The sequence below is a fragment of the Hibiscus syriacus genome, unplaced genomic scaffold, assembly GCF_006381635.1.
Source record: "Hibiscus syriacus cultivar Baekdansim isolate YM2019G1 unplaced genomic scaffold, ASM638163v2 tig00113719_pilon, whole genome shotgun sequence".
Lineage (NCBI taxonomy): Eukaryota > Viridiplantae > Streptophyta > Magnoliopsida > Malvales > Malvaceae > Hibiscus > Hibiscus syriacus.
This window is the reverse complement of record NW_024063467.1, coordinates 186,265-329,776: the sequence shown is the minus strand read 5'-3', so window position 1 is coordinate 329,776 and position 143,512 is coordinate 186,265. Positions and strand designations below refer to the sequence as shown.

At 34.6% G+C, this 143,512-nt stretch overlaps 15 protein-coding genes and 4 pseudogenes across 25 annotated transcripts; 10 read left to right on the top strand and 9 right to left on the bottom strand.

Annotated features, from left to right (window-relative positions):
- Positions 1–5,808: 5,808 nt before the first annotated feature.
- On the top strand, positions 5,809–10,022 carry LOC120186738 (annotated as a pseudogene).
- Positions 10,023–10,535: 513 nt separating this feature from the next.
- LOC120186666 lies at positions 10,536–11,568 on the bottom strand (annotated as a pseudogene).
- Positions 11,569–14,958: 3,390 nt separating this feature from the next.
- LOC120186737 lies at positions 14,959–17,934 on the bottom strand (annotated as a pseudogene).
- A 5,728-nt stretch (positions 17,935–23,662) lies between these two features.
- LOC120186794 lies at positions 23,663–25,441 on the bottom strand (annotated as a pseudogene).
- Positions 25,442–29,311: 3,870 nt separating this feature from the next.
- LOC120186736 (cation/H(+) antiporter 23, chloroplastic-like) lies at positions 29,312–32,050 on the top strand. Its single transcript, XM_039190610.1, is given in 4 exon segments — positions 29,312–29,555; positions 29,739–30,718; positions 30,813–31,277; positions 31,280–32,050. Coding segments are annotated over 3 exon segments (2,076 nt in total). The 5' UTR covers positions 29,312–29,555; positions 29,739–29,878.
- Positions 32,051–32,237: 187 nt separating this feature from the next.
- LOC120186735 lies at positions 32,238–33,120 on the bottom strand. Its single transcript, XM_039190609.1, has 2 exons — positions 32,419–33,120; positions 32,238–32,336 (listed from the first exon to the last, which is right to left on the bottom strand). Exons 1-2 carry the CDS (start codon positions 33,118–33,120, stop codon positions 32,238–32,240), a joined length of 801 nt encoding a protein of 266 aa, XP_039046540.1.
- Positions 33,121–35,722: 2,602 nt separating this feature from the next.
- On the bottom strand, positions 35,723–37,042 carry LOC120186734 (protein PSK SIMULATOR 1-like). The gene is made up of 2 exons (XM_039190608.1): positions 36,794–37,042; positions 35,723–36,505 (listed from the first exon to the last, which is right to left on the bottom strand). Exons 1-2 carry the CDS (start codon positions 37,040–37,042, stop codon positions 35,723–35,725), a joined length of 1,032 nt encoding a protein of 343 aa, XP_039046539.1.
- A 4,619-nt stretch (positions 37,043–41,661) lies between these two features.
- On the bottom strand, positions 41,662–42,906 carry LOC120186696 (probable rRNA-processing protein EBP2 homolog). The gene is made up of 2 exons (XM_039190571.1): positions 42,805–42,906; positions 41,662–42,674 (listed from the first exon to the last, which is right to left on the bottom strand). The coding sequence occupies exon 2, from the start codon at positions 42,661–42,663 to the stop codon at positions 41,758–41,760; it is 906 nt and encodes a 301-aa protein (XP_039046502.1). The 5' UTR covers positions 42,664–42,674; positions 42,805–42,906; the 3' UTR covers positions 41,662–41,757.
- A 1,888-nt stretch (positions 42,907–44,794) lies between these two features.
- Positions 44,795–49,036, top strand: LOC120186695. 3 transcript variants are annotated; one of them, XR_005522225.1, is made up of 4 exons: positions 44,795–47,262; positions 48,105–48,294; positions 48,488–48,655; positions 48,950–49,036. XR_005522225.1 is itself a non-coding variant. In XM_039190570.1 (1 exon), the coding sequence occupies exon 1, from the start codon at positions 44,894–44,896 to the stop codon at positions 47,258–47,260; it is 2,367 nt and encodes a 788-aa protein (XP_039046501.1). In that variant the 5' UTR covers positions 44,795–44,893; the 3' UTR covers positions 47,261–47,345. The 3 variants fall into 3 exon arrangements, 1 of the variants encoding a protein (XP_039046501.1); XR_005522224.1 differs by lacking the exon at positions 48,950–49,036 and having other exon boundaries at positions 48,488–48,775; XM_039190570.1 differs by lacking the exons at positions 48,105–48,294; positions 48,488–48,655; positions 48,950–49,036 and having other exon boundaries at positions 44,795–47,345.
- A 3,814-nt stretch (positions 49,037–52,850) lies between these two features.
- On the bottom strand, positions 52,851–72,118 carry LOC120186697 (protein PPLZ12-like). 2 transcript variants are annotated; one of them, XM_039190572.1, is made up of 6 exons: positions 71,977–72,118; positions 71,616–71,707; positions 71,357–71,443; positions 53,637–53,646; positions 53,046–53,440; positions 52,851–52,960 (listed from the first exon to the last, which is right to left on the bottom strand). In XM_039190572.1, exons 1-5 carry the CDS (start codon positions 71,984–71,986, stop codon positions 53,070–53,072), a joined length of 570 nt encoding a protein of 189 aa, XP_039046503.1. In that variant the 5' UTR covers positions 71,987–72,118; the 3' UTR covers positions 52,851–52,960; positions 53,046–53,069. The 2 variants fall into 2 exon arrangements, with proteins under 2 accessions (XP_039046503.1, XP_039046505.1); XM_039190574.1 differs by having other exon boundaries at positions 52,851–52,951.
- Positions 72,119–72,606: 488 nt separating this feature from the next.
- On the top strand, positions 72,607–73,711 carry LOC120186608. Its single transcript, XM_039190492.1, has 3 exons — positions 72,607–73,192; positions 73,279–73,419; positions 73,509–73,711. Exons 1-3 carry the CDS (start codon positions 73,031–73,033, stop codon positions 73,665–73,667), a joined length of 462 nt encoding a protein of 153 aa, XP_039046423.1. The 5' UTR covers positions 72,607–73,030; the 3' UTR covers positions 73,668–73,711.
- Positions 73,712–74,655: 944 nt separating this feature from the next.
- LOC120186606 (LRR receptor-like serine/threonine-protein kinase GSO2) lies at positions 74,656–77,287 on the bottom strand. Its single transcript, XM_039190491.1, has 4 exons — positions 76,682–77,287; positions 76,330–76,590; positions 75,398–76,243; positions 74,656–75,298 (listed from the first exon to the last, which is right to left on the bottom strand). The coding sequence occupies exons 1-4, from the start codon at positions 77,112–77,114 to the stop codon at positions 74,814–74,816; spliced, it is 2,025 nt and encodes a 674-aa protein (XP_039046422.1). The 5' UTR covers positions 77,115–77,287; the 3' UTR covers positions 74,656–74,813.
- A 9,418-nt stretch (positions 77,288–86,705) lies between these two features.
- Positions 86,706–88,630, top strand: LOC120186631 (40S ribosomal protein S13-like). The gene is made up of 5 exons (XM_039190510.1): positions 86,706–86,813; positions 86,895–86,971; positions 87,064–87,198; positions 87,640–87,826; positions 88,375–88,630. Exons 1-5 carry the CDS (start codon positions 86,791–86,793, stop codon positions 88,406–88,408), a joined length of 456 nt encoding a protein of 151 aa, XP_039046441.1. The 5' UTR covers positions 86,706–86,790; the 3' UTR covers positions 88,409–88,630.
- A 1,589-nt stretch (positions 88,631–90,219) lies between these two features.
- On the top strand, positions 90,220–92,356 carry LOC120186609 (chloride conductance regulatory protein ICln-like). 2 transcript variants are annotated; one of them, XM_039190494.1, is made up of 7 exons: positions 90,220–90,441; positions 90,532–90,655; positions 91,176–91,296; positions 91,391–91,450; positions 91,553–91,606; positions 91,709–91,803; positions 92,013–92,356. In XM_039190494.1, the coding sequence occupies exons 1-7, from the start codon at positions 90,275–90,277 to the stop codon at positions 92,094–92,096; spliced, it is 705 nt and encodes a 234-aa protein (XP_039046425.1). In that variant the 5' UTR covers positions 90,220–90,274; the 3' UTR covers positions 92,097–92,356. The 2 variants fall into 2 exon arrangements, with proteins under 2 accessions (XP_039046425.1, XP_039046424.1); XM_039190493.1 differs by having other exon boundaries at positions 90,221–90,441; positions 91,550–91,606.
- Positions 92,357–107,213: 14,857 nt separating this feature from the next.
- On the top strand, positions 107,214–108,404 carry LOC120186662 (protein EXORDIUM-like 3). Its single transcript, XM_039190537.1, has one exon. The coding sequence runs from the start codon at positions 107,273–107,275 to the stop codon at positions 108,284–108,286; it is 1,014 nt and encodes a 337-aa protein (XP_039046468.1). The 5' UTR covers positions 107,214–107,272; the 3' UTR covers positions 108,287–108,404.
- Positions 108,405–112,598: 4,194 nt separating this feature from the next.
- LOC120186641 ((6-4)DNA photolyase) lies at positions 112,599–116,807 on the top strand. 2 transcript variants are annotated; one of them, XM_039190517.1, is made up of 14 exons: positions 112,599–113,021; positions 113,151–113,284; positions 113,365–113,514; positions 113,659–113,770; positions 113,920–114,223; positions 114,481–114,694; positions 114,871–114,960; positions 115,050–115,329; positions 115,471–115,583; positions 115,894–115,992; positions 116,068–116,115; positions 116,258–116,368; positions 116,473–116,563; positions 116,644–116,807. In XM_039190517.1, the coding sequence occupies exons 1-14, from the start codon at positions 112,787–112,789 to the stop codon at positions 116,742–116,744; spliced, it is 2,082 nt and encodes a 693-aa protein (XP_039046448.1). In that variant the 5' UTR covers positions 112,599–112,786; the 3' UTR covers positions 116,745–116,807. The 2 variants fall into 2 exon arrangements, with proteins under 2 accessions (XP_039046448.1, XP_039046450.1); XM_039190519.1 differs by having other exon boundaries at positions 115,074–115,329; positions 116,644–116,805.
- LOC120186642 (zinc finger BED domain-containing protein DAYSLEEPER-like) lies at positions 114,855–130,714 on the top strand. Of its 6 annotated transcripts, none has more exons than XM_039190525.1 (6): positions 114,855–114,870; positions 117,197–117,205; positions 128,174–128,227; positions 128,484–128,648; positions 128,736–129,610; positions 129,694–130,714. In XM_039190525.1, exons 3-6 carry the CDS (start codon positions 128,188–128,190, stop codon positions 130,597–130,599), a joined length of 1,986 nt encoding a protein of 661 aa, XP_039046456.1. In that variant the 5' UTR covers positions 114,855–114,870; positions 117,197–117,205; positions 128,174–128,187; the 3' UTR covers positions 130,600–130,714. The 6 variants fall into 6 exon arrangements, with proteins under 6 accessions (XP_039046456.1, XP_039046454.1, XP_039046452.1 ...); XM_039190523.1 differs by having other exon boundaries at positions 128,427–128,648; XM_039190521.1 differs by having other exon boundaries at positions 128,424–128,648.
- On the top strand, positions 118,330–128,073 carry LOC120186733. The gene is made up of 4 exons (XM_039190607.1): positions 118,330–118,624; positions 118,713–118,834; positions 120,598–120,724; positions 128,044–128,073. The coding sequence occupies exons 1-4, from the start codon at positions 118,400–118,402 to the stop codon at positions 128,071–128,073; spliced, it is 504 nt and encodes a 167-aa protein (XP_039046538.1). The 5' UTR covers positions 118,330–118,399.
- Positions 130,715–134,611: 3,897 nt separating the features above from the next.
- Positions 134,612–135,058, bottom strand: LOC120186730. Its single transcript, XM_039190606.1, has one exon. The coding sequence runs from the start codon at positions 135,056–135,058 to the stop codon at positions 134,612–134,614; it is 447 nt and encodes a 148-aa protein (XP_039046537.1).
- Positions 135,059–143,512: the final 8,454 nt, after the last annotated feature.

Genomic DNA, 143,512 nt, shown 5'->3' with positions numbered 1-143,512 from the left:
ACAGTTCTTACATACATGTACAGTATAAGTTAGGCTTTGTAAATTTGAATTGTATTATATTTTCTTGTGATTTAAGTTTCAAGGTTTCGTCTAGATTGATTTGCGTTGTACATTTGACTTTGGTGGATGAATCTCCTAACAGAGGACTTTTGCACAAAGACTCGAACTCGATATATTGCTTAAGCGATATCAAACTACTTATCACTTGAATCCAACTCCCGTCAGTGAATTGCATTATTATATACTTATACAGTAAATTTAATTGAAATATACAAAAATGTTTCCTCAACCCTAGGCTAAAGAAATAAATTCTAACACAAATGAAATAGGTTTTTTGAATTCGATTTTAGAACTTGATTTTATCAATGGTTTAAACAATTTACAGCGAATTATTTATTTGATTTCTCGGGTAAAGTACATAAATGGTTCCCGATTATAGAATATTATTTTATTGAGTCATTTGATTATTAAAAGTTATAAAATGATCATCCGACTATAGGAAATTTCTTTGTCGAGTCCCTTGAATATTAAAAGTTACAAAATTGTCACAAATTATTCATTATGTTCCAAACTTGTTCTGTTCCATTAAAATGTTAACCTTGACTGAGATATTTTAAAATATGATTTTATAATCTCAAACAACTATCATATCTAAGTCAATGTGTTAACGTCCAGCTTACATTACTGTTAAGTTTTTAACAAAAAATGATGAGTTTTGAACATATATGAATAGTCGAGTGATCATTTTGTAATTTTTCATAGTTGAGGGACTCAACAAAGCAACTTCTTATAGTTGATGGATCATTTTATAACTTTTAATAGTCAAATGACTCAATAAAACACTATCATATAGTTGACGAACCATTTGTGTACTTTACCCTATATTTTTATATTTGATCATCGACCTTTAATTTTGATTTTTTGACCTTTTTAAAGAAAGAAAAAACAATTTTGATATAAAAAAGTACATATATTCTATCACTTCAATTACAATTAAAAGGCAAAATGATAACTTTTGCCATTATAGTAGACTCAATTTATCAGTTTTGTCCTTATCGTATTTTCCCATTAATTTAACCCTCGAAGTTGCTCAATTGCATCATTCTGTAACCTACTCTTAACTTAAAACCGCAAATTATAAATCATAAACCATAACCCTACAACCTTTAAACAATAAGCCCTATACCCTAATCTATAACTTAAGGTTTATAATATAGAGTTTTAAGTTAGAGGTAGATTATAGAATGATATCAAATGATTAATTGTTATCTTTAAAAAATTATTACATTGTATTTATCTCGAATTAACAAAGAAAAAGTGTTACTCAATGGCGGGAAATTCAAAATGCAAATATAATTAATTATAGCTATATATATATAAAGAAAGAAAGTCAAATGCAACAATTAATAAACTAATTTAATTGAGACCATTTATTATTTTAATTCTGTAGGGTTGTTTAGTTACAAGTTCTAATATTTATGATGATGTTGTGGATACAAGAAAGACTCATATTATATCACTTTTTGAAAGAATGATGTCATTGTTCTTTATTATTATATTTGTCGTATGTTAATATAATAATATTTGTATCTATAATAATATTTATCAGACATAGTCAGATTTTTATGTTACTTTATTTATTAAAATATTTATTTTTAATGAAGACGATATATATTTTCTATTTGTATTTGTAGTATTTTTTAAAGGTTATATTTGATAATGTATCTTGACGTTTATTTAGTTATCTTATTTATTTATTTTTAATTTAAATTTTAGGTTGATTTTCTCGTATTTATAGATGTTCCCAGTATTTGTCTCAAACATGTTATGTTTAAGTTGTGATAAAATTAATTGTCAGTACGTCATCGTTGTTAAATTTATATTCATTTTTATGTTAATACTAATGATTTTATCATGTTTGTTTGTATTTACTATTTTTTTTAGAGTTTTTCGATTGAGTTGTAAATTTTCTTTTGTATGATTTATTAATAAAAAAATTATTTTTGAATAATCATATTTTTATTGTTTGACGGCTAATTTGTGTTCTTTGACGACTTTGAGTTTTTTGCTGGTGATCGAACTCGTGACCTCTCAAAATAGCAATGATTATTTTAATCATTGAGGTAAGTTAGTTCGTGTTTATTGAAATAATTTTTTAATCTTCGTTTATAGATTTAACCTAATTTAACTCTGAATATAATTGAAATTTATGTAACTATTTGATACTGAAAATATAAGTTTTGATAATGATAAAGCAACAAAATTTGAAATAGAAATAGCTAGCGGGACGATGGGGTGTCGCCCTCTGAAAATTTAAAATTATCGTATATTTTAGATTTTTTATATATTTTCTATTGAAAATATATTTTCATCCCCTTACAATTTTATAAGTTCAAGTTCGCTCCGTGAAATTTTATAAATTCAAATTTATCCTCTAACACAAGCTCCTGCGTACGTCCGTGGACTGGGGTAGGCAGCTGAGGTGATATATATGTGTATATTAATGCATGGGAGATTCAGTATGAAACGCAAAACTTGGCATATTCCGACTACACAATATTCCTGATACCTGACTGGCTCTGAAATCCATATTGAATCAGTGAGTCCGCTGCTTATTTCAAATTCAAAGTGGTCCTGTGAGGTGCCATTACCTTATGCAACAACAAATGAGGTTTAATTAAAAAAAACATACGCAATATTGGACAAAACACCATGAGTTTTATGCATCGATCATCGTACAAATCTCAGTTAAACAGGGTTTACTGATGTTATTGTTTTTCTCTTTGTCTGTCTATCTTATCTCTTGGTGGGGCGAGGGGTGGTGGCCGTGTCAGTTGAGGTCGCATGTGCAGTGTTTTTGTTGTGTCGTCTGAAATGTCAAGAATGTGAAAATGAGCGGTGGGATGGACGGACAGATAGGGGTGGTGGTGTGGGGCAATGGGCTGCTCAAACAATTTGTCTCCATGCTTACGTGTAATAAACAAAAATGAGGTTGAGGGCCGAGCACTCCTTGTCTAAACGCCTAATAATACCGATCATGTACTTATCACTATGAGGGCCGAGTTCAGTTTTACAGACTATATTCAAAATTTGTGATTACTATTTTTTTTAGTGTTAAAAGGGTAATTTTTTCTCCTGTAGTAGATTCGATTTATCAGTTTCGTCCCCATCGTATTTTCGCATCAATTTAACCCTTGAAGTTTCTAATTGCATCATTTCATATCCCACCCTAGTTTAAAACCCTAAATTATAAATCTTAAGTTAGAGTTTAGGGTTTTAAGTCAAGAGTAGGATATAGAATGATGCAATTGAGCAAATTCGAGGGTTAAATTGATGCAAAAATATGATACGAGAGAAAGTGATAAATTGGGCCTACTACATGGGCAAAAGTTACCCTTTTGCTTTTTTTTTTATTGATCTGGAGTAAGTATATGATAATATTTGTTCAATGATAACTCTCAACTATTTGATATTGAACATTCACAACCCTGATATTATTGGTACTAGAACTCGAGACCTCGATGAATAACAATAATTCTTTTACTACTAACGTCACTTGATTCGTGGAAAAACTGAAATTACTATTTTTAATATTACTAGTTTTAGGATTCAAATTTTGAGTTGATAAAACACAGTGTAACGTTGTTTATCACTCCATGCATTATTCCCTAACTTTGTTTCAAGCATGCTTTTGTTCCTTGTTAAAAGCTCAAACATAAAAAGGGGCTTAAGTCGGGTTGGTGTGTGAGAGTTAGATTTTACGATTTATATTTAGAAGGGTAAAGTACACAAATGATCCCCTAACTATAAGACATTGTTTTGTTGAGTTACTCGATTATTAAAAATTACAAAATAGTCCTATGACTATAGGATGTTGATTTGTTAAGTCCCTCGACTATTAAAAGTTATAAAATGATCACCCAACTATTTATTATGTTCTAAACTCGTCATTTTCCGTTAAAAATCAACGACAATATGAGTTGACTGTTCATATATTTTCTGAGATATGATAGTCGATTGAGATTCTGAGATTGGATTTTATCATATCTCAGATAGTCGGTGGACTCAAAAGAGCAACATCCTACCGTCGGGGATCATTTTGTAACTTTTTATAGTCAAAGGACTTATCAAAACAACACCTATAGCCGGGGACGATTTGTATATTTTACCCTAATTAGAATTTATTATTATTATTATTATTATCAATTTAAAAGTTAAAATTCGGAGTCTATAAACATAGTCTTGGTTAACGTAAAGTTGGGCTTGGTAAAGTTATTTTGGGATTATCTAGCCCAAAAGCATTGACGCCGTTCTATAACGGTCCAAATATTTTTTTTAATATTAAAATTAAATAAACTAATTGCTTAAAAATACTTTGATTAGTATAAATTTCAAATTTATGTAATTAAGTATATTTAACCATATATTTTGATTAATTTCAAATTATTAGAGTGATTAATGTGATATTTTTATCTGATCATACATTTTATTTAAGTAAAAGGTGACACAAACCAATCAACATCGGTGATAAAATAATTATAATTATTTCTTGAGATCTCGAGTTTGAATATCAGGATTATCAAGGGTGTAAATAGAATTATCTATGAATGGATATGTAATGATTTTTTAATCAAAACGGATAAATATCAAAATTACACAAAAAAAATTCAGTTAAATATGTAATGTGACACATAAATTTAACTTTATGTAGTTATACATACAAACGATTATATTTATCCAATATAAAAATAAAATATATTATATAAATTAAAATTAAATATAAAAAACATAGATTAAATGTGTTATTATATTTGTTTTATTAACCGTCGTATTATATGTTGTCAAAATTTTCACAATTTTTTTAATTGAAATGACTATTTTATAGCTTCTTATAGTCGAGATGTAATAATAAAGTATTCTCTAATCGATAAATTATTTATGTATTTTACTCATTTATAATTTTAAAATAATATATTTAAAATTTTATAATACATTCATTCTTATAATTATACTAATATATTAGTATTAACATTTATAAATTTTAAAGGGTTAACTATATAATTGGTCATTTATATTTGTGCTTTATCCACTTTTCCTCATTAATTTAAAAAAAAACATAATATATGATCACTTTCGTTTTTATTTAGTTAATATGTGTTCACCATAAGTTAACTATCGTTAATAGTTAACATACGTTAGCGATTAACATATTAAGTTACGTAACATTTCGATATAATCACACATTTGGTCTTTATTATTTACATATTTTCTCAATTTAGTCATACTTTTAATAAATTAAAAATAAATGTAATACTCCAACCGAATTATGTCACGTATCAAAATATATGTTAAAATAGGATCAAAATATTTTTATGTTAAAATATTTTGAAGTTAAGATAGGATCAAAATATATTGAATTAAAATAAAATTAGTCTTCTAATCGAATGATGACACGTGATACAAGTGACACATAATATCATTCGATTGAAAAAATATTTTTTTTTATTTATTAAAAAATATGTAAAAAAAAAATCAAATACATAATTATACCAAAATAGTTAACAACAATTAACTAAACGAAATGAATATATATTATATTTTTAAAAATCAATAAAAAAAACTAAACAAAAACACAATCATAGATAATGAATCATACAGTTAACACATATTTTAAATCCATCGAATCCAGAGCTTTCCAACGTACACGTGGCACTACCACTGGCTCCGGCAGTGGCACTTTGTTTGCATCCATCGATTCTCTAAATTGATAGCCAAAGAAGGCAATGGGAGCTGCTTACTCTGTCAAACTCTCAGCTTAGAATTTTTCCTATTTTCTCTCCACGTTCAATGTTCCACTCAAATCTATATAAAACCAGACCGAACAAGCTCTCATTTTCCCATTGATTCATTCATTCTTTGAAGAAAAGGGTTAGCTTAGCAATGGCTTCTTGTTGCAATTCTTTGAGACTTGAAGGCACGTTTTCTTCGGCTTTTAGATCATCGAAATGATCATCAAATGCCATTTCGATTCCTTCTTCTTCTTTCTCTAATCTATATACCCATGGCTTCCCTCTAAAAAACAGCTCTTTTTCTGTTTCACACCCTCGTTCTTTTTCCATCGAAGTTTCTTCTTCATCCACCACCATTGCTGAGCCTGAAGGCATCAAGGTTGCATTTTTATCATTGTCTTTCTGCATTTTTTATTATTGTTTTTAAAATTATTTTGGTTATTGAAGTCTTAGTGTTGGGTTTTCTTCAACAGATAACTTCAGTTCCCACCAAACCGATTGAAGGGCAGAAGACTGGAACAAGTGGACTTAGGAAGAAGGTGGATTTTTATTGCATTTGCAGACGTTTCATTTTTGTTTGATGAATATTGAAATTGGGTTGGGATTCAATCGCTAAACAGAAAGTTCCATTTGTTGCAGATTAAAGTTTTTATGGAAGAGAACTCCCTTTCAAATTGGATCCAGGTTTGAATTTTTTCTATGTTTCTTCTTTTGGCATTCATTAGATTTGTTTTGGTGTTTAAAGGTATTTATGTACTGAACTCGTGTGTCTGCAGTCGTTTAATTCATTACCACCTGAGAATTACAAGAATGGGGTTTTGGTATTAGGAGGTGATGGTCGGTACTTTAACCGCGAAGCTTCGCAGGTCACTTTCCGAGCAGATTCTCGATTATCAGTGCATAGTTAAGACAATCTGGAACAGAACATACACACAAGTATGTACTTAAAAAAAACATTAGCCTCTTTGACTGACTTCTTGTAGTGTTTGAATTCGGACTGCAAATAATTATAAAAATTGCAGCTGGAAATGGAGTTGGAAAAATCTTGGTTGGCAGGTGAGAGTTCTGTCATTAGTGTCACCATTGTTCTAGGGACGAGTGATGAAACTTGAAATATGCCTTGAGTTGTCTTTCCCAGCTTTTGTTGTTTAGGCATTAATGAATTTTATTAAGGGATATAACTAAATGAAGGGTGGGGCGTACGCCTTTTACAAAATCACACCGGACTGATATAACTTTCCCCTGCTGTCAACATGCTGTTTATTTTCTTCAGAAAATGTAATCATCCCTTTTTTTTTTTTGGGGGGGGGGGAGGTTATCGAATAATTACACTTTGGGAGCCATGTAATTACATTTGCTGCTCCCGATAATACGCTGTCCAGTGGTATCTGTCTTATTTTGATCGCTTGACATTGCAAGGACGGTATCATGTCCACACCAGCTGTTTCTGCTGTAATTAGAAAGAGGAAGGCAAGCATGCTTCCTTTCATTTTGAATGGTATCAATGTTTTCCCAATTTATGTATTTTTATCTCTTAGTTAAACAAATTTTCCCCCTTTAGGCCAATGATGGATTTATTATGAGCGCAAGCCATAATCCAAGAGGCCTTGAATATGACGGAGGTATCAAGGTTTATTCCTAATGCACCTTAGGCAACATATCTGGTTAAATTATGATATCTATTTTCCATTTAATGAAATATGACACTTCTACATTACTTTCGACTTCAGTGTATAGCCTTGACTTTTAACTTCCATTGTGTTCGTCTACTTGTTTTATAGTTTAATTACAACTGTGGGCAACCTGCACCTGAATCCATCACCGACAAGATATATGGGAATACTCTTTCTGTAAGTACTGCATGTCAATGTTATGTATTATATATATTATACTACATTTTTAGATTTGCGATTACCTTAATATTGGAGTCAGTTATGACCTTAGTTTCACACAATCACTCTTGCATTTCTGTCAATGGTCGTTTTGTTTTGGTCGGATATTTCATCTGTTTGTGTTCAACTGAAGAGAGAGGGAGTGTGTTGCTGCTGTTGTTTTTCCCTTTTTTTTCACGTGTGAGCGAATGGCTGCTTGATATCTGAGAATGGAAATGCTGTGCAGATTTCTGAGATTAAAATGGCTGAGATTCCTGACGTCGACATTTCTCACACTGGAGTTACCAACTATGGAAACTTCACTGTTGAGGTTATAGATCCAGTGCTTGACTATTTGGAATTATTGGAGGTGAGAGAAAAAATTGACCACGTCATCTTATAATTTTGGATGAAACTTCATGCGTTTGTATCGTTGATACTATGGGGTTATACGCAGAGTGTGTTAGATTTCCAGGTGATCAAAAGTTTTCTCACGAGATCAAACTTCAGGTATAACTTCTGCCCTTGCCTAAGCAGGAACGGGTGTCGCTGTCGGCTGTATTAGGTTGCTCCTAGCTTGTTTGGTATTTGTTTAACTCCGACATTGTTGCCTGCCATGAAGTAGAACATGCTAGAAATGGCCATGAAAAAGTTCAGATACATGTCATAGTATCCCTATAACATTCCTAACAAATTTCATCACAATCAACTCATTTTTTAAATGGATCTTCCATTCGAATATGCTTGAAAAACGTAAGATACAGTAACTAATTTTTTACTGTGTTGGGTGTTGCTTTTTAGGTTTGCATTCGATGCCATGCATGCTGTTACTGGTACTTATGCAAAACCCATATTTGTCGACAAGGTTGGGGACCACCTGGTATGCAATGCATGTCAAACATCTGAAAAATACTATTTGACCTAATTGTTAATGAACTTGTAAGCCATGTCATGTAGGATTCTATATCGAATGGAGTGCCTCTTGAGGATTTTGGACATGATCATCCGGATCCTAATCTTACGTAAGATAGTCACTAGTTGCTATGTGCTAAAAATGTGGATTCCATTTCCACAATTAAATTGTACCACTTTCTAACCTGTATGACAAAACAGGTATGCAAAGGATTTGGTCAATACCATGTATAGTGGGGATGGACCTGATTTTGGAGCAGCAAGTGATGGTAAAGAAATCGTAAATTTTTTTTTTTGGCGTGTGATTTGGCATTACGAAGGACCTTAACTTACAACTTCTGTTTGATTCTGTTGTAGATGTGTATTTTATCATATATTCTCATTATCGAGCCTACTCCAAACTTGTTGAACAAAAGTTGATTGTATTTCATTAGAAAAGGTAGAGTTGATACTCTTATAATTTAATCACAATCAAGTTGTTTTCTCTTCACTCGGGGCACGGCGACAGAAACATGATTCTAGGTAGAAAGTTTATTGTTACTCCTTCAGACTCCGTTGCGATTATTGCTGCAAATGCACAAGAGACAACATACTTCCAGGGTGGTCCTAAGGTACGAAATTCTTGCAGCTTTTCTTTTCATGTTTTCTAAACCAATGATACTCTTTTCTCACACTTTCAGGGTTTTGTTCGATCCATGCCGACCAGCGGTGCTCTTGATAGAGCTGCCAAAAAATTGGGACTTACTTTTTTTGAGGTAAGCACTATTCTCAACTTACGTGTTCTAATAACCTAAGAAAACAGGGAAGGACGAAAATTTCCCGCGGGGGGTGGGGGCGGTTGGGGGGAAAGCGATTGTTTCCTAAGGGTAAGTTCTTCAAACTACTTGCGTTTTATGGAAACGGTTCCTCATTCATGATGCTTTTGGATGGCAGGGCTGTATTAGCATGGCTCTCAATTATCGCGTATCGAAACAAAGATAAGAAACCGGGGGAGAAATTGGTGTCCGTCTCTGATGTTGTCAAACAACACTGGGCAACTTATGGAAGAAATTTCTTCTCCAGATATGATTATGAAGTAAGCATGATAGCTCCCTTACGGAACAAGATTTCATGAGTTTATTGTTTCTAACTCGGTTCAACTCGGGAATTCTTTGCTCTTGGAGAATGTATATATTCTCTAATTAATGTCTCTGTTCAGGAATGTGCATCTGAAGGTGCAAATAAAATGATTGAATACCTTAGAGATCTGGCCTCGAAGAGTAAGGCCGGTGAGAAGTATGGTAAGTTTGCGATCAAACCTTCTAGCTCCTGCATCGGCAACCGTCATCTCGGTAATTTGCTTCTGTTTGACAGTTTAAAATTCCGCATTGTAGGAAATTATGCCCTTCAATTTGCTGATGATTTCTCATATACTGATCCTACAAGTATTAGCACTCTACAAGTTCCATAGTCTTTGCTTGAAATCTGATCTCCGACATACTGCCGAACACTTAAAAGTCCTATACTTTGTGATTCTAATGTTTACTTGTGTCTGCTTTTCAGGTGGATGGGAGTGTGGCCTCGAAGCAAAGTGTTCGATTTGTTTTCACCGATGGTTCAAGGATTATATTCCGTTCATCGGTACATGCTCATACACTCTTTACTCATTCTGGTATGACTGATTCCATATACATACAGGGAACCGGCTCAGCTGGTGCCACCGTTCGAGTCTATATCGAACAGTTTGAACCAGATGCTTCTAAACATGACATGGATGCTACAAGTGGCATTGAAACCATTGATAGGTATGCTCATAAGCATTACGTAGTTTATGTGAAATATTTGAAGAAATAACTAATAAAGCATATAGTTAATTTATTATCTGCATTTATTCGATTCGGAATTTATCAGAACAAATCGGAACGGAATATATCCGGACAAGGCCTACACCATTCCTTAACAAGTACTGAAACTTATTGTTTACATCTCCAAGTGTAGCCTAGGAAGCAGATGAAATAAAATCTTTTAAGACCAAGAACAGTGCCTCAGCCTTAGCAGGCTGTGAAACATCCACTCCGTGATGCTCGCCGGCACGAAAATGGCTAACTACCTTTACACCCTTTTCTTCCATCAACTTGACTAGTCCGACCTGACGATCGATTAAAGGATCGCCATCGCAGCCAGTCACCAACACCCTCCATCCTATGGAAGCAAGGTTTTCCAAAAGCGTTGGCCCCTTGCCGGATGTTGGATTACAATACTCGTGATCACGGTCAGCACCAATCGGCAATGCCAATTCCCATGACAGGTCGCTCACTCCTGGTGGCAATACGGGATCGTTGACCAACCTTAACTCGGAATCAAAAGAACGGTTGGTGCAAAATTAGCCCTCGGATCTTCAAGGGTTCAAGCTCATCGGCTGCTTCTACTGCTGCACGTATACCGGCATGGTACACAATATTACCACCTGAACTAGTCCCCATAAGAGAACAAGTGTTGAAATCCATGTATTGTTTCAACCATTCTTCTTGCGTCGTTTTGATCCAATACAATGCTTCAACGGAATCATCGTAAGCCGCCGGAAGCCGATGCTCGGGAGCGAGACGATAGTCAACGGACACAACGATGGCTCGGAGCTGCAACGCCATATTCGAGCAAAAAACATGGAAACCTGTCGTCGACACGCTACACTGGATAAATCCTCCCCCGTGGAAGTAAACTATGACGGGCAACTTGTTTGAAGTACCAAGCAGCTGCTGCCGGGGCAAGAATATGCGAGCCCATGTGCTTTTTGACTGGTTGATAGTGATGTCTTTGGAGAGAACCGGGACAGGTTGATCCTGATCGGGTGTGGCCGGCGTGTTGGAAAACCGATTTGGGTTGCGCTTAAGCGAACCATCGGGGTTAAGACTGATTTCGAGTAACTTGTAGGGATCATTCGAAGGAGGGGTTCCTTTTGTTTGATCCGACATTAGCAGAGTAGTTGGACGCGTTTATTTTGCTCTGGTTTTCAACGTTTGGTGTTTCACCTCTATATTATGACCAAATTATGAATATAAATAACTAAATAAGAGATATTGCTTGGCCAAGAAGCTGTGTTCATGGTATATCAGTAGAATGGCCATGTTTGTCAAACAAGTTTCCATTTTATAATTGGAAATCCATGCAAGTAGACGTAGTTGACATTTCGGGACAGCACATAGGGAAGTTGGAAGGAAGCTTCATTTCGGCTCTTTCATGGTTGACTTTCTCTTAAACTAATAGCATGAAACCAAACGAACTCGATAGTAAAGAAATCGTTGTTATTTTCGAGGTCTGGGTTCGAGCACCAAGAATGACAGGATGCAAATGTTCAATGTCAAATAATTAAATATTATCTTTGAACATATAGTACATATTTACCTCAGATTAATCAAAAAAAACTCTTAAACTAATACTACACGCCCTCAGAACTTCGACGCCTCAAACCGTCGGAATATCATAGTCAATGTCTGACGGGTCGTGCTACCTTAGACGCTTCTTGACGCTTCTCGATCTTCTTGCGACTAAGTAAGCTTTACCCAGCCTAGTGAGCATGCAAACTCACAAAGGTTGGAACTAAACCCTTAAGGCTTGAATTGCGAAAGCTTTAACATCAAAGTGGCTACTCCGAGCCACCCAGGTCAAACTATCGTGCGAAAATGCAAACACGAGCGTGGCTACTCCTGGCCACCAAAATAAGTAACAACACAAAGAGAACAAAGAACCTAGAGACTTTGTAAAAGTGGATTCTTAGCCCAAAGTGGATTCAGAAACCCGATTTGATAGTCCCCAAATCATTCAAAGGGTTCTATTCATATAGAATTTTTTTTCATCCCGATAATTGCGAATGGAATAAATTAAGTTTGAAATATCATCTTTTTCTCTATAATATTCGATCCATATTAATCGATCAATAGATCAGATATCAATGATTGTACCCAAAAAAATAGTTTTTTCCATCATTCTACGAATAACTATTATTAAATTAACTTTTATAAAATATTTTCATTAGTTTGTAGCCTAAAATCTATAATAATTATGCAAAGATACCTTAAAAAATAAGCCTAGGGGGCAACTTTTTACGAGGATTCCTTTAAGAATGAGAGGGGTGCGTTCCAATAAATAAGCTGCCCAACAAAGTTGCTACAATACAAAAGTGTCTTTCATCGTGTACCCCCACATTCAAGCAACACCCAACCTTTAAGTGTTCCATTATAGGACAGGGCTCAAAGAGTGTTTCAACCACTTGTGATTCGAGATGATCCCATGATTGTTCTCTGATACGAGGATCTGGGCTCGTGTTTTGAGATTCTCTTAGGTTTATAAGAAGAAGACGAATGGCAGGAGACTTCGTTTCAAGAAGATAATATAATATCGATGTGTTGATCCCCAAAGTCATTCATATTATTAGTAATGATAAGGTTGAGCGTTCAATCGAGTCGAGTCGAGTCAAATAAAAAAAATTCGAGTTATCGAGTTGACGTGTCCTATTTTACAACTCGGAGTTGACTTGAAATTTTTTCGAGTCGAATTACTCAAGTTTTTCCATAAAAAATATTTTTTTCATTAAAACCGGGGCTCGTTAAAAGCCCCTTCTTATCCAAGTCATGCCGAGCAAAACCAAAGACAGCGGAAGTAAGAAAAAGAATACCCCGATATATATTAATAACTAAATCGAACAAATCTACAGTAGAATTTAGAAAATCCAACATCATAAAATGATTAAAAAAATTATTTAGCACCAACAATTCAAGGTTTCAAGTGCAAACTCGGTCCTCTGCAAATATATAGAAGCAAAAACATGCAACAAGAATTTCAAAATGGAAATGAAAGCTAAAATAACGTTCTTTTCACTACAAGGATCAATTCTAGGTAAAATGGCAGAGGAAAGACAATCTTATAGGTTTCAGTAATCTATAATAGAGTACCAAAATCCCAAATCTAAGTAGAACCCAGTAATAAAGTGGTCTAAGATGGTGTTCTCAAATCAAAATTTCTAAAAAAAGAAGACAATAAAATCCAGAAAATGTGTTCCTGAAGTTCAACAAGTGACCGAAAGAAGCAAGCTTGAATAATATCTTGGCACACCCAGAGACAGCTCTCAAAGCGTATACCACAATGAGATCCGGGAAATAAAAACAAACCAATAATCCCACAACTGGAAAAAGATTAAAGTTTTCAAATATCCTAGAAATTTATGAGATAAAAAGTACCTGAATTCCAGCTGGAAAGTTGAAGACGGATGATTTCCCGATTTCTTCTCAGTTGAAATCCTTAGCAGAATAAGCTCAAAACTCTAAGCTGACCACCAACAAGGCATAACTTGGGTATGAGAGAGATGTACGGTAAAGATGGAAAAGGAAATCAGAATCAAACATATTTGATTTGGGAATTTTGTTGTGAGGTTGCGCCTGCTGCTAAGGATTTTGATTTTGGTTTGAGCTTGGAGGTGGAGGATACGCGTGCTTCTAGCCCAGGGTGAAAAAACAGACTTAACAAAATAAGGGCTAAACGACGTAGTTTAAGCATTTAAACTTAAATATCAAAACGATATCGTTTTAAAATTCGGTTTTTCGAGTTGGAAAAATTTGAACTCGAATCAAACTCGAAAATCAAATTAAAAATTCGAGTTGACTTGAATAATTTGAAATTGAAACAAATCAATTTTTCAAGTTGAGTCTTGCTCACAAGTTATTGGTCTATAAAGTGATACCGATTGTATAAAACCAGATCCATAATGCTCGATAGTTGGTCCGTGTTACTGCAAAGATCATAAACAAGTTATGATAGCAATGTTGAAGATCAGAGCTGAGTGCAGTTGTAATGGAAGACACAATGGCCCCATGTGGAAGGCACTTTGCCCTTAGGAACCCATGCCAATGTAACATCAATGGAGACGGACGACATACAAGCACGAAAACTCTAGTATGTATATATATATATGTGTGTATCTATGCAACTCAGTATTTGAGTTTCTAAGGTCTTAAAACCAGCTTCTGCGTCGTCACACTTCAATTACGTTAACAGATGAGCATCATCCATCCAACAAGTAAGTTTATGACGTATAAATGCATGTATGTATAAATATGTGTATGTATGTATATGAGTGTTGATGATATCCTTAAAAACAAAGTAGCACATGATAGCAAGTACACAAACTTTAACTTGATTTGATAACAAAGGACTGTATGGATGGCAGCCAGCCGCCATTTCTCTGCCAAAATGCCAGACAGAATTACCAGTAAGGCAGAAGACAGACAGACACTCCCTCCTGAAACATTAAAAATACCTAAAACCCTACATCATTAATTAATTGCTGTCCTACATAAAAAATGTTCTTAGGGAACTAGTAAGTGTAAAGATTGTTTGATCAGAGGGTGTTCGATTCAGTACGTTGCACTGGATGAAGCTGACTGCAACTGCAACAAGTGGTGGTAACAATCGGCTGCGGTCGGCCTTTGCTCAGGGTTCTGATCCAAGCATCTATTTTGCAACTCTCGCAGCATCTTGGGCAAATTCGTTAGCCCACAGGACTTGACCAAGTGGCCTACTCCCCACACGTCTACTTTCACCCCATGTAATCCTCGTCCCATCTCAGGCGGGTACCTCCCGCACGCGTCGACGACCGCAACCGGGTGTGGGTATATTTGCGGTGCACTGACCGCTTCGTCAAACCCGCCAATGAACCATTCGTTCTCGCTGTCGATCCGTCTCAGCACTTTGTCCCAGCACAGGTCTCGATGCATGAAGCTCAAGTCGTGTAAAGCTACCAATGCTTTGGTCACGTACTTGAGGGCTTCCACAAGTTGGTCACAGTTTAGCGGCTTGAATTTGCACCCTCTGGGCTTAAACGCCAATGTAGAATCCTCTCGTATGCCCGACAAATGAATTCAACGTGGGGATTCTATGATCCAACATGTGATCGTATATGTCTTTCACCGCCGTCCATTTTTTCTTGGTCGAGAACGATCTTACCACCGTGTTCGGTGTCATCTCGACAATGTTTCCGTTCCCCAAATCGATCCTTTCGAAATCGCTGAACGTGAATTGCTTGTACGAGCCAACATTACGGAGGTTGTTCAAGCATCGATCGGCCAGCAAAGGCAACAGGCCTGCTATCCTCCAACAAGGCACGAGGGCCTTTAGTCTCTCGGACGAGGATGATAGATCCACCGAATATAAATCCGTCAACATAATCCGATCTTGTGATCGTATCAATGCGCAAAAGGTTACCATGTACCTACAGCATAATAGCCTAGTACGTAGGGAAGATCCATGTAAGTCCATAAAAATTTCTCCACAATTGATGATGATGGGTCAAGCTGACCTTCCTCATGATCAATCTCCTCCCCCTCCACAAGCAATAATTTTAACAAAACCTGTTACATTCGGCCATTGATCCTGCAATGGCTGATCGGTTGATGGTGAAGCCGGTTTCCGGATAACAACAATTTCGACCGAACAAAATTTTGAGACAACCCTATTGATGCAATCATCCCAAAGGCCAATATAAGAGTCCCTGCCTGTGGTATAGCAGCACTGAGACTAGGGTTCGTGCGGATAATCGGCCCCAACAAATCATACACGATAGCCTACAATCCAACAGTTCATTAGAAGCAGTAAATAGAGCTTCTTTACCAGGTGGTAAATCTCGATAACATCTCTCTCAACGGAAACCGATATTCCTCCGGCGTGGCTCTTGCAAATGCCAAGAAAAGCTCGACCAAGCTCGGCAACGTCGGAGGAGGAACTCGAAGGCATGCCACGTAGTATTTCCGTAGGGTCTTGTAACTCCATCGGAGGCATTGCTGTGTGACAACAAGTAGCAAACAAAACATAATCTTATCGACGCATGCATGTTTCCTCAATTTTGAAATAGCATAAATTTCAATTGGGACTTACATCTGATAAAGGGTTCAACGAAAGGAGGCTGAGGTCTTTCAATGAACCTGGTATCATTAAAGAGGGTGACTTTAAGATACTGGAAAATGCTGTAGATTTTCAGAAAAATAACGTATTTTGTACCAGAAGTAGAAGATGAGCTGGAAATGGCTTTCTTCTGCCAAAGACTTTAACTTGCTGCCCGTCGAGGAATCTATCGACGGAGAAACCTTTTAACGGACCATCTTCGAAGGCTTCGATTGTACAAGCAACCATCCTTCATCGAAGAAAGTGAGTTCATCGGTGTTCAAAAAGCTCGAACCTTGAAGACTAACTCTTCCTCTATGATGCTCACCTTCTTCTGCCCATAAATTCACCGACTCCTCCCATGTCATTCTTATCTTCCCAATCCTACGAGCTCCTTCGAGATGAAGAAGAAGAATGATAGCCGCCAACACCAACGTCGACTAGCGAAGTGTCGAACCCTAACAGATTCGTCGCCGACATCAGCTGTTTCGTCCTCACTGGGAAAAAAAACCAAACATTATAACACCAACTCCATGCTTCATAAGTAGAAGAAAAGATGGTTTTCACTTACCAGAGAGGAAGTTCTTTGAAAGGAGGGGGCATAGGCAAAGCTCTGAAGCCTCGAGCATCATCGCCGGTGAAGCTCTCATGCGAGGTCCCATGAACTGAGACAACTCCTCGAAGACTTCTTCATCGAAAGAAGCTGGTAATCGATGGAGTTTCCTCTCGTAAGGTGAAAGTCTGAAGTAACTTTTACCGACTTGTTCTTTTCACCTCCTCTTTCCCATTCGTACACTTTCCATGTTTGTTCAGAAACTCAGCCACTTCCTTATCTTTATCAGCCCTGGTTTTTCCCCTCGTTTGTTGTACTGCAACATCGACTCTCGAAGAAGAACCAGAAGCATCCGACCCACCGCCGAGATACTGAACCCTCCAAGCCCTAGCTAACCACAACATTTCATACGGTTTCCAAACGGGACTCACGTATTCCCCTTCCTGAACTGATGATGAAACTGCTGATCCCCTTCCGGCTTGCTCGTTTCTTGGCCACCTGAGTCTTGGAAGGGAGAGGACTGCGCGTGGAGAAGCGGTGTCGGATGATGAACAGGCGGCGACACGTGGTTGAGTCTGCGATGGACTTGATTCGGCGCCAATTAGTTTCCATTGTCCGGCACTAACACACAACCACCACTGTTATATCGCTGTCTCTTGGGATTCAGATTTCCAGACTCGAACTGCTGTTGTTCAAACGTAGAAGAAGGTAATAAAGGCGCGGATATGAAAGGTGGTGGTCCAGTAGCCGTGACCACAACACCACCACCCGATGACGCCTGCTGTTGTAGATGCTTCTGTTGCTTCGATTCCGAGGATTCCTCGAACGACTCTCTTGGAGAAGACGACAACTGTTGTTGCGGTGTTTGCTTTTGGGTACCATCTCCTTTCGTGTCACCCATCATGAACAAGAAACACACAGAGAGACAGAGAGAGAGAGAAGAAATGCTTAGACAAAAACCAGAACAGGAACAAGAAGACCATTACATGGGAACTAGGCTGTTGTTGTTGGTACTAGGACACGTGTTGAGTCTGCGATGGACTTGATTCGGCGCCAATTAGTTTCCATTGTCCGGCACTAACACCACAACCACCACTGTTATATCGCTGCTCTTGGGATTCGATTTCCAGACTCGAACTGCTGTTGTTCAAACGTAGAAAGGTACATATAAGGCGCGGAATGAAAGGTGTGGTCCGTAGCCGTGACCACAACACCACCACCCGATGACGCCTGCTGTTGTAGATGCTTCTGTTGCTTCGATTCCGAGGATTCCTCGAACGACTCTCTTGGAGAAGACGACAACTGTTGTTGCGGTGTTTGCTTTTGGGTACCATCTCCTTTCGTGTCACCCCATCATGAACAAGAAACACACAGAGAGACAGAGAGAGAGAAAAATGCTTAGACAAACCAGAACAGGAACAAGAAGACCATTACATGGGAACTAGGCTGTTGTTGTTGGTACTAGATAATTTGGTGTGTTTCAATGGAGTGCTTATTATCTTCTTCGTTGGGATGTTTGTGCTTGGAATATTTGATTGCCACTTATCTCTGAAAGGGAAAGTTGAAACCTAAATTCAAGAAAAGGTTAAATTATACTTAGTATTTGATTATCAGTTTTAATCCATTTAAATACGTAAACTTTCTATTTCAAAAAAATAATGTTAAATTTTTAACGGGAAACTAAAATGAAACAAAAATTAAATGTTTTATATTTTTAAAAAATTAAAGGTTGTGTACTAAACGAACCAAAACTAATAGTACGTGCACAAAACATATAGTTTACCCTTATATTTTTATATTTACCATAATCAGTTGTTCTAGTGAGATAAATAAATATCTCTTAAGCATATGGGGATTAAAATCTTGATGTTTAAGAAGGAATAATTGCGTTGGGAGGGTCGCTCTGCCTTTATAAAACCATATGAATTAATCGACAAATAGATCGAACATCGATGATTATACTAATTAAAAATCTTTTTCTTAAACTTAGTAAACTTTTTTTTAAAATTAGTAACATTTTTATTTTTATCCTTTTGATGATATATACAATATCCTGCAATGTGACATATTCGTAGATAGTCCTATCATAAATATTTAAACTGACCAAAATTCAAGTTCAGGATTAATGTGGAAAAAACATTTAAGGACTAAAATGAGATGAAAACCTAAATCCAGGGACTAAATATAATTTTCTGTGAATAAATACAAAGTAAGGGGTGGGGACCGAGGTTGTGAGAGGGATTGTCAACTGTCATGCATGATTTGTACATCAACTGCAACACGCGGCTCCCAGAACAAAAAAGAGTATCTGAACATTGTCTTCTCGGACCATTTAATATGTTTTTTCTTCTTCTTCTTAATTGACGACAGGGAAAGGAGAGGGTTGAAGCGCCCCCGCGTCGTGTGAGGGCGGCGACTCCGAGTTTACGGCGGCGCATAGAATTTTGGTCGCCGAGGTATCAATATTTGTAATGGAAGATGCTCTGTATTTCTCATGGGAAATACAGACTTATTTATGAAGATGGTATATGTAATCATAATGAGATAAATTTATTAATATTTAAGTAATTAAAAAGACATAAAAAATAATAACTTTATTGACTACTAAAAACAATAAAGGATCTCTAACTTTCATAAAAAATAATATGAAAGGAATTAAAAAAATATTCGTTCGATTCATATATTAACACCAAATGTAACATTATCATATTATTAATAATTTATTAAATTCAAAAATAAAATAAAATTAAGTGTTTAAATTATACCTCGAAAAAAAATTTAGTACATAGAGATTTTTTCACAATAAATAGGTGTCTAATATTACCAATGTTATATTTTTAGATGCCTAGATGTTAAATGTAGTTAAAAACCTCGTTAAATGTAATTAAAAATCTCGTTAAATGACATGTGTCACGTTCTGGTAATTTTATAATTTATTTAAAAAAAAAAAAGATTTTTGTAAGAAGAAACCAAGACAACAATCAGCGCGCCTCGCTCCCCTTTCCCCCTTCCAAAGTCACGACTAGCCAACTGTGACCATCACCGTCATTATCATCAGTACCGATGTCGACCTTCGATCAAACTTCTATTGGCATTTTGTCGTAAGCTGTCACCGTTTGTCGTACAGAAGCATTCATAGGTTCATCGAATTATAAGTCATTGTTGTCGTTCTTCATCTATTATGACCCATTTCGATGTTCCTAAGTCACATTGCTGCCATTATTCGAACCACATTGTAATTATTATCAAAGCTTAATCGTTCAGGGACGATGATGATGACCAGAGATGATTGGTAATGGGTTGAAATGAGAAACTTTTATTTTTTTTAGGGTTTTTATAATTTTAGTAAATTTTAAGGTTTTTTTAAATAATTTAATTTTTATTAAAAAATAATATTTTTATTATTAAAATAAAAAATATAACAATAGACTCATAAAAATATAACCGAAAAAAAAGTTAAACACATATATATTTTTTTTAAATACTTTACACGTCAAAATGTTTTTCGAAATCTAATTTAATGAATTATTTTTTATATAAACCCTAAAATTAATTTAAAGAGGCATCGACACCTACAAAAATTTGCACAAACCGTTTGCATGGGAAAACACAGAATGATAAGTAAAGGACATGTGAGGGTCTACTTGAAAGCCCTAGGTTCTCGTAGGACGGCTCATGTCCTTTATCAAGCCTACCTAGCTTCTCCAGCTAAGTCTCTGTCGTCTTTTAACTGTCCCCCTCTACTACCCTACACATGCAAATGCCTTTCATTATCCACACTTCCTGCAGGCATAATAACTCAAGTTTGTTTACTCCTCCTAATCTCAATTATGTTAAAAAAGGTCCTTTAATACTCAATCTACCAATCGGGGGAGACCATTTGTCGGCTTAAATCCCCAAAACATGTACTTAATACTCACTTTTTACGACATTTATTTAAAATTACAATTGTTTTTAATTGTATGATCTTTTTAAGGTTGGGGCCATTATGAATTCTCACCATTAAAAGTGCCCCGCAATGACATATTTTGGTAGACCATAAGTGGGAAGCGTAGCACGTTTGTTTCGCTTGAATTGAAAAGGAATCGACACTTCGTTTATTTTTCCAAAGGATAAATTATGTTACTCCTCACTTAACTTTACAATCTCTCCTATTTTATTCTTCTATTTTATTCATTGACTTTTAATTTTTTTATCTATTCACTAAACTTTTAAATTGCTACCGTTTTCATCACTATAAATTATTTTTTTATTATTTTAAATGACGTGACATATTTATTATTATTTAATATAAAATAATTTAAAATACAAAAATCAAAACAGAAGGTGACCGGGCACCGCCGTAGATGGTGTTCGTACGGTCCTAAATTTCATGGGTCGCTTCTCCTCGACATCGTGAGTTTGAATTCGACCTTCATTTTGTCAGAATTCGCTCAGAAGTCCACGAATTAGAGATATAAAGTGATGAAGCCGAAACGTTTTAGTTGATATTCACGGGTTTTGAGATATTTTTCGGTGAAACAAACATCAGATTCAAACCCAACGGGTCGAGATGAAATGGCTCATGAAATTTGGGATAGAAGGGCTACCATCCATGGCGATCGGTAATCATCGGTGGTGGCATTTAGTCACCTTCTGTTTTTATTTTATATTAAATAATAATAAGAAATGTCATATCACATAAAAATAAAAGTAAAATAATTTAGAATTATTAAAACATAAACTATTCGAAAGTTCAATGAGTAAATTAAAACGAATAAAAATATGGTGAATAAAATATTCAACGAAGAATTGTGTAATTTACCCTTCTCCATAAAGGAAACAATTAGAGTACAAATCAGTAGTATTAGGTTACTGGGAGCAGCTACTGGGAAATAAATATAAAGAGACCTATTGGCATATAAGGACCCTATCGGGCTGTCCCGATCGAGTAGAGGGTTTCCAGGCTACAAAACTGGTGACGGACTCATAGGGATGGCTCATAGCCCGGTCGATGAACCCCAAATCACCTGCGGATGTGATCCATGGAATCATTCACTGATTCATACATATAGCTATAGGATAGTTTTATCCCATCGCATCCTAATTTAAATTTAAGGAACGGTAGTAAATTAGTGTGATCGAAAATGTTATAAAAATCATAATATTTTTATTGGATTTAATTTAAAATGTTAATTTTTAATATTTAGATTAAACAAAAAAATATTATCCAAAAGATAAAATTTTCGGTTGCTAACAAAAAAAATATTATAAAGAGGTTTCAACCGAAAATATTTAAGAAAATATTAATATTTTAGGTTGTGATTAACAAAAATTGTTATGAGTTTTATAAAATTTTCGATTTTAATAATTCCAAGCCCGACAGCTTTGGGACAAACCAGAAACAGATAAAAAAAACCAGACACGAATTAAATTTTAAAAGAATAATCGGAATAAAATAAATTTAAAGACGTTATATTTAAACACTTAAAAAATTAATATTCAATCTATGTGTTTCGAAGATGTGTAAAATATACCTAAATAAGCCTCTGATTAAGCTTAAATCGTTTGACAGGAAATTCGTTTATGTTCGTTTATTTATTAAACGAAGGAACATGAACAAGATTTTATGTTCGTTTAATTTAAATAAACAAACACGAAAAAAATGTTGTTCGTTCATTTACATTCGTGATCTTTCGATAATCCATTCGTTTATGTTCTACAAATCTCCAAAACCGTTTAAAATACTAAGACCTAATAAACATCAAACCCATTAATATTTTAAAATCTAATTAATTTTAAACACAATTAAAAAATATAAAAATAATTAAAGAAAATATAAACCCTTGAATTATTCAAAAACAAAATTCTCAAATATGAACTCAATTAATTTTATCTTTGTTCATTTATGTTCATTTACTATCGTTCATTTATGCTCGTTTATTATTTTAACCCTATATTTTTTTCCTTGTCCGAGGTTTTCAGTATATTTTCTCACAAAAAAAGTAAGACCGCTACTGCTGATTCAGAAAAATAACTAAAGAATCTTCCTTTATTTTTTTATGCACTGAGAAGCTTACCATTACTCTTATTTTTTTAATGTAAAAAGCCATCACCTACCAGAACTTTACTCAAATCTCAACATGATACTCATAGGCCAATGAAAGTAAGAAGAAGCGACAACAATGGATATGATCTACAGGTTAACTTAAGTGGTAAACAATTTGATATTACTTAAATAAAAATTTTATATTCGAGATTTGATATATGTAAAAATTTGATTTGAAAAACTCACCCACCGAAATCATATATACAATATGGATCTATCCGGATTAGTCAACCGGAGGAGAAATATAATAATGGATATGATCTAAATGCCAATTATGTCATAGGCCAATTGAAAAGTGATACCTTACTTCCATCTTCAGCTGGTCGGAATTGGGGCCTTCAACGGTGCTGGCTGCGTCAGACAAATTGTGCCATCTGCATATATGTCGATTGTTCCAATCTTCTAGCCATGATTTCAGGACCACGCGCGGCTTGAACTTATCATCTCATTACGTATAAAAACGCCGGCAACAATCACTAGGGCTGCAGCTCCGACGTATAATCGCCGGCGACGAGAATTTACATCTCTAATATAACTTCTCATTCATAAATTATCATATATGGTATGTTATTATTGTGTAGAAAAATATAGATACAACAATGTCAGGGGAAGAAATAATCATGCCCTCGCCTGCAAAAACATGTGAAAAATCTACGTACTCTGCGAAATTTTATTGCTCCGTGTGTATAATTCTTAGACTGAAAAATGCAAATCATCGTTTCCACTTGAATCCTGGCCGCTCTTGCTCCTTGATTCTCTGTAACACACCATCAACGGCGACATCGAATGCATCCTTTGTGTTCTCCAAACCCTTTTCGGGTTTTGCATACACCAGTTTGGGGATGTATTGAATCACTTTCTCCCTCATTTGATCAACCTCTTCTCGGCTGTAATTTTCGAGTACGGTTTTGATCGATGTCCCGTTTTTCACCAGGTCGCGGTGGATGAAAACAGAGTAGCACTTTGGGTCATTGGGAAGAAACCATTGGTACTGAAGATAAGCTGTTCGGTGCCAGAAAAACACCGGGATCGATCCGGCAATCATGCAGTCGAAGACGGAGCGGCGGGTGAAACTGTTGCCCCTCGGCTGCAAGTAAAAATGGGAATCGAGAAAAGTCTCGAGGATCACAGAGGTGCCGTTGGAGCAGCGGATACCGGCGCAATTAACGGCTCGGCATGTGCCCGAAGAGTTGTTGCATTGGCTGAGCAGCAACGCTCTGAAATCGTTCTTGATTGTGCTACGCGGTGCTCCGGCGAAGCAAAAGAGGGTTTCACGGCGGCGGTTGCGGACGAAGTCCTGCCATCGGACAACGTCAGAATCCGATCTCGGGTGGAATCCGGTGGGGTACGGAACGCCGACATCGAAATAGTCCCAAGGGTTTCGTTCGATCAAAAGACGAGTGATGTTCCTCAAACCCGGCATGTAGAGACAGCTGGAGCCCCAGTCTTCGTTCTTCGACCGCCGGAAATCCCACGTGATACGCCCCATCGTCATGAAATGATCCCAGCCGTCGGAATGGTTCCAGTACGGTTGATCCTGCAGCCACTTCAATAACATCTCGCAGTACCTATCACGATCCCTCGAACTATACCCGAGCCACAAGTACTTCCCGACGGCGAGACCCGCGTAAAACGGTATGAAAAACGCCGTCGCAGAATCCGGTTCCGTCGTACGACACTCGTGGTTCAAAATACGGTTGTGGTAAATAACTTCCATGGCGAACTGGTCGGTCCAGTACCAAGCTGGAACCAAACCCTCCGGTACGACCCCGGATAATCCGGTAGCTTTCCTCCCGAATCCGTCGTTGGACAAAGCCTCGCAACGCGAATGCCACGGGTCTAAATCGGCACAGTTATCTAACAACTCTCGGTTGAAAAAATCCGGTAGGGTGTAAACAAATATCGTCCCGACGAACACCTTTCGGGCGGCGAAACGGCGTCGGAAATCGAAATGTCGGCGGATTTCAAGTCATGGGTGGATGAAACATTAGACGAATTTTGAAGAGGTTGATCAGAGTAGGACAAGGTGGAAGGGAAACGGGTTCGGCGGTGGGAAAAAGGGATGGCACGAGCCGTGAGGAGGAGGATTATTTGCAGTGAAACGATCAAAACAAGTAGCCATAAGCGATTATTGTTGAGGGAAAAGAAGGAACTCTGTGAACGGAAAGAGCCCGACGAGTTTTTGCGCTCGAATGAGTTCGATTCAGGGCTCGTCGTTTTCGATGGAGAAGAAGAGGATTTCGGGGATTGTGACGGAAGCATGAGGATCACTTCTCGGAGTAGCCGTTTTCCGGCGGCGGTTATGAGCTGATGAGCGGGGATTTGCGGCGGAATGAGCTCTTACCCTACAATGGAAGACCGTGGAAGCACTGTAAATTCTCTTTGCATTTGTAATATATACGGGAGAGGCGTTTCGAGATAGAATATGGCGGGCACTAGGTACTTACCAGAAGGAGAAAGCCACGCGGCTTCTGTTATCGGCTGCGACCTCCGAGGGCAACCGACAGAGTGTGAAACTCTTCACTGATTAACACTTGGATTTTTTCTTTAATTTTTTAATTAAATTAAAAATTAAATTAAATTAATAGAATCTATAAACATTAAGGACTAAAGAGCATAAGGCTCTTAATTTTGGGGTCGTGGGATCGAATCCTAAGTAGGGTATTTCATAATTCGGATGTCTCATACGGAACTGTCAACCTGCATTGGGGGCAGCCTACTATCCTATCTCCCTTTATCCAATTACATATGAGAATAAGGGTCAGCTATAAACATTAAGGACTAACTGTATAATTTTACCAATAACTATAACGTCGTCATTTTCATCCAACGTTAATTGCAGGTGATTTTATTGAACGCAATTAATTAGTTAACCGATCACACTTGACAAATAAAATAGTGGTCATTTCAACATAAATCCTATATTTAAGTGGTTATTTAAGTAGTTTATCTAAAAAAAATATTAAATTACGGCAACCCTTAATTAATAAATTAAAATAAAATTCAACACGAATTTAAAACATTTAAAAAATAAAATACTTTTCGTAATATCCAAATATAAACAATGGTGTATTTCAGGATAAATGAGGGTAAGACCTCTGCCGTATTAGATCAAAATTACAAATAGAATATTAAAAAATAGACAATTAACTAATCTATATGAAATATATATTATCCTATATAATATGGAAGACAAAAGATTGGGATTAAATTATTAATAATAATCTCATCATAGTATTTATTATTAATAATAAATGAAAGTTTGATTTATAATTTTCTTAATTATTCAATTTCATACCGTCCTTATGTCATTAAAGCCCATAGTTTTTGTTTCCTTTTCTAAATAAAGTACCAGGTTAAAACATTTAGAGTAAACTACTTTTTATACTTTTAACTTTGTTTGTATTTTTATTTTGGTCACTCAATTTCTTTTATTTCATCGCTTAATTTTTTTTATTTTTTTTATGTTTTGATAACTCGATTGTTAAACGTCTAACGACATCACTTTCATATAAAAGGTTTTGAAATTCCTAAAATGTTACCATTTTATCCTCAATGGTCGCTTTTAAATCGAAACATCCTCGTAATTGACAAAACTCAAATTAAAGCTGTCTTATTTTTCTCTGATCTATCATTTTCATCGTTTGATTATCGTAGAATCGATATATATGATTTTTCTTCCTTTTCAACCTCTTCATCATTGGAATTTGGAATAAAAAGACTTTGATATCAATGAATAAGTGAGTCTAAAAATTTGGATTTGAAATGAAAATTTTAGGGTTTTTTATTCGAGTTTACCAAACAAATTTAAACAGCATTAGACAATCACAATCGAATGATCACAACAAAAACAATTCAAAATTTTGATGACAAAAATTATATTTTAAAAAGTTGATCAAAAGAGAAATATGAACAAAATCGAGCAACCAAAAAAGTAAATTACCCGAAAAACTATTTTCTTTAAACTTAATTATTTTATTTGTATAAGATGTATTGTATTTATTTTAAATATAAATAAAATCTTAATTTTTTGTAACTTGTATCTAAAACGAGCCATTATTATTGTTAATGGCCAAATAAGCCTTCCCTTTATATGTAATTTAATAGACCTTTAACCTAAATCGAAGGGTCCACATTGATCTCCAAGCTTTTATTTGGGATAAAATCGTGGTGGGTCTTTAAGAAAATGATTACTCGTGTTCTTGGGGCTACTTCCCAAGCTTTTCAATAGACTCCGTTTAATTAGCATAGCAACCCCCAAATTTTGTAAAATTGCCATTTGACCCTTAAAATATTTTAATCCCTTCAAAATATTTAAAAATTATCGTTAAATTTTAACAGGTAAAGTATACAAATGGTCCCCCGACTATATGATACTAATTTATTAAGTTCATCGACTATTAAAAGTTATAAAATTATCTTATGACCATAGAGTGTTGATTTGTTGAGTCTCTAGACTATTAAAAGTTACAAAATGATTATCCGACTATAGAGTGTTGCTTTGTTGAGTGTTTCTACTATTAAAAGTTACAAAATGGTTACCCGATTATTCGTTATGTTTCAAACTCGTCATTTTTTATTAAAATCGGACGATATTCTGAGCTGAACGTTAACATGTTGATTGTGATATGATAAAGTTTGGTTATAGGATCTCGAATGACTATCACATCACATTCATCACTTTGACATCCAGCTTAAACAACCTCTATTTTTAATGGAAAACGAGGAGTTTGAAACATAATGAATAGTCGGGTGATCATTCTGTAACTTTTAATAAAGTAATACCATGTAATCTAGGGATCATTTGTGTAATTAACCCAATTTTGAGTATTTTTAATTAAATCACTCTGCCCAAAGTTTTGATTACAAGTTGCCGGTTATGGGTCCAAAGTTAAATTGTTTTTTATGTGCTGAAAAATGAAAGGTGGCGTCGGCAGCTTATTGTAAGGAACGGAATCATTTAAAGGAAGATGATGACACTGCAGCCATCTTTTCCGGTTAATCTCATTAATTAACACATCGTGAGTCGCATTAATTCAATAGCCAACGTTTTGTTGTTTAATGATCGAAGGTAGGTATCATTCATCTGAATTTGATCCGATTTAAAAAATATATATCTTTCATCCGATATAAAAAATATATTTTAAACTTGACTTTAATCCGATCCAAATTTTTAGAGTATATATCAGACTTGATCTGTTGCAGTATAAAATAAATACTCAATTAAAAAAATTATGACCCGACTCGAACCTAAACTTTTTTTTAAATCTACCTTGCTAAATCAAATCATATCGTAATTAATTGAATTTGAGTTAAATTTACATCCCTAATCGCACTGCTACATTATCAAAAACAACTTTTAATATTTGATTAAACGACTATTTCTATCCTTAACCGCTTTAGCTTTTAAAGTAATAATTTTAAGGGTAAAATACACAAATGATCCCTCAGTTATAAGATATTGTTTTATGAAGTATCTTGATTATTAAAAGTTCCAAAATGATACTCTAACTATAGGGAGTTGTTTTGTTGAGTCCCTTGATTATTAAAAGTTACAAAATGGTCATCCGACTATTCATTATATTCTAAACTCGTCATTTTCCTTTAAAAAATTAATAGTAGTCTGAGTTGTACGTTAACTTGCTGACTGAAATATAATAAAATTTTATCTCATAATCTCAAACGACTGTTATATCTCAGTTAACATATTATAGTCCAACTCAAACGATCATTAATTTTTTAATAGAAAAGAACGAGTTTAGGACATAATGAATAGTCAAGTGATCATTTATAACTTTTAATAGTCAATAGACTCAACAAAGTAACTCCCTATAGTTGGTGGATCATTTTATAACTTTTAATAGTCAATGGACTTAATAAAATAGTATCCTATAGTTAGAGGAACATTAGTTTACTTTGCCCTATTTTAATCAAAATGATATTTTTAATGAAAATTATTAGGATCGACACGTGTTTCTATTTTATTGAAAGTTATTATTTTTCATCTATTATCATAATATAAACCATTATCCGACACCGTAGGAAAATGGCTACTAAATATAAACCATACAATCAATTATATCAACCCTAATCTCCCTCCCATTAATTCTTAATTTCATTCTTCATTCGACGAGTATTACGAATCTTTTAATCGTCGGAAGGTTGAGGACGTATCGTCGGAAGATTAACGACGGATCGTCGTCAACATGAACGCTTCCGAAGATCACTACGTGATAAAGAAAACAAACGAAGGCATCGAAGCATGTTATTATGTGAATAATTCAGGGAGTGATCCTCTATGGCGAGATCAGAGCTCCTTGAATACTTCTCTCCCTTTCTTGCTGACCCAGCTCTTCATCGTTCTTTTTCTCGATCGGCTCCTGTTGCTCGTCCTCCGGCCCCTCCGCCAGCCTCCCATTGTCGCCCATATCATGGTAAGTATAAGTATATGTATATGTATATGTATATGTATATGTATATGTATATGTATATGTATATGTATATGTATATGTATATGTATATGTATATGTATATGTATATGTATATGTATATGTATATGTATATATATATATATATATATATATATATTGATTGTATTGGTTTTCATGTGCATGCAGTGCGGCGTGGCGTTAGGGCCGACCTTGTTGGCTGAAACTCCATTCTCGAATAAGTATATCATACCTCACAAGACGATAATGGTGCTGGAGACATTTGCAAATTTGGCGTTGACGTATTACATGTTTTGGTCGGCATAGAGATGGATTTTTCTCTTATTATGCAATCAGGGGCACAGGTGATAAGTGTCACCGCCGCCGGTATTATGTTCCCGCTTCTTCTCGGTTTCGGGTTGTATTTCATGGCGATAAAAGAGAAAGAGGATTTCGATGGGAGGGGATCGTTGTTCTGGGCCATCGCGTTGACATCCACCAACTTCCCTGATCTCACTCGGGTCCTCGCCGATCTCAAGCTCCTCCGCACGAACATCAGCAAGATAGCCATGAGTTCGGCCATTCTCTCTGATTTGTTCTCATGGCTTCTCCTCATCACCGCGATATCGATCTTCAACGGCCAGAAATACAAGACCATACTCGCCACGGTTGTTTTCGTTCTGCTATGCGTGTTCGCACTCCGTCCGGCGGTGGCTTGGTTGATCGAACATACTACGAAAGGTGAAGTCCTCAGCGACACGCATATATGGTTCATCATGGCGGGGATTTTGCTCTGCGGGCTCACCACCGACGCTTGCGGATCGAATTCTATTGTTGGAGCCTTCATGTTCGGTGCAATTTTGCCGCAAGAGGAGGCGGTAAGGACCAGGGTTGTGGAGAAGCTTAACGATTTCGTTACCGGGATCTTGATGCCTCTCTTCTTCTTGATCAACGGATTACGATCCGATCTGCCATATATGTTCGAAAATACCTCTTGGATCATGGTGTTTCTCGTCATAGTCTTGTCTTGGGCTGCAAAGGTTGTCAGTGTTTTCCTTGTTTCATTACAGTACAAGATGTCATGTACAGACAGTATGGTCCTTGGGTTGCTTATGAATACCAAAGGTGTTTTGTCCCTCATCGTCCTTAATACAGGCCGCAACATAGGGGTATCTTCTTCTTCTTCTTCTTCCTTTTTATATTCATAAATTGAACTTGATTTCAACAAATTACGAAACAAATCTTTATGATTTGTGCGTGCAGGCTTTGAACCAGCAGACATTTCCATTGATGATGCTCGCGGTGCTTGTGATGTCGTGTTTGATAGAACCGATAATCGCGTTTGTCAACAAGCCATCGAAGAAGACCGTGACACACGTGAATCGGAGCATCAGAGGGTCGGAACCAGACACAGAGTTAAGGATCCTTGCATGTGTCCACTCCATGCGAAATGTAATGGGAACCCTTAGTATCCTCAACCTTTCCCATGGCACCAAAGAGTCTCCCCTCTCCGTCTTCGGTACCCATCTCATAGAGCTCTCGAAACGAGCCAGCACGGCGATGCTCATTGTTCACAACGAAGGCAACCAGGACGATGGCGCTCGTTTCAACCGGGCGAAAACGGAGACTACCAACATCATCCGTGCGTTCGAGAACTTCCAGAAGTCGAACAAGGAAGACGCGGTGACGGTCCATACGATGTCGGTCATATCCCCTACGCCACCATGCACGTCGACATATGTAGCCTCGCGGAAGACAAATGCGCCAACCTCATCCTCCTACCGTTCCATAAGGAAGTGAAACCCGACGGTCATATGGGAGCCAGCAACTCCAGTTACGCTAACGTGAACAACCAAGTGTTGATCAGCACGCCGTGCTCCGTCGCCATGTTCGTCGACCGAGGGATCAGCTCGAAAGTCTTTGAAGAAAAATCCTCCAGCAACTACACTCGGCAGATCGCCATGTTATTCGTAGGCGGCCCTGATGATCTGGAGGCATTAACCTATGCTTGTAGGATGGCCGGCCACCCCACTGTAAACCTAACCGTGGCAAGATTTTCCCCCGGAGAATATACATCGAACCCCGTCCTACAAAGTAACGCCAGCATCAAACGAGACAAGCTGACCGACGACGAACACATAGAGGAATTAAAGGTGAAGGCGATGGACAATAACGCCATAAACTACACCGAAATGACCGTCCACAACGGAGAAGAAACCATAGCAGGGATCAGAGCATTGGGCGACAATGTGTTCGATTTGTACATAGTAGGGAGAAGGCAAGGGGAAGCTAAGTCTCCGATCACCGAAGGACTGTCGGATTGGGGTACTTGCCCGGAGCTCGGGGCGTTAGGGGATACATTGGTGTCGTCAAATTTCGCCCTGAACTCATCGGTGTTGGTGGTGCAGCACTACATTTCCACGAATGTAATTCATGAAATATCCGATGATTTTCCTGATTGCACGTTAGGGATAGGGATGAAGCAAGATGTTCCAAGATAAAGTACATTTTAAAGAAAACTGTATTCGCTTCGAATGAAATGAAATTCAAGCTCATAACATTGTTTTATTGTATCATAATTGAGGTAAATTATGAAAAAAATACATAAGAACATAATGATTAAATAAGACTAAAGATTTGAATCTTCTTGATGTACTGGTTTTAGGGTGGCTGCCCTCTTGGTCTGTCCTAGAAGAATCTCAGTCTTGGTTGGAACTTCAATTGCAATCCTTCAACGATGTCAGTTCCGAAGATGCAGCATCCAGGAGCTCTTTCCTCGAGAAATTCCTGTAACAGATTTGTGTTTGAGTTTTAGACATACTTCCAGTTGTTCTATAGTAGCTTAAGGGACAGGAAAATCAAGAAATACCGTAGAGATATTCTTCTCTCTTATTTGAGCAGCTTTTCTTTGATAGCTTCTCCTCCGGCTCATCATTATCAGCTCTTCAAGTGTCGGTGGCCTCCGTATGACTACGGTGTAATTAGTCTCGAGCTCGAAATCTATTCGAGCCCGAGACTCGTGTTCGAGGAAACCGGAACGAGGTGAAAGCAGTGGAAACAGGCGTTCCAAGAAAGAAGCCCCTGCAAGGCTTGCAGCGCCAGTTGCATAGCTGCTCGCACTATCAGTTTCCGAAACTGGGGAGGAAATTTTCTGCTCTGCAAAAATGGTGGAAACCGCCGTGGATGGAGGAGAGCTAAAGGCATCATCTGTTTTGAAACCAAATGCTTCCAGCTCCATTTCGAACGCCTCTTGTTCATCATTTTTGATGCAGCCATTGAAATGAGCCGGAGAGTAAGCTGGAGGTGGAGGCAGAGTCGCCGGCTCCACCGCTGGCTGTGAGAAGCTGTGCAACGGAGTACCGGGCTTTTCCTCCCAATTAAAGGGTACCGAAGCTATAAGCTTGATCGGAGTTGGAGTTGGAGGTGGTAACGTTGTCGGAGTAACTGAAAAATCCGCCGGTTTCCAATCTTTCTTTGCTATTCCAGGCCTCACCTCCCATAGGAATGGAACCGAAGGTGGCTGCCTGATTTTCCTTTTATTAGCATCCGCTTTGGCTTCCATCTCCACCATTCCTAAACAGCTCCGATGGTCACTTCTTTGTTCCACTTTGAACTGAATCTTTTCCTTTATATTGATGGATGCTAAGTGGATCAGACGAGTTTGCTATATTACCAAACCTCCTAACTGCACCACTTTTGAGCTATAAAAAGTTTGGTTTACCTTTAAACAAATAATAATAATAATAAGGGTAAACTACGTGTTTAGTACTTAACGTTTAATTTTTATTTCATTTTAGTACCCACCGCTAAAAATTTAATGAACAGGCTGACGTGACATAACTTCGGTGGACGGAAGACTAATCCAAAGTGGACCACGAGATATGACGAGTCGACCAACATAGTCCAGTTTTAAGTCTATTGGACGGTGGACCATGGAGATCGGAGGATGAAAAATAAAACGAATCAAAACTGATAGTTTATGTACTAAACACGTTAAATTTTTAACGACAGATATTAAAATGAAATAAAAACTAAACTTTAGGTATGTTTTTTTAAAAATATGAAAATTTAAATACTAAAACAAATCAAAACTAATAATTTAAATATTAAATATGTAATTTGCCTAATAATAAAGGATAGGTTGAATTGCACTGCAAATATTTGAAGTCAAAGAGAGATTTTAGAGTTGATAGCACTTTTTTGTTATAAGGTTTTGTCATGATTAAGTTATGATTAAGTCGGATTGATCCACGTCGCGTATTTAATTTTGGTGGATAAATATCTCAACAATAATTTTTTATATACACAAAGATTTAAAACTAAGATTTTACTTAAGCGGAATTAAACCGTTTACCACTTAAACTAACTTTATTTGTGAATTGATAGGGCTTTGATTTTGGATTTGGTAGGTCAACCAAGGCTTACAGTGGTTGTGACCAACTTCATTAGGCATAATTGCGACTAGATGCTCGGTTTCAATTTCGTGGTTTAACGGTTAGGATTTCGCAACATTATTATTATTATTATTATTAATTAACACAAAGTTTGAATTCATGACCCTTAACTATTTTCGTTTTCTAGCCTTGGTACTTCTAACTTTTATCTTAGTTTATTTTGGTACTTAAATTATCACGCGATTGATGATATGAGTAATAGTAAATGTATCATGTATGGTAAGTTCAAGGATGGATCGAAGGGGACGGGTGAGCTCAATTATTTTATGAAAATTTAAAATTATATATATTTATAAAAAGATTTATAAAAAATCTATTTTCGTCTATTTGAATTTTATAAGTTTATACCTTTCAACAATTTTAAAAATTTATCCTCTTAATATAATATATTGAGTCCATCCTGGGTGAGTTGTTAATTGGAGCGATTATTTATTGATGTTATTATCGTTATGCTCATAGTTAATATCTTTAGACACTTAAAAAAAAGTAATTTGGATGTTTATATTTTAGTAAAACTTATTTTTTAAAATAATTAAATTTAATTTTTAAAATAAAATTATGATAAAATAATAATTTAAGCATCAAAGTGAATATAAAATAAATTAACACTGAATCCGGAAACAAATATAGGGGTAAACTACGGATTTAATACCTAATTTATCAGTTTTGATATGTTTTAGTACCTAAATTTTAATTTTTTTTCCAAATCATACCTAACGTTTAGTTTTTGTTTCATTTTAACACCCCTCCATTAAAAACTTAAAGCGTTCAGTGCCTAAACTTTTAATTTTTTCAAAATTTAACGTTAAATTTTGAACAATGATATTAATATGAAACAAAATCTAAAATTTGGGTATGAATTTTAAATAATATTGAAAGTTTATGTATCAAAATTAATAATTTAGTTACTAAATGCGTAAAATAAACTCCAGTCCAAGACTAAATAAAGATGGGCTTCAAGAACTACTCCATAAGGGCTGGGTCAGAGTTTGGACTATTTGCAATGAAATACAAACAATTGTTCGGTAATCATATTAGAATATTCGAATTTACGGTCTTTAAATTATTATGTATCATTAATAGTGATAATCAAATTAAGAATCAATCGGTAAATAATTTTAGGATAAAATATACAGATGGTCTCCTGATTATAGGATAATACTTTAAAGAGTCCCTTACTTGATAATTTAAAATTACAAAATGATCCCTCGACTATATAGATTTGATTTGTTAAGTCCTTCGACTATTAAAAGTTACAAAATAGTCACTCAACTATTCATTACGTTTCAAACTCATCATTTTTCGTTAAAAATTAACGGGCGTCTGAGTTGGACGCTAACCTTTCGACTGAGATATGATAGTCATTTGAGATTATGAGATCAAATTTCATCATATCTCAGTAAGTAGGTTAACGTACAACTCAGATTGCCGTCAAAATTTTAACATAAAATAACGAGATTGAAACATAATTAATAGTCGGGTGACCATTTTATAAATTTTAATAATCGAGGGATTCAACAAAACAACTTCTTAGAGTCGGGGATCATTTTAACTTTTAATGGTAAAGAGGGAAGTAAATCAACAAGTGATATATCATGCTGCTGAAATTTCACATGATTATGTATACAAGCAACAGGTGAAACATCATGCTGCTGAAATTTCCCATCCAATTCATGTCATTTACGTTCAATAACCAGATCAATGGGCTAGAATTTATCCTTAACTGCATTCGAACAACACCTTGGCTGTCATTTCCCTTTCGAATCTCCAAATGTAATTCAAACCCACCAGCAACTCGGTAATGGCAGCTTCAGTCTTGTCTATATTCGCAAAGAAAAGTGTGTGCAAAAGCAGCACATTTGTTCTGGGCAACGAATTCTGGTGCTCCAAGCTCCTTTCATTTTGCAATTTGATCATGTTGTGTGCCAATGGCGACAACCAGCTCAATATCCTACCTAGGGCCACTCTCCATTCGCCTGCAAGCACCGGATCACTCGCCGTGAACCCGACTCCTTTTAGCCTCGCCCTCAACGATGACCGGATACTGCTCGGAAGCATCGAGTAAAGATCATCTCTTGCTTCGATGCCGACCAACTGTGGCGTATTCATCATCTTCTCTAACACGATGATTAAGTTTGCATAATGCAACGATAACGCCGATGCGCCTAATGTACTCGAAGGAGGCTTTAGGAGCTTTGAATTCGATTCGAAAAAATTGATTTTACGACCACCTTTCAATGGTCCCGATACGAAGTTGTATGTGTTCGGGTTTACGGTGGGGTACACGGTTGCAGAAGCCGAAGGGCTTCGAGGCAAAGACGATGGATAATAGCCATGGCCGAGGCCAAAAACAAGCTTGACCCTTTGGAGAATAGTGAAAACTGATCTGACCAGCATGGAAACAACCATGTCGAAGCTTTTGCTCCATAAGGAATTCTCTTTTAAACACTTAACCTCTTGTTTTTGCCATAGGAGCTTTTGCTGCAGATCGATAAGCTTTTGCTCTTTGATCGAAACACAACAGTGCTTTCTCAGACTGTTCTCCGTTATGGACAACTCCTCCATTTGTTTACACAGAGTTGCAGTACCGCTGACCAGCTTTTCCATCTTCTTGTTCCTACCTTCCATGCCCTTGTCACTCAAAACCCAGCATTGAAAATCGTGGCCCGAGTCGGCGAACACGTTGAACCACCGACTGAAACATCGGAGCTTGGTGTCGTGGCACCGGCTGCTTATCCTGGAAACAGACTTGGTTGCCAGCCTGACGTTTTCTGTGATTTCGGCACAGGCTAAATCCAGCAAGAATGACTCGTCGTCGGAGACGATCATGCCGATTCCTTCTAGCGATATCGATTCGTTACGGAGGCGAATTACGGTGTCGTCTGAAAGCGAGTTCCATAGATGGAGAAGCTTCGACATGAGGCCGGCGATTTCGAACGATAAAACTCCGACGTTGGATTTATGTCTTGAAGATTTTGCAGTGTCCAGGGTGTTGGATATGGTTTTTCTCACTCTCGTCAGCCAAGTTTCGAGCGCCATTTGGAAAAGAAAAGGGGATCGAATTGAAAGAAATGAAAAGCAAGATGACCCTTTTGAAGATATTTTTTTTCAGAGAGAGGGTTTGAAGAGATGAAGGTTAATGGAGGGAGTGAAAGCTTATGCAGATCATTGGACGCTGAAGCACTTATATAAATAGCGAAGCAGTTATATTTTTCTTTAAAATAAACAAAACTTAAAAGGGTTAAGTACCCAAATAGTCTCCTGAGTGTAGGATACTGCTTTATAAAGTCCATTGACTATTTAAAATTATAAAATAGTCCTTCTATTACACATTATTGCTTTGTTGAGTCCCTCGACTATTAAAAGTTACAAAATGATTACCCTACTATTCATTATGTTTCACACTCGTCTTTTTTCTGTTAAAAAGTTAATGATATTTGTTAACTAAACATTAACCTACTAACTGTGGTATAATAAAATATGATCTCAGAATCTCAAACAATTATAATATTTCATTTATCATGTTAACGTTCAGCATAGACAACTGTCAATTTTTTAATAGAAAATGACGAGTTTGGAACATAATTAATAGTTGGGTGACCATTTTGTAACTTTTAATAGCCGAGTGACTTAATGAAACAACATTCTATTGTCGAATGACTATTTTATAACTTTTAATAGTCGAGAGACTTAATAAAATAGTACATTATAATCGGGGGACCATTTTTGTATTTTACCCAAATTAAGAAATGAAGATTAATGTTAAAACTAGAGGTGGGTATACGGGCTACCCGCCCGTTTAGCCCGCGGGTTTTGACGGTGCGGGCTAAAAAGCCCGCATTCATAAACGGTTTTGAATTTTAAGGCCCGTGGCCCGTCCATTTAACCCGCGGGCTAAACGGGCTTACCCGCGGCCCGTTTAATAAAAATAATTTTAAATGCTTTAAATACAATAAAAAATAATGTTTTAACTTACTACACTTTTAAAAATGATCGAGCAACTTGAAAAGGAAGGTAACACTGTCAAAATAATAAATAATATTTAAATTTTATTTTAAATAGCCGAAAATGATTATAAAATAATATTTTTTTTAATTTTTTAATCATTAATATATATATATATAATGATATAATTACTTAAACTCAAATTAAAAAAATAATTTTCACTTATATCACCAAATTGAAAAATAAATAAAACAATAACCACATTATACTTTTATAAAACACAATTATTCAAGGCTATAATATGAATACACAGAAGTGTCTGAAAGTAGAAATTCAAACTTAAAAATTTAACAAAGTCAAACATTATACAAATCTAGCAAGAAAGTTGTCAAGTGTTTCTAATAATTGTATTTTATGGATACTTTAGAGAAATACTAAAACATAATATGAAAATATAAAATAAAATACTTACAGTATAAGAGCAAATTTGAAAGATACAATTATACTAAAATTGATAAAATATAAGTATTAATTTGTTAAAATATATTTATTTTATAAAAGTCTTTAAAAGTTGAAAAGTATATTTTTTATTTTTTATTTTACTTTTCTTTTTTATTTTTAATCCAAATATTACGTGTCATGTGATATATTATTAGAATATCACGTGACTTTTTATAATTAAAGAACAAAATGGATAACATACTTCATGAAAAAAAATAAAGGTCATAATTAAATAAAAAAACTTTAAATACCAAAATGATAATGATGTATAAATGAAAAAAATATCAAACAACGGTAAAATTATGACAAACACCCTAATAAATTTAAGAACTATAATAATTATAAGTAACATCATATTTATAAGTAATTTATTTTCTTTTTCTATAAAATTCTTTAAGTTTATTTTTTCTAAAATTTTATAAATTTTAAATTAAGCGGGCTTTAGCGGGTTTAATGGTCCGGGCTAAAAAGCCCGTAATTTAAACGGTCTTCAATTTTTGAAACCCGAAGCCCGCACGGGTCACAGGTTAAACGGGTAGCCCGCGGGCCTTAACCCATATACCCAGCTCTAGTTAAAACTAATGATTATCGTAAAGAAAATCTAAATGATAAATTATACACGATTTAATTAATTAATTAACTAATTAATTAATTATATTTTGCAGTTTGGAAAGATTAAGAATGGACAAAAAGACACGTGATGTTTTGTTTGTTTGTTTGTTTCCAGGGACAATTCTTCGAGGATTGTTGGGAACAGTAGCCTCCCCATGTTGATCATTAACATATTCACATTTGTCACTCTATCAGTGGCTAAACCCCCAGCATTTAGATCCATTCAAATTAACCAAAGCTTATTTTAAATTATATCCATTTTGTCCTCATTAGAAAATAATATTAATTTAGCAAATATTATTATATTAAAATATTATAGATTTGACCGACAGATTGATTCAAGTAGTAAGCAACTTGACATCGCTTAAACAATATTTCATGCTCGAATCATTATATATGTAAAAAATGATCGTTGATAGACTAGACTCACATCAAAACCACATCTACGACCCGGGTCGATCCTTTTACTCATAAATAGCTACGTCCCTCAGGATGCATGCAATGAACCAAATACTTAGGTCTTGAAAGTGTAGGAAGATCTTAGATTCTATATGATAATGGGACAATGCATCATTTATTTAATAGGGTAAATTATACATTTAATATCTAAACTATCAATTTTGATCCGTTTTAGTACATAAATTTTCATTTTCTTTCAAAATCATTCCTAAAATTTAGTCTTTGTTTTATTTTAATACACCGCCGTTAAAAACTTTGTTTTTTGTTTCATTTAGACTTCAAATACCCGTTCAAAATTTAACGTTAAGCTTTAAAAAAAATGAAAGTTTAGGTACTAAAACAGACCAAAATTAAGGTTTATGTGCTAAATGCGTAAGTTTTTAACGACGGGTACTAAAATGAAATAAAACTAAACGTTAGGTAAGATTTTGAAAAAAAATAAAAATTTAAGTACTAAAATAAACCAAAACTGATAGTTTAAGTACTAAATGTGTTGTTTACCCTCTTTAATAGACATCGTCAACTTGCAACTAGGTCTCTTTGACTTTCTATCATGGAGTATAATGTTTAGAGTGACTCTATCTCTTGTAAATGAAGGCAACTTTACAGCCTAAAGATCAACATAAAAAGACGTGGATGTAGGGCTTCTTGATAGTACACACAAACGTACATGTGTATTTGCTTTTAATTGAATACATTGTACCTGTGGAAGCCGTATGTATTTGGTTGAAAGGATAAGCCTCTTGCACCTAGCGAATTGGTGGAGAATGGTAACGAACAAGGTCAAGTTGTGGCCGATGAACATTACCCGAATATTCGAGTACCGCCACGATGGGCATCCCAACCCTAATTCAAAAAAATGACTACGTGATCCGAACGGAAAGTTTCATCCTTAAGATTGCTCGCACTAGTGCAGCCAGGACCGGTTGATTCTTGGAATGAACTCATGCTCAAAACCATAAGAAGAGAATTCAAGGGCAATCAATACTCATCGTCGTAAGATCGATATATGTCTTACACCAGGAAACGGGGAAGAGGATGAGTATTTGTCGTCCAGGGATGTTTTGAGATCCTTTCTGTGTCCGGTTTGTTTATGCCTACTAGCAATGGTGTAACGAAGACTAGATCTGGTGGGATGAGTATTTCATTGGCAGGCCGTGGCCCGTGATGGTCCCATTCTCGTAGGGGGGGTCTGTTGATAGCTGGCTGCTGGTCCTGTGCAGGTGAAGGTGATTACATGGTTAAAAAAAATTAAATTAGACACGAGATTTCCATGTACTGTCGATGTAGAATGCTGCTGCCTGACCAGTTGGACAATAGTAGATTGTTCGAGGATTACTGTCATTGTTTAGTACTGTCTTCCTCGGTCTGTTTCAAATGAACAGGTGGTTGTCGGCAGTTTCCTACTGGGTCAACAGCGGGAACAGAACCATAGGAAACAGAGAGCCAAACCTGGGACAGCAATTGTGAGTCCTACCTCTTTGCCAACAATGCCTGCAGAGGTTAAGGTGTCCTATGTTGGAGTCATGCGAATTCTCACCTCGCAGTTCATCGGAGGCAGTTTAGGTAAATTGAATCCTATCCAGGGCCATACAAATTCTGATATTGACAACAAGTCTGGATAGGGCTACACAAATTCTGCTATCGAGAACGAGTCATCCTCAACCGAAGATGAATCAGAAGGCCTGTCAAGGTAAGATTTCCCGTTGATAGGATGCACATACAGACCCGGATCAAGCTGTCCAAAACCAATATAACTTCTTTATCTTCTTACCGAGGGGAAACCGGAATGTAGGTTTACATCATGCTGGATTCCAATCCCTAATTGTACCGTCTTGTAAGGTTTAGGTAGGATTTCTAATCGTTACGATTTGCATGAGTTCCTTAGCAGTGTATGGCATTTTTCTTGTGTTGTCCTTATACATTCCCCTTGATTAAGTGCCCTGTATACTAATGACTCAAAGTATGACTTGTGATTTATGGAAAAATCGAACCCGAGATTGACTATCCAACGGTGGCTGGTGCGATGTACGACTTGTGTTACTCAAGTGGTTGATCTCGGTTCTCGGTTACCATCGTATAATATTCCAGCATCAAGATAACAAATTAATGTAGCCATTACACAAACAATGCAAGAGAGATGTATCGAAAACATAGTTAAAGATGAAACAACTTAAAATTTAAGCAAATGCATAACAAAATTGCCCTGAAGAACTGAGAACAAGTCCTAGCTAAAATCACCTTTTCCTTTTCTTGTTTCCTGCAATACTGCCTTTGTTGAAGGCTCGAAAATCGTTGGTTGTTTCTGCAGTGTTTTGCTTCTTCATACCTTTCCTTCCTCCGAACCCGAACTTTGAATCCCGGAGCTCCCTGTTTTTCTTATTCTTAAAATTACCCTTTCCACCGCCTTGCTTTGCCTTCCCTCCGGATCGATCGCCCGGTGACACCACCGGCCTTTTCTTGCTCGACTTCTCGAATGCTTTACCTTCTCTGAAACCCAAGTCCGGCATACTATCTTTTCCGTCTTTGAAGCCGCTCTGCTGCCTTTGCTTCCTCCACTTCTTAACTTCCTCAATCTCTTGTTTCTTCTGCTTAGCTCTTTCTTTCAACTTCTCAGCTTGAACCTCTTTTGCAATCCTCTTGGCTTCCCTTGCTTTCCTCCTCTCTTCGGCCTCTTCGATCTGTTTCTTCTGCGCCAAGAGCTTGCCCTTGACCTTCTGCATATGAGCATCCGTCTTAACCATCTCTGCATAGTAATCCGGTGGCCTAAGGAATGGCAGCCCCATTGATTGAAACTTGTCAAACGCCAGCCTCGTCCCCTCCAACGCCTGTGTGTAGAAAGCGAGCTCTCTCGCTAAGTCATCGTTCACGTCCACCTCTTTCTCTTGATCGATATCGAGGGAAAGCTTGTGCATCCAGTCGACGTTTTCCGGCCAGCTGATGTCTTCGAGTTTCTCAACGAGGCCCTCTCGATTGTATACGGCTGTCTTCGACGGCTCCATCAGCTTCACGTCTTCCTGCTCCGATTCTGATTGGGATTCAGACTCTTCTTCCTCACTGTGAGGATCCATTGCATCATCAACATCATCTTCCGCCGCATTCTCGGATTGTAAGAAGCTTAAATCTTTGCTTCGCAGCCCCATAGAGTACAAATCTGCCATAAAAATTGGGGTAAAATCTAAAGGTCGTAACTCATAATGATGCTAACAAAAATTCAAAAACATATGAACAACAAAGGCAAACAAATTACCCAAAACATAGAACAAAAAGAAACAGAAACTTACCAGGAAAAAAAAAGAGACTTCAAGCACAAAACGAGTTGATTAGAGAAGAAAACACCACCTGCCTGCCCTCAAAACCTGAGCAAAACCCTAGCAGCTGTAAATTCCGAGTCTTGAAAATTTTGAATTCCTTAATGGTTTCCTTCCCCTTTTAGGTTGGATTCGGCTCTTTCGGTTGGATGGGCTTTGGTTTTAGAAAACAGACAGTTTCTATGATCCAATTGATTTACAATCCAATTAAATTTTAAGAAACCCATAAAATGTTTAAAAAAAGTTTTATATTATTTTTAAAGTACACAAATAGTCCCCCAACTATAGTATATTATTTTATTGAGTCCCTAACTATTAGATGTTATTTTGTTAAGTCTCTCGACTATTAAAGTCACAAAATGGTCACTTAACTATTCATTATGTTTCAAACTCGTCCTTTTCCATTTAAAGATTGACGACAATTTCAGCTAGATTTTAATTTGTTGTCTGAGATATAATAGTCATTTGAGATTTTGGGATCAAATTTTATCATATCACATATAGTAGATTAACATCCAGCTTAGGATGTCATCAATTTTTAACGGAAAAGGACGAACTTGGAACATAATGAATAGCTAGGTATCCATTTTGTAACTTTTGATAGTCGGGGACTCAACAAAGCAACATCTTATAATCAAGGGATCATTTTGTAACTTTTGATAGTCGGGGACTTAATAAAATAACATATTATAGTCAAAGGACCATTTGTGTAGTTTACCCTTATTTTTAAAACGTTTTAATAACACACATACCCTTATAAAATAAAATTAGGTCAAAACTCATCGAATTTAAATTTTATTTACTTTTTTTTGAATAGTATAGGCCGATGAAAATGTAGTATATATTCAAAATATTTTTAACCGTTTAATAACACATATACTCTATAAACACGAACGACTGTTCAAATTTGATACTTCTTAAAAGAACGTAATTTTTTTTATTACTGAAATTACTTAACATATTCAATTTATATCTATTTAGAATTCAAAGTGTAAACTTGTTTTGTTTACATTCCCCCCCCCCTTTTTATTAGTTAAGAAAGAAAGTTGTTTGTGGAATTTCCCCCACGTCTTTTAAAATTTTAAATTTAAATAACGTAATGACAAGCCAATCCAAAAAGTAATATAAAATATAAATAAGAATTATATTATAATTATCACATATTATTAAAAAAATGTAAAACACATAATAATTCGTCGATTATAGGACATTATTTTATTAGATATCTAAATATTTTTAACGGAAAATGATGAGTTTAGAGCGTAGAAGTAGTCGGATGACAATTTTTTAACTTTTAATAGTTGAAGAACTCAACAAATCAACGTCCTATAATTGGAGGACTATTTATAACTTTTAATAGTCAATCTACTTAACAAAATAACGTCCTATAATTGGATCACGTGTGTACTTTACCCTTAAGAAAACGTAATTAAGGATTAGGGATGATAACGGGTAGGGATGATAACGGGTCAAGTTAAGGTCGGGTTAGAGTCAGGTTTTTAGTCAACCAGACTTGATATGAAAATATGTATACTCCATCTGAATCAAACCCCAAAAAATACATATTTTCACTCGACTCTAACCCAACCCAAATTTTTATTGTATAAATCCGATATGACCCTACCCAGCATAAAATAAAGATTTAATTAAAATAATAATATTTTTTAAGAAAATTATATTATTATCTCGAGTCAGAATTTTTTCATTCTCCACCCAAATCGATGTGATCTCATCCTTTAAAAATTCAATCCAACTCGAATCTAAACTATTTTTAAAATATATACTCTATCAGATCAAATCGAACCAAAAATTGATCGTTTTCGGGTTAAATTGCAACCCTACTAAGGATGGTAAAAAAATAGTTTGACATCACAACTATAACATGGGAATAGACCCCTAATTTCCTCTTCATTTCTGCATATATATACCCCTTTGTTTCTGTCGTTCTTATGCCCATCCCTCCTTCTGCATATATTCACCCTTTAAAGCCATGTCTTCACTTTCCACCGCCACCTTTAACTGACACCAATACACCACCTTATCATATATATATAACTCTCCAATGGCTTCCACCGTCTCTCTGCCTCCAACTGACCCTTCATCTTTTTCCACTGAAGACCCAGCTGCCAAAGCCCTCAACAAGCGATACCAGGGCCTCATCACGGTTCGAACCAAGGCCACCAAGGGTAAGGGAGCTTGGTACTGGGCTCACCTCGAACCGATCCTCGTTCGGAACCCGGAGAGCAGCCTCCCCAAAGCCGTTAAACTCAGGTGTTCCCTCTGCGACGCCGTTTTCTCCGCCTCGAACCCGTCCCGGACGGCTTCCGAGCACTTGAAACGCGGCACCTGCCCCAATTTCAGCTCCGGTTTGAGACCCGGTTCGTCGTTGTCTCCGTTGCCTATATCTTCGTTAGCTTCCCCTTCTTCTGTTTCGTATCATCATAATCATCGAAAGCAAAGTCCATCGGCGGCGGCTGTCTCCGTTTTGCAAATCCAAGTTAGTAATAACGGTAACGATGACGATGATAATAATAATAATTGTAATAGCAACTCGTTGGCTATAGTCGAGTCCACTCGTTTTCTGGGCTACTCGAGCCATAGTAATAACAAATACAATGCTGGGTTGAATCAGCATCGTTTGGTCCTATCTGGTGGGAAAGAAGATTTGGGTGCCTTGGCAATGTTGGAAGATAGTATTAAGAAGCTTAAGAGTCCTAAAATTTCCCCAGGTCTAGCTTTAAGCAAGGGCCAGATAGATTCTGCACTTGATTTATTAGCTGAGTGGTTCTATGAGTCTTGTGGCTCGGTTTCCTTTTCTAGCCTGGAGCACCCAAAGTTTCGGGCTTTCCTTAACCAGGTTGGGATGCCAGCTATTTCGAGAAGGGACCTCTCAGGTGCTCGGCTCGATAATAAGTTCCACGAGGCGAAGAGCGATTCCGAGGCTAGAATTAGGGATGCAATGTACTTTCAAGTTGCTTCTGATGGGTGGAAGAGTAGAAGTTGTTGTGGTTGCAGTAGTTATACTGGTACTACTAGCAGCTCTGGCTGCGTGGAGGAGAATTTTGTTAAATTCAGTGTTAATCTTCCAAATGGGAGCAGCTTGTACCAGAAGGTGGTCTTTACCAATGAACCGGTTACTTCCAAGCAGGCTGAGGAGGTCTTGTGGGAGACGATAATGAGGATATCCGGAAGTGGTATTCAGAAATGTGTAGGGATTGTTTCGGATCATAAGGCGAAGGCATTGAGGAATTTGGAGATTCAGAATCATTGGATGGTTAATCTATCTTGTCAGCTTCAAGGTTTTATTAGTTTGATAAAGGATTTTAGCAAAGAGCTTCCCCTTTTCAGGACTGTCACCGAGAATTCCTTAAAGATAGCGAGTTTTCTTGACAATAACTTGCAAGTTAGAAACAGGTTTCAAAAGTATAGTATGCAGGAGCTTGAGTCTGCTGGGTTGATACGGGTTCCTTCAAACAAATGTCATTGCAGCAGTAATATTGCACGTGCTTTTGCAATGATGGAGGACATATTTAGCTGTTCGCAAGTGCTTCAGATGCTCGTATTGGATGATTCTTACAAGGGGATTTGTATCGAGGATCCCGTCGCTAGGGAAGTTGCTGGGATTGTCCAAAATGAAGGGTTTTGGAATGATTTAGGGGCAGTTTATGCACTGGTTAAGTTGATCAAAGGTATGGCTCATGAGATTGAGATGGAAAGGCCATTGATTGGGCAATGCCTCCCTCTTTGGGAGGAGTTGAGGGTCAAAGTGAAGGAATGTTGTACCAAGTTCAACGTAGCTGAAGCTCCTGTTGAGAAAATTGTTGAAAAGAGATTTAGAAAGAACTACCACCCTGCATGGTCAGCTGCATTTATACTTGATCCACTTTACTTGATACGGGATACAAGCGAAAAATACCTTCCACCCTTCCGGTTTTTGACTCGTGAGCAGGAGAAGGATGTTGACGAGCTCATCACTCGTTTGGCTACCAAGGAAGAAGCACATGTTGCACTGATGGAGCTCATGAAATGGAGATCAGAAGGGTTAGAGCCACTATATGCTCAAGCTGTTCAGGTTAAACAGCGAGACTCCGTGACTGGAAAAATGAAAATTGCTAACCCACAGAGCAGTAGGCTGGTTTGGGAAACATGTCTTAGCGAATACAAATCATTAGGAAAGGTTGCGGTGAGGCTTATCTTCCTACATGCAACATCTAGCAGGTTTAAACATAACTGGTCTTTGATGAAGTGGATTTGTGTCCACCGACACTCACGGATAGGCCTTGAAAGGGCTCAGAAGATGATATTCATTGCAGCTCATTCAAAGCTTGGCAGGAGGGATTTCTCCAATGAGGAAGAAAAAGATGCAGATCTGTTCATGATCGGCCGTGAGGATGATGTCCTCAATGAAGTTTTTGCAGATGCGCCATAAGTGTAATGCTTTTCTTTTAACTCTTGTAGAATTGTAAACCTTTAGAATTTGATCGAATTCATTGTCTTTCTTTTATTTTTTTGTCCATCTTTACTTCTGTTTTAATTTTAAACCAGGAAACATATAGATAGTGATGTAGTAGCCGGAGAATGCTTGTTAGAATTTCATAATTGCATGATTGGAATGAAATATCACTTTATTACCCACCCATTCTTTCTTTTTTCCTTTGTATTAAACTGTCAATGAACTACAACCATTTTCACGGAGTTAATGGTGACTTCAACTAGATGCATGATAATATATGGTTTGTTTATGTTAGTGTTGGATCCATTTTCTGTCTTGTTATGCACAATGGCTGTAGCCAAAACAGAGTCGGTGGAGAAGATCATGAACTTTCAAGATCTCGTAAGCCGAACTGTAATTCGTACAAGGATGACTTAACCAGATTCATGTTGTTCTGACATATCAGTAAGATTCTTGGAAGGATTCTGATCCATTTTATTGCCTCTGTCTTGAAAACTTAGTATGACAGTGCCTGGTATAGGAAATAATAAGAACATGACCCAATTTGGTGTCTCCATTGTTGGAATGTTGACATTTCTAATATTGTTTTCCCTCCATATTTTCCCTGTGTGTAATTTAACGGGGATCATGTTGTATTTCTAATCCGGAAAAGATAAGGAATCTCATGGAACCAACTATTGCTTGGAGAAAATTCACCGATTACGGGAATTAAGGCCTGTATATTGATCAAAATGAGTTTGAACTATGCTTACTGCAATAAGAGGCCTTGAAATGCAAATAGAATTTGTCAAGAAACTTACAAGTATCATTGTTGGTGCAGATATTCAGTTGAGCTTGTGGTGAATCAGATTTTATTTTCCAACCAAAAGGGTCAACCTCAGATGAACTTGGGAGCGTATCTTCGTTGCTGGAGGGCACTTCTTGCCAATATGACTAGGGCTGTCTGGTTTCGACAATGTGTGAACCCCACTACGAGGAGTGGACGTCTGTCTCATCGTAGTCAAGGAAAAGTAAGAAGAAACGGTCTTTTTCGTCCTCTCTCTTCGTTTATCTATCAGATATTTTCTTTCTTTTAGCTGGCTTAATCCCATCATTATCGGTAGCTTGTCTTTCAAACATTCCAATTATGGTGACATTGTTACTTTCTGGCTGTGCCTTCTCCTTTTCTTTTCAAACTTTTAATGTAAAAACTGAATATTGAAGCTTTTGCGGGGCTATCAATATAGCTGCTATAAAGTTTTTGAGCAAAGAAGAAGCAAAGAGGCCTGTCGGTTTTGGGAGGCACACAATGGCTGATAGGGATATCACAACGAACTTGACCTGATTTTGTAGGCTCTATATTTCTGTGAGCATTGTTGACTAACTCAGCAGGTTAGTGGTATCAGTGGTATTCATATAGTTCCATATATCAAAAGTTTCTTTACTATTTTGGTTGTCATGGACTCATGGGCATGTATCCATGCATGATGCAATCAACTATGAAATGTTATTTGGGGCAATATTTTACTAGAAGATGAAAATGTCAAAATTTCGAATTTAACACATTAATAAAAATACATATTATGCGTATAAAATATATGGTAGGTTGGCTGCACGGTAAACATGTGAATGCATTGGACTCAGATTTTATAGGTTTTTGACAAAAAACTGCAAATCCGCGAATAGACTTGTAGGTTTTTGTAAACGTGCTGTGCAAGTAATAGGTGAAAAGGTTCTCGAGAATGAACCCTAAATTGTGCTGTCCCATGCTTCGGTTTCTCAAGGATCATCGTATCACTCTTTGTTATACACCACCGATGGACAATCCCGGGAAAACTTTGCGAGAAACCATTGCTGCAGCAGTTCCCCTGTCGATGTTAAAACTATGTTAAACTCCAAACAAGATATCCGGCAAAAGCACAGGTTCACACTCACTCTTCAGGCACGATTATAGACTCGTCTACCTACCGACCTTCATACGTATGTAGTCAGAAGAGTATAAATGTAGATTTCTCAACCCTTTTTGTGTGCCTTTACTACTTGAATTTTAGGGAGGGACAATGGAGCTGTCGGCAAGGCCAAGCAATGTTGACTGCTCACCAACTAGGAAGGCGGGGCGGCTTTTTGCTTCTTCCTCGACCAGTATGGTATGGTCTTCTTGTTCACCATCCCACTAATTTGTTTGATAAAAGGGAAAGAAAAGTATAAATCATTAGTATATAGGACAGGGGAGGACCCGCCCTTTTTCTACAAGAATCTTGACACTTTCAATGCTACACCATGATTAAACATTCTTTCTTGATATCATGCTTTTCTACCTTTTCTTTTTCCCCCATACCACTCATAAGGTTGTTGATTGTTTTTGAATTTAAAGCAGAATCGGTTTGATCGGCAGTATGGTACAATCCCGCCGGTCTCTTCATCTCGATGTTGTCTTGTTGCAACTAGGATTCTATTATAGTTTGATATACTCTCAGATCATCCTCTCGGACCATTCTTTTGTTAATTTACTCGTCGTTATCCGTAAAAATATATAATTGTAATATGCCATCGGTATTCATGAATAATTGCTTTGTGGACCCTTTCCTTTTTTTCTTCCTTTAATCTTATCTCTATGCTCTTATTTTCAATGGATGTTATTATGCAAGCCAAATTGAGCCAAATCTGTCAAGTCAAGCAGGGTAATCCAGCAAATTCTTTTGCTCGAATAGTTCGGTTGATTCAGGTTATAATACAGGGATAGGCATAGGTCGGGTTTTCGGACAATGTGACCTGACTTTTGAGATAAAACCCAACAACCAACCCAACCCGAAATAATATAAAATTATTAATTTTATTTAATAAATAGGGACTTAATTGAAAAAATAATATAGAGAGGGGTATTATTGTAATTATCTATAAATATATAAGGCATTTTTATATTATTTTTTGGGTCGGGTTAGTCGGATTTTTTGCACCCTAACTCGAACCTGACCCGAACCTTAATTTTTAAAAAAATGACCCGATCGGGTGGTTGGAACATGTCGGGTTCAGATCACGTGACCATCCTTAATAATACCCTAAGGGGGTGTTTGGTTCAAGGATTGATGGGAATCTCACATTTCCATGTTTGGTTAGTCAGGAATCTCATTCCCGATAATGTTTTATTACCAATAGTAGATTTTTTGAGATATGTTACCAGGAATGTCATTACCTCCCTTCCTTTAGGTATTGTAACATTACCAGTGTTTTGGACTAAAATGTCCTTAAATTTTTATTTTTTTTCAAAAATATCATTCTTCTGTCATTAAATAATAAAAATTCTACGAATGTTAAATTACAAATTTATCTTTAAATTATTTTAGATTTACAAAAAAAAATATATAATTAAAATTTTATATGAAGTTCATGGGTTAAAAAAATTTTTACCCTTTCATTAAACCTTTTTTATATTTTTAATTTTGTAAAAAAATTATATAAATATTATGAATTTAATTTTTTAAAGAAAATATATAAATATTTTACAATTTGTAATATTATACAAATATATAACAAGGACAATTTGGTCAAATATACATTCCAATAATCTTTTATTCCTTTAACCAAACACGGTAATCTTACATTCCTGCTAAACCAACCAAACACAAAATACAACATTCCCAGTAATCCTATTCCCTGGTAATCTTTTATTCCCACTGGTAATCTTAAAGTCCGTGAACCAAACGCACCCTAAAATTTATTTATAAAGTTAATTTTTTATAATAAAAAAATCTGACCAGATTGGGTTGAGTCGGAACATGTCGGGTTGTGGGTTCGGGTCACGAATAATATTTTTTTCAATATTAATTTTTAACTTTAACAAAAAAAAATAGCAAAAGAGAAATGATCAATACAAATATGGATTGGATTTGTAGATCTTATTATACATTTTTTAAATTGAGTTGGACGAAATTAATATTACAAATAATGTATTTACCTTGATAATTCTAGAATTCAAATTTTAGTTTTAAGATAATTGGGTAAAGAAAGGTGGAAAGCGAAGGTTAAACTTTAAAATACACATTACTTCAATCATTTTAATTCTTATTTTTTTTTCATATCTAATTTATCGTACAAATTTTTATGTGTTATCAAATTGATCTAAATAACATAATAATAACATATCTACCGACTTAACTGTTATGCTATATTTCAGTTAATTCCATAAAATAAAAAAATAAGGAGAAAATGATAAAGTTAATAATTAAAAAAAAAGTTATTCACCAGGAATTGGTTTAAGTAGTAAGCACGTTGATAGCTCTCAAGCAACGTCTCGAGTTCGAGATTTTGTGTATGTAAAAGATCTCTATTAAGAGATTCACTCGTCAAAATATACGTACGATACGAATTGATCAAGACAAAGCTTCAAAACCAGAAAAAAAAAAGAATTATTCTACATTATTTAAATGTCACTAAAGATCTAATTAATATGAGTCCAAAAGCTACCAATCCCCCAACTACATTGCCCTACTAATAATGATGTTCATACACTCATTACAAACAAAATAATTTACATTCTCCTAATTTCATGATTACACTTAGGGATGGGCATGGGTCGGGTTAGGTCGGGTTTTTGGTTCACCCGACCCGACCCGACCCGAGAAGAAGGGGATCTCCACCCGTGACTCGACCCGACAAAATTAGTTTTTCACCCGACCCGACCAAACCCGATAGATAGTTTAAAAAATTCGATTCGACCCGACTCGACCCGAAATAATAAAAAAAATTATTTTTATTCAATAAAAAAGTGCCTAAATTGAAAAAAAATAGAGGGGTATTATTGTAATTATTCTTAAATATATAAAGTAAAATTATATATTTTTTCCAGGTCGGGTCAGGTCAAATTTTTTCACCCTGAACCCGACTCGAACACCGCATAAAAAAACCCGACCCAACCCGAACCCAAATTTTTGTAAAAAAAATTCGACCCGATTAGGTCGGATCTAATCGAAACCTGTCGGGTTCGGGTTAGATGCCCATCCCTAATTACACTTTCTTTTACTGATTTTATATTTTTATTTAAATTATCAAATGGGACTGTTTTTTCACATTGGTCCAAAACCATTTTTACTTTCACCTGTTAGGTTAAAACCTTCAAAAAGCTTTGATTGGACTTCCATATCTTGCTTCTGCCGGCTTTTTACTGTACCTAATTTGTGATTTCCACCTAACAGTTAAAAAGTAAAGTGCACTTTTTTAACACAAAGGAAAGAAGGTGAATATATATGTAATAGGGTAGGTTACAAATCTCCTCACTTAACTTTATTGTCTTTTATATTTTGCTTATTAAATTTTTTTTATTTCATCATTAAACTTAATACATTAGATTTTTTGTCACTCGTTGTTAAATAGTTAACGACATTAAAATGACGTATTTAAAAAAAATATTTACCAAAACGACGTCATTTTACATCTATATAAAAGCTCATTTATCGGAAATTTAATATATTTTCATAAGAATCTTACATGCAAGAAAAAAGTGGAATTTATTTTCCTAGAAAAAATGTCTCCGAACTATAATGGTATGCATTTTGTGGGGAATAATTAAAGAGGCTGTGTGTTTACCTCGAAAACCAAACTACCCATTGGCCCAAAACTCCAAGGAAATGCATTAAACGAACCCTCACCTGCGACCCACTGCCAATGGCCAGAAGAGTTGGTCACTACGGCCTGCAGAGGCTGAGCCATAGGTCCATCAAAAGCAAATAATCTTTGACTTGTTTGTATCACTGACAAAGTAAAAGATCTAAACACAAAGACCAACCTGTTAGATCCTTTGTCTTGATATTCATTCAACATTTAGTTGTGCACTAGATGCCTCCATCAGCCAATTCCGGATCTGCTCACCGATATCCTTAACATGACCAGGTCCATCGGGAATAAACACGTTCGTGTTCTTTGAGGAATTGCCGAGGTCCTTGATTGTGTCGAAGTACTGTTTGATCATGATGAGATCCATCACCTCCATGGCTGAGGTGCCTTCCACCTTGTGAGAGAAGTCCAATATGTTCTCCCTCAACCCATCTGTGATTGCCTGACGCTGCCTGGCCACACCGACGCCACCTAAGTACTTGGATTCGGCTTCGGCTTCTTCTCTTTTAACTTGGAGAATCTTATCAGCTTCACCTTTGTACACACCCGCAATATGAAGTCTTTGAGCTGTAAAGACAACATTGTGAAGTTTAGTCCTGTTTTTCAACTTCAGATAAATGGTCCACGGTAGTTCATTTACTTGGCACCGTGTTCTATTTTGCATTACTTGCATGATTCTCAGAAACTGGAATTTAATTTGCCAAGTTTAACAAAGTTTAATATGTTTACATCGAATTAAAAAGAACCATTTTTTTTACTTTACCTGCATTTATCTTGTCGTAACCGGTTTTCGTCCGGGCACGAAATATTAAATTTGGCGGGGAAATTGATGTGAATAAATAATTTTGAAAATAATTTGTGAGTCGCCATCGGCCTTTTGGGTCAGGTAGGTCGAATACCTAAAAAATATCTTTTGAAAGAGTTTTTAAGAAAACATCAATTAAAAGATAAACTGATCTGCGTTTTAACCAAAAATTCGTTCTTTTTAATAATAAAAAGGGATTCGTGGTCGGTTACGTTTAGGGAAGGATTAGCACCCCTACAACGCCCAAAATTGGTACTTTTTAATTATAAATTGTCTCTATTATTAAAATTTAAAAATTCAAAAAAAAATATTTAATTTATAATTCTATTATTTCAAAATTATATAAAAAATATTTATTTATTTAAAAATATCAGAAAAGAACTTCTAGGTGCCTTAAGACAACTCTTTTCTTTGATATTGATAAATATTAATTTAAATAATATTGTTTAAAAAAATATCAGAATAGGACATCCAGTTGTATTAAGACTGTCCTTTTCTTCGATATTAAAAATAAACATTAAAATTTATTCCAGATTTATTATATATATATATTTATGAATACATAAAAATATTAAAAAATATAAACAAATAAAATTAAAACAATAAAAATACCACTAAAACAATATATTTTAAAAGCAATAAAATAAATGAAAACTTATAAATTAAATGACTAAATTATAGTAAAAATGAAATTAAAAACTTAATTCAATATTAATCAAAGTTATAAGGATTAAATATGTTATTTCTTTATTTTATTTATTTAGTGACTAAAATAAAATTATCTAAAATTCGGATATTAAAATAAAATAAATTAAAAATATAAACTAAGGATTAAAATATTATTTATTAAAATTAAGGGATTAAATCTGTAATTTATCCTAAATATATTATTTTAATATGAAGGACTAAAATAAAAAGAAATTAAAATTCGAAAACTGAATTAAAAATATTATAAATTCAATTTAGTGACTAAAATGTAAATTTTACAAATTATGAGGACTGCGGACAGGGTTTAACTATTTTATAATTACGCGCATAGTCCTTCCCGAAACGACGTCGTTCGGGAAGGACTATAAATGGTCCAAAACCGGCTGGCCCGAAGGGCCAGCCTTCATTTTTCATTTCACTCTCTCTCTCTAAACTGAGAGAGTTTTAAAACTCTCTCGCCTCTCTCTAGCTTCCCTCACTGGAGGGAAGCCGGTCACCGGACGGCAACCGTGTGCCGCCGTGATTATCACCGCCGGCCACCGCATCCGGTGGCCGGAAAAAAATATTTTTATACTAATAGATAGATCGGACCGTCCTAAGGACGGTTCCGGTATTATTTCCTCCTAAAAAGCTCCCAATCGGAGCGAATCTACAAAAGTACCTTCGGTGTTTCGAAGGTTCCGGTGAGATCCGGTGACGGTTGGGGTTCTCCGATGACAGGGTAAGCTTCTTTCCTCTCTTCTCTCTTTTTTCCTTGCTGCGTTGATGTTGACTGAGATCGTTGGTATATTTTAGTATATTTTTCTCTGTTTTTTTTTCCTCTCTATGTTCTCTCTTTTTTTCTGTTTCCGTCTCTGCCTCTGTCTCTGTCCTTTCTTTTTTTTTTTCAGGTTGGGGTGGTGGCTTTTATAGCCACCACCGTTGTAGCCGTCGGACCGGTTCTGGTTTGTTTGTAACTGGGCCGGTCCAGTTGTAATTGGCCTGTAATTATTATTTATATATATATGTTTAATATATATTTAATAATAATAATAATGATAATAATAATAATAATAATAATAATAGTAATAATAATAATAATAATAATAATAAAAATACTAATAATAATAATATGGATAAAAAATTAATATCTTCAGCTGCCCCTCTTTGCTCATTCTTGTGTTAACAAGAATAGGGCAAAGATGAAAAGATAATAAAATTTTTTATCCATTTTGACTTTACTTTGATCATGATGGAGATATTGAATAAATTCTTCTCTCTCTCCAGATAAGTTCTTCTTATTATGAACTTTCTGCTGGGGATGATGATGACCTCCTTTCTGTGATAGAGTCATTCAAAAGGTTGAATAAGCTCTTGATGAGTTCTTCTCATTATGAACTTTTTCTAGAAAGGCTGATGCTAATCTATCTCCTTCTGCGATAGAATTATGCAAAAAGTTGAACAAGTTCTTCTTATTATGAACTTCTTCTTTCTTCTTCAGATGAGTTCTTCTCATTATGAACTTCTCCAGAAATGTTGATCCATCAATTGATGAATTCATGCAAAAGATTGAACAAGTTCTTCTCATTATGAACTTCTTCTTCCTTCTTCAGATGACGAGTTCTTCTCATTATGAACTCTACCTGGCAATGTTGATTCATCAAATGATGAATTCAAGCAAAAGATTGAACAAGTTCTTCTCATTATGAACTTCTTCTTCCTTCTTCAGATGAGTTCTTCTCATTATGAACTTTCTCTGGAAAAAATAATCCATCAAGTGATAGATTTGAGCAAAAGGTTGAACAAATTCTTCTCATTATGAACTTCTTCTTCCTTCTTCAGATGAATTCTTCTCATTATGAACTTCTCTGGGAATGTTAATCCATCAAATGATAGATTTGAGCAAAAGGTTGAACAAATTCTTCTCATTATGAACTTCTTCTTCCTTCTTCAGATGGGTTCTTCTCATTATGAACCTTCTCTGGCAATGATAATCCATCAAGTGATGAATTCAAACAAAAGGTTGAACAAATTCTTCTCATTATGAACTTCTTCTTCCTTCTTCAGATGAGTTCTTCTCATTATGAACCTTCTCTGGCAATGATAATCCATCAAATGATAGATTTGAATCTTTGCTAAAATCTTTGAAATTCCTGTTAAAAATTCAACATAGATGAAAATGAATGAAAATGCACCTATTTTTGTAAACACCTAAAATATGATGCATGAATGTTAAATTATTTGATTTCAGATTGGTGAACTGAGTATTTCTTCAGTTGTAGAAACACAATAGATCTTTCTTCTTCAAATCAGAGAATCCATCATCTTTGACAAATGTAGATATAATGTCACTAAACCTCTTGAGAATAAAACTCAATAGTATAGGCTCTTGAAAAGCTTGTATTCAGGCAACATGTTGATTCTGATAACAACTCATTTGATTATGAAGTGACCTTTCAAGATGATTTCACAGATATCGATAGTTCTTCTAATACCGAGAAATCTTGAATTCTGATTCTGATGAGGAGAATAAACTGTTATACTTGACAAAAATGGGATTCTCAGATGCTAAAACTTCAAATAGCTTTCTTCCGATAAAAGATGGGAAGCCATTATGTGATGATCCCAGTTACAAGCAAAGGCAAAACTCGGGCTATGATTTTTGAAAAGGAAGAAGCAGAGGAAGCTTGAAAAGAAGCTTCTTAATGAAGATAATCATGCAGTTCATCTTTTAATTCCAATGATTGGTTCTGTAGTTCTTACCAAACCAGATCAGATAACTCAAAGAACACTTCCAGAAGATGCTATTAGCAAATTCATCTTCCAAATTCAATGATTGGTTCTGCCAAACCAGATCAGATAACTCAAAGAACACTTCCAGAAGATGCTATGAGCATATTCATCTTCCCAATTCAATGATTGGTTCTGCTAAACCAGATCAGATAACTCAAAGAACACTTCCAGAAGATGCTATTAACAAATTCATCTTCTAAATTCAATGATTGGTTCTGTCCAACCAGATCAGATAACTCAAAGAACACTTCCAGAAGATGTTATGAGCACATTCATCTTCCCAATTCAATGATTGGTTCTGCTAAACCAGATCAGATAACTCAAAGAACACTTCCAGAAGATGCTATTAACAAATTCATCTTTTAAATTCAATGATTGGTTCTGTCCAACCAGATCAGATAACTCAAAGAACACTTCCAGAAGATGCTATTGGCAAATTCATCTTTCATTTAATGTTTGGACTAGGATATCACAATGCTTATTCGATGTAGAGCCAGAATTTGTAGATTCGAAGCATTTCCATGCTACTACACTGAAAAGGGCTATATTCATAATTCTGCCAATTAAGAACAGATTTTCTCTTTATTCTGCTTCCTCCATGTGCTGATGCTTTTCCATTGACAAAGAAATGATGGCCTTCCTTTGAGTGTCCAGAAGTATTTTCTTGATGAATGCTGAAAATGGAATCTAGTATGGGTTGGAAGGAATAAAGTTGCTCCACTTGAACCTGATGAGGTGGAAATGCTTCTAGTTTTCTTTAAAAACCATACACAAGGATCTGTATAGAGACATATTTCCCAGTGATATCAATGTCTTGTTTCCTTTTGTTGGAATCAGTGTTGCAAAGATCACCTTCTATTGTCTTAGTATATTTTTGAAAACAGATGTGCAAGAACTGAATGGTGATCGGTTGGAGCAATTGATGAGTAGATTTGGCGGATTCGACTTTGTTGTCGGTAGGATCCCGTGTAATAATCTTGATGTTCATGGCTTTAAGCTAGTGATGATTTGCTTACTTTGTATTCCATGTATTCAAAAGTATTAACATAAAGTGATATTCAGAAATCTTTAAATTATTTCAAAATTATGTTAATTCAATAGAAAAGAATAAATTGAATTTCCAAAAATAAATTGAATCTCAAATAAATTGAAATTGAAATAGATATAATTGTATTCAAAGTTATGGCAAGCATAAGAATAAAAATTCAAATGTCTCAACAAATTATAAGCATAAGTATTTCTAAATTAATCAAGTTGATACAATTTAGAGTAATGATGTAAGCTTTTGTCTGGAAGATCTCAAACGTTGTCAAAATGCTTGTAGATGTGAAGTTTCTCCCAAACTGTCAAAATCTTAAGAGGGTTCAATTGCCAGATGCCTAATATCAACCTGCATTTGAGCCGCCTTTTCAGGTTTTCAACTCAAATCCTTCATTTGGTTACAAGATGCCCTTTGCGGGTTTTCACCTTGACCCCCTTTCTTTTTCTTCTCTTTTTTTTTCATTTTCTATTTTTTTTTTCTTTTCTTTTTTTTCTTTTCTTTCTTTTCTTTTTTTTTTCTTTTTTCTTCAAGCATAATACTTCTTGACAGAATCTGAGTTTATTGGATTTCTCAGAATTTTTCCATCCATTTCTGCCAATATCAATGCTCCTCCGGAAAAGGCCTTTTTCACAACGTATGGCCCTTCCCAATTAGGCATCCATTTCCCACGGAAATCTTTATGTATAGGCAAGATCTTTTTTAGTACTAGATCACCCTCTTGGAATTCTCTTGGATGTACTTTTTTATCATGAGACTTCATCATCCGTTTTTGATACATCTGTCCATGGCAAATAGCTTTCAATCTTTTCTCCTCAATAAGGTTCAATTGATCAAATCTAGCTTGGATCCATTCAGATTCATCCAATTTTGTTTCTCTCAATATTCGAAGCGATGGAATCTCAACTTTAATTGGTAAGACTGCTTCCATCCCATAGACTAAAGAAAAAGGCGTTGCCCCAGTAGATGTTCGAACAGTAGTTCGGTATGCGTATAGAGCAAAATGTAACTTCTCGTGCCAATCTTTGTAAGTTTCAGTAGTCTTTGTAATGATTCTCTTGATGTTCTTATTTGCTGCTTCAACTGCCCCATTCATCTTCGAACGATATGCCACTGAGTTTGCATGTTTGATCTTAAACTGTGCACAAAGTTCGGTCATCATTTTGTTGTTCAGGTTCAGAGCATTATCTGTAATGATCCTTTCTGGTAGGCCATATCGGCAAACTATCTCTTTCTTTATGAACTTGCAGACTGTGGACCTCTTAATATTAGTGTATGAAGCAGCTTCAACCCATTTGGTAAAATAATCAATTGCCACAAGGATGAAGCAATGTCCATTCGATGCTTTTGGTGTGATTGCTCCAATGACATCTATTCCCCACATAGAAAATGGCCAGGGTGCTGTCATTACATGTAAAGGAGATGGGGGTACATGAATCTTGTCTGCATATATCTGGCATTTATGACATTTCCTTGCATAATCAATGCAATCTGTGTACATAGTAGCCCAATAGTATCCATATCTCATTATTTTTCTGGCCATGGAAAGACCATTTGCATGTGTTCCACATATTCCACTGTGTACTTCTTCAATGACATTTCGAGCTTCGCTGGTACTTAAACATCTCAATAACATTTGATCACTGCTTCTTCTATACATAATCTCTCCATCAAGAAAATATCCAGCAGCCATTCTTCTCAAAGTTCTTTTATCAATTTCCGATGCATTTGGTGGATAACTTTGATTTTTGATATATTGCAGAATATCATGATACCACGGTTTACCATCTATCTCTTCTTCCACACTATAACAATGTGCAGGAATTTCATATACTTGCATTTTGATTGGCATCATATCAACTTTCTTAGTTGCCTGAAACATAGCAGCTAATGTAGCCAAAGCATCTGCCATTTGATTTTCTTCTCGAGGGAGATAATTGAATGTAACTCTCTCAAATTCTTTCACTAATTCAAGGGTAAAATTTCGATATTCCAACAATTTGGGATCTTTTGTTTCCCATTCTCCTCGCAATTGATATACCACCAACGATGAATCTCCATATATCTTGAGAAATTTGATTTTTCTTTCTATAGCTGCTTTCAATCCCATTACACAAGCTTCATATTCTGCCATATTATTGGTGCAAAAGAACTCCAGTCTACTCGTAAAGGGATAATAAATATTTTCTGGAGAAATTAACACTGCCCCAATTCCTCGTCCCAAAGCATTAGATGCTCCGTCAAAGTAAAGCTTCCAAGTTGCAAATGCATCATTTGTTTTGACTTCTTCATTCATGGATATGCATAACAGATCTTCATCGGGAAAATTGAAGTTCAAAGGCTGATAATCATTTGATACACGACTGGCCAAAAAACCAGCTATGACACTTCCTTTTATTGCTTTTTGGTTGATATATACAATATCAAACTCAGATAATAACATCTGCCATCTAGCCATTCTGCCTGTCAAAGCTAGTGATTCCATTAAGAACTTTAAAGGATCAAGTTTTGATATCAACCAAGTAGTATGGTACAACATATATTGTCTGAGTCTTCGAGTAGCCCACACCAGGGCACAACATAATTTTTGTATTGGTGGATATCGAACTTCACAATCAGTAAATTTCTTGCTCAGATAATAAATAGCTTTTTCTTTTCTTCCAGATTCATCATGCTGTCCTAGTACACATCCCATCGAATTTTCGAAGACCGTTAAGTAGAGAATTAATGGTCTATCAGGCATTGGTGATACTAAAATTGGGGCATTGGATAAATATTTCTTAATAATATCCAAAGTTTCTTGACATTCTTCATTCCAGACTTCAGGATTGTTCTTTCGAAGTAATTTGAACACTGGATCACATTTGTCAGTTAATTGAGAAATGAACCGAGATATATAATTTAATCTTCCCAAAAAGCCTCGAACTTCTTTTTTTGTATTGGGTGGTGGAAGATATTGAATCGCTTTTACTTTATCTGGATCAATCTCAATTCCTTTTTTGCTGACCACAAATCCCAAAAGTTTCCCGGAAGTTACCCCAAAAGTACATTTTGCGGGGTTGAGCTTTAATTGATATCTCCTCAATCTCTGGAAAAGCTTTCTCAGATTTTGAATATGTTCTTCTTCAGTTCGGGATTTGGCAATCATGTCATCTACATATACTTCAATCTCTTTGTGCATCATGTCATGAAACAAAGTTACCATGGCTCTTTGATACGTTGCCCCTGCATTTTTCAATCCAAATGGCATCACTTTATAACAGAATGTGCCCCACATGGTTATGAATGTTGTTTTTTCCATGTCTTCAGGATTCATTTTTATCTGATTATATCCTGAAAATCCATCCATAAATGAAAACCATGCGTGCCCTGCAGTATTGTCCACCAATGTGTCTATGTGGGGTAATGGAAAGCTATCTTTTGGACTAGCTTTGTTGAGATCTCTGTAATCCACACACATTCGAACTTTCCAATTTTTCTTTGGTACGGGAACAATGTTGGCTACCCATTCTGGGTATTTAGATGCCTGTAGGAAACCTGCATTAATCTGTTTCATCACTTCTTCTTTGATTTGCAACAACATTTCTGGCCTCATTCTTCTGAGCTTTTGTTGAACCGGTTTATATTCTGGATTGATTGGAAGCTTGTGTATCACTATATCTGTGCTTAAACCGGGCATATCTTGATAAGACCAGGCAAAGATATCTTTGAACTCTTGAAGGAGATTTATCAATTCTTGTTTTATCTGGACTGTCAGAGTGGTACCAATTTTCACCTCTTTTATTTCTTCATCTGTTCCCAAATTCACAGTCTCAACCTCTTCTTTGTGGGGTAGAATTTGTTTGTTTTCTTTTTCTACCAATCTTAATAATTCAGTAGGAACATCACATTCCAGTTCATCCTCACAACCATTGATTTCTTCCAGACATATAGGATGCTCTAAATTTATCACTGGATTAAATTTAGGAATACACATGCTATTAACACGGTGACACCTGCAAATTTAAGTCGGACATATTTCCGAAAGAATATAGTAAATTTATGAAATGTAAAAATGTAATAAAATGTAAAGAATGATTGCCATCTGAAAATTTTAAAGAAAATTCCTTATATTTAACATAATTTCTTTTACAAGATAACAAAAAGTTTTCATATTTTTGAGCTAAACATAAAGATTAGTTCTGAATATTACTCTGTATTAATATTAAAAACTATAGGAAGATCTTCAGCGGTCCAATTGGTGAGTGTTTCTCCAGGAAAACATGGGCGAATCCTATCCAAGTACTTGCCAGTCTTGTTGTCATTCATGATCATGTTGACAAATAATCCATTCATAGCTTTTTCAACTATGTCTTGATCTTTCATCAACTTTTCTTCTTTAAAGGCTTCAACAAGCTGCTGTTCCACATTAATTGTTCCCCCTGATCTGAATGTGGTCTTCAACTGTGGGAAAGACATGTGTTTCCAAAGGATTTCTCCCCCTTTCAATTTTGCCTTTCTGTCTTCACATCTTCTTTTCATCTCTTTGTTCTTTTGCTGAAAATTGGGCTTAAATCCAAGCCCAAAACGGTCTTTTTTCATCTTTATACTGATAGGAACTGAAATCCCTTGAAGATTCTTTCCTAGACCTCTCCCAGCTTTAGCTCCGATGCCTAAAGTTTGTTGTACCGTCATCTTGGTGCAATCAGACAATCTGGGATATGGAATTTTGCTTCCTTCTACAATAAAGGTTGCATTTACAAATTCAAGAGCTCGAAAAGAGCATTCAAGAGCCTCATCATTGGTGTCGATATATGGAACATCGCTTGTTACAGACGCAATGATTTCTTCTTCAGCACTGACGCATATTAGTTGTCCATCAACAACAAATTTCAATTTCTGATGTAATGAAGAAGGAACGGCTCCTGCTGAATGAATCCATGGCCTCCCTAATAGACAATTATATGTGGGGTGGATGTCCATCACCACAAAGTCAATATTGTACACGACTGGGCCGATTAACAACGGTATTTCCATTTTCCCAAGCACTTCTTTTTGAGTACCATCAAATGCTCGTACCACATTCTGATAACTCTTCATGTGTGATTGATCCAGAGGCATTCTTTGAAGTGTAACTAGAGGCATCAAGTTGAGAGCGGATCCATTGTCAATCAATACTCCTGGCAACACATGACCATGACAATGTGTCGTGATGTTCAAAGCTTTTACTGACCCCATTCCGCCTTCCGGTATTTCATCATCTGTGAACGTTATGTAATTGTCAGCGGCTATATGTCCCACAATTCTGTCAAGTTTATTGAGGGATATATCTTCGGGGATAAATGTTTGATTGAGGATTTTCATCAAATCATTTCTATGTGCTTCTGAATTCATCAATAGATCAAGAATAGAAATTCTCGCTTGTTGTTTGTGTAGTTGTTCAACCACACTATACTCACTATGTTTCAAAAATTTCAAAAATTCTTGAGCTTGTTTTTCTGTCACAGGTTCATTAAATGCTGGAAGGGATTCATCCTCAAATACCTTCTGAGGTATTACCATGGCTTTTCCTTTGGCTTTCACTTGTTCTGAAGCATTGGATGTTTCGGGAGAGTAACATCTCCCACTTCTTGTAAAGAAACCAACCTCGCTCACTGCTTCAGACGTCGATGTGGTACTCAGACTTTGTATTTTCTCTTCTGTTTTTTCTAGAGAAACAGATCCTCCTACCATTGAAACATTGGTAGTATAATTCCAAGGTACCCTGCGGGTATCTTTGTATGGAAATGGTAGAGGAGTGGTAATAACTACTTTCGGCTTTATTGGTGCAGGAATCGCCGTAGATGATTTTACATTAATGATCACAGGATCATTTATTCTTTGACTTGGTTTAGAATCCTCTGATGAGCAAACATCATCTTCTTTTTTCCTTGGTTCTTCTTCAAAGAATTCTATTTCTCTGTTGTTCATCAATTTTTGCACCAAATCCCTAAACTCAGGACATAGTTGAATTTTATGCCCTTTCTCCTGATGATATTCACAATAATTCTTACCTTCATTCTGCTTTGGCTTGAATTGTTGTGGAATTATACCAGCTAAAGAGAGTTGTTGGAATACCCAAACAAACAGAGATTTAATTTCAGAAATGTCAGTCTTTGCTTTCTTTCTGTTCTATTCCTGAATTGCATTTAAGTTTTTATCTCCATGATTTGGCAATGGATGATTTGATGCAGATGGTGTATTGAATTCCAACTTCCCAGTGTTGATCAAATTTTGAACCACCCTTTTGAATGCTAAACAATTTTCAATGGAATGACCCGTAATTCCTTCATGGTAAACACAGTGTGCCTTTGTATCATACCAAGGAGGGAATGGTGGTTGCATGGGAAATAAGGGATAAGGCCGTATAACATCTGCTTTTAACAGCGAATCATAGATCTCTGCATACGGTACTGGTAAAGGTGTAAAAGACAACCTTTCATTTTCCTTTCGAGATCCTCTGGACTCTGCTCGATTAGTGTTTGTTTCCTCTTTCTTAACCCTTGGCTGGGTTATTGTAACACTTTTCGATGAATCTTTGCTGTAAGAATTTGCATTGTTGACTTCATTCTCCTTTTTCCGGTATGTAGGTCTTTTGGAACTAGACCCATCATTCGATTCAATCTTGCCGCTTTTCAAGACATTTTCAATTAGTTCTCCAGAAATGACTAAATCTGCAAAATTTCTGGTTGCATTTCCCATTAGATGATTTAAATATGGAGCCTTCAATGTATGAACAAATATTACTGTGGCCTCTTTTTCTGACAAAGGTGGTTGAACTTGAGCCGCAGTGTCACGCCATCTCTGGGCATACTGTCTGAATGTTTCATTATTCTTTTTCTCCAAGTTTTGGAGAGTCCATCTATCAGGGACCATGTCTATCACATGGCGGTACTGCTCTAAAAATGCTTTAGCCAAATCTTTCCAGGATCTAATGTTGGCTTTAGTCAATTGAGTATACCATTTTAAAGCCGGTCCTGTCAAACTATCCTGAAAGCAGTGAATTAACAATTTCTCGTCTTTCACATACCCTGCCATTCTTCGACAAAACATAGTAATATGGGATGAAGGGCATGTAGTACCATCATATTTATCAAATTCGGGAGCCTTGAACTTGATGGGAAGGATTAAGTCTGGAACCAAACTCAACTCACTAGCATCAAACCCATAGAACGATTCAGTTATTTCCACGGATTTCATTCGTTCTTCTAAGTTCTTGATCTGTCTGGTCAGTTCTTCATTTACTTTTTGTTTCTCATTCAGCTCATTCAAATCCGGGATCAAATGATCAGTATTAAGATCCCCTATTTTCACATCTGATATAAGCGGATTTTTGCTTGAAGATGCAGGATCCACTTGTTGATCTTCATGTAGTTTGGCTTCTTGTAATGCAGATGTACGAGCATTGATTTGTATAGGTGGAGTACCAGAGTGATAAATTGGTTCTGGTGGAAAACCTAGAGGATACATAGGTTCTTGATCAAAAGATACAGGATTTTCAGGCATTTTTCCAATGATAGCCTGCCTTTTAAACATATCCTCTATTTTCTTCATCATACTGTCTTGTGAATTTGCAATACTGGCTTCAATTTTTTCCAGCTTCATTCTCATTTCTTCTTGTTCTTTATGATGTTGTTCCTCAATACGCTGTATTTTATCCTCCATAATTCTCTTAGTAGCTTGTCTAGTACCGTAGTGATGTAGTATTTCTCTTTTGGCCAGAGTAACTGCGATTGAAAAATCTTTTAATATTATTTTTTCAAATTTTAATTAATGAATTTTAACTTAATAAATAAAATAATTCATAGCGAAAATTATGAAATGAATGATGAATGTATGCAAAATGCATGTATGTAAAAAACATTGATCCCAAAAAGTTAACTGTCATAGAACAACTTTCATCGGCATACAAAAGTTTCTTTATAATAGTTCATAACTACAGATAAGGCGTAGCTTTCCTATTAAGCTCTATAATTTCTTTCATTAACCATGACACCTTCTTTTCGCACTTAGAAACTGGATCAACATGATGCTCAATTATTTTGGCTTCAACAGCTAGTTCCCCAACATATCTAGCAACCTCGCTCATTTGTACCATGGCCTCGAACACCATATTGCTTCTTTCTTCACTTCTTTCGACATAGAACTCATTTGACTTTTGCCATTGTTCATTCGTCCCTTCAAGAGTTTGCTCTAACTCAGTGATTCTGACTTAACAATTGTGCAGAATTTTTTCAAGATCTCTAATGCGTCTTCGCAGTGAAGCATTTTCTTCATTACTTTCTTTGAGATCATTAGGTCCTAGACGAACCTTTTCTTGGAACAATGATTCTTCAAGTTGCAAAATGTAAGCATTAAACTCTGAGTTTTTGTTTCTAGACTGATCCAGATCTTCTTCCAGTTTTGTTCGTGCTTCTTGCGTTCTTTGATTAAGCTTCTGGATTTGAACATCTTTGTTTCTGCATCTTTGCATCCAATTGCTAGCCACTTCTTGTTCTACCTCAAGTCTGGTGTTGAAATTTTTTCTTTCTAATTCCCATTTTTCCTTTTCAATATTGGATTCTTCCATCTTTTGGCCTCTGACTTCAAGTTCAGCAATCAAATGGTTCATTTCAGATTCAAATCCCTTGAACATGATATTTTTCTCGCCTTCAAATTTATCAAAGATGTCATTCTTCATCTCTTCTAAATCTTTGGCTCGATCCCTTTCTCTTTGCATTTCATTCATGATCTCGCGGTGTTCAACCTTGTGTTTTATAATTCGCTCTCTTCTGTCAACCTCGAAATCTTCCATTTTTTGCTTTCCTTTTTCCAGGCTTTTGAGTAGACGGCTATTCTTTCCTTTCAGATCTTCAACTCGTCTTTTCTCAATGTTCAATTCTCTGGTCATCTGTACCGTCGATTGGCTGGGTCCTGATGCTTTTCGGGATTTATATAACTCCTGGTAATTTTTCTGTAAGGCTCTGTATTCATCCTCACCTTTTTCTTTATCTTTTCTCAACATTGCACATTGTGATGAATGAAAGTCAATGTCAACCCCCAACATAGCTTTATCTTGTCTCATTTGCTCTAACTCTTTCGACCAGCCTTCTCTTTCTGCTTCAAGCTCAACTCTCAAGATTTTAATCTCTGATGGAACCACCTTAATGCGATCTTCCATAGAAATATCCTCATTTTGATCTGGTAGAGGAATATTTTCGTTTTTTCTGACAGATCTCCAATCTTCATAATCAGGAGTTAGCATTTCTTTTGCTGCTTTAGCTCGGATACAAAAAGTTGTTTTCCAAGCTGTAACGGCTTCCATGATATTTCTTTTATAATTTTTGCTGTGGAATGCGAACTCAGATGACTGTAGTCCAGCAGTGACAGGTACAAATTGACGACCTTCATACTGTCTTATAACCAGAAGTGGTGCATATCCAATTCCTCCCCATAATCCGAGCAGCATTATCCAGTTGTAATCACCACACCTGTAAAAGAATTCCCTTTGTATTTGCCACGGGGCTCGCCAAACAACGTCATTGCTTTGCAGATTTCGAAAGGCATTAATCCACATATCTTTCTTAATTTCTTTCGGCCATTCCTGCTCCAGAAATTCTTTTAATGGTGAATAATCCGTATTAAAGCGTCGGTATGAAACCTTTTCTGTTCTCCAGAAATGACTACGGATCCAAACATATAACAACTGGGTACACCCTGAGAATCGTCCACCTCCTAGCATTCTACAAGCATTTAACGATCTGAAGGTCTCGGCTAGAATTGCAGAAACAGGATTAATCTTTTTCGGTAGCTGTTCAAACAAATCTACCACTGCAGCTTCAACATATCCCAATACTTTTGGGAAGATGACCATACCATATATACCCAGAGCAAATAAATCAAATCGTACTTTATAATCTGGATGGCTCTGAATAATTTCTCTAATGTTGGTCCAAGCAATGCCTTCGCTTTCGCCTTTTTGTTTTGTACGGGCTGCTACCCATTCTTCTCGTACACCGGCAATCTTTGCTAATTTAACTCGAAAGGGTTGAGTTTTAATTGACTTTGAATATATTCGATTCTCCAAAGCACCTTCAAGATGTAACAAAGTTGTATATTCTTCAATAGTAGGGACCAAGTCCTCCTTATTGAAAGTGAAGCAATTGTACCCTGGATTCCAGAATTGAACTAGGGCTCTGAGTAATTCATCATCAACTTCAACATAGAGCAAATATGGGATGTCTCCGTAAGTCTGATAAAACTGCAATTTTTTGTTTGAATCCCAACTTTCCCAAATGCTTCGCAAATCTTGCATATCATTTCTTTTTAGTGAAACTGAAGCATAACTGGCCAAGTCAGATACATAATCATCCTGCAAACTGTCTCCTTCTTGTCTTTGTAAATCCTCAGCCCACTGTCTTACTTCTGAGTTTAGAATTACTTGACTTGAACACTTTTTATCCATAGATAAAGGCTTTCCAATGAGACAATTAACACAAGGATCAATGTCTTTTATCCTGTATGATGCAATGCAAACAGAAAAATAAAGAACACACAAAAAGAAAATAAATTAGTTTACATAATAAAGAAATTTAATAATAACATTTACATAAATATTCTTTATTTAAACATGCTTTTCTGAATTTAAATAATTTAAATAAACATGTAATTTAAACAATAAATAAATTAACAGGAAAGACAGAATTCATTTCTCCTGTGTGTACACCTATTTTGGACAAAATTTTGGCATGACTTCGGATCGGAAGAGTTTCTAAGGTTTTTTATATGCAAGGTTTCAGATCTAAGAATAAAGGTACCCGAATTGTCCTTGTTAGTGCCCCCTTGGGTTGCTAACCCTCAATCCTAGTCCATTACAGACTAAAGTGGATCGAGTTCAATTCGAGGGGATACATTTCTCTATGCCTGACACGGAGAATAAATTCTCACGAAAACATAGAGTATATGAACCCCGAAAGTTACTTGCTAGGTCTGACACGGAGAATAAATTCTCACGAAGACGTCGCTTTCACTCCCACTTAAAAGGGACAACTCAATTATAGAGCTTTATGTTATGCAATGCAAGTGTTGTGTGTGAGGAGAAATGTTCAAACCTTTGACAGAAAAATAATGAAATAAAATACTTGCAAATAAAATAAAACATATAAATATTATAATAATAAATAAATAAAAAATTTGAAAAGAAAGAATTAAATATATAAATTTTTAATTTTTAATTAATAGAGACAATTTATAATTGATTTTTAAAAGTTTGACCAATCCCCAGCAGAGTCGCCAAGCTGTCGTAACCGGTTTTCGTCCGGGCACGAAATATTAAATTTGGCGGGGAAATTGATGTGAATAAATAATTTTGAAAATAATTTGTGAGTCGCCATCGGCCTTTTGGGTCAGGTAGGTCGAATACCTAAAAAATATCTTTTGAAAGAGTTTTTAAGAAAACATCAATTAAAAGATAAACTGATCTGCGTTTTAACCAAAAATTCGTTCTTTTTAATAATAAAAAGGGATTCGTGGTCGGTTACGTTTAGGGAAGGATTAGCACCCCTACAACGCCCAAAATTGGTACTTTTTAATTATAAATTGTCTCTATTATTAAAATTTAAAAATTCAAAAAAATATATATTTAATTTATAATTCTATTATTTCAAAATTATATAAAAAATATTTATTTATTTAAAAATATCAGAAAAGAACTTCTAGGTGCCTTAAGACAGCTCTTTTCTTTGATATTGATAAATATTAATTTAAATAATATTGTTTAAAAAAATATCAGAATAGGACATCCAGTTGTATTAAGACTGTCCTTTTCTTCGATATTAAAAATAAACATTAAAATTTATTCCAGATTTATTATATATATATATTTATGAATACATAAAAATATTAAAAATATAAACAAATAAAATTAAAACAATAAAATACCACTAAAACAATATATTTTAAAAGCAATAAAATAAATGAAAACTTATAAATTAAATGACTAAATTATAGTAAAAATGAAATTAAAAACTTAATTCAATATTAATCAAAGTTATAAGGATTAAATATGTTATTTCTTTATTTTATTTATTTAGTGACTAAAATAAAATTATCTAAAATTCGGATATTAAAATAAAATAAATTAAAAATATAAACTAAGGATTAAAATATTATTTATTAAAATTAAGGGATTAAATCTGTAATTTATCCTAAATATATTATTTTAATATGAAGGACTAAAATAAAAAGAAATTAAAATTCGAAAACTGAATTAAAAATATTATAAATTCAATTTAGTGACTAAAATGTAAATTTTACAAATTATGAGGACTGCGGACAGGGTTTAACTATTTTATAATTACGCACATAGTCCTTCCCGAAACGACGTCGTTCGGGAAGGACTATAAATGGTCCAAAACCGGCTGGCCCGAAGGGCCAGCCTTCATTTTTCATTTCACTCTCTCTCTCTAAACTGAGAGAGTTTTAAAACTCTCTCGCCTCTCTCTAGCTTCCCTCACCGGAGGGAAGCCGGTCACCGGACGGCAACCGTGTGCTGCCGTGATTATCACCGCCGGCCACCGCATCCGGTGGCCGGAAAAAAATATTTTTATACTAATAGATAGATCGGACCGTCCTAAGGACGGTTCCGGTATTATTTCCTCCTAAAAAGCTCCCAATCGGAGCGAATCTACAAAAGTACCTTCGGTGTTTCGAAGGTTCCGGTGAGATCCGATGACGGTTGGGGTTCTCCGATGACAGGGTAAGCTTCTTTCCTCTCTTCTCTCTTTTTTCCTTGTTGCGTTGATGTTGACTGAGATCGTTGGTATATTTTAGTATATTTTTTCTCTGTTTTTTTTTTCCTCTCTATGTTCTCTCTTTTTTTCTGTTTCCGTCTCTGCCTCTGTCTCTGTCCTTTCTTTTTTTTTTTCAGGTTGGGGTGGTGGCTTTTATAGCCACCACCGTTGTAGCCGTCGGACCGGTTCTGGTTTGTTTGTAACTGGGCCGGTCCAGTTGTAATTGGCCTGTAATTATTATTTATTTATATATATATGTTTAATATATATTTAATAATAATAATAATAATAATAATAGTAATAATAATAATAATAATAATAATAAAAATACTAATAATAATAATATGGATAAAAAATTAATATCTTCATATCTCGTTCATTGCCGCGCGAACAGCAGGATCAGGAATAATGTCAACCATCAATATGTGCTCGATGCTATATCCATAGTCTCCCATCACCTGATGCATGATTTCAGATTGTGTACTTGCAGAAAGGCTTATAAAAGATGGAAACATAATCGCTCAAGTGCAATTATATAGAAAGTAGTCATAGTTTTGTGCACATATTTAAGCACACTTGAATAATTAACTAAATTGGGGAGAATGGGAGAAAAGGAAAGCATTATAGTACCTTACCAAGATCCTCGAGAACAGCTTTAGCAGCCTTACCCTTTTGTTCAAAGAGATCATCCAAATTCATTCTAGGAACCAGAGCTCGAACCACTACCCCCGAGAAGTGAAATGTTTAGTACTCAGAAATCAAACAAAGGGAGGAGACAGGGAAGGATAACTTATAAATGAATAGGATCAATACTTAAAAGGCAGGGATGGACGCAAGATTTTATGTTAGGAGGGCGAACTTGAACTTATAAAATTTCAGGGGGCGGAAACATATTTTCAATAGAAAATACATAGAAAAATCTAAAATATATCCCCTCGGTCGATCCCTGCTTAAAGGCTGACATTGCAAACAAAAGAGCAAAGAAAATTACCACCAAACATATAAGCCCGGATCTGTTCTTCGGGATTCTGCAGCTCATAAAATGCATCATCAGCATGTGCCTTAACCACTCTGTATTGAATCGAGCAAAGCAATTGCACAAACACATCTTCCTACAAGAAGTAACATTTCATCTTCATTAGTTTTGTGTTTTCTTTGTTTAACTTTATGCACAGAAATTGAATACTATTAAATCATACTGCTATTAGTTCATTTATTGTAATAGTAATCGTAATCCACAAACCCTTAAAATCAAAAGATAAATTCACTCCTAAAATGCAGCCAGTGATTTCGAGCTCGAATCTGTTCATATAAAAGACGAAGCCATAGCTCATTCTGTTCATGTAATCACTCTAAACTGTTAACAATATGTGGAATATCTCACCAAAAACACGAAAACTGATCAAACACGGATTTATGATCAGTCGAATTCAGTTCTGCTAGCTAGGCTTATTCATATAGAGTTGAAGGAATAAGGCGTGCAATAGATATACCGGAGAATAAGTAATCTCACCTTAGTTTTGGTGACATCTACTGCATTTTGTTGACGTAAAAGTCACATGTTGGTCAATTCCTCCCCTTTATTTGTCACTTGAGGATGTCAAAGCAATGTATTCTTGAGTTGACTTGTCTTCCCCTTCGTCCAAGTCTTCGAAGCCGGTAACCATGGAGGTCGGAGAAGTCCTATCTCGAGTGACTGGTAATTGAGGTTTAGAAGCATTGGTGATTTATTTGGCGGTTTTGATATCAATATGGGAAAAATGTATAAGTTTAGGGCTTAAATTGTGATTTATCTGGCGGTTGGCTTAGACGATATGTTGACCCGCGCCGGACACCAGACCATCTTTCGTCTTTACTCGTAAGTTTTCCTCCCTCCTTTCAAAATCATTTCTTTCCCTTTTTGTTCTTTCTAAAAAGAAAAACTTTATCCCGAGCCGGTAACTTTCTCCGGTCAACTCTTGCACCAATACGCTTCCTTGGTCGTCCCCAATCTTCCGATAGAAAGATAATTAGAGATTGGAGAATCGGAGAGAAAATTCAAAAAGATGGAAGATGATTCCTTGCAAACATCCCTGAAATGGCTACACGGTGTTCTACGAGGTAAAATAGGCCACGGATTGGATACCAGGGTCCTCGAAGGGCTGCGTGTTGTCCATGCTGAAAAGGGGTTTATGCGATTTGATTTAGTTGTTCCAAATGGTGTCTCGGTATGAACTTTCCTTCTCAAATCTCTACTAGAATTCCGGGTTTTCTATGTTTCCATTAAATTTATGACAATTGCTTTGATTTATAGGATGTTGATGGAAACTGGCATGTTGGAGCTCTAGCTTCATTGCTCGACCTCCTCGGAGGCGTTGCCATTTTCTCGTTTGCCAATCGTATAATCAGTTCAGTCGATTTCAACGTTTCGTATTATTCAACAGCTAAGATTCAAGTTAAGAACTTCTTGTTTAATTCCGTGCCTGTGTGCTTATTAAATTTGAAGGTGTTTGATTGATGTTTGTAAATCATACGACTGTGTAGGAACATGTAGAGATAGAATCAAAGGTTACCGCAAACAGAGGAAAGCTTTTACATGTGGTGGTTGAAGTTAAAAGGAAAGGGAATGGAGAGGTAATTGCTGTAGGTAAACAATGGATGGCTTCGAATAAACTCACTGTTGCTCAACTGAGCAATCTTTGACGACTTAAACCATGTTAACTGAACTGTGTTGATTTCTTATCATCCTCTTGGACATACAATAAACATGTTCTTTTGTTGCTTTCGAATCCGAGACTAAGTTCAAATGATTTATGCCATCACCATTGTTGCCGGACTATGATTTCTTTTGCACCAGCGTTTTCGAAAGGGTTTAAGATATATGAATATCGTTTTGGTATGAATGTGCACCAACTTGAAACTATGTTCAAGTTTCTGTGAGTTGTGACCGAATTGTAAGTAATTCGGAGTTTGAAGGTTTCGAATAAGATGAAAGTTTTCTTATAGCGAGTTCGAATGCAGTTCTTACTAAGCATATGCTATATGGTTTAGTTATTCAGATTCAAGGTTGAATGTTGGGTATGAGTACGTGTGTGATATGTTCAATGTTTTGTAAGTTTTAAGTCAAGGTGCCTAGAAAGATGGAAGTTTTCTTGTAGGCATAGTCTGTCTAAATTTCTTGAACTTAAGGTCGAATGTCGAATACGGGTAGATTTTCTATATGTAATGTAGTTTAAAGGTGCTCTGTAACACCCCTCACCCTGGTCGGAAGCTTAATCGAGTACCTGCTCGGAAGCTTAACCGAATAAAGAATGTTACATGACCACCCTTGCTATGTCCGGCCAGGTACATTTTCTCTGTTACATCTTGTTTCAAAATGGATCAGAGTGCGGCCAATGATTATTTCTACCAACCCCACTTTGAGCCTGAAGATGAACTTACAAGAAAGAAAGGTGGCAATCAAAGCAAAGAGAAAAATACAGTGATAGGCCGTCATTTGGAAGCTTAATTATTCATTATGCTTCATGATATTCCTCCATATTTAAGGACAGACAGGCAAACATTATATGTTTGATACTATGATTTTGCCTCTAGGTTGGCATGGCATAAGTGCCAAGGATTATATCCACCATAAATGTCCCATGGGACCTGGTATCAGTGTACCATAGAAATGCGGACTCGAATCGATAGCTAATGAAAGAAAATCCACTACATTACAATTTTCCGAAGAACAGATGTCGAATTCACATGAAAAATACCATTAGTACGGTACAACAATGCACAGAATCCTTAAGGCATAGTCCTGGCAAGAGGACACCAACAATTAAAAACCTTTGGAACCATATGCAACTAGAGACGGCTACTGCAGTTGCCAAGTTCTTGGACCACTTCTTCCATGGACGGTCTTTCGATAGGAGAGTCGCGTGTGCAAAGCCATGCGATTCTCGCTAGTTTAGCCGCTTCATAATCGAAGAACCTACCATGGAGGTTAGGATCGATAAAGTCTTGGAAACTGCAACAAGATTCGGCTCCCAAACATACCAAGCTGGTGATCTTTTGCTTCCCCGAGAGGATTTGGAAAACAACTACCCCGAATGCATAGACGTCGCTCTTCTCAGTGAAACGACCGGTATTAGCGTATTCAGGAGCTAGGTAACCCATGGCAGCACTAGCCTTGAGTGCTCCGAAGATTATGTCAATGGTGAGGATGTTGTGCAAGCCGGAATCCGAAAGCAGTGGATTGAACCGGTGATCGATGAGCACATTTTCGGCCGAAATGTTTTGGTGAATGAGGGCGGGTTTGTTCACTCTGTACTCATGCAAGTATACTATCCCTGTTCCAAAAAAAAGACGTAATCAAACAAATCTAGTTTAGCAAATAAGAACCACACTTTAACCCTGCAATAGATCAAGGCAAAGAACTAGAGACCAACCTTTGGCTATGCCTTTAACAATGGAAACTCTAGTGGACCAATCCAGGACCATGCCATCACCATCTTTCACGTCAAGATAGCTCAGCAAATTCCCGTTGGGGACGAAATCGTAAACGAGAAAGCACTCTCCCCGGGCCTTCGAGCAACAAAAGCCTCTCAAGAGCACCAAATTATCGTGCTTCAACGATGCCAAAACATTCAATCCCTTCAAGAACTCTGCATCATCCGATTTGCAACTCGTTTTGCTGATCCTTTTAATCACGGCAGGGGATCCATCCCTCAGGTACCCTTTATAGGTCACGTAAAAGTTGCTCTTCCCAACTAAATTTACCTCAGAAAAGTACTGAGTAGCAGTCTCGACCTCTTCTAAATTGAACCTAAAGCTCTTAAGGGCATCTTGGGTGAAGCCGTTGAAATTCCTGCCATCCAAAGGATCCCAACCATTAGCATACTCGAGGCTAGCAAGTGGTGAACCGTTCTTCCTGTAAACTCCCTGAGCTTTATCGGAGCTATCAGAAATATCGATCGGGTTCCCGAGCTTTGGTTTTCGGCGACGATATTGATTAAATGTGAAGAACCCTATAGCCGATAATGCAACCGTGGCAACAAATAGGCCAGCAAAAATAGGACCCTTTCGAGATTTCGGCTTGGAGCACTTAGTTTGCTCACATAACCTCAGACTTGCCGTCTCTGGTATTTCCCTAGAAAGACCAGTTGCCCCATACGCCTCGGGTCTGCTCGGATTAACTCCACCGGTGGCATTACAGGGGCTCAGCAATGGAAAACCCGACCCGCATAAACCGAGATTGTTTTGAAACAGGAACCCATCATTCAGTCTCTTGAGAGCTAGATCAAAAAAGTGTATAAACAATCAAATGGCGTACTGAAAACCACACAAAAATGAAACAAGAACAAAGCAAAAGATGATTTACCAAGAGGCACATTGCCAGAAAGCGAATTATTTCGAATGTCCAGAACTTCAAGAAGAGGAGCATCAGCTACTTTCATGGGGATTGAACCAAAGAGACTATTGAAACTCAAATCAAGCCTCGTTAAAGTACCCAAATCCCCTAAACTAGCTGGGATTGCACCAGTAAGTTGATTGGACTGCAAAGCAAGAACATTAAGCCTCTTCAAAGATCCCAGCTTTGTGGGTATGCTTCCTGTCAACTGGTTATAACAAAGCTGCAACACTACAAACAACATGCAACAAAAAGAAAAACATGTTTCAAAACATGCTGAAGACAATGGAAAACCAAAAGCATAACAGAGCAGTAAACCGACCTTGTAAGTTGCCCATATCAGCAATCTCAGAAGGAATCTCACCGGAGAGATTATTCATATTCAAATACAAATCAGTGAGCAAAGTCAAGTTAGCTATTTCTCTTGGGATTTCACCGTACAAAGCGTTGTAATGCAAGTAAAGCCCCGTCAAGTGCTTGAGCTCGGCAATCGCCGGCGAGATTTTGCCGGACAACCCTTTGCCTTGCAAAGAAATGTTGGCTACTTGGCCTTTTTCGTTGCACGCTAAGCCCTCGAAAGAACCACCACAAGGTTCTCCTTTGAAAGTCCATGAAGATAGATATTTATCATCCAGGTCCAAAGCAGCTTTGACATCCATTAATGCTTTCAGCTCAGTCTTCTCACTGAAACAACACTGGGTTGTGAAGAGGATGACGAAAAGCAAGAGACAAAGGTTGAAGATAATGGAAGCCATTGCTTTTGGGGTTTCAGTTTCTAAGAGTTTCAGCCAAAAACAAAATTGGTCGATAGAAGAAAATGGTTTTTTCCCCTTCCAAATACCCTTTTTTGGTTTCTCAGTTCTCTCGTGTCAGTCTTTGTAGGACAAAGAGAAGAGACAAAGATGCAGTGATGGCCATGCTTTTGCTTCAATTGAGAAAGGGGTAATGCTTAAAAAGTGAGAATAAAAATTACATTAGAAATATTAAAAATGGAAGGGAAAGAGACAATGGAGAAGATAAAGAGTGTGAACCGTTGGATTTATTGGCCTTTCTGATGTAGTGAAGAGAACAATAGTCTAGAGACACTCAGTGCAGGTTAGCTTTTTGGATAAATTACATATATAATATCTAAATTATCAGTTTTCATCCGTTCTAATACCAAAACTTTCAATTTTTGAAAAAATCATATCTAAAGTTTAATTTTTGTTTCATTTTAGTATCTGTTTAAAATTTAACGTGAAGTTTTTAAAAAAAACTGAAAGTTCGGATACTATAACGGACTAAAATTGATAGTTTAGGTATTAAATGTGTTAAATTTTTAACAGTGAATTATTAAAATGAAATAAAAACTAAATATTAAATATGATTTTGAATAACTTAAAAATTTTGGTAGTTAAACTGATCAAAACTAATAGTTTAAGTACTAAATGCATAGTTTATCCTAGTTTTTTTAATTGAGGAAACTTTGGTTGAACATGACGGTCTCACATTCCTTTCTGAATATAGCTGGCAAATGGTAAACTTTTTTTATGTTTTGTGTGACATTTGTAATTTTTTAATTATTTAATTCTAATTTTATAAATTTATTATCAATTACATATATAAATATTAAATAATTTAATTTTGACAATCAATGATTAACCACTTTGTTGTAGTTGTTGTGTTCGAATTCATAACTTCTAAGAAGAACAACGATTATTTTAATTATTGATTAAAGTTGAATCATGCGATACCGAGGATGATTTAAATATATATATTTGATATTTAAATTATATATTTTTCTTTTAAGTTGGTATTTTAAAAAATTATTTTCATGTTGGTACCTGAATTAGACACACTTTTTCGAAATTAATACTTAACTAAACATCTTCTCTCAAGTTGTACCGAATAAAAGTTTGCTCCTAATTGATAACTGAATTTCATTTTATCAAATATTTTGGTTTTTTTTATTAATAATATCAATTTCTGACGATATTATGATATAGAATTACTTCACACATATGCCTTCACATATTTGTTTTAAAATAAACTATTTATAGAAAATTTATTAAAAGTGTCAAAATTATAGGTGAAATTTTAAAAATTTATATTAATTTAAGAGTACGTATAATTTAGATATTAATTTGTAAGAAACTGTCTAATTTAAGTATCAAATTGAGAACAAAAATATTTGAAGTATCAATATATCATAAATTATTTAGCTGAGACACCACATGTATATTTAAGCCGTTTGTAGCCGTGAATTTGTGTTCCACTTTGAAATGATGGGATCTTCTGAGGACGTTGTACCGTAAGACCCATTGCCTCCTCCCCGAGTTTGAACGGTTGATTAGAGTTCCACGTGTCCAAATAATCTGATTAAGATGAAAAAAACAAAGATTCAAATTTAAAAAATAATCATAAAATAAATTTAAGATTTGGACTCACTGTTCACAACTCTCAATTTTCATTGGCTTAATAATTTTATTTTTATTTTCTATTTTGTCTCTGGCGGAATATGTGTCAGAAAGGTCAAAATCTGACATGACTGCCTATGCTGCACCTCTCCACTACTTTCACATGTACTCAAACTCGGCTTATGGCCAGCTTGTCATTAATTTTAGGGTGAATTATGGAATTAGTCATTAAACTATTAATTTTGGTCTGTTTTAGTACTTAAATTTTTAATACTTTAAACAATTATACATAATGTTTAGTTTTTTTTAGTACTCTACCGTTAAAAACTTGAAGGACGGACTGACATGGCATAGCTTTGGAGGACAAAAGACCAATTGGAACGGTGGACCACGAGAGAATGACGAATCGACCAATATAGTCTAGTTTTAAACCCATTGAACGATGGACCATGGAGATCGGAGGTTGAAGAAATCGAAGAGGCATTCATCAATTCATGGAGGTTGATGCGTTTCTCGACAAAATGAAGGTCAAAATCGCGTTCAGTGGTTGAAAAGGTGTGGGCTAGAAAGTTTGAGCTTCATCATTCGATGGATGTAATGGTCGATGATTGTAGACGCGTCGGTAGACGAGCACGTCCATTAAGTTGTTAACAGCATGGTACTAAAATAAAATAAAAACTATACATAAGTTGTGACTTTTTAAAAATGAAAGTTTATGTACTAAAACAGACGAAAACTAATAGTTTATGTACTAAACGTATGCACGAATCGAGTGATCTCAGTGGTAAATGAATTGTTATTATTCCTTAAGGTCTTAAGTCCGAGCACTAGGAATACCAAAAGTGTGAACGTTTAATGTCAAATAGTTGAGAGTTATCTTTGAACAAATATTGTCTTGTATTTACCCCAAATTAATAAAAAATAATATTAAACTTGTAGTTTACCCCAAATTTTAAAAATGAATGATTAGAAATTAATTTTAAAAAATAATTTCAAAACAAGACTAATACGAGCCAAAATGATCCAATTGGCCTTTCCTAAAATTTTGGGAAATTTAATTTTTAGCCCTTTAAATTTTTAAAAGTTTACTTTTACATGTATATCGCCCCTGTTTTTTTTTTGTAATTTTACCTTAATGACTATTTTTTTGTAAAGTTCTTTGTAATTTTAGAATTGGTCTCCTCAAAACTCAATACTAAGATCCGCTACGGTTATCAAACCCTATGTTTTGCAATTGAAGAGTGTTACTCGAATCATGATAAGTGTAAAGAGACCGACATATTGTGGCCTGCTGCAGCGAAGCATTATGTCTGGTAAACAAAAAGAAAGAATCATGTCGGAAAAAGGTTAAAAGGGAAGAAAAAAAAAGTTTTGGGGACTAAAATGAAACTTTGTCATTGTAATAGTACGATTTGGTAAAATGAGTAAATATAAAAGTGGACCACGTTACGTCAGGTACCACATGATCTGGATCCTATAGATGCTACGTGGGATACATCGAGGGTTTTGAAACAAAACTCATTACTTTCCACGTTTGCTAAGTAACGATTTACGTATGTTATTAATGTGAATTTTTTATAATTTTTACATATTTAACATAATAATATGATATACATAACATGTGTTAAAGATAATAATGTAATACATATTATATTTTTAAAATAACCACATGTTCCATGATAAAAAAAATGATGTGACAACCTCACTTCAACTATAAATATTAACCTTTAATTAAATAATAATTTTTATTATGCATTTTTGATAACATCTTTTTTTATATTTTATTGTCGACGTAATAAATTTTTTCTAATCTTTCTATAACTTTTTTCCGAAAAATTCTTCTAGTATAATGTATGTGATTTTTCTTCTTCATCTTCTTATTTTACGATTAATTATTTATTATTTTATGTAATAGTTATAATATTTATTTTAAAGAACCACAAAAATTTTAATGCGTGTGTATGATTTTAAAAAAATTTGGGGGTGTCGATGCCAAGGGCATCTTAGCCCTATCGCTTTCATTAAATTAAATTATAGGGTAAAATATTTAAATGGTCATCGACTATAAAGTGTTGTTTTATTAAGTTCTTTAATTATTAAAACTTATAAAATTCTCTTTCATTTATAGAGTGTTGCTTTGTTGAATTACTCAACTATTAAAAATTATAAAATAATCACTTGACTATTCATTATATTAAAAACTCATCATTTTTCATTAAAATTTAAAGGCATTTTTAGTTGACCGTTAACTTGTTGACTAAGATATGATAAAATTTGATCACATAATCTCAAATGGTTATCATATCCTAGTCATCATGTCAACGTCTAGCTTAGACACATGCCATTTTTAACATAAAATGACGAGTTTGAAACATAATAAATAGTCGAGTGTTCATTTTGTAACTTTGAATAATCGAGAGACTTAAAAAATAATATTATATAATCGGAGGATTATTTTGTAATTTTTAATAGTCCTTAATAAATCTATATCCTGAAGTCGGGTACTATTAATGTACTTTACTATATATATATATTGTACATAAAAGTTTAGGTATTGGATGCCTTCTCTAGTCCAAGGCTAGGACATATTTTAAATCCAATTGAGATTTACATGAGAATTTACAAATTATCCATTAAGAGTGACGGTGGTGGGATTTGAACTTGGTCTTACAAGTTTAAATTCATGGATCTCAACCACTTGTATCAACCCTACTTGGTTACTCTAAATTATATATGAGATTGAATTATAATATTTATTAGGATATTAATGAATATCCACTCAATTTAGTTAATTTTAACAAATTATATTTGTTTGTTAGTAAAAACAAAAACTAAAACCAACCATCAAACAATACAATGATCAAAATGTTGATTTTGAACATGAGGAGGCAACATTCAATGTGTTCATCATACTTTGATTTTTACCCAAATGCAGATAGAATAGAATAATTGAGCATCGGTTGCCTTCTTTTCTCCAAGGCATCTCCCTCCAACAACCGAAAGATAAAAGGATGGGTAAATTACACATTTGGTCATTGAATTTTACTCTCTCTCATATTTCACTCATTGTACTTTCAATTTATTCACTAAACTTTATAGTTTTATTTTTTTTCACTCCGCCGTCAAATAATTAAACGACGTTAAGACATAGCAACTTACATCAAAACGGAATCGTTTTGATTAAAATACGACCATTTCATGACGCCGTTAATCATCTAACTGCAGAGTGATAAAAGAATCCGATTTGTAGAATTCAGTGAGTAAATTAAAAAATTAAAAATACAACGAGTGAAATAGAAGAGATAGTAAAATTACCAAACGTGTAGTTTACCATAAAAGGATTGGATTCTTCCATCTAGGTTACAAGATTTTACTAGGTTGGTGTACCCAGAAAAGAAAGTGATTTTGAACTGTAGAATATCTGGGATTACACAAAAATGCATGGAAAAAGGTAAAAAAAAAGCAGTGTATTATATTGTGGGAATGCTGCTTTTTAGGCATGCATATTGGTCTTGGTGGAATCTGGTTCCGTTCCAGTCTAGTCTAGACCGAACAGTGCTATGGGTTATGGTGCATGTTGCGGTGCTCCCCAAACAGTTTTCGTTTTCTTTTGCTTATTTGTTGCGTCCAGCCTTTTTTTTAAGCTTTTTTCTCACTGCTTTGTAGTGCGTATAGCGATAAATAAGAGTTATTTTGTTGTACACCGTCTTAATATATAATTAAGAAAATATTTTATAATAAATATTATTATTTTTTAATATTTTCGATAAAGTGTAAATTAATTTTTTTTTACAAAAATATTATTTTCGCTAACTAATTTACTTTAGAACTCAATATTAACATTTCTAGTAGAAAAATAATGTTTTAAATATCATTTTACCGGAAATGTTAAATATTTTAAGTAGTTTACAATATTAATATTTTCGATAAAAAAATAATGTTTTAAGTAGATTTTTACCGGAAATATTAAAAAAAAATAATATTTTTGGTAGCATATTTTCTTAGATGTATATATGGATGGCAACTCAATCCAAACCCGAAGGGTCAGATTTTTTTCAAAAAAAAATTTGGGTCCGGGTCGGGTTTAAGGTTAAAAAACCGACCCGACCCGAAAAATTTATATAATTTTACCTATATATTTAAGAATAATTACAATATTACTCCTCTATATATAATTTTTTTCAATTAAATCGATGTTTTTATTGAATACAAATATATTTTTTAAATTATTTCGGGTCGGGTCGGATTAGTTTCTAAGTCATATATTCGGGTCGGTGAAACCTTCATTTCTTCGGGTCAGACCGGGTCACGGGTGGAAGACACTTTCTTCTCGGGTCGGGTCGGGTTTACCCGACCCATTGCAATCCCTAGCTGTATATTAAGATTACATTCAGATAAAGAAAGCTCATTGCTTTATTTATAAATGGTCATATTTTATATGGTAAATTATTTATATATTTTTCCATTATAATATTTTTACATATTTTCTTGTTCAGGGTTATTTGAGTGATAAATAATTAGAAAATCATTAGTTGCTAATTGATATATTTGTAAATTTTAATGCCTAAAATAACATCATTTTAGACATTAATAATAATATCAAAATGATTTAGTTTTGTCTAAATCGTTATGTCGTTTAGATTTTAATAATAGAATAATACAATTAAAATTTAATGTTATAATTAAAATAAGGCTTAAAATCAAAATAAATGTCTAAATTAGACATCTTTTATTAAATATGTATCTAAATTATTTTTTGACTCATCTCGATGTCTAACCTTACAAACATTACCTACTTAGGTGCCCGAGCCAACATCGATATTAATTTTCTCATTAAGTAACACGTATCACAACATGATAATTTTATTTAAAATTATATATTTTTTAAAAAATAACACACAAAATTTTGAAAGAACCCCAAAACTTTAAAAACCTTAATTTTAACCCCTAAACTCACATCGATCGCCTCTTTTTGCTTTCGACGAAGCTCCACCCGACCTCCCCTCCTCTCGACGAACAAAACTCCCATGAAATCATGACCGATTGAGGGTCAATCGATGATGAATCAATGTTTTATATCCCACGAACTCTAGGATGAAAATCATGTTCCCACGCGATTTCGACAGCCAATCTACAGAAACTACGACAACGTATGAATATGATGATGGTAGGGACTACGTCAGTGACAGTGGTCGTGGCCGGAAAGGACGGCGCCGGTGGATTAAGGTTAGGATTTAGGATTTTGGGGCTATTTTATAATATAAGAAAAGTTAGTGTTTTTTTATAAATATCATAATTTTTTAAATAAATTTCAAAATCATCAGATTATGACACGTGTCACTTAACATGGAAACTTAACGCAGTTGACGGTCCAAGCACCTAAATGGATAACATTTGTAACATTAGACACCTAAATGAGTCAAAAAAATAATTTAGCCACCTATTTGAAAAAACGGTGAATTGCCCGTCTAGCTCAGTTGGTAGAGCACAAGGCTCTTAACCTTGTGCTCGTAGAATCGAGTTCCTCTGAGGGCAGTTCATAACGGAGGTCTTTCACGAAAGTTGTTCTCAACCTGACGTTAGGGGTAGCCTACTACCATACCTCCCCTTCCCCTTACCTCGTTACATATGGAAATATGGTCAACTAATTTTTTTTTGAAAAAGCGGTACAGTTTGCCATGAAATAATTATATATTCATCGATATAAGCAATACATATTCTAACAAAAGGTAGAGAACCGAGCATTAAGGTCAACATCAAATTGAGGAGAATCTCCTTTGGTAGAGGAGATAACAAAAGGCTTGCATAAAGCAGTTTGGTGGCTAGAAAACTCTATGCAAAAAAGAATATGGCAAAAGAAACTTCTTATAATCCGAAGTGAAACTATGGGGCATAAGAATATGGGTTTACGGAGAAATTATTTAATGGATTCGGCTCACGACGTCATCCGTGATCTAAATAAATGAAAATCATAAATTTTAAAATAATTCTCAAATAACTATTCACTTCATTTATATCAAAAAATATTATTAATTAAAACCACGACGTGATGAGTCATTATCATCTAAATAATTTAGGGTTGATGGCTTTAGTTAAAGGTGTGGTGCATGTTCAAATTCCTCTCTTTTTTCGTTTGCTTTCGCGATACCTTTAGCACGCACCAAAGTAGCTTTTGTTCACTTTGGTGGATCTTATTACTCGATAATATTCAGAAATTTTAAAGGACTAAATGTTAAAATATTTACAAGTTTGGGGGCAGCGTCCCAACGTTGGAAAATGTTTAGGGAAGCAATTTAGGCGAAACTGGTCCAATACCGTACTTAGAAATAAAATTAGGGTTCTAAGCCACATGGAATTTTAATTTGGGTCTATGGTATTTACTATAATGTTTAAAAAATTCATCAAGTCGGCGTGACAACTTCAATCAAATAATTTTTTTTATTCAAACTCGTTACCTTGAAGTGACGAGTTCTAATAAAATATAATTTTTTATTAATTTTATCACAACAAGGTAAAAGTTTAAAAAATATTTTTTTATTAAAACTTATCACCTTAAGGTGACAAGTTTTATGCACCGTAACAAATATCCTAGATCCTAAATTAAAAGTCAAACTGCCTAATTGCCTAAATTCTTTTCTGGGATGCCGTAAGTGTTGTGTTGGGCCACGGTTAGAGAGAGGGCAGAGGCTTGGGTTTGGGCTATATCAAACGTCGGATCTTGTAAAAATGAGCCTAAGAAATATTGGTCTTTAACCCAAAACGTAAATTGGGTTGTCTAAATATTAACTATCTAACTCGACCATCGAATTAGTTGACCCTTTTCCCATATATAACGGGGTGAGGGGAGGTAAGGTAGTAGACTGCTCCTAACGGGTTGAGAGCAGCTTCCGTGGAAGACATCCGGCAGTCAGAATTATGAATTTCCTACCGTGGGACTCGATCCCACTACCAACTGAGCTGGACGGGCAATCTAACTCGACCATCGATATATATATATATATATATATATATATATTACTTTTATTATATAGTAATTAATAAGGGTATAATTAAAATATATAGAAATATAGGTATTATAGTAAGGGTAGACTATACATTTAGTACTTAAATTATCAGTTTAGTCCGTTTTAGTACATAAATTTTTAATTTTTTCAAAACCATACCTAATTAATTTTTGTTTTATTTTAATATCATGCCGTTAAAAACTTAATGTATTTAATATATAAACTATAAATTTTGGTTATTTTAATATCTAAACTTTCAAATAAATTCAAAATTTAACGTTAAGTTTTTTAATAGGTACTAAAATGAAATAAAAACTAAACTTTAATTATAGTTTTGGAAAAACTGATATTTTAAGTACTAAAAAAATAGAAATAATAATTTAGATACTGAATGCATGATCTACCCTTATAACAAAAATATTTAAATATATAAGAGATAATTAAACTATTATCTCGGGTTAATTTTTTTTACCATAAACTCGAATTTTGACATAAATCTTGACACATATTTAAATTTTTAAAAAAAATCATTTTTATAAAATCTAATCAAAATTCTTTGAATTTTGGCCAAATATCCATTCCTACTTTATACCAAAAAAATCTTTATTTTATAGCCATAGTTATATAAAATAATATAAAAATACATATTAATAAGATTAATATTATCAAAGAAGAAGGCTTATACTACAAACAATAACTTAAAGTATACATTTTTTCATTGCAATATTTAAATTATTTTTTAATCAAAATAAGTATAGAAATTTATTTTTTAATTAAATAATATTTAAAATATTTATTTTTTCATCTAAGTTTAAAAAATATTTATATGTGATATTAATAAAAAAATATTTTAAGTACTTAAATAAAAAATTAAATATTTTAAGTATCTAATTTTACCAAACAAAAATTTTAGGTACATAAAAAGGAGAAGATAGGGTTTGCGTTTGCGCCACGTTTCCAACTGCCCAGTTTTCCCACTTAAAAATTTCAGCAGGAAAGAGTGAAGTCTCTCCACCACCGCCGCCGACACCATGGGTCGCATGCATAGCCGCGGGTACCCCTCTCTTTCCCTCCCTCTGCACTCGTATTTTTACGTACACTTATTAACATTCTGTTTTCTTCCACTTTGTTGCAGTAAGGGTATATCTGCCTCAGCTCTGCCGTATAAGAGAACTCCACCAAGCTGGCTCAAGATCTCCTCTCAAGATGTGAGTCCTTTAATCCCCTTTTTTCTAGATTCATTGCCGACAGAAATCCCCATGAAAAAATTATTTAATTATTCGATGTTGAATCTGTTTTGGTAGAAGATAACATTTGCAAGTTTGCGAAGAAGGGCCTGACCCCATCTCAGATTGGTGTCATCCTTCGTGATTCCCATGGTATTGCTCAGGTTAAGAGCGTTACCGGAAGCAAGATCTTGCGTATCCTCAAGGCTCACGGTAAATTGTAGCACAATGTTTTGATTTTAAGAATTCCGATTAGCATAATGATTTAGCTGTAGAATATTCATTAGGGCGATAACCGGGGACTGAACCAGTATTAGACAATGGGAGGAGCTGAATTTAGATGTACCTAATAAGCAATTAATCCAAAATTCCAAAATATGGGATGGGCAAGGTTTAGTTTGACAAGCATTTAAACTAACTGGGACTAAAATTGCCATTAGACAAGATTTTGAGGGATGTGCCCCCTCTCGCGTCCTTAATAGTTCTGTCCCTGGTGATTCGAATTTTGTGTGGAAAACGATCATTGTTTACAAACCGAACCAAAAACAGAATCGAAACTGAACCGAACACCACGGTTTGCATCTGTTATTCTAAGATGGGAGCATATTTTTGGGGTTATATTTGATGTGTTGTTATTTTGTATCGTTACGATAGGTCTAGCTCCTGAAATTCCTGAGGATTTGTACCACCTTATCAAGAAGGCTGTTGCCATCCGCAAGCATTTGGAAAGAAACAGGAAGGACAAGGATTCCAAATTCAGGTTGATCCTTGTCGAGAGCAGGATTCACAGACTTGCTCGCTACTACAAGAAAACAAAGAAGCTTCCTCCTGTCTGGAAATAGTAAGTCTACTTATTGGATCATAGCTTTATACTTGTGTTCTTTCTTACTGATGGATACTATATTGATCTATAATTCCATTCAATGTTATTGTTTAAATATAATTTACGTTTCGGTGAACTTATATGTGTTTGGGTTGCTCCTTTATGCATATTATGCTCGTCTTGCTCACTAAGATGGTGTATTAAGTTATCACATACTTGCTTAACCTTGGTCTTATATTGTGGTTTTCAATCAAGTGAATATCTGGTCCATTTTAGTTCTCTGTAGTACTTGATGGGATTATCATAAGATGCTCAACTCTATTTCGAAGGTCGGAATTCAACAGAGTTGTTAGAAACTTAGAATACAATCACAAGCTTCATTTAGTAAACGATGTTATTTATGCCTACTTGTATCTAATCATGCAAGTCCCAGCATTAGTTCATATTGAAAACTTATTCAGCAGAGAAATGCACATGCTAGTTTAGTTTCCTATATTCTGTATTGTGTATGTTTCTTTTTTCTGCATTATGTTGCAATGCTGACACAACAACTCGTTGGTTTGCAGTGAGTCTACAACTGCCAGCACTCTTGTTGCTTAGATTCGGCATGCAGGTCGTGCAATTTCGGCGATCTTCGTGTTTCAATGTCGATGCTCGATAGGAGTTAGATTGATTTTTCCTGTTCTGGTTCAGATGTCTTGATGTAAGACTACTTATAGATGTTAAAAGTTTTGTTGTCTGAAGAGATAGTTAAAGAACTCATTTTTAGTTTGATTCGATTCTACCCATTTTCTTTTTTTCATTTAATTTAACTTTTTGGAGCGAGAATTAATCAAAAATGCATCGATTCCTATGTTCTGGTAAACATGAACCTTGAAATAAGATTTTAAATTATTAATTGATCGACTAATTTGGATGAACACTGTCTCTATTCATATAATGGTTTAATGTGTTGCAAGTATCACTTATTTTTTATATAAAATATTATAAATAAAATTGTATATAAATGTTAGCCAATGTGTATTCGATCTATGATTATATATACTTTTAGTTATTTTATTTGAAGAATATATAAAGATATGAAAAGATTTTTTAATAATAATAAGGATTAAGGGTCATTTTTATCATGCAACAAGTTTAATTTATAATTTTCGTTTTAATTGTATTTTTGATCAATTATCTCTTAAAGTTATTTAATTACATCATCTATACCCTACCTAGAGATGGCAGCGGGTCGAGTTAGGGTTTATTTTTGGTCGACCCGAAAATATTTACTCTCCACCCGAATTTAGTATGATCTGAAAATTGTCCTACATTCGACCTGACTCGAAAAATATATATATCTTCGACCCGATTTCGACCCACTCGCTTTTTTGGGTATAAATCTGGCCCGACACAGTATAAATTAAGGATTTAATTTAAAATTAATATTTTTTTTTTAAAAATACATTATTATCCTTGGGTTGGGTCGGGTCGGAGTTTTTTCACCCTCCACCCGAACCCGACCCCGACCCTACCTGACATCACCCCTTAAAAAATCTGACCCGACTCGAACCTAATTTAAAGCTCTAAACTCTAAACCCTAAACCCTAACCCCCTAACACTAATCCATAACTTAAAGCCCAATTCAGTAGTAAATATTTTAAACATTAATACAATTAAGTAACATTGAACGTTAAATTAATACGAAAATACGATAAGAATGTAAATGATAAATAGGATCTACTACATGGGTAAAGTTACCATTTTACCTGATAATAATTATTGTAAAGTGAATTATTAGCTTTTCTTAAACTGAATTGGTACCTTTATAATGCCAAAAAAAATGTGTCATTGTAGTTGCAAAAATGGAGACAATAATTTCCTCGTTAGTAAACTCACGTATTTGAACTACTGGGTTGTGTTTGTTTCATATAAATTGTTAAATTTATTGATTTTGAATTTTTTTTATATAACTTCTTAAAGCGTTAATTGTTAAGTCAATGATTAATCGTAAGGCTTATCACCAACAACCGACTGGTCTAGTGAGATGAGATACTAGATTCCTTAAGTAAGGTCAGTGATTCAAATATTGGTGATTACTAATGGAGCAAACCAGGTTGAAAAGGTCGCCCTCCCCTTTATAGTATCCGATCAGGATTAGTCGATCAATAGATCGAAAATCGGTGGTTTATACCAAAAAAGAAAGTTAATCACAAGGCTTATCAAACTATTATTCAAGACTGACTTTTCAATTTTATGAAACTAAAGTATCAAATTCTAATAAATTAGAATAGAGGGATTAATTTGTCAAATCGATATAATTCGCGTTATATTTGGGCCTACAACCGATGGAGCACAAGCCAACGGTCCAATCCAACTATTATTTTTAACATCAACGACCATTATTCCTCTCGGCTCCTCTACTCAGTAAAGTTGAAAACCCTAGGAAAAAACCCACATCAAACCAAAGCAAAAGCAGTGATAATGGCGGTAGGGCTTAGGCAGTTCACGGCGAGGACTGGAAACGGTGCCGGAGAGCCAGTTCTGGACACGGATAACGGCGAGGAGCTTGTTAACGTCCAACCTTCCGTCTCCGTTGCACTTGGAAATCGTGCCCCAGAATCCCCGGGCACTCTCTACATCACTACCAGGTACCTTCATTTACTCAAAAAATTTTGCTTCTGAACAACATATTCATTTCAATTACAAATTGAAGCTGTAATTTATGATTTTTTTGGTAGGCAAGTCGTTTGGCTGAGTGATTTGGACAGAACAAAGGGCTACGCCGTTGATTTCTTGTCTCTGTCGTTGCACGCCGTTTCAAGGGACCCCGAGGCCTACTCTTCTCCCTGTATTTACACTCAGGTTTTCGAATTATTTGGTCTGCTCGGAAAAATAACTCCACTTTGTTTTCCTTAATTCTTTGATCTTTATGACTATTTTAGCTGTTAATCATGCTCATGTATTCAATAGCTTGGTTGTTGTGCCTCTGTGGCTGTTGGATTGCTTGGCTGTAAGTAAAATAGAAGAGTTGAATTCAAGGGGGGGGGGGTTTAGTAGCTGCCAGCCTAATATTGTTTGGAAGAAAAGAGAATCTGGTCTCATTAAAATCCGTGGTTGAAACAAAATTAAAATCTTTTCATCATAGTTTTAATATGTTAAATGCAGTTTTATAACTTCTGTGTATTTTCAATGGCGATATTTGATGTTTTTGCTTCTCATTAAGTGCTTTTAGCACATGTTTTTCTCATTTACTAAGAGACCTCTATTGTTCCTTTCCATCCCTTTGAAAATGCTGATGCGATGGTTTTTCATGTCTTCTGTTAGCATACTCTTTTCATTTCCTTCATACATCGTGTGATTAATGCCTTTTTTTTTCCTGAAGATTGAAACAGAAGATGATGAAGTGGAAGATGAGCCGGAGGACTCGGATTCAGAATGCAGTGAGGTTTTAGATCTATCCAAGATCAGAGAGATGAGGCTTATTCCTTCAGATGCTAGCCAATGTGTGTATGATTCAGTATTTAGTTCGTAGATGATTATTTCTGACTTCTGTGATAATAAATGCCGACTCATTTATCTATTTTTTTCTGTAAAAAGTGGATACACTGTTTCAAGTATTATGTGAGTGTGCTGAACTGAATCCGGAGCCTGTCGAAGGTGAGTTCCGGTTATTAATTTGAAAATCCATTTTCTGTTGTACTGGCATTTTTGTTCGGTTGACTGAAGCGTACTGTTTTCTGTTTATTCTGTATTTAGAAGAAGAAGGGCATAACTGGATTTTCAGTGCTGATCAGTTGGAAGATGGAGCTGAAGGTATGGAATAGACTACATGGATACTTTCTTGAATGCCTCTCAACGGTTTCCTTTATACGCTCACATGTTCTGTAAATCCCTAATTCCATACTGTATCGCCAGAGAGCGATGGCGTGGAATGGAATTTGTCCCAGAATCCGGCGAACACAATCGGTCATTCTAATGGTCATCATGACCTATCTCGCAATGTGCTTGAGGTATGCTAGTTAGTTGCTGTTCACTCTACATGATCAAAGCTAATGCTTCGAATTTCGACTAAATGAAACTTTCTTGGAACGGAAAACTTTCCAGTGTAGATGTCTTGTTTTCATGTTAACTTTCCCTGTACAATTTTTGTCTAAAACAAATTTTATGTCACCGGTTAAACTCTTGCATTCATTCTGTACCTTTCTTGAAAAACTTGCAGCTTCAAATCAACGATCAACGCTTTGAGGATGCAGACGAGATGGAAGAAGGTACTGATAGCGGGCATCAGCAGCAGCCACGGTGAGCAACCTCGTGATATTTGTCGGTCGATCCGTATGCAGGAATATCAATGAAAGGCAAAGCTTGTGTTGCATTTTAATCGATTTTGTGTCTTTACCCTATGTTGTATATTAATAGTTAACGACTCGAACTGAGACTCGAGTATTTTCTTTTTCGAGAAAGTCGTGTTTTTAAGTTATCGTTCTTTGTTTTGTCATTCATGTATAAGACAGTGGATGTAGTAAAGAAAACCAGATGAACACTTGCAGTCATCTGATCAGTGAATTTGGGGTATACTGCCAAAAGGTACTTATGCGTAGGGGTGTATTTGGTTCCGTTCGGTTTTTCACTAAAATACGAATTGAATCACATATTGTGGGTTTTTAAAAATGTGAATCGAGACTGAATGACATAAAAATCATGGTTTTTGGTTCGGTTCAGTGGTTTTTTTTTGTCCACTATTTTTCGAACTAAACTTCCAAATTTTAAATCGAGTGCAAATATATAAATTTAAATTTAAAAAATAAATAGTATTAGTTTTAATGTTTTATTTATTTAAATATATATTAAAATAAATCTGAAATGTATGTGTTTTTGGATATTTTGTATATATATTTTTTATTTTGGTTTCATTCGATTGAAACGAGTTTTATATTGAAAAAGCTGAAATTAAATTGAATTGTATATTTATTTTTTAAAATCGAATCAAATTTAATCGTGAATTGAAAAAATCGAATTAAACCGAATTGAATAGTCTAGCTTGAATCGGGTTTTTGAGTTTCTCGGTTTATTTGTTTAACCTATCTATACGATCCAGAGATTTTATTTGATAAATGAAAAAGAGATTGAACTTCTTTTCTCTATTAATGAAATTATCTTAAATCCATTTTTCATTGGAAATATTAAATCATGTATTGTATTATTGTATATATGGAATTAATAGGCGCACCTTCCTTTTTCCATTTGAACCCACGAATATTTTAGAGTAGGCCGGTAAAACGAACGAACCGAATATGAATGAGTATGTTCGTGTTCGTTCATTTAACTTTAATCGAATAAACAAACAAACACGAACATAAAGGAACATAAAATTTCTTATTCGTGTTCGTTCATTTAAATGATAAACGAACGTAAACGGACATGCACAAACATAATAAATGAACATAATCGAACAAAATAAATGAATTTAAACAAACGTAAATAACAATAGCAATAACCACATAAAATCCATTATTCATTAATATAATATAACCTACGACTTCAGAGATAAAATTACTTGAGTTTTAAATGGGTGTGGAGATCGAGCTGAATATAAACGAACATAAGCAACGGAAATAAATGAATGGATTATCAAACGTTCATGAACATAAATGAACGAACAAGACATTTGTTCGTGTTCGTTCATTTAATTAAAGGAACATAAAATCTTATTCGTATTCGTTCGTTTAATAGATAAACTAACTTCTCACCGAACGATTCGCTGAACGTTCGTTTCGTTTGCATGTGTATTTTAGAGTTATAAAATTTGGTGAAAACGAGGAGACGATGCTTTCGCAAATGAAACTACTTGGGGTGAAGTATCTTACCTAGGAATCCTTGATGAAAAGAGAAAAGTAAAACCCTTAACATGAGATGGGTGATGTTTAGTCAAATTGCCATTAATTAATCGACAATAAATGGATCCCCCACATCATTTTCCAATCACTTTAACATCACCATTTTCAAACAAAAAGAGGAGAGAGAAGTGGTGATTTCTGTTCGTGATCATTTTGTCAAGCTAATTATGTGAACCCCAAGACCTTTGTGTCTCCAACAAAATGGCCTTTGTTCTCTGTAATGGGATAAAGAGGAGATAAGATAGTAGGTTGCCTCTAATATTAGGTTGAGAGCAGCTCCGTAGGAGACTTTCAAATTATGAAACGCCCTCCATGAGACTCGATCTCACGACCTCAAAATTAAAAACATTGTGCTCTACCAACTGAGCTGGATAGTCATATTTGTGGCTTCTTTCGGTTCTTTTCTCCACCCACAATCATTTCACCCCAGCATGCATCACTTTTAGGGCAAGCTTTTTGCTAAATCATAGTACACCAATTTTAGGCTTTTTTGCAAGAATACATTAATCATTACTAATTTAGCTTTAATTTCAAGGGGGGGGGGGGGACATGGTAAAATGTAATCCATGTATTTTTCATTCTTGTGAAAATGAGGAATTCTCTTAATTAGTGGGGGTGGTATATGATCATATGTGATTCCATCATTAATGATTACACAATATCCAATGATGTTTTCCTTTTGAATAAAGTGATATTTTAATTATATTAGTCGGATAAAGTTTTTATACTTTTAATATTATAGTGATCGGAAGGGATGACAGACGGATATAATTTCGTGAATTTTGTATTGTATCTATACCCATTAGGGCGGGGATGGATATAAGTTTTAGTTGGTAATGGACGGGAGTGGATGTAGAAAGTCATATCCGCTGTGGGTAGTGGGTAGATGATGTGTTTAAGACCTTACCCGCTCTGCATATGCCCGTCCACTAACTATCCACTATATAAAATTTGGATCATTATGAATTTATGTATAATTTCAAAGATAATTATTTTGTAAATATATGGATTTTATAGGACATGACATGTAATGTAACCAAATATTATGGTATAACCATTTTTAAAATTGAAGTCATTTGTTTCTTCTATCTCAAATATGTGGGTATGGACGGGTACAGATGTGTTTGGGATGAGCGGTGGGTATCCAGTTAGTTAATGGGTGTGGGGATGGATTTAAGAATGTACTTGCGTCAGCGGATGATGATTTAAAAATTTTACTCGTCATGGGTGGTGAGTAAGTGGTGAATACAAAAATATTAAGTGGGTTTTGAAATGGGGGAAGAGATATCCGTACCCGCCCTGCCTGTCTACCATCCCTAATTTGATGGGTAGATAATTCTATTGCATGACATCCTAACTTAAGGTTAAAGAACAATTGAGAATGGACGCCACAAATTTTTTTTATAAAAAAATATAACATTTTCGGTTGAACGTAACTTAAAATACTATACTTTTTTTACCACATTTTCAATAACGTCTATTTTTCATCATTCTTTCGTCTTAAATTAAGTTGTCGTACCTTTAACATTCTCGGTTATTGATTCAATGAAATTACTCAAGTGTGTATGGGCGATGGGTGTGGTAAATTGATTGCATGGCGAGCAATTCGTATATGTGAGATTTAATTCGGTACTTAATAATCTCCACCTGCCGGCCTCAACAAGCTGCACATAATGAATGCACCTTCATATATATAATTAGGAGATGAATAATTTAATGGCTTCGTTAATAAAAGGTAATGTTATTTTTTTAAAATTTAAAGAATATAGGTTTGAATAATTATTTCTATAGTATATATAGGGATGGTAATTTCACCTGCATCCGACGGGTTCTTACCCGATCCGACCCGTTCGAGTCATATTTTTTAAAGAGTGAAATCGGATCGGATCGGGTTGGGTTCGAATGGAGTGTGAAAAAACTCCGATCCGATCAACCCGTGGATAATAACATAATTTTATTAAGATGTTTATTATTTTTTAATTAAATCCTTAATTTATTCTAGGTCAGTTGGGTTGGATTTAAACATTAAAAAAATAAGATATGGATGGTTGGAGTCAGTGGAGTATATATATATTTTTCAGGTCGGATCGGATGTAGGATAAAAAAGTTTTCGGCCGGGTTCGGGTGGAGGGTGTATATTTTCGGGTCATGTCAAGTTGACCAAAAATCCGATCCTAGCCCGACCCGTTACCATCCTTATATATATATATATATAAGGATAGATAAGATCATATTACACAATGTAAAATTATTTTAATTTTATACATATTTAAAATTATTGAATGAATTCAAATAAATGATCGAGACTAATAATAAAATATATGAATATATTTACTGAAAAAATAAAGAGTTAATCGTAGTTTAATACCGACTGTGTTGACAAAACTTTCGAGATAATGTTTTGGAAAAAATTAATTCACGAGATAAAGCACTCCCAAAATTAATTACTCAAATAAGGTGAAATCTACAGTGTTGGCCATAGGTCGTCATGCCTTCCGGGCGACCTACTAGGTCGCCATGCCTTCCGGGCGACCTACTAGGTCGCCATGTCTTCCCGATGAGCTACAAGAGATTGCATGTGCCATGCACGTCCCAACACGCTGGGCATCCGAGGCCATCCGAGAGCATCCGAGGCCATCTGACCGAGGCCATCTGAACGAGCTATGCGAGGGCATCCGAGGGCAACCGAGCGAGCTATGCGAGGGAATCCGAGAGAAGCCGAGCGAGGGTAGGTCGCCCGGAGTGCATGGCGACCTATAAGGTCGCCCGGAGGGCATGGCGACCTATGTGTTGGGACGTGCATGTGCCATGCAACACGTTCATTCTCTCTGTTTGAGCAAGGGTAAGTCGCCAGGAGTGCATGGCGACCTACATGGTCGCCCGAAGTGCATGGCGACCTACAAGGTCGTCCGGAGTGCATGGCGACCTACGACCAATACTGTAAATTTCATCCTATTTGAACAATTAATCTTGAGAATGGATTAACTCGTAAATTAATTTATTTCAGAATATTATCTTAAAAGTTTTGTCGACTATGTTAGATAAATGAAAATATCTCGAACCCTTGTTTTTATTATTATTGTTGTTTCTTTTAAACTGTGGATGACAGCTTAAAGGAAAAGAGGCATAGATTTTTCCCACCAACTACATAGACATTTCCCTCTATACAGTCAACACTACTTTGCTTTGTTGATTTAAATATTCTCTGCGTGAAAATAGGGAAAAAGGAGCCTCCCAGAGGAAACTATTATTAATTTCTTACGAAAAAAAAATTAGTATTAGTAATTAATGTCTGTTCACGTGAATGAATGTCACGAGAGCCATTTAAAATCTTTTATAGTAAGAATGAAGTGGTTTTCGTGGTAAAATAATAATAATAATTTTTTTAATATTAAATTTATGTGTTATAAATGTTAGGTAAGGATGGCACGAGGCGATTTTTCTACCGCTCTGACTTGAAAATATATATTAAAAATCTGATCTCGCCTTGGTTATATTTTTAGACTAAAATATCGATCTCGACCTAATTTGAATATATTAATATTTTAAAATAATTAAAATAACATAATTTATAATAATTATAATTATTTATTATATTTTAAACAATTAAATTAATATATTTTATAATATTTTTAATATTTTAATAATTAAATAATATTTTTATTAATATAAAAATAAAATTCTTAAAATATTATATATATATATATATATATATATATATATATATAAATTAACTGGGTCAGGCCGGGTCGATGATTTTTTTATCTTAAACCCCTTATAAGCCCCGAAATTTTATAACGTATAACCCGCCCAATCTCACCCCAAACCCCAAAATTTCAACAACAAAAAGCCCACTTCTATTGAGTTGGGTCGGAACTCATCGAGTTTAGGTAATTTGACCATACCTAATATCAGGGATGTGCGCGTTCTATGTCGAAAGATTGAGAATAATCGTCAAACAGATATTACATTGTATTTACCTTAGATTAATAAAAAAATCATTTTATTTAATTAGAAAATGAATATCATATATAACATAAGATAATTATAATTATTGGGAATTTTTTATTAATAATGAACATATATATTACAAATATATGTTCTCGAACATGTAAATTCTAAAAGAAAATGTTTTTTTTTCTGTCATTAATAACTCTAAATTTTAAATTTGATAAAACAATCCATACTTCCTACCTTTAAAATCGAGGGCTCCTGATTTAAACATTTTTCTATGATATATTAATATTAAATTTTTCAGTTTTCACTCAGGGTCCCGAAAATGATCTAGCCGACTCTATGTTCATTCACTGTCGTTTCTTAACCTTAAATTAAGTTATCTCGGAATCTCTAGTCATTATCATCCTTGGTAACTTGATGATTGTCGTCCTTGATTCTTTAACTAGAATCCACAAATTTCAAAGAGAGAAAAATAACTTAATCTACAATCTAAATACTGTGTATGCATAAAAGTATTTCAAACCGCGTTGGTCGGGAATTCTGGAAAAAAGCGGGGGACATGGTGGTGGATTCTTTACGTCTCTCCGGAAGTTACCTTGTAAGGTCGGATTCTTCAGCCTGACCTTGAAAGGTTCTACGTTATAAAAAAAAAAAGTACTTCAATTATGTGGGCAGAAGATAGTTAAAAAGAATGGTAGCTGGCAGATAGAAATAGCTGAATCAGTACTCAGCAAGGGTTTATAAATCATTATCTCAATTAAAATGCCATCAAAATATGAACTGTCCACGAAAATGAAGCTACGCAAAAACAAAACAACTATATACAAACGGGTAAACTATACAAGAGATCGTTGAATCATGTTTGAATGAATGTTTTAGACAATGAATTTTCAAAAATTATAAAATGATCATTTTGAAGTTATAGTAATCGTAAAAGTTTGAAAATTTATTATCATTTTGTAATAGTTAGATAAAATGAATGATCAATTTATAAAAAGAATACGATAAATTTTAATGAATATTTTGTAATATGAGGTATTCCACGGAAGCTGCTCTCAACCTAGCGTTGGGGCAGCCTAGTACCCCACATCCCCCTTACCCCATTACATATGGGAATAGGGTCAGCTAATTATTTACGGTAAATTTAAGGGTAAATCAAACATTTAGTATCTAAACTATCAAATTCGGTCAATTTTAGTACTTAAACTTTATTTTTTTTAAAAACCATATCAAATGTTTAGTTTTATTTCATTTTAGTACCTCGCCGGTTAAAACTTAATGCGTTTAGTATCTAAACTATTAGTTTTGCTCCATTTTAGTACATAAATTTAACGTTAATTTTTGAACGAGTACTGAAATGAAACAAAAACGAATGTTTTTAACTGAGTGATACTATAATGAAACAAAAACTAAAGTTTAAGTATGATTTTGAAAATTTGAAAGATTAAGTACTAAAATGGACCAAAAATGATCATATAGGTACTAAATACGTAATTTATCCTAAATTTAATGATTATTTTATAACTTTCAGAAACTCTATGACCAAAACAATCACTTGAGTATAGTTTGATTTGTTTTAGTATCTAAATTTTTATATTTTTTAAAATTATACCTAAAGTTTATTTTTTGTTTCATTTTAGTACCCGCTGTTAAAAACTTTAGTTTTGTTTCATTTTAGTACACATTCAAAAATTTAACGTTAAGTTTGAAAATAAATAAAAGTTTAGGTACTAAAATGGATAAAAAATTATAGTTTAAGTACTAAACATGTTACGTTTTTAATGGTGAAATACTAAAATGAAATGAAAACTAAACATTAAGTATGATTTTAAAAAATAAAAAATTTATATATTAAAAAGAATCAAAACTGATAATTAAAATGTTTAATACATAATTTATCATAAATAATATTAGACATTTGAATCTATATATTTTTAATGAAATAAACTTGAAGTGTGTTCTATAAAAAATTTATATAATATTTATTTTATGTTAGTTGATCAATAAATCGAACACATATAAATATCGAAAGCATAATATTGGCCGTGTTTCGCACGCGTTTTGTCGGATGGTATGTTTCTTAAAGAGAGGCTGGTGGCAGAGCATGTAAGCCTACAGCCCGCCAAACACCCCCAAGTTTAGGCGCCGCTGTCCGCCGAAAAAAAGTGAGCTTGGAATATAAATATAAATGCGCGTGAGGTTTATTCGGTGGGGAGCACGCGTGAAAAGGGGAGGTGAAACCCGATTCGAAACAAAACAAAGGTCCACGGAAGTAGCTTGATTGCTTTCAGTGGGGTCCGTGGCAAATGAAAACGGAGTCGCTCTCAATCTGAGCTGTGAGATGGCTACCGGCTGGCTCGCCTGTCATCAGTCTGAGCCGCACAAATTACTCCCCTATCCTATCCTCCTTTTCTTCCATTCCACTCTCCACTTGTGGCCTTACCTATTTAGAGTAGTTTACATAAATAGTCTATTAACTGTTAGATATTATCTTGTTAATCTTTCTTATTATTAAAAATTGTGAAATCATATATCGATTATAGAGAGTTATTATGTTAAATTCATCGATTACTAAAAGTTATAAAATTATCAATCAACTATTCATTATGTACCAAACTCGTCTATTTTCGTTAAAAAATTAACGATTGTTTGGGCTGGGCATTAACATGCTGATTGAGATATAATAGTCGTATGAGATTGTGAGATCATATTTTAGCATATCTCAGTTATATGTTAACGTCCAACTCAGATTATCATTAATTTTTCAACGGAAAAAATATGAGTTTGGTACATAATGAATAATCGTGTAACTATTTTATAACTTTTAATAGTTAATGGACTCAATAAAACAACTCCTTATAGTTGATGGGTCATTTTGTAATCTTTAATAATTAAGGATTTAATAAAGCAATATCATATAACAAGGAGACTATTTGTACTTTACTCAATCTTTTATTAATTTCAAAATGATGTATACTCGCCCACGCTTACTTTAACCCCTAAATCTATTCCATTGTTTACTTTTAAGAAAGAATGTAGTGGCACGAACCAATTTATCACAGCGTTTAAAAGATTCGTTGTTGTTTTTAGATATTACGTGTTCGAGCACCAACGATTGTAGCAGGACGATTGAGTGTTCATTGTCAAATAATTAAAAGTATTTAGAATATATACTATTTTAAAATTACTTTGATTTAATAAAAAAATTACGTATGTAGCGACATAATAAATATTAAAATTTATTATTTAAAAATTAAGATTTAGGATTTAGGATTTAATGTTTAATATTCAGTTGATTATTAAATTATTTTGTCAACTTAATGCTCGTGCAAGCGTCAAAATCGAAGAATTAAAGCTATCCCGTGCCCATGGATACATACCTAACATCTACTTCCATAGGCTTAAATGCTAAAACCTTAACCACTTCGTATTGAAATCATTTGGTCACTATGAACAAAAAAGTTCAAAGATAACACTTCAACCGTATTTAGGCATAAATAGTAAAAGACCCCCAAAATTAATAATTGTTCAAATAAGTCCATAATTGAGAACAATGTTCAATCAAATCACTTTCTACCATTTAACATGCCATTAGAATAGCGGCGAAAAGTAACTAAAATGATTCAATTGGGTGATGATTTTGATTAAAGACTCAACTATAGTTTATAGTTGGTTCAACAACTAGGCGTGGAGGGGTCGGGTTTTAAGAAAAAAAAAGGGTAGACCCATGATCCGTGAAACATCCTAGCTAGAAATGATGGGATGGGACTAATTTATAGGTATCTAATACCTATGACTGTGACTCTTGTGTTGTTTTCCCTCTATTTTCTTTTAACAAAATTACAAAAATGTTTATACTTTTGCTTGTCATTTTGGCCTTTTTCCTCAACGTGGGCCATCCAGTTTGAGGTGAAAATTGAATATTTTTAATCAAATTTGAGTCATTTTTTTTAACATATAGGGTGTGTTTGGCTCAGGTATGTGGGCTTATCAGGGAATGAAATTCTCATTCTCCTTTTTAGTTTGGCCATTAATTATATTTTCGGTAATCTCTTATTCTCAACAGTGAATTTTTTTATATATATTACTGAGAATGTGATTATTCATTTCCTTGGATATTGTTGGATTATCGGTATTTTGGACTAAAATACCCTTAATTTTTTTCAAAAATATATTTCTTCTGTCTTTGAATAATAAAAATTTATCCTTAAACTATTTTAGATTTATAAAAAAAGTCTATAATTAAAATTTTATATGAAGTTCAGGGGTTAAAATAAATTTTTATCCTTTCATTAAACCTATTTATCTTTTCAATTTTGTAAAAAAATTATATAAATTTTAATAATTTAATTTTTTTAAAGAAAATATATAAATTAATTATAGTAATATTATAATAGAATTCAACTTGTTAAAAAAACAAATATATAATAAGGACAATTTAGTAAAATATACATTTCAATAATTTTTTATTTCTTTAACCAAACACTTTAATCTTACATTCCTGCTAAACCAACCAAACACAAAATACATCATTCCTAGTAATCATATTCTCTGGTAATCTTACATTCCCACTGGTAATATTACATTCTGTGAATTAAACGCACCCATAAAGTTTAGGTCACGGTGACTTCCCATCTCAGGGTCAAGCATACTTAAGATTCAATTAGGATTTACATATAAATTTATAAATTGTCCATCAAGAGTGACGGTGATAGGATTATCCGATTTAAGTTTACTTTAAATTTGAATACATTTGATTTGAATTTAGTCCGAGTTTATAATATGTTTGATTGAGTATGGTAATATCAATTCAGATCAAATATTGAATCTAGTTCATATCATACCAATCTTTAAATCTTTAGACCATTTTAAATTGAATTAGATATTTCAATTGAACATTTATAAAATTATTGACATATTCTTATAAAACGTATCTTTTAGTCTTTCAACGTCTATGTTCGATTTTAATTCTCGGCCATTCAATCATTCAACGTTTCTAATTCAATATCATCATTCATTAATAGGAAAACGTAATGTAACTAAGTTTGATGCATAAGAACATTTGAGTATATATGATTAGATTGGTTTGTAATAACACATCACTTTTGAACCATTTTTTTTATATAACCACCGGTATCCGATCTATTGATTGATTAATTCGAATCGAGTATTATAGAAATAAAAGCAACCTTACCAATTTAGTTTGCTCTATTCGTAACTCAATTTGATTGACTAATCAGGATTGAGTATCCGATATTTGTATTTCATGTTAATATATACTTTTTTTATATGATATTTGTGTGTTCGTGTTGAAAAAATAGTTATTATCAATTTAAGTCAATATCAATCGAATCAAAATTAAAATTAATTTTTATTTAATTTTTTAATTCCAAATTTAAATCATCACATTTATATGAAGTTTTAGATTAAATAAATCGATTGAAATAATTAGGGTCATACTAAGTTCCAATCCTTACTTACCAAAGCACTCATTCAAGCGTTTGAAATTTCAGGAATGCCCTTGATCCTTTAAAGGATTGTTTCCTCATATGGGGACGTAAACAAAGGGTCCCGGTGCGTAGTTTCAATTTTGTACGACATAAAAATGCCAAAATTGGGGGCGTAATCGTAAAAGAACTACACGAAACGTGTCAACTTACTGAATATTGTCATTGGGAAATAAAATCATTATCCCACCTAATCATATTTTACACCGTTTCATGGGTAATTCATAATTAGGAGGATTAGGAGTTATCCCACGGAAATTGTTCTCAATCTGATGTTGGGGACAGTTTATTATTCTATCTCTTTTTTATCTATTATATATGGAATAAGGGTCAGCTATTTTTTAAATGTACCCATTTAGCTCAGTTGGTAGAGCACAAAGCTTTTAATATTGTGGTCGTGAGATCGAGTCTCACTGAAGGCAATTTATAATGAAGGTCTTCCACGGAAGTTGCTCTCAACCTGGCGTTGGGGGCAGCAGCCTACCACTCTACCTCCCCTTACCCAATTACATATGGGAATATGATCAGATAATTTATATACGTATTATTTTTTAGTCTATGATTTTTATTGGTTTGAAGATTTCATGAAGGTTCTTCTTCATTTGCCTGAAGACGTCATGCAATTGTGAGATATTTTTTATCTGTCTAAAGATACTATACAATCATGAAGTCTTCATATTTGATTTGAAGATACATAGAACACATAACGTCTTTGAATTGATACTGTACAATTCACTCTAGATAAAAAAATAATCCTCAATCAGATTATATTGAAAAAAAAATTCCTCACATTATTTACTCGGCCATTTTGCCCCATTTCATGGCACGCCATCCATTTTTCCCTTAATTTTTTTACTTAAATATTACGGATATAATCCAATCAGATGAAAAATATTATTTCATAAAAATATCTAAAATTTGAATTTTTAATATTATAACGAACCTATATAACACTTTTGTATAATTCTTACGTTGTGAAAAGTGTACTTTGTTGGTATTAATTAAAGTTTAAGGGTGATTTTTATTCCAGTTGTAGATCTAATTTATTATTTTTATTCTTATCTATTCAGCTCCTTCACGATTTCTTTTGCATCTAGTTCCACAATGATTTTTGTCGCTCAATTTAGTCCCTATTTATTTTCGCATCGATTTAATCTTTAAAGTTATTTAATTGTATCATTCTGTATTATACTCCTATCTTAAGACCTTAAACTAGAAACATTGATAATTCAAGATTTAGAGTTTAGGGTTTAAGATTTAGGGTGCGTTTGGTTCACGAAATGTAAAATTATCAGTGGAAATAAAAGATTACCAGAGAATATAATTAATGGGAATGTTGTATTTTGTGTTCGGTTAGTTTAGTATGAATATAAGATTACCGTATTTTGTTAAAGGAATAAAATATTGTTGAAATGTATATTTGACCAAATTATCTTTATTATATATTTGTTTTTTAACAAATTAGAAAATATTTATATATTTTCTTTAAAAATTTAAATTCAAAAAAATTATATTATTTTTTAACAAAATTGAAAATATAAAAAGATTTAATGAAAGGGTAAAATTTTATTTTAACCCCTGAGCTCATATAAAATTTTAATTATAAACTTTTTTTGTAAATCTAAAATAGTTTAAGGATAAATTTGTAATTTAACCTTCGTATAATTTTTATTATTCAATGACAGAAGAAGAATGATATTTTTGAAAAAAAAAATAAGGGTATTTTAGTCCAAAATACCAGTAATCCAACAATACCTAAGGGAAGGGGGTAATGGCATTCTCGACCAACCAAACGAGGGAATGTAGATTCTATTCCCATGTGAATCCCACATTCCCCGAACTAAACAATCCCTTAAGGTTTAGAGGCTATAGGGTCATGGCTTAGTGTTTATGGTTTATAATTTAAAGTTTTAAGTTATATATAGAATATAAAATGACGCAATTGAACAACTTCAAGGGTTAAATTGATACAAAAATACGATAATGATAAAAATGGTAAACTGAGTCTACTACACTGGACAATAGTTACCCTTTTACTTTAATTAGATGGTTGATGATAATCATTTATGTTAGTGTCATTGTTGTGCTAATTAAACCTCTAATTATTAAGACAAGTCTATAGTATTTCTCTCGGTGCATTCTAAATTGAATTGGATTAGATTTATTTTCAAAAGATAAATTATTTTAATATTATTTTTTATTCATAGGATTTAAACTTAAAATTGTACTTAACATACCCAACATTCTTTACCACTCTTAATCGGAACATATACATGCAAAATGACAGGGAAGTTAGTAATGTAACCATTGCGATAAATGCTTTAAAATCATATAAAAGCCAATCATATGTGTGGAGTTAAATGAAGTTGTTTGCTCTTAAATTGCACTCCCAACCACTACAAGTTGCCATTCATGAAGGTTTAAGGTTAAAAACAATTATTGCCGGCAAAATTATATATTGAGCCCTTAAAATAATAATATTATGATTCAATTATTCTACTATTACGGCTTATTCTCCTCCTCGTTTTCGAGGGACGTATGATTTTATACTAAGGGATGAATTTAAATTTATAAAATTTTATGATGGGTCGAAAACATATTTTTAATAAAAATAAGTATAAAATATAAAATATACGATAATTTTAAACTTTTAGAGGGAGCGACTGCCCCCATCCGCTCATTATTCATAGAGATGGCAATGGGTCGGTTTAGGGTTAGGTTTTTAGTCAACCCAACACAATTTTTATATCATTCACCTGACCCGACCTGAAAATACATACATCCTCAACCAACTACAATCCAACCCGAAATTTTTTAGTATAAATTTGGCTCGATACAAAATAAGGATTTAATTAAAATATTAATAATTTTTGAAGGAAATTACATTACTATCATCTGGTCGGATCGAGTTGGAGTATTTTCAACCTCTACACAAACTCGACTCAATCCGATCACGCTTCTTAAAAAATATGACCTGACCTGACCCGACTCAGACTCAACTTCTAGTTTTTAGAAAAACTTAACCTGATTGAGTCATATTAGAGTGAAACCAATGGAATTCGGGTTAAATTGTCAACCCTTCACGTTCATTTTCGAGGATATGTGTATTATGGATTTAGATACAGGTAGTATGATCCCACGTGCTAAAGTAATATAAATACGGTGAAGAGCAAAGAGGTATCGAGTTTATACAATGTGAAAGACCAAAAAGGCAAAAACTCACGATGTCTCTACTTTTGATAAACATTGGAGAACACATAGTTGCACTAGAATGTGTTGTCGGACCGTATATTCAATATTCATTTTAAATATTTAAAATTTTAAATATTATTACTTTCTATACGGATTAATTCATCTCAATGATTAAAGGAATCAATATTATTTATAGAGGTTATAGATTCAAACAACAACTATGATTTATTGTCAAATTATTAAGAATATTTAAAACAGATAATTATAATCACTTTAATTTAATAAAAAAATATTATTACGTTTTGAATTTACATTTAAATGAAAAAAACCGTATTTTAAGCTTGTATGGGATTACACTACACACAGCAGCGCCTGAGACTGATCATCTTAGCCACGTTGACAAGCCACGGACAAAGATGCAGTTGTGGCTTATAGTAAAATTCCTAGATTACCCTCATCCACCATTTTCCCGCGCTCTTTAGTAACCCAAAAAAAAAGTCTGATCATATCAAGATCAGATCATGATGATGAACAAATGTCCCCACTCTGACCCCTTAGGGGGCCCACTTCACTCTATTCACTTTAAAAATCTATCTGTCCTCCATTACCCGCAACTCAATGCAGCTGCACAATTATAATTCTTTTCCCTTTATTTTTTTTCAAAATATTCTCATAAATAATAATGAATAAACATTTTTAATGTATTTTTATTAATCAAAATATATATATATCTATATGGAATAAATAAAATTCAAGTCACAAAAATCATGCAATTTAAAGGTATTATATTTTTACGCCATTTTTAAAAATAAAAAAATCCCTCCTCTTCTAACCGTGTGTCTGTGTGTATATATAAGCTCGTAATCCGTCTCACTGAGTATTCTGGCTCTCGCCTTTCAATTTTTTTTTCTAAACCACAGTTCTTAAAAATGCGCCGTGTGTCGGTGCTGTTCAGCCTCGTTTCGGTTGCTACACTGGTGGTGGTCATGACCCCGGTCACCGGATATCGTCCATGGTTAAAGCCCAACAGCTCTGATTTAATGTTAGGTGGCTCCAAAAAATACGAGGGCTCGTCGGAGTTTGTTAAAATGAGATACCACATGGGACCGGTCCTCACCGCTAATATCACCGTCCACATGATATGGTACGGCCGGTGGCAGAATTCCCAGAAGAAGATCATCCGCGAGTTCATCAACTCGATCTCCGCCGTGGATTCCAAGCACCCATCGGTGGCCGGCTGGTGGAAGACGGTCCAGCTCTACACGGACCAAACCGGGGCCAACATTTCCCGTACGGTTCTTCTGGGTGAAGAGAAAAACGACCGGTTTTACTCCCACGGGAAGTCACTCACGCGCCTGTCGATACAGTCCGTGATAAAAAGCGCGGTCACGGCCCGTACAAAGCCGTTGCCGATAAACCCAAAGAGCGGGCTCTATCTTCTTCTCACATCCGACGACGTGTACGTCCAGGATTTTTGCGGCCAAGTTTGCGGATTCCACTACTTCACATTCCCTTCAATCGTGGGGTACACGCTCCCGTACGCATGGGTGGGCAACTCCGCCAAGCTCTGCCCGGGAATATGCGCGTACCCTTTCGCCGTCCCGACATACATGCCGGGGTTGAAGCCGCTAAAGTCACCCAACGGTGACGTGGGCGTCGACGGGATGATAAGCGTCATCGGACACGAGGTTGCGGAGCTGGCAACCAATCCACTGGTGAACGCTTGGTACGCCGGGCAAGACCCGGTGGCTCCGGTGGAAATAGCGGATCTCTGCGAGGGCATTTACGGAACCGGGGGTGGTGGCTCGTACACGGGCCAATTATTGAACGATAGAGGTGGCGCCACGTATAACATGAACGGGATCAGACGGAGGTACTTGGTTCAGTGGGTCTGGAACCACATCGTGGGTTACTGTACCGGGCCTAATGCCCTTGATCAGTAATTTTTATTTTTGGTTATGTTTTTCGAACTCGTGTTTCTTTGTTTAAAAGTTTTTGTTTTTGCCTGTGGGGGGTATGGGTTTTGGTTGATGAATGATTAGTTAAAGTAGTTTTGTTAAATATGTACTTCTCTAGTATAATAAGTTTGATTTTCCTAATACACCATTTCGTATACCAATTACATTGTATTTGTGCTTCGATTCCCATCACCTTTCGATTCAGTTTCTTCCAATTTTCCTGGAAAATTTGTAATTCTTGAAAGAGTATTTACCTGACTTACCTTCTGATGTAGGAACATCTCTTGATAACCCGAGAGTGAGCTCATAAAAGAGTTGTTCGTGAACATAAAGGAATTGAATACACCTTGTTCGAGTTTTTTTTATTAAATGAACATAAAAAATCTTTAGTCATATTTGTTTATATTGATTAACAAATGAACATTATATTGTTTATATTGATTAACAAACGAACATCATATTGTTTATATTGATTAACAAACGAACATCATATGAACGGTATATGAATCTCACTTGAACGTTCTGTTCATTTATACCCCAAGCCATTGATATAACGTGCAAGTGCCTGTCCGTTAACTAATAACAATAATATCTCACCAGACCACCAAACCATAATGGCTAAATTTTTTTGCTTCTAATATACAACTGCACAATTATAGTGTAGCATAGCTGATGATTATCACCCAAGCAACAGCTCCACCAATATTAAAACTGGTAGGCTCAACCCAATTCAATGCACTCTGCTGCAGTATAGCACGTACTCGATTTAGATTAGTCGATTAATGGATCGAATAACAATATCTATATGCATTCTGCAATAATTCCCTAAAGATAAGCAGCTAGGAAAGTGGAGATTCTTCTTGTGCAGGCAGGGGACAAAATGAGACTAAAAATGTGTAAACATACTACATCTGAAAACTTGCAGCAGCATGTGGAGTTTGAAGCATGACGGGACATGATCAAAAAACTGTTGGGCGGTCCACGTGTAATACACAAAAATTTCAACAAGTGACTAAAATGTAAATTTTAAAAGTTGGGGCTAAATAATAAAATTAGAAAAGTTTAGAGACATAAAGTGTAATTTTGAAAAAGTTATATATTTTGGTTCTAAAAATGTATAGTTTACCTTAAAAGAATGATTTTTATGTCTGATTTTTTATCCGAAATTTGTAGAAAACACTTTTAATCGATAAAGTTCGATAAAATAATCGGATATTCGAATATAATAAAAAATTTACAAAAAATTGAAGGATTATAGTATGAGGTTAGAAATGTTGTTTTAATATTTTTAATATGAAGAAATCGAAGTGGATCATTCAGATTAAAAGAATTTACCATGTTTTAATGAAATAGTGAAATATAGTGACTAAATTGGATTTTTGGAAAATTAAAAGGACAAAGAGGAAAATTGATAGAAAATAATTTTATATTTATTTAAGATTATTAAATGGGAGATATTCATATCAATTTATGATCGGAAAGAGCGATGCACTTCCCCGCATTGTATTTCAGGTATTGCAAGGTAAAAGTTCCATGTTAAGTTGTCAAAGTGTGAATTCTAATTAGCGGAAGCTGTCTTTTTTACCACTTGTTTTTCATTGACCGCCTAGCTGGGAAGGGTTAGAAATCTCAGGGGGAAATTATAATTATAACTTGAAAATGAGAGGTAAAGTCCTAATGAAATTAAACTGGGGGTCCAAATAGGTAAATACCCCAATTAATTTAATAATAATAATATATTTTTATAGAAAAGGGTAAACTACACATTTAGTACCTAAACTATCAGTTTTGATCCGTTTCAATGCCTAAACTTTTATTTTTTTCAAAATCATACCTAAAGTTTAGTTTTCATTTCATTTAGTACCCTGTCGTTAAAATCTTGATTTGTTTAGTACCTACACTATCAGTTTTGATTCGTTTTAATACCTAAACTTTCAAAAAAAATTAAAACTTAACAATAATTTTTGAATGAGGATACTAAAATAAAACAAAAGCTAAAATTTTTAATAGCGTGATACTAAAATAAAACAAAAACTAAATTTTAAGTATGATTTTATAAAAAATGAAAGTTTAAATGATAAAAAGGACTAAAATTGATAAATTATATATTAAATACGTAAGTTACCCTAAAAATGGAGGGGACAACCTAATATACATGATCCAAACCAACTCAAAATATAAACCTAGCCCATCTATCCGCCCTATATATATATATATATAAACACAACAACAACAAAATAAACCCAACCAACCCTATTAGTTACTTTGGGGTAAGTTATTCTAGTCATCACTAAATTATGGAGTCAATTCTACTTTGACCATCAAACAACTACATTTGTCAATTAGATCACTAAATATTTAATTCAATTTCAATCAAAACACCTTTCATTAATTACAAACTGAATTATTGCCTTGAAAATTAAATAGATTTTTATAATATTATATTTAATCTCCATTATTTATACATTCTATCAATTAGATTATACAACCTATATGACACGCCCAACTAATGAAAGATACTTATTTCAACAAATAATTGATTAGAATTGTCCATTAATTATTTTAGGCTTAAGGGTCACATTTGTCCATGTTGTAGACTCAATTTATCACTTTCGTCCCTATCGTGTTTTCACAACAATTTAGTTCTTGAAGTTGTTTAATTGCATCATTATATATTCTACCCTGACTTAAAACCCTAAGTTATAGTTTATGGTTTAAAGGTTACGATGCTATGAGTTAGGGTTTAGGGTTTGTAATTTAGGGTTTTAAGTTAGGGCAGAGTATAGAATGATGCAATCGATCAACTTCGAAGGCTAAATTGATGTGAAAACATAATAAGAGAGAAAGTGATAAATTGATTTTCCTACATGGACAAAGATGACCCTTTTGCCATTATTTTAATTGTATTTCAAATTGCCTAACGGGGCTATATGTATTATTATGCCTTTAAAAATAAATATAATGTAATTTTTAACTATAAATTGATTTTTTTGGTAAAATATAACATATATAAAAAATTGCTCATAAGATTATAAAAGGATGTTAGATTTCAAAAATCTATAAAATGAATTATTTAATTAATCAATTATTACAAACATTTCACTATACCATTAAAAAATATGAACTTTTTAATAACAATCAAGTCATTTGAATTTATCAATTGTAATAATGAAACCTTTTTGATTTATCAATTGTTACAATCAAATTACTCTATTTGTAATTTAAAAAGTTAACGCTTCTTCTAAAATTGAGTAATTCATTTATAACTTTTAAAATTTGGTGTTACTCTTGTAATATTGCTAATAAATGAGCAAACTATAGTAGTTTAGGTTTAAAATATAAAATAGATGTTCAAATTACGTCGCTTTCCACGGATTGGTGTATAAACTAATTTTTGAATCATCCATGTACCTAACGTTACAGACGTTGCCACTTTAGATATTTCAGTTCTAATGACCGTTAAAAAGAATTCGTTAAGTGATATATGTCACAATTTGATAATTATGAAAATTATTATTTAAAAAGCAAACATAAAAATATTTTATTTTTGAAAAAGGCTCAACTTTTTCTTAAATGTCGAATAAACCCATACTCTTAAAATCTCTTATTATAGTCTCCAACCACCGGTCATCTCCGGTCACCTATTCGTTGATGATCGACCACTCACTAACTGGTCACAATCATTGTCATCACTCAAAACCCAAAATCCTTATATTTCAATCTCTAAAATCCCAAATATTCAATTCCTTAAATTCCTTTGGTCGATCATGGTAATCGATCGTTTAACCGATTGTGACAACCTATCATTTGGTCCGCTATTTGGCCATGGAAAACTGAGAAAAGCAAACAGGATAGGGGAGGTAGGGGACTCGAGTTGTTTATTTAAAAAATAATAATATTTTTAGTTTTTAAGAGAGATAAAAGTTTCAAAATTTTAAGATTATGACACATATTATTTAATGAGATTTTATAATGATCGTTACGGTTAAGACATCTAAAATGATAACTTTAGGCACTTAAATGATCTAAAAAATAATTTAAACACAAAATTTTGAAAAATGACATAATTTGGATGCTTATTTTATATTTAAGCCTATAGTTTAACCAAACATTAAAAATTTTAACCGTGAGTGGAGTAATCTATTTGAAATCAGTTGTGACAGTTAATCTTCAGACTCAGAGTGTTATGTGGGAATTACCGCCAGTTGCTCACGCACTCAAGGAGGAAAATACAGCACGCGCCCTTTCTTCTTCCCTCCTCCACAAAATAAATAAATACATAAATAAAAGCAAAAAAGAAATTCTCCCAAAATTTCCCTCCGCCACAACAATTCCTTCAAGGTTTCCTCTGTACTTTTGTTTGTTTGTCTGTTTCTTCGAAATCCAAATCCCATGCCAAAACCCTACCAACTGTGATAGTACTCTCCCTTTTTCTTTCCTAAATTAATAACTCCCCGTTCTAACTTTAATGGACTCCACTGCTTCATGGCTCTCCTCTCTTTCCCTTCATCGCCATTTCGATTCTTTTCTCCTCACTCGATCCTTCGTCGCCGTTCCTTCGTTTGCTCCTTTTCTGCTGCTACCGACGCCCGCTCTCGCTCCGCCATTCTCTGGTTCAAACACGATCTCCGCATCGATGATCACCCCGGCCTCGCCGCCGCCTCTCAAACGCACCGTTTTGTTCTCCCTCTATACGTCTTCGATCATCGCATTCTCTATCGTCTGTTCTTTACTCATTCTTTCTCTTTCTTTTTTGTACTTCGAATTTTATAAGTTTGTGACGTGCTTAGTAAATATCGAATTTCTCGTGAAATTTTGAAGATTCGAAGTTGTTTTTGACTGCATCCAGGTTATTCTGATGATACGCTGGAGCTACTTCTCTTCGCATTGGAAGATTTGAGGAACTCTTTGAAGGAACAAGGCTCCAATTTGATGGTTCGATTCGGCAGCGCTGAAAATATCATCAAAGAGCTTGTAAAAGAGGTTCGTTTCTATCTTACCTTTAGAAAAGGAGCAAATTTCGGACTCCTTTTTATTAAATTTTAAGCTTCTGATTTGAACAGGTGAAAGCTACGGATGTGTTTATTGAAGAAGAGGTAGAGTATGAAATGCGTCAGCTGATTGGAGTTGTCAAGGAGACATTGGAAACGTCGTCGTCTTTAGATGGAAATTTAGACATTGTCATGTGGAGAACTCCATTCTATGATATCAAGGTGCCAACGTTTATTTTTATTCCATTTGCACTTGAATTTTCTTAGGCATCTAAGTGAATCTCTTGCATTATACATTTAAGGACGAATTGATTTGGTTTTTCTGTTTCTAAGGTTTTGCATTGTGTACTATAATGTGCTCTGTAGGAACTGAAGGAGCTACCTGCATCATATAATGACTTTAAAAAGATGAAGTTACTACCAACTTCGCCTACCCATCCAGCAACATTACCTGTTGCAGAGACCGAGTTAGATTGGGGTAAGTTTCTGGTGGTAAATTGGTTACGTTTGTCCTTAATTGGCCTATTTTAAGTGCTTTAACGTGTGATGATTTGCGGAGTTTTTTTGTTTGTTTATTATGTGGTTCTGATTATGCCTATGGAACATAATAATTGGAATATGAATCAGGTCCTCTACCTTCTTTTAGTGATATTAGGGATTTTATCGAAGAGAGAATAGGAAAATCGAAAGTGAGTTGGAATTTGATGAAAGGGAAGTCAGCTGAAGTCATATTGAAGGAGAATTTTTCAAAACTATCAGGAACCAAACCAAAATTTTTGAACGTTGAAAGCAATGAGAGAAGGAGACTCGATAAATCTGTTTTTGTTACACGAAAAGGTGATATTGTGGGTGGTGGAACAAACTCTGTGCTGAATGCTTTGGCTGCATACCTGAGATACTTGGAAGGAACAGCCCGAGATGACTGGCAAGAGTATGTGACAAATTTACCCTATCTAATTCATTTTGCTCGTGTCTTGGGATATTTTTGCGTATATATATTTGATTGTGTTTGAGTTGTTGAGAGGTTTTGGGTATGGGAACAAATTTGTACATGTTATTTCTTTCTATCAGTTTGTAATTTATTTGTATGAAATGGAAAGAATGTTATTGGATGATGACATTCACAAATTTAGATTACTCTTTTATGTTTTAATCAGCTAAATCTCTTCTTTCTCAATTTCATTGTAGAGTACATGAAAGGCTACGCAATGCTGAAACCCGTGAAGGGGCCTCTTTTACTTCACTTTTTGGTCCTGCTCTTTGCCTTGGCACAATATCTAGAAGGACAGTGCATTATGAAGCCATCAAATATGAGAGAGAACGTAATGCTGGATTCTTATCTCCATTTGGATATTCTGCAGCCTCTGTTGCTGCAGCGGCTGATGCTGTATGCTCCATGGAGGTAATTACTGCTTTATATTGGCATTTACCTAAATAGAAATGCTCAGAGTATGATTCCTCTGAATGGTTTTATTCTTTGTGTTTTCCATCGAAAGTTTTATTTTCCCTCTTCTTTGGTTTTAGTATAATTTGTAGTGCAGGGCCTTACTAAAGCATTACGGTTGATTTTGGTGACAGTGGTTTTCGCTTTTGGCTCTAAAAAGTCAGCTAAGTAAGGAAGGACTGTACTCTATATGTATTTGGAGGTGGCGTGGACATCTAATTCAGGTTTGCTAGTTAGGATAAGAGACTTTAGGCTACCTTGATATACTTAATTACTATTGTCTGGATTATAGATTTCTGTAAATTATGGTTAGGAACCAACATTTTTTTTCCTCCAGTACACAGTAGTCGGATATGAAGGTCCTGCTATTCTGCTCGTGCATGGTTTTGGTGCCTTTCTCGAGCACTACCGTGACAATATAAATGGCATAGCTGAACGTGGGAACCGTGTCTGGGCGATCACACTGTTAGGATTTGGCAAATCAGAAAAGCCCAACGTTGTGTATACCGAACTTCTGTGGGCTGAACTACTGAGAGACTTTATCGTTGAAGTTGTGGGTGAGCCTGTGCATCAAGTGGGAAACTCAATTGGTGGTATGCTATTAATGTTAACCTATTCTGTATCGTTTCTACATTACCCACAACAATCTCTTCCTCTCTAGCTGAAAATAGCTTTCTGTTTGACTCAACAGTTTGTCATTATTTTCTTTGTTTATCTACTTATTGTATCTCCAGGTTATTTTGTCTCTATTGTTGCTGGTCTCTGGCCTGCTTTGGTCAAGTCTGTCATCCTTATTAACAGTGCTGGCAATGTTATTCCTGGATTTTCTTCTCGCCGCATTTCTAACGTAAGTTTAGCCGAATACTTCATAAATTTTATGTTCTTAATTTGTGTCTAACATTTTTTTATGAAAGATGGCATGTGTTTTTTTGTTTGTTCGAAGCTATCTGCTTTGTCAGTTATTGCTGAGAAATTGTGTGATTATTTGGCAATTTGTTTCTCTTGTATTTATTTTGGTTCTTACCTGTTCCGTACAAACTGAAAATGAGGTTAAGATACAAGTTTTTCCTCTTGCTGTCTTCAGAAATATCCTATTATCGAATTATAGTTTTAATAAACATCCCCAGTGTGTGATATTCGGTATATAAATGTTTCAGGAGAGGCAAACCTTAGCTGCTGCAGGGCTGGTTGCTCAACTTCTTTTGTTCTATTTGAGGTTGAATATCAGGAACACGGTTAAAAGTTTCTACCCAACTGTAAGGTTTCTTCTATTGCTGCTTCCCATTATCTTATCTTGCTATCCTTTTATATGTTGCCTTTGACTTCTGCAGAAAACCGACCGAGCTGATAATTGGCTTATAAATGAAATGCTAAGAGCAGTATCCTCCTCACTGTTATTTGAAGTGCAAGATCAGGTGCACACGTACATATTTGACATTATGCTAAACCACAAAATGTTGTTTAGTGGAAGTAGGATTTAACGTCTTTCCCCATTAAAAGAATGACCTTAACATACTTAAGTCCAATGATCCCGGTGTGATAGTGGTCGTGGAAAGTATTTTCACCTTCGACCTCTCAATCCCTCTGAACTATCTCTTGGAAGGATACGAGGAACGGGTTCTAATTCTACAGGTAAAACCCCCTCTATTCCGAAGAGGAAGTTAATAATCTTTATCGTTCTCTATGGCGTGTGGTTCTTTTACTTTCGAGTGTTTCTTTCTGTATATCTTTGTTAGGGAATGAAAGACCCTCTCTCTGACTCAAAGGCCAAACTAGCCATGCTCAAAGAGCATTGTACCGGGCTTGTAATAAAGGAACTGGATGCTGGTAATAAGCTTTATCTATCACCAAAATAATCTCACCCAGTCCCACACCTTTACCGGTTCCCACACCTTTTGACATTTCAGGTCATTGCCCCCACGATGAGCATCCGCAGGAGGCCAACCGAATCATCTGTGAATGGATAGTAGCTGTTGAAAGAAAACTAACCGCAAACACTTATTCGTAGCGCTCGGCATTCCTTCCCAAGTAAGCCTCATTTTTATCTCGATGCTGTCTGTAGTTTGTTAAATCAGGTTTAGGCTTTTGTGAGGCCTCGTGTATATCTTACGAAATGCTAAATTAAAATCGAAGAATCTCTTAAAGGCTAACGTCTTACCAATTTTCAATGAACGATAGCAATGGCACTGTCATTGTCATTTGTATCTCTCTTTACTCGGGGGATATGGTATATAATGAATGCCATTTGAGCTCATGTTTATAATATCACATTTGATACCTATACTTTAATAAAATATCTAATGTGATATATGTACTTTTGAATTGTTCAATGTGACTTGTTTTTTGATAAAATATTCAATATGGTACTTACACTTATGCATTTTAAAGGAAGCTTGGACTCATATTTGATTTCAATGCCATTTTCATGCTTAAATTTTTAATTCAATGCCTTTAGATTTAGGAGTTTTTTTTTCTTCATATATCCCTTATTAATTAAGAAAATAAATTACTACATGTTTGGAACATTATAAACCAGTGATGAAAAAGACATTTTTTAAATCTATAAATACCAAGTGATCAATTAGGCTTTAATCATTGAAAGTGACAACTATTGTACCCATCGGTATATGGGATTTTATCACTCAATTGTTTTCTTAAAGAGAACTACTAATCTTTAAAAAATAGTGTTAAATCAATTGCATATTGACCTTTTGATTATGATTGATTCATTAATTAGTTAATTTATACTTTTCCCATTTCTTTAATCATCATCGTGTTCAAACTTGTGAATAATTTGAGGTGAATTTCTAGTAATTTGACTAATAAATTCATTTAAAACTTTTTTTCTTTCTAAATAATTAAATTAATCTAACTGATTATTAAAATATTATGTCAACGTATGTATTAATCTAATACTTTTAAAATAAATTAATATTATGTCGACAAATTGTCTCGACTATATGATACTGTTTTATTATGTCTCTTAACTATTAAAAGTTACGGAATGGACCTTTGATTATAGAGTGTTGCTTTATTGAGTTTCTCTACTATTAAAAGTTAGAAATTGGTCATCTGATTATTCATTATATTTAAAACTCATTATTTTTTATTAGAAAAAAGACAATATTCTTAGTTGAATGTTAATTTGCTCACTATGATATAATAAAATTTGATCATAGAATCTCAAACGATTATTATATTCTAGTCATCATGTTATTGTCTAGCACATACACTCGTCAATCTTACAAAGGAAAAAGACGAGTTTGGAACATAAAAAATAGTAGAGTGATTATTTTGTAACTTTTAATAGTCGGAGATTTAATAAAACATCTATAGTCAGAATATCATTTTATAACTTTTAATAATTGAAAGATTTAATAAAATAATATTATATAATCGAAAGACCATTTGTTTAATTTGCTCAAAAAATTTAAATATCAAATTAAAAAATTATCAAATTGAGATATTGATTTATATATTAAACCTTAAAAAGGAAGAACGGCCCACAAATTGCTTAATCGAAATCCGAATGTCTTTACAAAAAGGACCTAAACTCATGTAAAAAGCTCAGAATCCCATTTTTTTTTACACAAATCCCACTCAAAAAGGGTGTTTAATTCCTCTCTCTCTCTCTCTCTCTAGAGCTTAGAGAGGGAAAACGCCATGGATGTGAGGAAAACAGTAGTTGTGGTCGAAGACGTCGATGTATCGAGATCAGCACTTCAATGGTGTCTCAGCAATTTGCTCCGGTACAGCGATTCGCTGACTCTGCTTCACGTCTTCTCGGCAACGAAATCGATGAGCAAAAGGAAAGCGAGGATGCTCCGGCTGCAAGGCTATCAGCTGGCTCTCTCCTTCAAGAAAATATGCAACTTCAATTTCTTTAACGTGAGTGACTCGAATCAGTACCCTGTTATCACATATTACGAGACAATTTTCTTCTTTTTGTTAATGTTCGGAGAATTTTGTTAAACAGACAAATATTGAGATGATTGTGACGGTAGGGGACCGGGAAGGGAGGAAGATCGTGGCCATGGTGCGAGATATTGGCGCCTCTGCTTTCGTTGTTGGCCTTCATCATCAGAGCTTTCTTTACAAGTGAGTCAGCTCAACGCGTCTCTTTGTGTTAGTTACTTGTTGCATAAAATGCACTATCTCAAAATAGTATTTTTGGTCAGCTAATTTTTAGATTTTATAAAATGGTCAATAAACTTATCAAACTATTATAAAATAATTGTTTCATATAATAAAATATTAATAAATTTTGATAAGAATAAAGATAATTCCTGTAATAGTTCGATAAGTTTAATAATTATTTTGTATAGTATGATAAATTTTAATGACTTTTTAACTATTTATAAAATTTAATGATCATTTTATAACATTTAAAATTTATCGACTAAAAAGATCATTTTAACATAATCTAACTACACTCTAGTGTACTTCACCCTTATTTGTTTAATCATTGTTTTTAGAGGTATACAAAGAGATGATCAAAACTGCCATAAGATATTAGGTTGGCAATTTTCAAGACCTTTTTTTTTTAAATTTTGGTCGAATTTAGATGATTATAGCCAATTATTGACAGTGATGATATCGAACATGTCACGATTGAAGGGATAAAATCATTATTTTTTTATTGGTATTATAAATCAAAGTTCGACTCTTAATATTATTCATTATATTTGACTTGGACAAGCATGTGGCTCTGTCAATGGTGAAGAAAGAGCCAAAAGGAAATTTTGGGTCCACCTTGTTTGCTAAATGTGTATATCTTACATATATGTATTGACAATAACTGTTGGGATGCTATTAAGATATAACTTAGCTCTCTTGTCTGTTAGCAATGGATGAAAAGTTCCCTAAACCCTAAAGCATAGGGCGATTCTGAGATCAAATGGCTAGGAATTCTTATATTTGAACATTGTTAGACCACAAATTCATTACCATACCAATCATTATTTTTTTATTGGTATTATAAATCAAAGTTCGACTCTTAATATTATTCATTATATTTGACTTGGACAAGCATGTGGCTCTGTCAATGGTGAAGAAAGAGCCAAAAGGAAATTTTGGGTCCACCTTGTTTGCTAGATGTGTATATCTTACATATATGTATTGACAATAACTGTTGGGATGCTATTAAGATATAGCTTAGCTCTCTTGTCTGTTAGCAATGGATGAAAAGTTCCCTAAACCCTAAAGCATGGGGCAATTCTGAGATCAAATGGCTAGGAATTCTTATATTTGAACATTGTTAGACCACAAATTCATTACCATACCAATCTTTTATAGAACATTATCTGCATTCTTTAATTTTCTAATGGTCCAAAGTTTTTTTTGGGTACAAATTGTATATATATGCACACACTATCCAAGGTTCACTCGAATTCTAATAACATTTTAGTAGAAGTTTTTTTTAAAGGGCATCAGAGTTCCTGTACTTTAAAAAAAATCAATTTTACTCTCATGTTATTATTTTTTTTCAATGTGACCCTCCAACTCAGAAAACAAACTCAGTGTGACCCTTTGACCATCGTTTTTTTGTCGTTGTCCTTTACAGTGTTGTCATGTCAGTTCACGGTGCTGATAAGTGGACTGTCATGTTAGTATAGTGAACTGCCACGTCAACATCGTAACGTTCAACGATAAAAAATGTTGGTCAAATGGTCACATTGTGTTTATTTTCTACGTTGGAGAATCACATTGAAAGAAACAATAATACGATGGCCACTTTATTTTTTTAAGTACAAAGACCTCTGATGTTTTTTTTTTTTATAAAATGTGGCATTGTCTCCAAAAGCATATTTAAGATATTGTCATGCGTCTTTGTATATTATAAGTGGTTCCACTGGCAATAGGTTGGCATTGGCCCACGACAGCATAGCAAACAGCTTGAGCTGCAGAGTACTTGCCATCAAACAGGCAGAGTTCCAACCACTGAGGGGCAGGACTAAAGAAATGTTACCCCCATTGGAGGGTTCAACTGTTGAAAATTGGCACACCAAATTTCATCAATTGTCAACATTATGGGTTGCAATTTGGTGGCATTAATGGGGTGGTAAAATTGGTCAAATTTGGTCACCAAATTGTTGTAAATTTTGGATGGTAAAACTATGCAATTAGTCATTATAATTTAGGGTATTTACAAATTAGTCCTTAAAGCTTCAACTATAAATACCCTAGCTCATTTAGCTTCAAAACCATCCCAAAGCATTCTAGCTTTCTTCCAATACTAGAGAGAATTTAGAGAGTTTCTTGAGAGTTGTTTTCTCCTTTTTATCGAGAGAGAATTATCATTATTTTCTCCTTGGTAGATCGAGAGAGGTTGTAATTACTATTTTCTCATAGTGAAATTCTTCTACCGTTGCCCGTGGTTTTTACCCTAAATTTTTAGAGGTTTTCCACGTAAATTTTGTGTTTCTTTTATCTTCATTTTATTTTCTCAAATTATCAGTTGCGACTTTGCTCTATCCGATAGCCGTCTTCCGCAACAATTGGTATCAGAGCTAGATTAGAGTGTGTAATATCTGCTTATTGTCTTTGTGGTTGCCACCAAAAGGTGGATCATCCAACATAAGAAAATAAGAAGTTATTATCCATTCTTTGAAGGTTCCAGAGAACTATTCACGATAGTGAAATAGTGGGAGCTATCCGTAGAAGAATCTATGGCAACAAAATTTGATATTGAAAAATTCAATGGGAGAAATTTCTCATTGTGGAAATTGAAGATGAAGGCCATCCTAAGGAAAGACGGGTGTCTAGCGGCTATCAATGAAAGGCCGGTGGATTTCGCAGATGACATCAAATGGAACGAGATTGACGGGAATGCTATGGCAAACTTTCATCTAGCATTAGCAGATGAAGTATTGTCAAGCATCGAGGAAAAGAATACAACTAAGGAGATATGAGATCATCTCATCAAATTGTACGTTTCACAATAAAATTTTCTTTAAGAGGAAATTGTACGCTCTCCGTATGCCAGAATCTTCTTCAGTGACGGAACACTTAAATACACTGAACACCTTATTTTCTCAGCTTACATCCTTAAGCTGTAAAATAGGAGAACAAGAACGTGCTGAACTTCTACTTCAAAGTCTACCGGATTCGTACGATCAACTCATCATCAACTTGACAAACAATAATGTCATTAGTCTAGTCTTCGATGACTTTGCAGCTGCTGTTCTACAAGAAGAAAATCGGCGCAAGAACAAGGAAGACAGACAAGTAAATCTGCAACAAGCAGAAGCGTTGACAAAGATGAGAGGGAGATCAACAGAACGTGTCCAAAGCAGCAGTCATAAACATGGTAGATCGAAGTCGAGGAGCAAGAAGAATTTAAAGTGCTACCACTGTGGAAAGAAGGGTCACTTGAAGAAAGATTGTTAGAGTCTAAATAAAAACTCCAATCCACAAGGCAATACCGCAAACACTTCAGATGATGGAGATGCTCTATGCTGTGAAGCGTCAACCACAGTGGAAGACAGAAAAAGATTTGCAGATCTATGGCTCATTAATTCGGGAGCGACATATCACATGACCTCAAGAAGAGAATAGTTCCATCATTATGAACTTGTCTCAGGAGGATCTGTGTATAGTTGCAATGATCATGCCTTAGAGATCGTTGGTGTGGGAACCATCAAATTGAAGATGTATGATGGAACAATTAAAGTTGTTCGAGATGTGTGGCACGTGTAAGGTCTGAAGAAAAATTTATTATCTTACGGATTGTTGGATAATAATGCTAGCTAGATTGAAACACGGAAAGGAATCATGAAGGTGTTCCGTGTAGCGCTTGTGGTGCTGAAAGGTGAAAAGATAGTTGCAAACTTGTACATGCTGAAGGGAAAGACATTGTTAGAAGCAGAAGCCTCTGTTGCCTCATATAGTTCAGATTCTGCAATGCTATGACATAAGAAACTTGGACACATGTCAGAAAAAGGAATGAAAGTCCTTGTGGAGCAAAAGTTACTTCCAGGCTTAACAAATGTATCACTTACTTTGTGTGAGCATTGCATAACAAGTAAGCAGCATCAGATGAAATTCAACACATCAAATTCTAGAGGCAAAAGTGTTCTAGAATTGGTTCACTCTGACGTATGGCAAGCACCAGTAACATCCCTAGGTGGAGCAAAATACTTTGTCTCATTTATTGATGACTACTCTAGGAGATGTTGGGTGCACCCTATTAAGAAGAAGTCAGACGTGTTTTCAACTTTCAAAAACTTCAAAGCGCGGGTGGAACTTGATTCTGGAAATAAGATCAAGTGTTTCAGAACAGATAATGGAGGAGAATACACAAGCGAAGAATTTGATGACTTTTGCAAGAAAGAAGGCATCAAAAGACAATTCACAGTGGCGAACACTCCTCAACAAAATGGAGTGGCAGAGCGGATGAACAGAACCTTGTTAGAAAGAACAAGATCAATGTTGAGGGACGCAGGCCTAGAAAAATCATTATGGGCAGAAGCAGTCAATACCGCCTGTTATTTGGTAAATCGAGCTCCATCAACTGCAATAGAGCTGAAGATACCAATGGAGATGTGGACTGGTAAACCAGTTGATTATTCAAACCTCCATGTATTTGGAAGTATTGTGTACGTGATGTACAACGCCCAAGAAATTTCAAAGCTGGATCCAAAATCCAGGAAATGAAAATTCTTGGGGTATGCTGATAGAGTAAAGGGGTATCACTTGTGAGATCCCACTACCCGCAAAGTGATCATTAGCAGGGATGTTATCTTTGTAGAAGATAAACTACAAAGAAAAGAAGACGATGATAGCGCTGAAAAGTCAGAGACTACTCAGATACATGTGGAAAAAGAGTTTGAAGAAGGAGATTCTTTTGAAGCAGAACCAGCACATGATGAACAAGAACCAAAGAGTTCTGAAGCTCCAACAACTCGTCAATCAGATCGTGTGAGAAGACGTCCCAATTGGCACTCAGATTATGTTATAGAAGGTAATATTGCATACTGCCTTTTAACAGAGGACGGTGAGCCATCAACATACCAAGAGGCAATAAACAACTCAGATGCTTCACTGTGGATGATGGCGATGCAAGAAGAAATCGAAGCCCTTCATAAAAATAATACATGGGACCTTGTACCACTACCACAAGGAAGGAAGCCAATTGGTAACAAATGGGTTTTCAAAATCAAGCGAAATGGTGACGATCAAGTTGAGAGGTATCGTGCAAGACTGGTGGTCAAAGGATATGCTCAAAAAGAAGGTATTGATTTCAATGAAATATTTTCTTCTGTGGTTCGACTAACAACAGTTCGAGTAGTTTTGGCAATGTGTGCTACATTGAACTTACATCTAGAGCAGCTAGATGTTAAAACAGCTTTTCTTTATGGAAATCTTGAAGAAGAGATTTATATGCTCCAGCTTGAAGGTTTTGAAGAAGAAGAAAAGAAGAACTTGGTTTGCAGGTTAAACAAATCTTTGTACGGTCTAAAGCAGGCACCGAGGTGTTGGTATAAGAGATTTGATTCCTTCATTATGTGCCTTGGATACAACAGACTTAATGCAGACCCTTGTGCTTATTTCAAGAAGTCTGGTGATAACGATTTTGTTATATTGTTGTTGTATGTGGATGATATGTTGGTTGCAGGACCCAACAAATATCATATTGAAGAATTGAAGGCACAACTGGCTAGGGAATTTGAAATGAAGGACTTGGGATCAGCAAACAATATTCTAGGGATGCAAATTCACCGAGACAGAAGTAATAGGAAGATTTGGCTTTCACAAAAGAATTACTTGAAAAAGATCTTGTCACGATTCAGCATGCAAGATTGTAAGCCAATTTCTACCCCTCTTCCTATTAACTTCAAATTATCCTCCCGTATGAGTCCTAGCAGTGAAGAAGAGAGGATAGAGATGTCTCGAGTATCGTATGCATCAGCAGTGAGAAGTTTAATGTTCGCTATGATATGCACAAGACCAGACATTGCACAAGCAGTGGGAGTGGTTAGTCGATACATGGTGAATCCAGGCAAAGAGCATTGAAATACAGTAAAGAGAATCCTGAGATACATCAAAGGGACCTCAAATGTTGAATTATGTTACGGAGGATCAAACTTACTAATCAATGGGTATGTAGATTCTGACTATGCAGGGGATTTGGATAAAAGCAAATCTACAACAGGATATGTGTTCATTGTTGCTGATGGAGCTGTAAGCTGGGTTTCTAAGTTGCAGTCAGTTGTGGCTACATCCACAACAGAGGCAGAATATGTAGCAGCTACACAAGCCAGTAAAGAAGCAATTTGGTTGAAGATGCTATTGGAGGAGCTTGGGCACAATCAGGAGTATGTCTCTCTGTTCTGTGACAGTCAAAGCGCCTTGCATCTAGTAAGGAATCCAACATTTCATTCAATGACTAAGCACATACGAGTTCAATACCATTTCATTCGCGAAAAGGTGGAAGAAGGAACAGTAGATATGCAGAAGATCCATACCAAAGACAACATAGCAGATTTCATGACGAAGGCAATCAATGCTGATAAATTTACCTGGTGTCGATCCTCCTGTCGCCTGTCAAAAACGTAAGCAACATGAAAGGTACAAGTGCATTAATTGTCAATATTATGGGTGGCAATTTGGTGGCATTAATGGGGTGGCAAAATTGGTCAAATTTGGCCACCAAATTGTTGAAAATTTTGGATGGTAAAACTATGCAATTAGTCATTATAATTTAGGGTATTTACAAATTAGTCCTTAAAGCTTCAACTATAAATACCCTAGCTCATTTAGCTTCAAAACCATCCCAAAGCATTCTAGCTTTCTTCCAATACTAGAGAGAATTTAGAGAGTTTCTTGAGAGTTGTTTTCTCCTTTTTATCGAGAGAGAATTATCATTGTTTTCTCCTTGGTAGATCGAGAGAGGTTGTAATTCCTATTTTATCATAGTGAAATTCTTATACCGTTGCCCGTGGTTTTTACCCTAAATTTTTAGGGTTTTTCACGTAAATTGTTTCTTTTATCTTCATTTTTATTTTCTCAAATTATCAGTTGCGATTTTGCTCTATCCGATAGACGTCTTCCGCAACATCAACTACCATGGACTTTTCCCAAATCGAAATTTCCGGTTTACAGTAAGATCTCAAACCCACCAATTTTGTTTCCTCTTCTTTTCAAACATTCTCATTTTTCTTGCACTCTGCCGTCGGATCAAGTTTTCTACCGACACGGGTTGTGTCGGTTGACGGAAACTTGTTAGCATCTTGACAAGCATCGAGGTTTTATTATCGCCAATAGTCTGATATTCCGTAAGGCAGTGACGGGGTAGGAAAACACCTGGGTTCAAGCCTATCTAATAGTCCGGTGATGTGTGAATATTACCTTTTTGACGTACCCTGACCTGTGACACTTCATTCATTGTAGAGGACCTGATATTCCTACACCAAAAGTCCCGTGCCGAATCTGTCCAACCCCTTCTGCAATTATTTGGAGGTCGAGGAAGAAAAGGAGCTATTCAAATGGAGATTGGCGTTGAAACTTAGATTATTGTTACTGTTATTATTGAATCTAAAATGCACATAGTTTGTCAGCTAATGTTCATTGCAATTTGGGTTTATCTCACAAAACACGGTGGAAATTAATCCCATAAGACATTGTTTTGTATACTTTAATCAGTGAAATAGTGATTTAATCCGAACTTGTAACATTTTGTATATATCAAGATGTTGTTCCAAGAATACATTAAGTCATTGTTAATGATAATTTTTTTAAATTATAATAAAATTATTGATTTAATTTATAATTAATATATCCTTGTTTTTCAATTAATCTATGGTGATTACAAGCGATAGTATATGTTTTAAAGGTTTTCAATCATTTGAAAATGAATGTTTAAATATCTCGAAGTCGTCGGTGCTCGAACTTGAGTAGGGATGACAAACTGGCGGAGATGATGCAAATACCTCTTTTCCCGTCCTCATGCTCACATAATATTTTCGTATCTACTACTTACCCACCGCTCACTATGAGTAAATTTTTTAAATCCCTCACAAACACTAGTACATTTTTAAATCTACCCTACAACCATTATCGAACTAGATACCTATCACCTATCTCGTACATGCCCATACCCGTCTTCGCAACAACCTCGCAGATTATATTAACAATAAAAAATAAAACAAACACGTCCATTAAGAAACATAATAAAATAAATCAAGGATTAATATGTGTTTATACCTTAACATTTGGTTAAATTAGAAGTGGTGTCCTATAAAATCTTGAGATTTATAGAATAGTCACTGAAATTATACCAAATTTATATGGTGGGTAATTAGTGACCGAGCGGATGCAGGGCAGGTAAGATATCAAACACATCACCTACATGATACCCACATCGGTATAACTTTTTGCATCCACATTCGTCCAAATATCTACTAAACTTATATCCATTCATGCTCTAATTGAAACGAGTGCAGTGCAAAATCCATAAATTGTATTTGTCTATCATCCCTAAACTCAAAGCTTCTAAAAGTAACAATCATCGTTTAGCCATTAAAGTGAGTTAGTTTGTGCAATATATCTATAAATCAATACACTACATTTTCAACCATAACTAAAATATATTTATATTTGAATGTTGATTGTTCGATTTTGAGCCGAGGCTCGGAACTTTCTTTAGCTTAGTGGGCTCAGCAAATCGAACCATCAGCCTTTTGTAGCTGTTCCAAGCCTTGATTAAGCCAGCCCAGCCACACCCATTTATAATAATTGAAAAAAAGAGTATTTAATTAAGAAAATGAAACGAAAGCTGGCTCGGTTTCTCAGCACTCGAGCCTGAGACTGCAACCCGTGCTTTGTAGAGCCACTCGCTCGAGTCCGTTTGCCTTCATCTCTCACCAGCCGAGCCAAAAGATAAAGCAAAATAACAGAAAAAAAGGGGTAAATCTTTAGATATATAGTTAGGTGTCCGTGTTGGCAAACTCAACTCGCTTCGCGGCTCAGTAAAGTAAAAGCTGATTTGAGTTTGTTTGTTCTTATGGACTTTACTTTGGTTTCATCGGCTTAGATCCCCGGCTTAGATCTACGCCGATCTCTTTTCCTTTCCCTCCATTTCTTCGCTCTTCTTCCCTTTCCTCTTCTTTTACTCCTTTCACCTCTGATTCTGCATATTCAAAGCTTAAAACTAGAGAATTCATTAACCCAGACTCTTGTACTTTCGGAACAATCAAGACTCTTTTTTCTGAACCTTCTTTGCTTTGGTTTCCTGGGTTTTGATTGTTAGGCTTAGATTTCAATGAAACAGTGCTTCTTCTGCTGTCGGCTCTGTCTTTGACTTTCAGGGTAAATCTTTTGGCTTTTCCGGTTTTTGATTTATTTAGAATTCAAGCTTTCTTGGTTAGCTGTTTTTGCTGCTCAATTTGTTTGAAATCCCATTTTCCTTTTGCAGAAAAGGGTGATTTTAAGTGGGAAAACTGGAAACAAAGATGGATTGGAGTATGAACAATGCCTTCAAGACATACAAAGGTATCTTCTTATCCCTGTATATATTTAGCTGCTTACATATTGCTTCGAAGTGATCAATTTTGCTTATGTTTTTTGGTTATGTAGTTGACTCAGAATTTACAGATTTAGTCAATTGTGTTGTAGAAATAAGTTTACGAACTGGGATTTATATCACCTCTAATTGATTGTATATAATTTTCAATTGTTGCTGTTATAGCAGATATGCAACCCAGAACTATGATGGATCTGGGACTGATTTCTAACATTGATCCAATAGATATCGAACTCGATTCTTCGGAAAAGGGAAATATTGCTTCCACGTCTAAACCGAGGAAGAAGACGCTGACATCGGTTTACCTAAAGTATTTCGAGACAGCTCCCGACGGTAAAACTCGAAGGTGCAAGTTTTGCGGGCAGAGCTATTCTATAGCAACTGCAACAGGTAAGTCCTGTGGAACTTTTGGCTATGATAATATAATCATTCAATATAATTATTCTCTCATCCATTTGATGACCCCTTTTTTTGTAGGCAATTTAGGAAGACACCTTAATAATCGGCATCCCGGATATGATAAGATAGGGGAGAACGTTGCTAGTCCAGCTCCGTCGCCTGCCACCACCGTGATCAAGAAATCGCAACCGCAAGGGAGAGCACCTCAGGTTGATTATGATCATCTGAACTGGTTGCTTATTAAATGGCTCGTTTTAGCTACACTTCCTCCTTCAACCTTAGAGGACAAGTGGTTATCGAGTTCGTTTAAATTTTTGAATCCATCGATACAACTGTGGCCGGGTGAGAAGTACAAGGCAGTGTTTCGTGAAGTTTTCAGGAGCATGAGAGAAGATGTCAGAGTTTCTTTGGAACAAGTTTCTTCCAAGGTCTCAGTCACCCTTGATTTCTGGACTTCATACGAACAAATCTTTTATATGAGCATTACGTGTCATTGGATCGATGAGAATTGGTCGTTTCGAAAGGTGCTTCTCGATATATGTCAGGTACTTTATCCCTGTACAGGTTCTGAGATATATAACTCCCTGGTAAAGGTTCTTAGGATGTACAATATAGAGAATAAAGTACTCTCCTGCACCCACGATAACAGTCAGAATGCTATCCGTGCTTGCCACTCTTTAGAGGAGAACATCAATGGTCATAAAGTTGGGCCGTTCTGTTATATCCCTTGCACTTCTTGTACATTGAGTTCGATTATAGATGATGCGTTGAGAATGGCAAAACCCATTATTTCGAAGATCAGGGAATTCGTGCAAGAGATGAATGCATCGGTGGATACCTCGGAGGAGTTCATTCAATTAGCAACAGCTTACCAAGAAGGTAGTTGGCAATTTCCGCTTGATGCTTCAGCAAGGTGGAGTGGCAATTACCAAATGCTTGATCTTGTTCACAAGGTACTTGTTTCTTTAACGTAATAACTCCTTACTAGGTACGACTATGAGAATATTCGATTTGAATCTTTTTAATATCGGAACAGGCCGGGAAGTCGATGGATGCTGTTGTCAGGAAAAATGAGGATATGCTGGGAAGCGGGATGTTACTGAATGCTGCGGAGAAGAATGTCATCAATATCGTTCACGATTACTTGGAGCCCTTCTACAAAGTCATCAACGAGATATGTGTAAACAAGTACCCTCCTACTATCGGGATGATTATTGTCTACATGGATCACATTTCGGATACAATTGCAACTCGACAACCACCGGACTGGCTAAAGAATTCTTCTGAAGAAATGTTCAAAAAGCTCAGAAGTTACAACGATCAGGTTTGCAATATGTTCATCTACATGACAGCCATTCTCGATCCCCGAATTAAATGTGAACTCATACCCGAGAGTCTCAACTTGGAAAACTATCTAGAAGAAGCAAGAGCCCATTTCATTAGAAATTATTGTAGCAATAATTTTTCATCCATGACAAGTGGATACTCTGCTCAAGATATTGACAATGGAGCAAGTGTTTCTTTCGCTGAGGAAATCGCTCGAAAAAAGCGAAGAGCGAGCATGAACAATGCTACCGATGAGCTCACTCAGTACCTTTCTGAGTCTCCAGCTCCTACAAAAACAGACGTTTTGGAATGGTGGAAGGTCAACAGTACACGTTATCCTCGGCTCTCCACAATGGCTAGAGACTTTCTTGCTGTCCAAGCAACTTCAGTGAAACCCGAGGAACTATTTTGCAACAAAGGCGACGAGATCGATAAGCAACGTTATTGTATGCCACATGATAGTACACAAGCTATACTATGTATCAAGTCATGGGTTGAGGGAGGTCTCAAGTTAAAGTATAAATCAACCGAAATTGACTACGAGAGATTGATGGAATTGGCAGCTGCTGCAACCACAACTAATAGCCCAACTGGTACTGTTAAAAGGCAAAAGTGAAATAGAAGGTGGATCTGAAAATGGTTAAATTATTGTGATTAACTGAATTCTCATCATTTGCTTCTTAATGTTGTCTGTATGATAACGGAAATCATATATTTACATATATAGTTCAGAATTTCAGAATACTAACCTTAGTAAAAAGACATACGAGTTGATATTGTACGATCAATTTTATGTATCTTATAGTGTTATTTATGCATATTGTGTCTATTTCGTTGGGTTGATTATTATTTAATTGTTTTAAAATATTATATTTTATATAAATAATTCGTAAATTAAAATTTTAAAAATACTCAAATATTAATTAATTTAGATCAAATATTATAGATTCTATTGTATTAATTCAATTTGTTCTAATCATAAAATTTGATTTTGTTTAAAACATCTAATTATGGATTATCATAGGTCGAATTTTCAGTCAACTTGACACGATTCGAGAAACATACACTCTTAACTCAAAACTCAATCTGATCCAATTATAGGAAGGTTTCTTTTTATTCAAAATCTAAAGTAAATTTCGAGATAAAAATTCACGCATGACTTGATCTAACCCATATATAATAAAATTTTTTGTTCAATAAAATAGAGATTTGGCTTAAAAAAACATAGAGAATAATATAATAATATTTATCCCTAAATATATAAATAAAATATATGATAATTATTTTAAATTAGTTAATCTGGAGATTATTTAAAAATGAACTGAGTTTAATTCAACTAGGATAATTGTAAATTAAAATATTCAATTAGGATAGACTGGATAGTTATTAATCTAATTGGGTCAAACTTAATTATATAATTATAAAGTAATAATTATCCTAATTATAAAATTATTAAAGTTTATATTTGATATTAAATGTATGTGTTATATCCTTTGAAAATAATACATCCCCTTTAGTGGAGAAAGCGATACGAAGCATTGCACGACCACGTTTGTTAGCTTTTTTTAATCATATATATATATTGCTGTTCTCCCGGTTTCAAGGCTTCGTTTTGACTAATATGGACCGATCCACGTCGCACATCTAGTTTTGGTGGGTGAGTCTCCCAATAAGAATTTTCTGCATATATAAAGACTCGAACTCGAGAACTTGTTTAAACGATATAAAATTGCTTACCACTTGAATTAAGCCCGATTGGTTGATCATATATATTTAATATTATTCAAATGAGAGGAGAATGTATATCCTTCAATATTTAATTATTTCTCTTCTCAAATTAATATATATATATGAAACTATCTCATCCAGAGCCGTCTTGTAAATTTTGGTGGCCCTATGCAATAACAGTAAAATAGGTCTTTTAAAACTAAAATAGTAGATATATAAAGTTCACTAATATTTCAAAATTTATTACAACTATAAGAAAACGTTAAATAGTGATAAAAAATATCTTCATGTAATAAAGTAAAATACAAAGTAAGTTATTCTCTAAATAATGTGGGCTTTAGACTTAAAATTTTTTGGGCCAAACATCCTAAATACACGTATATACAAAAGACTTAAATTTTTTTGGAAACCCTTATAAAAATTGAGCCCTATGAGGTTGGGTAGCCCGCAGGCCCAAAACCGGCCCTGATCTCATCTTATTTTCAAATACATACATAGCATACACGTCCGGGATCAAGGGTGAAGTTGGAAATTTCAGTTAAGACTGAATCAAACCGTAATTTTAAAGTTACTGTATATATATATATATATATATATATATATATATATAAAGAGTTAATTGCATAATATGTCCTCAAACTATAACTTTAATTTTAAATTGGTCCTTAAACTTTTGAATATTCCAATTTCATCCCAAACTATGACTCTCATTCTAAATTAATCCTTCAACTTTTGAGCATTCTAATATCATTCCTAAACTATGACCCTATTTATAAATTGGTCCCTAAACTTTTGAATATTCCAATTTCATCCTGAATTTATCCAAATATGTAACTAATATCAATCATAATTTAACCTAAATTTCATTTTTTTCAAACATATAATAATATAACTTGACCTAACGGTCTTATTGACAATGGATGCGATTAGTATATAAATATGGCTTGGGATGAAATTAGAAGGTTCAAAAAGTTTGGGGACCAATTTAGGATGAAGGTTATAGTTTGGGGATGAAATTGAAATGTTCAAAGGTTTAAGGACTAATTTAAAAATGATAGTCATAGTTTAGGGATGGAATTAGAAAATTTAAAATTTTAGGGACCAATTTGAAATGAGGGTCATACTTTGAGGATATGTGATGCAATTAACTCATATATAAAAGGACACAATCATGCTCCATTCGAGTTACCTCAATGGTTAAAAGATGATTGTTATCAGGTTTTAACACTAAAAAAATGATAAACTAAAACTTAATTTATCTTATTTTTTAAAAACTAATAAATTCCTAAAAAGTAATAAATTTTTTAAAAAGTTGGAGGTCAAAACTTAATTTATCTAGCTTAAAAATTAAAAGGGACGAAAGAAATAATTAAACCAAATATTTAGGGGGCATGCGTGTCCTATCCCATGTTACAATAGTTTGTCTCTATATGTATTTATACAAATACATATTTTAATATTTTTTTTCAGGCCTTACATCATTCAAAATTCATTCAAAAAATTGTTTTTATATATAATTGAATTGAAACTTCTTTTGTAGGACCTCTTCAAATTTCAACTTTTGAAATAAGTCCTCTATGTGCTGAAGGGTCATCGTTAAAAGAGTGTTGATTTTGAAAGCTTTGAAGGTTTTCTCAGTTTGAAATTTTCAACAATTAAATAGTTTGGAGAGCTTGGAATTGAACTTATAAAATATAGTTGGTAGGCTAAAACTGAGGCACCACTCAATTAATTATTCCAAGCTCCTACCTGGTTAAACCGATAATGTACTAACGGGGTTGATTCAAGTTATAAGTAGTTTGATATCGTTTAAATAAGTTCTCGGGTACAAGTCATTGTATATTAAGAGAATCTCTGTTGGGAGACTCATCTTCTAAAACCATGTCTACAACGCAGGTCGATCTATATTAGTCAGGACAAAACGAACCGGTAATACAACAAAAAATAAACAGCAATTAATGTAATTGCTTGACCCATCCCTTTTTATATTCAGAGTTCGACATTCCATCCGTCTAATGCAACTCCTACAAACGCCTCAAATCCAATATTGTTCTTTGTATTTTGTTCAATTTATTGATAATTACAAGTGTTACATTGTTCTTATATTTTGTTCAAATTCCTTATTTATCTTTGAATGTGTTCATGTTCGATTTATATCTGTTTGATTTTTCAGTATCATATTTATGTTCGTTTATTTATTTCTGAAGGTGTTTATATTTGTTCGTTTAACGTTTACGAACATATTCATTTAACGTTCGCAAACATGTTCGCTTAATGTCCTACAACCAAAACTATCTTTTTACCATTTTATTTGCAAGTCAAAGAAAAATGGTGAAATTTTATCATTAGTCCTTATTTTTCTTAGATTTCAAAGTTTGAACTCCAAAGTTCACATCATATTTAATTTAGTCTTTATATTCACTAACATTTAAAATTCTAAAAAGAAAAAGAAAAGAAAAGAACCGAGTAAACGAGGTTATAAACTAATAAATAGACAAATTTGTTCATGAACTTAAACGAACTGAACACGCATCAATTTACGTTCGTTCGTTTATTAAATGAATATAAAAGTTTTATAAGTACTCGTCTTCTAAACTAACATAATCAAACATTATACGAATATTTAACCAACAATTCAGTGTACACTTTGTAGATTTATACTCATAGGGACAAGAATATTGCAAAGTTGTGCAATGCAATTTTTATTTTCCTAAATATTTGTACAAATACGTTTAGAAAAATGAAAATCGTCCAGGAGGAGAAGAGGTCATCACCTGACACCTTCGATCTCAATCTATAACCACCAAATAGGAACGCGACACGTAGCTTACACCACGAAAGAAAGAAAAGCACAAACTAAACAAAAATCGTATTCGAAACAACCTCGATCAGTGACTTAATCAAAGCCCTCTCTGAGCGAGGTAACCGGGCAAGGGACTGGCACGCGGCGAGCGCATGGGCAACTCGTCGAGCTGATTCCCTTTGCTGTCGTAGTAAATCACGCCCGAGAAATCCAACGGCTGACATTTATCCCCCATCAGGATAGACCTCTGCCACACGCCGCCGTCCCCGTAATCGTCCTCCGCATCTTTTCCGTATCCGTCGCCGTGCTTCTTCCGCTGTACGAGCATGATCGCCTTGTTGCTTATCGTCGTCAGGAGCTGCTTCGGTCCCGGCGATTTCGGCGAGTAGAATCTCGGAGTGCCGGAAGCTAAGCCGTTCTGCTTAGGCTTTAGCTTCTTGGAAAGCCGGCCGGCGCGCTTGGCGCATATCGCCATGAATGAAATAAGGAAGCCGACAGTTAGCCGCTGATTGTGTGAAGCAGAGCCGTGTGCCGATGAATCCATTCTCAGCTCTGTGTTTATTTTGCTTTCCGAGGAATGGAGTTTTTGGCGGTTTTAGAGGCTTGGCGGTATATATAGACGAGAGAGGTGTGGACGGGTTTACCGGTTATAGCCCGTGGAAATTTCGTTGACTTAATTATTTATTTATTTTTTGTAGGGAGTAAAGAGTATACATTCGTAAATTAATTTATTTTAGTTTTAGTTAATCAACAAATTAATTCGGTTAAGTTGATTGATCAACCATAAAATGTGATTCACGAAATTGATTTTGAGAATATAATGATTAACGATTTAAAGAAGCCAATCTATTACTAATTGAGTCTTGGGTTCGAGTCATTGTATATGCATAAAATCTCTGTCGGGAGACTCACCCACCAACCTATCAAACCCAGGTGTGCAACGGAATCCGAATTAATCAAGATAAAACATTGGAATCGGGAGAAAAAAACAATCTATTTAATTAGATTAATCAAAATTTGGTATTTAAATGGATTTTGAGTTATTAGTAGTTGATTTTTTTACTTTATTTTATTATATAATAAAGGGTACATTACGCATTTAGTGTTTAAACTATCAAGTTTAATCTATTTTAGTATCTAAACTTTTTAATTTTTTTAAAATTATACCTTTTAGTTTTCATTTTATTTTAGCACCCGTTGTTAAAACCTTATTGCGTTTAATACATAAACTTTTAATTTTTTTCAAAACTAATTCAGTTTTTCAAAACTATATCTAAACTTTAGATATAGTTTAGATACTAAATGTGTAATTTATCCTATAATAAAAAATTATTTGTTTAAGATTAAATCGAATATATAATATTAATCAATATTTAGATTATGTTTTTTTTTCTCAATACAACGTAAATTTGATTAACTTTGTATTTAAGTTTTTCTATTCTTATTTAGAGATAGAGTTATTTTTAATCTCTGAATTCGATGATTTTTTAATTTAATCTTCGAACTTTATTTTAATTCATACTAATTCAATATCTTGATAATTTAGAGACAGAGGTATTTGATGCACTAGTTTTTGCTTTTAGAGTGTATATTTTAATCCGTTAACATTGACATTGAATTGGAATTTATCCTTCAACTTTTTTTGTGTGCAATTTAACTCTCGAATTTGAACTTGAGTTGCAATTTAGTTCCTAACTTTTGGTTGGATGCAATTTAATTTCTGACTTCAATTTTGACATACAATTTAGTCTCTAATAGTTTAACATTCATTGATGATCAATTAAATATTTGAATTTTATATCAATTCTACATGAGCATTGAGCTCCGTTTATTACCAAAAAGAACAAGAGGAGTGCCGTTGTTTATGCACTGAGAACAAAATGATTGCAAAATGTTAAAAAAGAAAAAAAAATATACAAAAAGAAAATATTAAATATTAAATATACATGTAAGGCCATCTCCAGCGCATCGCTGGAGTGACATTCATCTCCACTTTGGAGATGATTCTATGCTCCAGCCCATTACCATTGTTATGTTGGATTGTGGCGTCGGGCTACAGTGCACACTACAATTGGCGTTGCACTGTAGCTGTGCTATAAATGTTTTTCTTCTTCTGATTTTTTGGTTTTTTCTTTTAATTTGAACGTTGAGGATTTTTTTTCCTGATTTGAATGTTGAGGAATTTTTCCTGATTTTTGATTTTTTTTATTATATGTAGAGATAGTGCTGGAGATAGTGTTGCATATAAATTATTGTTTCATCTTTAGAGTAGAGATAGATATGATGTAGAGTAGAGATGAGGGCTGTAGATGGCCTAAGGTCGAGTTATTTGAGTTGACGAGTCATATTTTACAACTCGAAACTAGTCTTTAATTTTTTTGAGTCGAGTCGAGTTTAAGAAATTTGAGTTGAGTTATTTGAGTTTAATAGGTTTTAATTTTTTGATTTCCTCTAACCATATAAGATATATATATATATATATATATATATATATATATATATATATATATATTTCATATTCTTTTCACATTATAATGTTATTTAATATATCAAATACAATCTAAAATTATAAACTATATTCACAATATTATATTTTAAAGAAAGAAATTTGAGAGTAAAATATTGATGGGAAGAAAGAATTTGCAAACAATTTCAGTCAAAAAATCAAATTGAGTAAAATGCAAAATTAAGGGACTAAATAAAAAAAGAATACATTTTTTTGTTAAAAAATTAAGAATTGAAGTTACATATATATTCTATAGAGGTATTTGAGCATGTGGTTCAAATAACTTCGGCCCTTAGGGATGTCTGGGTAGGTAATGGCCAAGGGCCTAAGATGGGAAGAGACCCAATGTTGGATCTAAAAATAGTTTTAGAGAAAAAGAAAAAGAAAAAGAAAAACATATTAAGACAAAAATAAAAATATATTATTTTTATTAAGAAAAACATAAAAATTTGAGAGACTAAATTGAAAAGTATAAAACCTTATATCAGAATGGGAAATTGAAATTACATGTGTATTCTACCATGAATTGGGAGCATGTGGTTCAAATTTGGTAAAATATAGACTTAAAATGAAGGAAGAATCGAAGGAATAATAAAATCATAGACTAAATCATAGAACTGTCAAAATACTTAGTCAAATTTTTGAGTAATTCGAAATTTCCAAATTTCAATTCAACTCAAACTTAAAAATCGAATCGATAATTCAAGTTAACTCAAATAACTAAAAACTAAAAAATAAAATTCGATCTTTCAAGTTGAATCGTTTTGCTCAACCCTAAATTAGAATTAGATGACCCCATTCCCATATGTAACGGGGATAAGAGAGAGATATAGTAATAGGCTGCCCCCAACGCCAGATTGAAAGCATCTTCCGTGAAAGACCTCCGTTATGAATTGCCATCAATTAGACTCGATCCCACGATCACAAGGTTAAGAGCCACTTGCTCAACCCTAAATAAAAGTACTATATCAAGGGATTTTCTACGTGTCGTGCATTCAGCTGATGTAAAGAAAAACAAGTGGGTAGGTCAACTCGTTTGGCAATTCCACCAGCCCAAGTCTTCGGATCCTTTTTTAATTAAATTATAATTATTTTAAATGAAGTGGACTTATATGGGAATATGCCCCACTTGGACTCAGCCTTCGAGACTTTTACAAATTTGTTTGTTTATCCCTTCATTTGGACCCACCACAACCTTTTGTCATTTGGACTTGGTCTCAAATCATTTAGATAAAATATTCATACATAGAGATTATTAAATTATCCTTAAATTATCGTTTTATTCTTAGATAAGGTTGGTTCAAGTAATAATCAGTTTAATATCATTTAAATAAGGTCTCAAATTCGAATCTTTGTGTATATATATTTTTTTTGCTGAAAAACTCTTTACCAAATCCAGATGTGCGACACGAGACGATCCAGATTAGTTAAAGAAAAAAAGTAATAATTGAATTATACCGAAAGTTAATAATATATTAATCTAACCTTGAGGCTAATTCAAATATTGATAATTATAAATTTGAAATATAATTAATTTTTTTATACTAATTGAAAATACGAAGTCCCAAATTCTCTTTGTTGGAACCTGTACTCCCTAATCAATAAACAAAAATGCTTGTGCATGTCGGGAATTGCAATAACAAATAATTGGTGATTAAAGAATATTGTTTTGTTAGTAGAATGTTTGTTGGGAATTTGTCATGTGTGGATTTTTTTTAATAAAATTATAGTATTACCATATATTTTGAGAGGTTTGAAAAAAATTATTATCTAGGGATGACAATTTAACTTGAAATTGACATGTTTCGAAACGACCTATCCGATAAAATCAAATTTTTAAAAAAGATTCGGGTTCAGATCGAGTCATGTCCGTTTTTTAACAGATTAGGGTAAAAAAACTCTGACCCATTCGAAGATAATAATGTAATTTCTTTAAAAAAATTGTTATTTTAAATTCAATCTTTATTTTATATAATTTTCGAGTCGAATTGAGTTCGAGTAGAGAATATACATTTTCGGGTCAAGTGGATCGAAAACATACCCTAACCCAACCTGTTGCGATCTCTATTATTATCAAATCCAGTCCGATACGTTACATATTTGACATTCACAAAAAGTCATTTAAATATCTTTTATAAGAGTATTATTATTATCCCAGCCGATCGAGAATGTATTTGTCACAATTTCAAACCAAACCTAATTATCTTTTCAATAATATGAACCTAAAAAATTAGATCGATTCGAATGATGGTAAAATAATCAGGGATAGACGTAAGATTTTATGATAAGGATAAATTTAAATTTATAAAATTTTAGGTGTGAAAACAAATTTTCAATAGAAAATATATAAAAAAATTCTAAAATGTGCGATAATTTTAGATTTTTAAGGGGATGATCGCCCTTACTTGCCCCTGCATAGATCCATCCCTAAAACTAACCATATCTAAGACTTAAGCTAAAATCATTTATAAAAGTAATATGATCATTCTCTTGAACTTGAGTTCAACTTCCTTGAATTGTTCACCTAGAGCAACGAGTATCAAGGGTCATTTGTATGATTCCAAGGAAGCAACTCAGAAACTATATATTATACATATATACCAATGCTCATTTGTATATGGAGAATTAATTAATGAAATCAAACAAACGTGAATAACCTTTATGGTATCAGTTGCAAGTCAACCTTTTCCCATATATAAAAAATCAAAGTCCTATTGGAAAAGTATTAGGGTCGGGTGACCTAAAAATCAAGGTCAATACTGTGTGCTTTACCATAGATAGATATAAAAATCAAGGCATATTGGGAAGGTATTAGTGTCTGGTGACCTAAAACTCAAGGTGATTTTTGATTACGTCCCGCCCATATATTATATATGGTAGGTTACCTTCCATTTTAGTTTAGTTTTATGTAATTAGTGGGTTAACCAAGTTGATGAATTTAAGTGGAATTGGATTTTAATTTGTGGCCTCTAACTATAATATATCTACATCAATCGGTCACTATCACCTAATAAATCGACCCACGCATTTGATGAATTTGGAGAATTTTTATTGTGCGATAACTTTAATATACAATTAAGGAAAGATATTCTCGATTTTGTTATTATTTTTTTAACAAAATCGGTAAAAAAAACTACTTAAAACGTTATTATTTCTACCTAAAACATTAATATTTTTTAAAATTTTCAGTAAAATGCCCAATAATAACAAAATCGGTAGAAAAAATACCAAAACCGATAGCGCTTTATCCGATATTAAAGATACAACACGTTAGACTTTCCCATGATTTGGTTGTGCGTGTGAATTTGTGTAGCCGACTTTTTAGTTATTGACATTGACAAACTGTGCTTTGTTTAATTTTAAGTATATATATTCCGTGGCGATGAGCCACTAGGGCATATTGATTAGTGTTTGGTTACTATTTAGGGATGGCAACGGGTCGAGTTCGGGTCGGGTATTGGTCCCTCCGTCCCCGTCCCCGTTTCCGTTTAAAAAATTGGTACCCGTCCCCGTTTAAAAAACCGCAGGAATTTAAACGGGGATCCCCGTCGGGTAATCGGGGAAAACCGCAGGGAAACGGGTATCCCCGTTTAGCACAAACGATTATTTAAACGAGTATTGGGCCAGGTATTGGGTCGGGTATTGGGTCGGTATTGGGCTGGGAATCGGGCCGGGTATATATATATATTTAAATTAAATATATATTTTTTATTTAAATTAAATTTATTAATATTATATATATATAAATAATTATTTTTAATATTTATCGGGTCGGGTATCGGGGCGGGTAATCGGGGCGGGTAATCGGGTAATCGGGGCGGGGATTACCAAACCCGTCCCCGTCCCCGTTTAAAATAAATGGGTTTTCCCCGTCCCCGTCCCCGTCCCCATTTATCTTCCCCGAACCCGACCCGTTTAATTCGGTTTTCGGTTTTCCCCGTCGGGTTCGGGTTTTTTTGCCATCCCTATTACCATTAGGGATGGAAATGGATGGGGTAAGCTTCGGGTTTTTAGCTAATTTGATATGATCTGGAAATATATATCCATCACTCGAGTTCGATTCGATTTAAATATTATATATAATTCATTTAACTCGACACGAAAATATATATATTTCATCCGAATTTAATCTGACCTGAATTTTTAAAATATAAATCTGATTCGGCCCGACTTGGTATAAATAAGAAATTAATTTTAAAAATAATAATTTTTTAAAAGAAATTATATTATTATCATCGGGTTGGGTCGAAGGTTTTTCACCCTCCATCTGAAGCTGATCCGACCTCACCTCTTAAAAAATTCAAACCGACCTGATCAAACTCAATTTTTTTAAAAAAAATATGATCATATCAAATTGAATCTAATCAAAACTAGTCAATTTCAGATTAAATTAACATCCCTAGTTACCATACAAAATACGATATAGGTCATGTTAGGGTAGTCATGATCTATCTGATCCGATTTAAATAATATCTTTTAATTTGTCGGTAAAAATTTATATGTTTATGGATTATTTTTATAAATTAAAAATCTTTGTAATATCTTATCTAGGTATCACCCAACTAATAAAATAAGTATAATTCAATATTAATTATATTGAAATTTGATTAAATCAAATAATAAATAAAGGGTTAGGATTTTCAACTCTTTTTTCAGTGAATAATTTTTTATTTTTTATTATTGATTTTAGTCATTCATTTTTATATATTTGTTTTGAATGTGTGTCAAATTAATTTTTTTTAATTGAATCCTATTTATATTGGTCCCAAACTTTTAAATGTTTCAGTTTCATCCTTAATTTTTTTTATTAATCTGGGATAAGTATACGACAATATATGCTCAAAGATAACTTTTAGCCATTTGAAATTGAATGTTCACATCCTTGTCATTTACTGGTGCTCGAACCTGAAGGCTCTAGGAATAACAACAATCCCTTTACTAACGATTTCGTTTAGTCCGTGCAAGGTAAAGGGGTGGACATGGAACTATGTAATTGCATTCACATTCAGGTGTAAACCAAATCTTAAATAAACAAATGCCTTTTATCATTGTTCCACGAACTTGATTGACAGAGACCGATTATAATAAGTGCTGGACATGGAACTATGTAATTGCATAGCTCTTCTAACGAGTGCAGATAAAGAGACCGATTCTAAGCCTTGAAAAGTGATTATCGTATACTGTGTCATCGTCGAGAGAGATCGGAAAGCTGTCTCGTGGACCGGAGACTCGAGTGAGCTCCATTAATGAAGTAGAGAAGCCTACTATGTCGTGAGATATAGGCTTGTGGCCAGATATAGGATATCTGGTATGGGTGAACTGATCAGCCTTGGCCTGTAATATGTCCTATGAATAAATCTCACTAACAAATGCATGTTTATTTCATTTATGTTCGTAAATAAAATCGTTTATTTTTAGTTAATATTAGCGTGCTATCTCGATATTGTTTATAGAAACATGGGAAAGTTGATCCCAGATTTATAACATGAACAGTTTGTGTAGTTGGCTCTCGAATCAGCTGCTGCTCGGGTAGGGTGTACCAAATTGTTTACCAAAAACATCACTTTGGGGTCTAAAGTTTTTGCTTGGATTTTGCAATCCCTGTGTCTGGGATCCTTAAAGATCTCAGCCCTGATTGTTTCGTGGTCTAGATTCAGGGTTTCAGGAAGTCAAAAGAGAGGGACTGTGCTGTACCATTTCCCATTCTCATTATGTTTCACAGCTATACACACACACACACATACATATATATATATTGATGTGTTGTGTGTAGTCAGTAGTCAGTAGTCACACAAAGGTAAGGCGTTAATACGACTGCAACTATATATAGAAAAATCTGCTCATCAATTTCTTTATGTTATTTTTATGTGGTGAATGGATGGCCTGTAATCACACCAACTATGATTTTTAGCAGCTTCAACTTTTCTTCTAAATCATTTTTTAGAATGGGACATATATTTTTTTGATAACATAAAAGTTTAGGTAGGGGTGTCCCGAATTCAGCCCATCAAATAACGATGGTAGGATTCAAACTTAGTCTTATATGTTTAAATTTTTGAATCTAGGACACTTTTTCCAACACCAGTTGACGGATGTGACATATAGGGATGTGCATGAGACCCGAACTCGAAAGGTTCCGACCAAACCCGATCCAATCGAAATGGGTTCGAGTCGGGTCAGGTAGAGTTTTTTTTAGGTTATGTTCAGGTCGGGTCAGATTGAGTTTTAGGGAGAAAAATACCCTATCCAACCCAACCCAAAAAATAATAATATTACTTTATATATTTAAGGATAATTACAATAATACACCTCTATATATTGTTTTCTTTCAATTAAATCCCTATTTTTATTGAATAAAAATAATATTTTTAAATAAATATATTATTTCGGGTCGAATTTAGATTTTATCTCAAGAAATCGGGTCGGGTATAATTTTAGGGTCGGGTCGGGTGGACCGAAAATCCACATTTTTCACCTCTCTATTTTTTTATA

Bases quoted from the DNA above. Each gene is read 5' to 3' on its own strand.
- LOC120186631 (XM_039190510.1), top strand. From the start codon at position 86,791: ATGGGTCGCATGCATAGCCGCGG. The intron at 86,814-86,894 runs GTACCCCTCTCT...ACTTTGTTGCAG, and splicing joins GGTCGCATGCATAGCCGCGG to TAAGGGTATATCTGCCTCAG. The intron at 87,827-88,374 runs GTAAGTCTACTT...GTTGGTTTGCAG, and splicing joins CTTCCTCCTGTCTGGAAATA to TGAGTCTACAACTGCCAGCA.
- LOC120186734 (XM_039190608.1), bottom strand. From the start codon at position 37,042: ATGGCGCTCGAAACTTGGCTGACGAGAGTGAGAAAAACCATATCCAAC. The intron at 36,506-36,793 runs GCCTGTGCCGAA...TCGATCAAAGAG, and splicing joins AGTCATTCTTGCTGGATTTA to CAAAAGCTTATCGATCTGCA.
- LOC120186608 (XM_039190492.1), top strand. From the start codon at position 73,031: ATGGAAGATGATTCCTTGCAAACATCCCTGAAATGGCTACACGGTGTT. The intron at 73,193-73,278 runs GTATGAACTTTC...TTTGATTTATAG, and splicing joins TTGTTCCAAATGGTGTCTCG to GATGTTGATGGAAACTGGCA. The intron at 73,420-73,508 runs GTTAAGAACTTC...ACGACTGTGTAG, and splicing joins ATTCAACAGCTAAGATTCAA to GAACATGTAGAGATAGAATC.
- LOC120186730 (XM_039190606.1), bottom strand. From the start codon at position 135,058: ATGGATTCATCGGCACACGGCTCTGCTTCACACAATCAGCGGCTAACT.
- LOC120186696 (XM_039190571.1), bottom strand. From the start codon at position 42,663: ATGGGGCTGCGAAGCAAAGATTTAAGCTTCTTACAATCCGAGAATGCG.
- LOC120186662 (XM_039190537.1), top strand. From the start codon at position 107,273: ATGCGCCGTGTGTCGGTGCTGTTCAGCCTCGTTTCGGTTGCTACACTG.
- LOC120186609 (XM_039190493.1), top strand. From the start codon at position 90,275: ATGGCGGTAGGGCTTAGGCAGTTCACGGCGAGGACTGGAAACGGTGCC. The intron at 90,442-90,531 runs GTACCTTCATTT...TTTTTTTGGTAG, and splicing joins ACTCTCTACATCACTACCAG to GCAAGTCGTTTGGCTGAGTG. The intron at 91,297-91,390 runs GTGTGTATGATT...TTCTGTAAAAAG, and splicing joins TCCTTCAGATGCTAGCCAAT to TGGATACACTGTTTCAAGTA.
- LOC120186733 (XM_039190607.1), top strand. From the start codon at position 118,400: ATGGATGTGAGGAAAACAGTAGTTGTGGTCGAAGACGTCGATGTATCG. The intron at 118,625-118,712 runs GTGAGTGACTCG...TTTGTTAAACAG, and splicing joins GCAACTTCAATTTCTTTAAC to ACAAATATTGAGATGATTGT. The intron at 120,725-128,043 runs GTTGAAAATTGG...TTTGACTTTCAG, and splicing joins CCCCATTGGAGGGTTCAACT to GGTAAATCTTTTGGCTTTTC.
- LOC120186697 (XM_039190572.1), bottom strand. The intron at 71,444-71,615 runs GTACTATAATGC...ATCATGCATCAG, and splicing joins TTCTCGAGGATCTTGGTAAG to GTGATGGGAGACTATGGATA.
- LOC120186606 (XM_039190491.1), bottom strand. From the start codon at position 77,114: ATGGCTTCCATTATCTTCAACCTTTGTCTCTTGCTTTTCGTCATCCTC. The intron at 76,591-76,681 runs GTCGGTTTACTG...TGTTGTTTGTAG, and splicing joins TGATATGGGCAACTTACAAG to TGTTGCAGCTTTGTTATAAC. The intron at 76,244-76,329 runs GTAAATCATCTT...TTTTTGATCTAG, and splicing joins TTCTGGCAATGTGCCTCTTG to CTCTCAAGAGACTGAATGAT.
- LOC120186642 (XM_039190521.1), top strand. From the start codon at position 128,188: ATGGATTGGAGTATGAACAATGCCTTCAAGACATACAAAG. The intron at 128,228-128,423 runs GTATCTTCTTAT...TTGCTGTTATAG, and splicing joins TGCCTTCAAGACATACAAAG to CAGATATGCAACCCAGAACT. The intron at 129,611-129,693 runs GTACTTGTTTCT...ATATCGGAACAG, and splicing joins TGCTTGATCTTGTTCACAAG to GCCGGGAAGTCGATGGATGC.
- LOC120186695 (XM_039190570.1), top strand. From the start codon at position 44,894: ATGGCTTCCACCGTCTCTCTGCCTCCAACTGACCCTTCATCTTTTTCC.
- LOC120186641 (XM_039190517.1), top strand. From the start codon at position 112,787: ATGGCTCTCCTCTCTTTCCCTTCATCGCCATTTCGATTCTTTTCTCCT. The intron at 114,961-115,049 runs GTTTGCTAGTTA...AATTATGGTTAG, and splicing joins GGCGTGGACATCTAATTCAG to GAACCAACATTTTTTTTCCT. The intron at 115,584-115,893 runs GTAAGTTTAGCC...TAAATGTTTCAG, and splicing joins CTTCTCGCCGCATTTCTAAC to GAGAGGCAAACCTTAGCTGC.
- LOC120186735 (XM_039190609.1), bottom strand. From the start codon at position 33,120: ATGGTGGAGATGGAAGCCAAAGCGGATGCTAATAAAAGGAAAATCAGG. The intron at 32,337-32,418 runs GTATTTCTTGAT...AATCTGTTACAG, and splicing joins GAGAGAAGAATATCTCTACG to GAATTTCTCGAGGAAAGAGC.